At 36.4% G+C, this 141335-nt stretch overlaps 12 protein-coding genes and 1 long non-coding RNA gene across 46 annotated transcripts; 6 read left to right on the forward strand and 7 right to left on the reverse strand.

Moving 5' to 3' along the window:
• The first annotated feature begins 3900 nt into the window (after positions 1–3900).
• On the forward strand, positions 3901–8898 carry LOC103947689 (SNF1-related protein kinase regulatory subunit beta-3-like). Of its 10 annotated transcripts, none has more exons than XM_048588877.1 (5): positions 3901–4229; positions 4420–4544; positions 6410–6466; positions 8149–8235; positions 8310–8898. In XM_048588877.1, exons 4-5 carry the CDS (start codon positions 8209–8211, stop codon positions 8634–8636), a joined length of 354 nt encoding a protein of 117 aa, XP_048444834.1. In that variant the 5' UTR covers positions 3901–4229; positions 4420–4544; positions 6410–6466; positions 8149–8208; the 3' UTR covers positions 8637–8898. The 10 variants fall into 10 exon arrangements, with proteins under 10 accessions (XP_048444834.1, XP_018503092.2, XP_048444833.1 ...); XM_018647576.2 differs by having other exon boundaries at positions 3901–4177; XM_048588876.1 differs by lacking the exon at positions 6410–6466 and having other exon boundaries at positions 8131–8235.
• A 3402-nt stretch (positions 8899–12300) lies between these two features.
• Positions 12301–15875, forward strand: LOC103947691 (high affinity nitrate transporter 2.4-like). 5 transcript variants are annotated; one of them, XM_048588732.1, is made up of 5 exons: positions 12301–12361; positions 13041–13166; positions 13408–14448; positions 14572–14687; positions 15043–15875. In XM_048588732.1, the coding sequence occupies exons 3-5, from the start codon at positions 13639–13641 to the stop codon at positions 15707–15709; spliced, it is 1593 nt and encodes a 530-aa protein (XP_048444689.1). In that variant the 5' UTR covers positions 12301–12361; positions 13041–13166; positions 13408–13638; the 3' UTR covers positions 15710–15875. The 5 variants fall into 5 exon arrangements, with proteins under 5 accessions (XP_048444689.1, XP_048444691.1, XP_048444690.1 ...); XM_048588733.1 differs by having other exon boundaries at positions 12307–12357; XM_048588734.1 differs by lacking the exon at positions 13041–13166.
• A 2842-nt stretch (positions 15876–18717) lies between these two features.
• Positions 18718–21107, reverse strand: LOC103947692 (high affinity nitrate transporter 2.4-like). The gene is made up of 3 exons (XM_009358625.3): positions 20220–21107; positions 19981–20096; positions 18718–19625 (listed from the first exon to the last, which is right to left on the reverse strand). The coding sequence occupies exons 1-3, from the start codon at positions 21027–21029 to the stop codon at positions 18959–18961; spliced, it is 1593 nt and encodes a 530-aa protein (XP_009356900.2). The 5' UTR covers positions 21030–21107; the 3' UTR covers positions 18718–18958.
• A 5265-nt stretch (positions 21108–26372) lies between these two features.
• On the reverse strand, positions 26373–29620 carry LOC103947693. The gene is made up of 4 exons (XM_048588948.1): positions 29530–29620; positions 27097–27252; positions 26729–26877; positions 26373–26625 (listed from the first exon to the last, which is right to left on the reverse strand). Exons 1-4 carry the CDS (start codon positions 29575–29577, stop codon positions 26574–26576), a joined length of 405 nt encoding a protein of 134 aa, XP_048444905.1. The 5' UTR covers positions 29578–29620; the 3' UTR covers positions 26373–26573.
• A 7398-nt stretch (positions 29621–37018) lies between these two features.
• On the reverse strand, positions 37019–42821 carry LOC103947695 (cell division cycle protein 48 homolog). Its single transcript, XM_009358628.2, has 9 exons — positions 42662–42821; positions 42377–42536; positions 41674–41902; positions 40484–41250; positions 39919–40140; positions 39693–39764; positions 39309–39590; positions 38737–39096; positions 37019–37627 (listed from the first exon to the last, which is right to left on the reverse strand). The coding sequence occupies exons 1-9, from the start codon at positions 42688–42690 to the stop codon at positions 37334–37336; spliced, it is 2415 nt and encodes an 804-aa protein (XP_009356903.2). The 5' UTR covers positions 42691–42821; the 3' UTR covers positions 37019–37333.
• Positions 42822–44073: 1252 nt separating this feature from the next.
• On the reverse strand, positions 44074–50518 carry LOC103947696 (ABC transporter G family member 3). Of its 2 annotated transcripts, none has more exons than XM_018647580.2 (12): positions 50417–50518; positions 49129–49731; positions 48941–49020; positions 47798–48084; positions 47204–47375; positions 46785–46898; positions 46412–46540; positions 46067–46258; positions 45729–45815; positions 45108–45380; positions 44654–44761; positions 44074–44447 (listed from the first exon to the last, which is right to left on the reverse strand). In XM_018647580.2, the coding sequence occupies exons 2-12, from the start codon at positions 49598–49600 to the stop codon at positions 44190–44192; spliced, it is 2172 nt and encodes a 723-aa protein (XP_018503096.2). In that variant the 5' UTR covers positions 49601–49731; positions 50417–50518; the 3' UTR covers positions 44074–44189. The 2 variants fall into 2 exon arrangements, with proteins under 2 accessions (XP_018503096.2, XP_048444922.1); XM_048588965.1 differs by lacking the exon at positions 50417–50518 and adding an exon at positions 49847–49935.
• Positions 50519–56984: 6466 nt separating this feature from the next.
• LOC125479429 lies at positions 56985–57911 on the reverse strand. Its single transcript, XR_007260010.1, has 3 exons — positions 57599–57911; positions 57452–57516; positions 56985–57348 (listed from the first exon to the last, which is right to left on the reverse strand). It is a non-coding gene; the product is annotated as an uncharacterized LOC125479429 (long non-coding RNA).
• Positions 57912–58953: 1042 nt separating this feature from the next.
• On the forward strand, positions 58954–65238 carry LOC103947697 (dolichol kinase EVAN). 2 transcript variants are annotated; one of them, XM_009358630.3, is made up of 14 exons: positions 58954–59156; positions 59251–59363; positions 60436–60639; positions 60769–60873; positions 61336–61406; positions 61497–61571; positions 61646–61860; positions 62970–63159; positions 63261–63326; positions 63550–63638; positions 63741–63855; positions 63938–63989; positions 64071–64171; positions 64705–65238. In XM_009358630.3, the coding sequence occupies exons 1-14, from the start codon at positions 58957–58959 to the stop codon at positions 64816–64818; spliced, it is 1710 nt and encodes a 569-aa protein (XP_009356905.2). In that variant the 5' UTR covers positions 58954–58956; the 3' UTR covers positions 64819–65238. The 2 variants fall into 2 exon arrangements, with proteins under 2 accessions (XP_009356905.2, XP_009356906.2); XM_009358631.3 differs by having other exon boundaries at positions 60436–60621.
• Positions 65239–72735: 7497 nt separating this feature from the next.
• Positions 72736–73530, forward strand: LOC103947698 (auxin-responsive protein SAUR50). Its single transcript, XM_009358634.3, is given in 2 exon segments — positions 72736–73196; positions 73198–73530. Coding segments are annotated over 2 exon segments (393 nt in total). The 5' UTR covers positions 72736–72900; the 3' UTR covers positions 73295–73530.
• Positions 73531–83636: 10106 nt separating this feature from the next.
• On the forward strand, positions 83637–88446 carry LOC103947699 (ABC transporter F family member 1). The gene is made up of 6 exons (XM_009358635.3): positions 83637–83798; positions 83916–84148; positions 84835–84908; positions 85021–85231; positions 85689–85923; positions 86969–88446. Exons 2-6 carry the CDS (start codon positions 83933–83935, stop codon positions 88024–88026), a joined length of 1794 nt encoding a protein of 597 aa, XP_009356910.2. The 5' UTR covers positions 83637–83798; positions 83916–83932; the 3' UTR covers positions 88027–88446.
• A 7404-nt stretch (positions 88447–95850) lies between these two features.
• Positions 95851–99025, forward strand: LOC103947700 (50S ribosomal protein L18). 14 transcript variants are annotated; one of them, XR_007260004.1, is made up of 3 exons: positions 95851–96051; positions 96466–96534; positions 98788–99025. XR_007260004.1 is itself a non-coding variant. In XM_048588679.1 (3 exons), exon 3 carries the CDS (start codon positions 97792–97794, stop codon positions 98170–98172), a length of 381 nt encoding a protein of 126 aa, XP_048444636.1. In that variant the 5' UTR covers positions 95896–96051; positions 96456–96534; positions 97780–97791; the 3' UTR covers positions 98173–98447. The 14 variants fall into 14 exon arrangements, 7 of the variants coding, with proteins under 7 accessions (XP_048444636.1, XP_048444639.1, XP_048444635.1 ...); XR_007260005.1 differs by having other exon boundaries at positions 96482–96534; XR_007260003.1 differs by lacking the exon at positions 98788–99025 and adding an exon at positions 97129–97480 and having other exon boundaries at positions 96456–96534.
• An 8721-nt stretch (positions 99026–107746) lies between these two features.
• On the reverse strand, positions 107747–109752 carry LOC103947701 (heavy metal-associated isoprenylated plant protein 3). The gene is made up of 5 exons (XM_009358639.3): positions 109603–109752; positions 109312–109507; positions 108740–108957; positions 108535–108622; positions 107747–108437 (listed from the first exon to the last, which is right to left on the reverse strand). Exons 1-5 carry the CDS (start codon positions 109609–109611, stop codon positions 108040–108042), a joined length of 909 nt encoding a protein of 302 aa, XP_009356914.2. The 5' UTR covers positions 109612–109752; the 3' UTR covers positions 107747–108039.
• Positions 109753–114351: 4599 nt separating this feature from the next.
• LOC125479469 lies at positions 114352–117644 on the reverse strand. Of its 6 annotated transcripts, none has more exons than XR_007260030.1 (6): positions 117441–117644; positions 117233–117344; positions 116370–116645; positions 116171–116278; positions 115630–115872; positions 114352–114591 (listed from the first exon to the last, which is right to left on the reverse strand). XR_007260030.1 is itself a non-coding variant. In XM_048588761.1 (5 exons), the coding sequence occupies exons 1-5, from the start codon at positions 117447–117449 to the stop codon at positions 114524–114526; spliced, it is 540 nt and encodes a 179-aa protein (XP_048444718.1). In that variant the 5' UTR covers positions 117450–117641; the 3' UTR covers positions 114352–114523. The 6 variants fall into 6 exon arrangements, 3 of the variants coding, with proteins under 3 accessions (XP_048444718.1, XP_048444717.1, XP_048444719.1); XR_007260029.1 differs by having other exon boundaries at positions 115630–115881; XR_007260028.1 differs by having other exon boundaries at positions 115630–115869; positions 117441–117643.
• Between the last annotated feature and the right edge of the window lie 23691 nt (positions 117645–141335).

The following is a 141335-nucleotide window of genomic DNA, read 5'->3' on the forward strand; positions in this document are numbered from 1 at the left end:
TCATTATGGGACTTTCATATATATTTCAGTATCTAATTCTCCATATATATATATATGCGGTGATGACATCCATAAATTGCATATCAAGTTTTTCTGAAACCACTAAACTTATTAAGCAACAGAATGTAATTGTGTCCATTACAAGGGAGTATGTCTCCTCATAATCAATTACAGGTCTTTACGAAAAGCCTTGTACAACGAGTTGTGCTTTATATCTTGCAATCTTGTTTTTCTCATCGCGTTTCCTTGTGAATACCCATTTGTAACCCACGAGGTTTACAATAGGCGGGGTTTGGACTACTGGTCCAAAAATATTTTGCCTTTCCAAGGAATTTAATTCCGCCTGGATTGAATCTTTCCACTTAAACCAATCTTGTCTCTATTTGCAATCATCAAAAGAGCGGGGCTCAAGATCATCACTTAATATGATTTCAGTGGCTACCGCGAATGCGAACATGTCGTCGATGATTATTTCATTCCAATCCCACAATTCATTAGTACAAGCATAATTTATGGAGATTTCTTTACTTCCATGCACCTCTGTTTCTTCAAGTACATGTGTCTCATTAAAGACATTTTCTTTTTCTGAAAGTACATAATCATGAATTGTGGATGTGTCATTCATTTTTTTCTTCTTGAATGATTTCATTTGGATTCAGTTGTGCTCTCGACTTTTTCTTTCGAGATGCTGAATCTTTTGAACCTGGAGGTCTACCACGCTTCAGGCGTGCACCAGATGAATCATTTGCTGCCACTTTATTTTGTCCAATAGGGACATTAATTCTTCCAGGTGCATTTGCAACTGGTATATGTGATTTTGTTACTTTTATAGTATCATTACATGCATCTGGCATTTGATTAGCAATACTTTGAAGATTAATGATCATTTTCACTTCATTTTCACATTGAGTGCTACGTGGATCAAAATGAGATAAGGTGGGAACAACCTATGTCTGCTCTTTCCGTTCTTCTAGAACGGTCTTTTCTCCCTCTAACGACGGGAAGACAGTCTCATCAAAGTGACAATCAGCAAAATGAGCTGTAAACATATCACCTGTCAAGGGTTCTAAATATCTAATAATAGATGGTAAATCAAAACCCACGTAAATTCTGAGTCGGTGTTGAGGTCCCATTTTAATGCATTGTGGTAGTGAAATAGGTACATAAACAGCATAATCAAAAACTCGTAAATATGAAATGTTTGGCTAATGTCCAAACATGAGTTGTATTGGTGAGTATTGGTGGTTAGCTATAAGTCTCAATCGAACTAATGATGCAGCATGTAAGATGGCATGTCCCCATGCAGAAACTGACAATTTTGTTTTCATAAGCAGAGTGCGAGTTATTAACTGAAGCTACTTGATCAATATTCTGCTAAACCATTATAAGTATGACCGTGAGGAACAGAGTGTTCAACATCTATGCCCAGTGTCATGCAATCAAATGTTTGAGACGTAAATTCATCAGTGTTATCCAGTCGGATTGACTTAATGCAGTAATCTGGGAACTGTGCTCGCAACTTAATTATCTGAGTAAGAAGTCTAACAAAAGCTACAATCCAAGTAGACAAGAGACAAACATGTGACCATTGGGTAGATGCATTAACCAAAATTATAAAATATCGAAATGATCCACAAGATGGTTAAATAGGCCCATAAATATCCCCTTGAATTCTTTGCAGAAATGATGGGGATTCAGCATCAACCTTTAATTGTGATGGTTTAATTACCAACTTCCCTTAAGAACAAGCCTTGCAAGGGCTATCATTTGAAATAACAATGTGTCTGCTCAATAATGGATGTCCATTGGAGTTGGTAATGATTCTACGCATTATGGTAAATCCTAGGTGACCCAGACGGTTATGCCAAAGCATGTAAACTTTTGAATCAATGAACTTCTGGTTTATGACAGTATGTGATTCAACTCTCTTTATGTGTGTATAATACAATCCACTCGTCAAACCACGCAACGTCTCTAATATACGCTTCTGGGTATCATTGAAGGTAATGTATAGATACTCCACATTTTCTGCACTTTTTGTTTCAATGTGGTATCTATTTAAACGTATATCTTTAAAACTCAACAAATTTCGAGTAGATCGAGTAGCGTATAACACATTCTGTATAGACAATATTGTTCCATTTGGTAACATAATCTGGGCTTTCCTTGAGCCTTCAATCACATCTGATTGCCCTGATATTGTTGTTACCCTTACTTTTGTAAGCATCAATCTAGAGAAATACTTTCGATCTTGAAGTATTGTATGCATGGTTGCGCTGTTTGCAAGACAAATATCTTTGCTATTTCCTATGTTTTTATCCATGCTTTATGAGTAAGGGAATTACAGTTAAAAGCAATTTATAATAGGAAATTTAAATGTCACTTTTATTGAATTTGAAATGCTAGTTTTTAAACTACAAGTTCAGCATAATAAAAGTACATCAAACATCAATGATTCAATCGGACCGGTATACTTCATTTTCCCTTTCCACCGTGAAGTCTGGAGACCTCTAAGTGGGTTGCGTTCAACTGCCCTGATAAGTCACATACTGAATCAAGTATATCCATTGGTTTAGCATGGTCAAGAAAATTGGTCTCGACATCCTTCTCCTTAAGGGAGGCTTGATACAGATCCACCAGATGTTTTGGGGTACGAAAAGTACGCGCCCAATGTCCATTGCCACCACACCTATAGTAGGCTCCTTCAGAGTTTCTGAGAGCATTGTTCCTATGAACTCTGCCTTTGTGGCGATTTACATTTTTGAAGTTTGGGCTGGAATTATGCTTTGAAACCTAGTTGTGAAACTGGACACCATGATTCTTGCCTTTCCCATTCCACCGTCTTCGCCTGTGGCCACGTCCTCGTTTCTGATTATTGCCACCAGAAGATGTGACGTTCACTTCGAGAGAAGCAGCATTCATTTTTGGGAATAGTATAGATCCAGTAGTCGGGAATGATGATTTTTCAGCAGGAGCTCATTATTTTGTTCAACAATCAGGAGCACAGAGATCAGTTGGTTGTATTTAGTGAAGCCTCACGCTCTATACTACTACTGGAGAAGCACGTTAGAGGCATGAAATGTGTTGAAAGTCTTTTCCAGCATATCTTTCTCAGTAATGGTATCCCCACAGAGTTTCATCTAAGAGGTAATTCTGAACAACGCAGAATTGTACTCATTCATTGATTTGAAATCCTGGATCCTTAGCGACCCATCGGAAGAATCACCGTTGTCTGGTGATTGTATATATTTCTCAATGCCTTACAGTGAGCCCTTGGAAGATAGGCGATGATACAGCACCATCATGGATTGCAGTAAGATTAAATTTGCAGTTCAAGATGGGTGATTATACCGCACCATCTTGGATTGCAGTAAAATTAACATAAATAAACACTGGATTAGTAATCAAGATCTACACCAAACAAGAAATAAAAGATATATGTAATTGTTAGGTTGAGAACTAAAAGCAGACATGGTGCAAACAATTCTTCACGAGGGTATATTTAGCAGTTAAGGCAAAAGAAAAAGATGAATAGTAAAATCCTTAAAGGAAACATTTTTTTTTTCTTTCAGCGAAGAGAAATGAGGAATAGTTATATTTAGAGAGTCGTGCTGATAACGTGTTATAAATAGGTCAAAGTTAAAGATATAACATTTACTAGTGACAAGAGCGAAGCATGTGTAAAATATTACACTCTAACTATAGCACAAGAGGATGACAAATAAAGGAGGTATGAATAGATAATGATGTTATTGATATTTTCTTTCTTTCTTTTTTCTATATATGTTGATAGCAGTCGGAGTGCTCTATTTATAGGGCCACTTTGTATTATTACATACTGAAAATTTACAACACACTTTTGAAAAATGATCTCCTTCGTTTCCAAGTCCACATATCAACACTGCCAATGTTTTCATTCATGTGCCAATATTGCAAATCCAATCTATATGGGTATTGAAAATATCTACCAAGTTTTCAATATCAACATTCATTAACCCAATACCATTTTCAACAGTTTCAGTTTTGATTTTGAAAATTTTGTTTTTCCTCGGCGGAACCTCCTAGAAGAAAGTCCCTCGAGCTGGATTTCCTGCAGCCATTTCCTCCAACCAACAGCCCCCGCCCCCCTTTTCAAACTTTTCCAATATAAAGTTTCAATCTTTTCTCTGTTCGCCTGGTAAAGATTTTCTTGGATGCTTTCTAGTTTGCTTCTACCTCGAAATCCCATTGTGGGTCTTCTTTTATGCGACTGAATTGAACTTATTCCCAAACTGGGTTTGCTCTTCTTTAATGTTTTTTCATTTACTTTGAGGATTTAACCATGAAATTTGCAGTCTTTAGATTATTGGGTTGTTCGGTTTTGGTAAAATATCTGATGGGTTGCCTTTGATTCTATCTGGGTTTGCCTGATTTTTTCAGATTAAGTGTTGGGTCTGCAAAAATACTTATTGTGGATTGATTGTTCTGCATATTGGTTTCAAGAGGAAAGTGGTACTGAGAAGCTATAGATTGGTGATTAAGGGTTGGAGCTTTAGTCCAATCAGGTAAGTCTCTTATTGGAAATGTAATTTCTTGCATATTGATATTTGGTGTGGTTGATTAATCTTATGGATTTTCCCCCTTTGATAGTATTGAGATATAAACCCAGTAGGAGGGTTCTTCTTTCGTTTCTGCAATTCATATATAAGAAATAATGTATGACCTAGATGTTAAAATAGTTAAAACAAGAGGAAGAATAAGATTCATCTTTCAATTTGTAACAATAGATGCCGATGAATGCTAGTATGGCGGAACTAGAAAAGGAAATGCCATTATTCGATTTCGCACGCATACCCTTGAAAACACCAAGTCAAAATGGTTTCCATCCTTAGAGAAAAGCATCTATTCCTGAGGATATTTAGGTTAGCTTTAGTTCAAGGAATTCTATTTTTGGCGGTTGTGTGTGAGTTTGTGTGTTTGTTCTGCATTCATTTCGGCTCAAAGATGTCTTTTCAATTGTAAATTGTGTTAGATGTTAGGCCTTGAAGTTTTAGGACTTTCGAAATTTTTGTATTTAGTGTGCACCAAGAATTCTAGATTGTAGTGAATACCTTGTTGTTTATGAGCTTACTGTCTGTGTGTTTTGTCATATATTTACGCTATAAAGATGGTTTAATTGGAGGGGTTGGGGTAATAGTTTAGAATAATTGCTCCATAAGTTTTGTTTTGCTTTCTTAATGTTGAGGCTTTCATCATTGGTAACTTGGTAATGAAGAGTATAATAAAATATGAAAGGGAAAATGGCAGGATATACAATGTGATGCAGTCTGCTAGAAGATTGCATATGGAAATCTGTGTAGATTTTGTGTAGTGTATTACTTATCAATATCATTTGGTTTAGTGTACCTGTGTGTTTGTTTGATTATTGTGTGCGCTCTCTTTTTCAAGGTCCCTGTATAACTCTATGAACTCCCATCATTTTTTCTGCATCCTTCATTCCTTCTATTGCGATCTACTCGTGTTAGCTCAATGCAACCACTGAATGTCTAGTCTAGTTTCTTCTGTATCTATTTTATAAAGAACTGCTTTATTGTATCTCAAAAGAAGTAGAAAAAGTAAATGCTTTATCATTAAAGCCACTAATTTCCCTTTCTTAACTGCTTAAGAGATTTCTAATTGAACTAAAGCTTTCTCGATGCTGAAACTAGGCCTTATATACTTATTTTTAAATGAATATGTGTTGCTAAAGTGCACGTTTGAGGCAATGCCTACTGCGCATCAATGAATTTTGTCTAAAACAACACAGAAATGCTTTGTACCTGGGCGATATAAGAAGCTAGTGAGAGATTTGTTTAAGACTTTTTATCTGACTTAAGGGAAGAATGTTTTTATGATCAACTCTTACAGTTATTTGTTTATTGAAATTTTGTATGTAACATTTATAGTTGGGCTAAGCTCTTGAAGGTTGGCATCTATGCACCTTCTTTCTTTTATTGAGAATGAGACGTTTTATTGCAAACAAACGGAACAAAATTACAAAACAGAAGCAGTGTTTAAGGAGACCACTTCAAAAAAAAAAAAAAAAAAAAAAAAAAATTCAAAATGATGACTATGAGGCTCTCCCACAACAAAACTAAGAGATAGCAGCTTGCCGGTCAAGCCAAACAGCTGAAAGAGACATGCACCTTCAGTCTTTGCAGACAAAAATTATGAAGTTGAATCAGCTCAGAACCAGTGGGGCCACAGCAGACTCTTCATGACTGGAATCTGATTCCAGTTCATTTCATTTTTTATCTGTATGATCTTCTGAGTTTTCATTCACTGTCTTTTCAAAATTTGCGCATTCTAGAGAAGGCCTGTGCGCGGTGATTTCTTTTGTAGAATATTCTATGTAGCAAGATTAAAGTTTTTCCCTTCCTCACTATTTCAGAAGCAGTGCCAGTGATGAGCGAAGTCCATCACTGCATCCTTTGAAGACTTTTAGAGGGTGAGAAATGGATACATTCAAGTGTTGATTTGGGTTAAGTCTGATGATGAGAAACCTTACCGAAAAGGGGATTTTACTGTTCTTTTCTTTCTTTTAACACAAAGAAACTTTTAATATGCAGTTGTTTCATTTTTCTTTTTATCTTGTATTTGCTTGGATGGGATGTCCTAGTGACCTTGGGGTTCTTTCTTCAGTTCGGATTTGTTTCTGAATTTGGTCTTTCATAAATTAGGATTTATGGCTATAGAAATTTCCACAAGTTTGAAATTGTAGCTACCATTGCAAATGTGGGTGTGGTTGTGTACCAATGCCAGCGGTCTGTTTTGTTTCAAAGTTTCAGAGTTTGACATAGAAAACTCCTTCATAAGAGGTAAAGCTCCTCTGGGGGGCATAATTCCCCTCTTTCCCTGGTTTCTTGAGCCAAGTAAACCATGGGTGTGATCACCAAAGTTTTATTTATATGTTCTCTAATTTTGTTTTCATCCTTCTTTTACTAATCGGACGAGATCCCTTGAGCCATCTGGTTATTCCTTTAAATCCTTTATCCTGTTCCCCAAAACTTAATTTCTAAACCCTATCTATCCATAAATCCTGTATGTATTCATAATTCATGCTATTCAAATGATGGACACATGTGCCTTGTTTTATTTGTTTAATTTAGGCATTCTCCACTTCTGGATGGAAGAAATGATGCACATATTATTGTGGTTTATTATTATAGGAAAGTCTTTATTATTGTACCTTATAACTTACCTTATATTTATGTGAAGAAGTTGACAGCAGAGTTGTAGCTATGGTTCCTGATTTATACCTTCAGTTGCATTTTCGTCCTTGAACTCGAATAGTAGTTTACTCTGACCCTTCAACTTGATCCCAGTTGATGTTGGTCCGTTCCATTAGTTCTGTTAGTTTTTATGTCCTAAACTATATTTTTGAAGGGCACATTCTTTTTTATCTATGATTAAATAAAACTAAAACTTAATAAAAAAAAAAACACCAACCTACTGCTTCTCTTTTCCAGCAACATCCCCACCCCTCAACACTACATATCCTAGGACCGCCTCTGCCCCTCAACACTCCGTATCCTAGGACTGCCCCCACCCCCACCCCCAACCCACACCTTCCCTTGTCACTCTGTCTCTCACTTGTTTAATCCTCATTAAGTAACAGAGGCTTCCTGGTTACATCTCTATAATTTTAGTGATTGTTTGATTTGGTTTCCAGCATCCTATTCTTTTGCCTTGTGATAAGTTGGAATCGGAAAAGAAGTTGTATGGTAAATGGCGCAGAGCAAATCTTATTATCTTGTTATAATTTACAAAATTATCCATTAGTTTCATTTTGTTGTGGCTCCATTTAAAGTAAAAATAAATTATATGGTTCAGAAATTAACACCATGTTGTATTAAACCTGAAAGGATTTTTACTATGCAAATTGGGATTTCTAATTTTCTTTATAGCTATATCAGATTAAATTTCCTTGGTATCAGAAAGTGAAAATTGGGTAACATACTTGGGTTCCATAGCCATTGTGTTGTTTGTCCTGGATTTTAACATTTTGCAGTAAACGGTAGAATTTTCTGGCTTTCTTCTTGGTGTGCGGTGTGCAATTATACTCCTATTTGTTCATAACCTTCGTCTGTGCTTCTATGATTCTCATGGAAGTAAGCTGCTTTCTTTCAGGTTATTAGTCCATATACTTCCTCTGTTGATGATCTTGCGCCTGCTAGTTCCCGTTTCAACATGAACAACTCATTTGGTGATGATTATGTAAGCCTTCGGAACCTTAATGTTTTTATTTTCTACTCAAATAAAATAGGGCAACCTTAAAACTTTATGTGCAGGATGAAGCAACTGTTGCAGGATTTGAAGTTTTAAGATCACCCGATGCAAGTTACAACAACGTGTACCCTGGGAATGAAGACGAGGCACGGGATCCACCTCTTGTCCCTCCACATCTGCAACAGACATTACTTAGTTACCCAGCAAGCGCAGACACTGCCGGAACCCTTCCAGCACCGCAAAACGTGACACTCAACCATCTTTACATTGAGAACCGGGAGACCCCACGCTCTGTGGTCGCACTTGGGTTCACTCATCGCTTTCGTTCAAAATTTGTTTCAGTTGTGCTTTACAAACCAGTTCAAAGAAGTGGGACTACCAGCAGTTAGAAATTGAACACTAGAATACACCTACATTAGCGGTGAAAGATACTTATTTCCTCACAGAAGCTTATGAAATTAGGTTTGATTTCTTCCGATTTCTTTGTAGACTTGATGTATTCTTCAGCGTAGACTCGCTATACTGTGGAGTTTGCTGGTTAGGTTATGATCTCATGCGAGAATTGTTAATTTGAAGTGATTAGGATCATTTGATTGCATTTGTGAATATAAAATGCCTGCTTTATACATAAAAGGAAGCCTTCTCCTTGTATTTTCATATCATATGGTTGAATGATATATGCAACTCTTGCAGGAACATGCATGCAATTGTTGGTAATATTTTTGTATTTGACCTAAAACTAGAAGCCTTATCTCCCAAGCATATAATTCATTTGTTTTATTCTGTGCTCCAATTGTTTTGGTAACGTCAGTAGTCAACTCCTACTGTCTGTACTTATCCTTGCAAAATGGGGGAAGTAAGAGGATCATTGTAATACATTCATTATGGATGGGTTTCCATTATTAGATTGGTTTTAAATTTTATTAATGATATTATAAACTACTATAATCTACGGGAAGAGGATTCTAATGATATTATAAACTACTATAATCTACGGGAAGATGATTCAAATTTGGTTGCAATAGTATGCACGATGTCCTAGCCCTCGTAAGAGTGCTCTTCTTGTATCATATATATTTTATATTTTTATTAGGTATGAATGTTTGAGATGCATTTTGAAATGCACAAACTGGATGGTCATGTACTTAGCAAAAGGAAATAAGGATGTGCAAGAAAAATCTTCTGAATCATTCAAACTATCCAAATAAAACCAATTCGAGCGGTTTGTTTTGGTTTTGGTTTTATCCATTTAGTGTAAAACTCAACCAAAACCGAAACCAAACCACTCAAATGGTTTTATTCAAGCGGTTCGAAAATCTGATTATAAATGGATTAAGTTGATCCGGTTCGATTATGATCCAAGTTAATATAGCATATTATTTAAAAAAAAAATTATTACTTCACAAATATTATACTTGTGTGTAATTGACTTTTTTTTAAGGTAATAAGAATTTATTAAGAAATCATTTAGGACGTATATAGCACAAGCATGTCAATGTAACCAAGAGGTCACACATGTCAAGGGGCACACCACACAATACCAAGAGGTTAGAGAGATTTGTAGCAATACCGATTAGGAGTGATTCTGATTAAGGGAGCTTAGACATAATGATTTGAATTTCGATTAAGGGAGCTTAGATATAATGATTCGAATTTCGAAATAAATGAACATCGATAAAGATTCAAATTTGATGAATATCGTATGTGAATCAAGAAGTTAGATCTGATAATCTAAATACCGTTTGGATCCAGTAGTTAAATTGTAAGTGAATCCAAATATGAAAATGGCTAACCCGTTTAAGTCTATAATTCCTTGTTAATTAAATTATAAACCATCATCCACCACTATTCTCCTCTTTTTAATTATTCTACTCAATCACAAGCCCTTATTTATCTTGGATAACCTGCATCCGCTTTTCATTTCGTATGTTTGAAGACATATCTGTCTGTGTGTGTGTGTGTGTGTGTGTAATGATATAAAAAAGATATAAGTGGAATTATATGTTTCATCATATCAATTCAGATGAAGTGGAATTATTGGATTTATCGATGGAAGACCAACTAACAAAGATATCGGGCAACATTCTTTATCTTTCACTTGTAGGATCTGACAAATCCATGCATGGACTTATCATAGACAGTTCTTATCAAAATACAAAAAAGCTCTTATAATATTCCATGGCCACCAAAACACAATAGTTTTTTCGTATCTCTTAAACAAACAATAAAGGCCACAATTACAGATCCCTCCGACGCATGGCCAACGAATTCCAATAAAACAATACCAAATCGCGTTGTCCAAAGCCCCTTCAGGAAAATTAAAAAAATTAAAAAAACGACCTCAAAGAACCCTATGAGCAATTGAAAGGTTAAGTATTGCATAATAAATCATATTTTGTGTATCCATCAAACATTTCGGGCAACCGATCGGTAAATGTTTAAAAAAATCGTATAGTTTGCGATCAGAAGCGATGAAACCTTTGACCTGTATCTGGGAATTATAAGTAGGAGTTTTGTGGGCCATAATTGTCCAATAATTCACATTTTGATAATTGTTAGTATACATAATTAGTAAGGCAACTTAATATAAATATTACTTATGTGATGAATTGTAATGGATGTCAAGGGTCATCCATCTCATTAGCCCTTGATTGACTTGCAAATTGCAGAACATGTATATTTTTGCTTAAAATATTTGCATTTTGGTCACCTTAAACTTGCAAGTTGCAATAGATTATTGGTACATGTCAAAATATAAGGCTCACACATTCACACATATGTTAAACTATATACTAATCAATAAGTCATCATTGAAACAAAGAACAATTGATATTCATTTACATTAGTGACACAAAATGAGATGAAGCATTATCAGTGCCTAATAACTAGCATGCACGATGATATGTACCCTTCAGTGGATTAACAGTTTAGCAATATGTTATGTCAAAATTTTTTTATTATTGGACATGTTCTGACGTCAAATTGAGAAAATTAAAATGTTTGACATCAATATATTTCCCCTATATAAGTAATTTTTTCTATTATTTGACATGTTCTGATGTCAAATTGAGAAAATTAAAATGTTTGACATGAATATATAACCCCTATATAAGTAATTTTTTTCTATTATTTGACAAGTTCTGACGTCAAATTGAGAAAATTGATTGTCATATCATGTTAACAATTCACATGTTAATAACAAAACAGAGTACAAAGTTGATATTTCCTAGAGATTGAAAATATCTTATTAATAAATATATCACTTAAAAAAATCAACAATTATTGACAGTGAACAATGCGTCATTCAGAGTGCCATCAAACTGTATTTAGTTCCTCTCCTGAATTTAGGAGGTTGAGTTTTCTGAACAAAGCATACAGGCCGTTATATTTTGATTTAACAGTTACAAATAAAAATGCACTCTAAAAATTACAATAATTATAATCGTTAGATCAAAATCCAATGATCCGTGTGCTTTGTTCAGGAGGCTCAGTCTCCAAAACTGATGAGTGCATCCAAATCCCATCAAACTAGAAAAAATGAGATTAAGAAGTGATGTATCTGTCAACAATGGGCACAAAAATCAACCGGTTGGCAAAAACATTTCCAAGTGTCATCAAAGAAGAATAAACTTTGATGTATCTGTCAGAGATTAATTAGCCTAACACCATGGATGAGGAAATCACTACCTAACAAAACGGCTAAAAGAATTTAGTTGTCATATAGATCAAAAGTAAACACATTCAGAATTAACATGGATGATAATTACGAATATAAAAAAGGTAGCATTATTTACACATTTATTATTATTTTTCATATATCCATCTCAATTTTCTGTCATTAAATCAAATGAATTGAAGAAAAATAATGATAAAAGATTAATAACGGTGTGTGAAAAATAAAAAAGAATGTATGTATACATTAAATATTACTATCCTATAAAAAATAGGGGTTGGCGGTGATGGATGGAAACTTGCATGGCGAGGGCTTAGTTTAATCTTTAAGAATATTCAAGGCTCGAAATTGATGAGTTAAGAATACTGGATAGACAGTACTTCTTATAGGTTCTAAAGTGACAAAGAATGCCCTTGTTGAATTTGATTGCGTAATACGTAGGTATATGACTTTTTGTATTGATATGTATAAAGTATTACAATATATATATAGTGTTTTATCAAAATATTTATTTAGATAGGAATCTTACACTAATTACAATTAATATATATTGTTACAATTACGAAGATGATTCTGCAGTAATTAAAAAGGTTTTATTTACATGATCTTTCTATGTTCTTTTAGTAAATAGGGTTACAATTAAGTTCTTCATCCAAAATTAGTCTCGAGCAAACTCATAGTGTTTGCACTACAAGTTGCTGAACAGTTCTATTAACAATCTAAGTGATCTTTGAAGGAGCTTTCGGAAGTAATTTGGTGCTTTTCTAGAAGGCGATAGAAAATTTTATAATTAACGTGCACTATTAATTTTAAGAATTATTATTAGCACTCTAAAAATCTCACTTTGCACTTTAAATTTTTTATAATTAGAAAGCGATAGGAAGTTTTATAATTAAGGAGCATTATTAATTTTGGGAATTGTTATTAACACCCCAAAAATCTCACTTTGCACTCTAAATTTTCTATAATTAGAAAGAAAAATACACTTGTTAGGAGTGTAGAATGAAATTTTTGAAATGCTAATAATAGTTTCTTAATTTTATACAAAATAGTGTTGTGTTTTTGGTTATCTATGAAAACAGAGCCAAATGAGCCCTAATCAGATTATTAATGCATGCAGATGATTGCTTGTACAGTTATTGCCCATGCTACGCAGCATTTCTCAAAGAATCTTTCCTCTTCGTTAAACATAAATGTACAGTAGCACAGGGAACGTGTTATCTGTACACGTCCTCAGCAATATTGTGTACGAGTCCCCAACAGAGTTAATAAGGATTCATTGACTTAATTTTTTTTTTTTTTTTAAACGATATTATTTACGTTAAAGGATAGAGGAGCGAGTAAAGCTTCAGAATAGATTAACAAAAATGTGGTTAAAATTAGTATTGAATTTTTCTAGTTATGTGCCCCTACTTTATAATAACCAGCTAATTGCAAGGTTATGTTTCCCTTGGGATATACGATGAGCCTTTGCCTGTACATATCAGATGCGGCGAATGGATCAGAAAGTATTGAGAATCACACTCTTGCCTCTTCACAACCCTTCACACGGTCAACTCAAAACCCTCTATAAATCCACACTCCCCCTTTCCTACACAACACGACAACTCCTCCATTTACTACTCTAAGCAGTTTCTGAGTTCCAAAACTCGATCCAGTTTAAAACTCGAAACTATTCAAAATCCAAACCCCAAAGCCCGAATTCCGAAGCCCCAAAAATGGCAGATTCAGAAGGTGAACCCGGAAGCTCCATGCATGGAGTGACAGGCAGAGAACAAACCTTGTCATTCTCAGTAGCATCGCCAATTGTCCCAACAGACACGACAGCCAAATTCGACTTGCCAGTCGATTCAGAGCACAAGGCCAAAGTTTTCAAACTATTCTCTCTGGCCAACCCTCACATGAGGACGTTCCACTTGTCTTGGATCTCCTTCTTCACTTGCTTTATCTCAACATTTGCAGCTGCTCCTCTCGTCCCTATCATCCGAGACAACATAAACCTCACGAAGCAAGACATCGGAAATGCCGGAGTTGCCTCCGTCTCAGGCAGCATATTCTCAAGGCTTGTGATGGGTGCGGTGTGTGATTTGATAGGGCCACGCTACGGCTGTGCGTTCCTAATTATGCTCAGCGCACCCACTGTGTTTTGCATGTCGTTTGTGGCTGACGCTGGGGGTTACATAGCAGTTAGGTTTATGATTGGTTTTTCTCTTGCATCATTTGTGTCGTGCCAATATTGGATGAGCACAATGTTTAATAGTAAGATTATTGGACTGGTTAATGGGACTGCAGCCGGGTGGGGTAACATGGGCGGTGGGGCAACCCAACTCATGATGCCTTTGGTGTTTGACATCATCGGTAGATGTGGAGCAACTCCTTTTACTGCCTGGAGAATTGCATTCTTCATTCCAGGGTGGTTTCATATCATTACTGGAATCATGGTGTTGACCCTTGGCCAAGACTTGCCTGATGGGAATCTTGGTGCCTTGCAGAAGAAGGGTGAAGTTGCCAAAGATCAATTCTCCAAGGTCAGTTTCTTTTTATTTTTTATTTTTTATTTTTATTCACTCACTTTCAAAGACAGAATTTTATATAAGTTGATAACTAATTATATTGATGTCTAATTGATCAATTTCATTACTATTGTTCAGGTATTGTGGTATGCTGTCACAAACTATAGAACGTGGATCTTTGTCCTTCTCTATGGCTACTCCATGGGTGTTGAGTTGTCCATTGATAATGTCATTGCTGAATACTTCTATGACCGGTTAGTTTTTCTTCTTTACTTATTTGTTTTTCATTTTTGGGTAACTATTTTTACCGTATTTAACGTTCTCTTGTCATATATATAATATGTTATGTTACCGTACTTTATTAAATAAATTTAATCAAACTGAGAGTTTGTCAATATAAACGCGTCATATTGTCTGGATAAAAAATAAAGTATAATTTCTCGTTTAATATTTTATTTATCTTTTACTGAGGTAAACTACTTACTAACTCAGTGATATCATGATCATTTTAACAAATATAAGCAGTGTTGATTTCCCACCTGTCAGTTGCATTAATTTCTCTCTTTTACCGTACTAATTACGTTTAATTTGTGTTAATCGAATCAACAGATTTGATCTAAAACTTCACTTAGCCGGCATCATTGCTGCATCATTCGGCATGGCCAACTTTGCGGCTCGTCCCTTTGGTGGGTGGGCATCTGATGTAGCAGGCAGGTACTTTGGAATGAGAGGCAGGTTGTGGACTCTCTGGATTCTCCAAACCCTAGGAGGAGTCTTCTGTATATGGCTCGGCCGAGCCAATTCACTCCCCCTTGCAGTCCTTGCCATGATCCTCTTCTCTATAGGAGCCCAGGCTGCCTGTGGAGCTACCTTTGGCGTCATCCCCTTCATCTCCCGACGTTCCCTCGGCATCATATCGGGCCTCACCGGAGCAGGTGGGAACTTCGGGTCTGGGTTGACCCAACTAGTGTTCTTCTCGACCTCAGCGTTCTCAACTGCCTCAGGGTTGTCTTGGATGGGGGTAATGATTGTGTGCTGTACTCTTCCTGTGACTTTGGTGCACTTCCCACAATGGGGAGGCATGTTCCTTCCAGCGTCCAAAGATGTCGAGAAGTCGACGGAAGAGTTTTACTATGCAGCTGAGTGGAGTGAGGCGGAGAAGCAGAAGGGGTTGCACCAAGGGAGTTTAAAGTTCGCAGAGAATAGTAGGTCTGAGCGTGGTAGGCGAGTTGCGTCTGCTCCAACTCCACCCAACACCACACCTTCCCATGTTTAATCACATGCATGCATCAATGGGTGCAAGTGAAGAACTCGAATAATCAGAGAGAACTGCTTTTAAATATGTGAATGTCGTCTCTATAAAGAAGATCGCATACGAATTGGTACATGTTTCACTTGTAATGAAAACGGAGGCAGTGACGACTGTGTGCCTCTTTTGAGTTGATCTGTATACCACACACACACACATATATATAATTTCTTTTTACTTTAAAGTTTTAAGCTTTAATTTGATTTTGTTTAATTCTCTTTATTCCAATTTGGCCAATTTACACATGTGGTTTCTTTAGTTTTTTTTTAAATAACGTTCGATAGTAGATCCATTCATTTGAGCTGAAATCAATGAGATACAGGCAAAAGAGCTTGGGGGGTGGGGAAGAAATTGCCCAACTACACTGGCCAATAGACAAGTTATATCGCGCGAGGCGATGGGCAATGGTGTTAGCTTGGCGGCGGATATGGGTAACAAAATGTGGTTTCTTTAGTTTGGGTAATGCTAGAGAGACTATTTTTTTAAACTATCTACACTGGCCAATAGACAAGCTATATCGCGCGAGGCGATGGGCAATGGTGTTAGCTTGGCGCAGCGGATATGGGTAACAAAATGTGGTTTCTTTAGTTTGGGTAATGCTAGAGAAACCATTTTTTTAAACTATCTTTTGTGAAACACATGACATGGTCGTTGAAGGTTGGTCTTCTTCTTTTTTACAAAATGTAGTATAAAAAGATGGTGTCCCTAGCATTTTTTTTTTCCTTAAAACATAATAGTTTCATTAGAAGAAAATGATTTCAAAATGCATTTAATGAAGAAGTAGATCTGTTAACAGTAATGAGCTCAAGCTCAAGCATCTGAGATTGAAGGAGAGAAGTGGGGAAAATAGAGAGACAGATAGAATCAAACTTAAGAAGCTTTCATTACAAGATGACCAATGAATTGTACAATATAGTTTTTATAGAAACCTTTCACATTACAATACTACCCTTAACCAATTTAATCCTTTTATTAACTAACTCAACTAATACAATTTTTATAAGTGTCATATGGCTGTTAAGATTCACAATTTTTATCACAAAGTTAGTTTAAGAAAATTGGAGATTTAGAGAGCGTAAATTATAGATGTGTGAAATGTGAATATGTTCCTACAAAGTTAGCAAACCCGAAATACGTATGTCCGACTAGATGCAATAAACTTGAAATATCGAAAATGCCAAACGCAAGAGACGTGCGCATACTACCACCTCAAATTCCGTAGTCAATTTTAACAAATTAAACTCCAGGACTAGTAAGTTTGCCAAAATTGAAACTAAAAAAACGAAAGTGGTACGTAGATGGTTCAAGACAGAGGGATAAAAGGTATAATTTATCCCTTAATTTTCACATTAATGACGATGGATTTTCTTATGTTTTTTTTTATGTCGCCCTGAAAATCTGCATGTGCTGGAACTTTCCAGTTAGAACACTATGTATTATAAATCTGAATTATGAAAGCAAATTACTAAAAAAGAAACTCTGGATATATAGAGGTTTATCGATGCAGATGTCAATGGGCGTTTCTGGTATCCGCACGCGAACTTATCCATACACACATAGGGGAATTTCAGATAGGATATGGAATTTGGAAATTTCTATCCTTATTGTTAGGGATCCCGCAATATCTTGGAGATCCACAATAAGGATTGCGAAATCTTCGAATCGTTCTAAGACTCACTTTCACTACAGTACACATGAGACATGGTTAAGAGTTCTTATTGAGCATATTTGAAGTATATGCGGCTTTTTATCCACCGTTGAGTCCCAATGACAATCTATGAAAATGTAGAAACTAGACCAAGACATGATACATCAACGAAGTCAACGATAAACATATTGCGCTCGACATCAACTCAGCAGAGCATGAGAAGATTGAAGTCAAGCAATTTGATCCTAGACAATCTTGTTGACCCCTACACGGTGTTACCGTTGAAGTCTACCTTCTAGATGCTTGTCTGAGGAATTGGTATGCTTATCCATCTCATTAGCAATTAATAATGCTTGTAGTTCTCATTTGGAAGTTTTGTCAAACTCAGGGGGAGTATCTAAAAGTATACTCTCTTGATCCTAATATACTATTTTCCCCTACAATTACCAGCATTTTTCCCACTAGATTTTTGCTACTTGACTAGATTTTGACGAGGTACCCATCCTGGGCTAATTATAAGGTTGTGAGCTTTTCTACTTGCGTCCAAAAGACATTTAGTTTTGATTTAATGCGACTTCCCACTTTTCTCCTTACTATGGGTTTTTATCCCACCTTGGGTTTTTCCATAGCAAGGTTTTGTAAGCTTTACCACCTATGCATTTTTTTTGTTTGTTTTGAGACTCACATCTACTACTTGTGCCTACTAGACAAGACGGCTTCATCAATTGCTTCTAAATTTGCCTGAAGATATGATGCGCCAACTACTTGAGGATTTACACACTCAAGGCGGAGTATTAAGAATATAATTCTAGCAAATGTGTGATTGTGTAAATCATTAGTAGATTGTATTTAGGATACTAAAATATCATTTTTCTTTAAGATTGTATTACTTGCAAGGCAGGGAATCCTCCTTGGTTTACTATAAATAAAGACACAAGGACTAGGGAATAGCACGCAAATTTCCTCAAATCTATTCTTCATCCCTCTTTCGCTTTTGCCGTGTCCCCTCTCCCTTTATTCTCTACAATGGGTCATAACAGTTTGGTGATTGTTTATTTAAAAAAAAAAAAGATTGAAAATCGAAAATTGAAAGCTACTTTTTTAGAAATCACGATTTTGGTTTTCATTTTACATTTGCTGAAACTAAAAGACTAAAAACCAAAAATGTTATAAAACGGGACGTAAAAATTGAAAATTAAAATAATGAAGTAACGGACCTTAAAATCTTCTGATTTGTGTCCATCTAAAACATTAAAAAAGGATGTTTCGATGTGTTATAAGATCTTAACAAACTTATTATGAGAAGTAAAAGCATTTGTCTGCATCATATAGAATAAAAGCACACGCTATTAACCTATTACACCGCCTCCATTTTCAGTACAAAGAAACTATATATATGCCCTAATTTAACTCATTATGTATTGTACCACCTTATAATAGAGTTGAAATTCATATTTGTAAAACTCACTTGTACGAGTTACAAATATGATTAATTAAGATGGTCCAAATAAAAGTATTCATTGTTATTGTGTGTTTCACACTTGCATGTCGATCTTTCTCTTTGTTGACTAAACATAGGAAGGTGTGGTGTTGGGTGGAGTTGGAGCAGACGCAACTCGCCTACCACGCTCAGACCTGCTATTCTCTGCGAACTTTAAACTCCCTTGGTGCAACCCCTTCTGCTTCTCCGCCTCACTCCACTCAGCTGCATAGTAAAACTCTTCCGTCGACTTCTCGACATCTTTGGACGCTGGAAGGAACATGCCTCCCCATTGTGGGAAGTGCACCAAAGTCACAGGAAGAGTACAGCACACAATCATTACCCCCATCCAAGACAACCCTGAGGCAGTTGAGAACGCTGAGGTCGAGAAGAACACTAGTTGGGTCAACCCAGACCCGAAGTTCCCACCTGCTCCGGTGAGGCCCGATATGATGCCGAGGGAACGTCGGGAGATGAAGGGGATGACGCCAAAGGTAGCTCCACAGGCAGCCTGGGCTCCTATAGAGAAGAGGATCATGGCAAGGACTGCAAGGGGGAGTGAATTGGCTCGGCCGAGCCATATACAGAAGACTCCTCCTAGGGTTTGGAGAATCCAGAGAGTCCACAACCTGCCTCTCATTCCAAAGTACCTGCCTGCTACATCAGATGCCCACCCACCAAAGGGACGAGCCGCAAAGTTGGCCATGCCGAATGATGCAGCAATGATGCCGGCTAAGTGAAGTTTTAGATCAAATCTGTTGATTCGATTAACACAAATTAAACGTAATTAGTACGGTAAAAGAGAGAAATTAATGCAACTGACAGGTGGGAAATCAACACTGCTTATATTTGTTAAAATGATCATGATATCACTGAGTTAGTAAGTAGTTTACCTCAGTAAAAGATAAATAAAATATTAAACGAGAAATTATACTTTATTTTTTATCCAGACAATATGACGCGTTTATATTGACAAACTCTCAGTTTGATTAAATTTATTTAATAAAGTACGGTAACATAACATATTATATATATGACAAGAGAACGTTAAATACGGTAAAAATAGTTACCCAAAAATGAAAAACAAATAAGTAAAGAAGAAAAACTAACCGGTCATAGAAGTATTCAGCAATGACATTATCAATGGACAACTCAACACCCATGGAGTAGCCATAGAGAAGGACAAAGATCCACGTTCTATAGTTTGTGACAGCATACCACAATACCTGAACAATAGTAATGAAATTGATCAATTAGACATCAATATAATTAGTTATCAACTTATATAAAATTCTGTCTTTGAAAGTGAGTGAATAAAAATAAAAAATAAAAAATAAAAAGAAACTGACCTTGGAGAATTGATCTTTGGCAACTTCACCCTTCTTCTGCAAGGCACCAAGATTCCCATCAGGCAAGTCTTGGCCAAGGGTCAACACCATGATTCCAGTAATGATATGAAACCACCCTGGAATGAAGAATGCAATTCTCCAGGCAGTAAAAGGAGTTGCTCCACATCTACCGATGATGTCAAACACCAAAGGCATCATGAGTTGGGTTGCCCCACCGCCCATGTTACCCCACCCGGCTGCAGTCCCATTAACCAGTCCAATAATCTTACTATTAAACATTGTGCTCATCCAATATTGGCACGACACAAATGATGCAAGAGAAAAACCAATCATAAACCTAACTGCTATGTAACCCCCAGCGTCAGCCACAAACGACATGCAAAACACAGTGGGTGCGCTGAGCATAATTAGGAACGCACAGCCGTAGCGTGGCCCTATCAAATCACACACCGCACCCATCACAAGCCTTGAGAATATGCTGCCTGAGACGGAGGCAACTCCGGCATTTCCGATGTCTTGCTTCGTGAGGTTTATGTTGTCTCGGATGATAGGGACGAGAGGAGCAGCTGCAAATGTTGAGATAAAGCAAGTGAAGAAGGAGATCCAAGACAAGTGGAACGTCCTCATGTGAGGGTTGGCCAGAGAGAATAGTTTGAAAACTTTGGCCTTGTGCTCTGAATCGACTGGCAAGTCGAATTTGGCTGTCGTGTCTGTTGGGACAATTGGCGATGCTACTGAGAATGACAAGGTTTGTTCTCTGCCTGTCACTCCATGCATGGAGCTTCCGGGTTCACCTTCTGAATCTGCCATTTTTGGGGCTTCGGAATTCGGGCTTTGGGGTTTGGATTTTGACGCTGCTTAGAGTACTAAACGGAATTGTGGTGTTGTGTGAGGAAGGTACAAAGGGAATGTGGCATTTATATAAGGCTTGGAGTTGACGTTGTGAAGGGTTATGAAGGGGCAACGGGCAAGAGTAAGATTCTCCACATTTGTGTGATCCATGTCGCCGCATACGATGATATGAATAGTAAAAGTCTCATCGAATATCCGAAGGGATCACAGTAACCCTTCAAAATTGCAACCAGCTGGTTAACTAACAACTGTCTTGCATATGTATTAGGGACAACCAAGTATTAACAAAGTCAATGAACTCCTAATAATTAAGTCGGCTCGGAATTTGCACACATCAAAGGAAATTATATTTTAATATTGTTTGTTTGGAGTAATGCTTGGCTGCATAAATCTAAATTATATATATACAACTAGTAAATGATCCACTTTGATTGGTTAATAATGCAATCTGTAACATTGTACTTTGCCCACTTGTAATCGAAGAATTTGCATGAGTCTTGAAATTGCTCGTCGGAAGCGCATATTGAGGCTATGTTAGATGAGGGATATCCTAAGTAGCAAAGAATTGAGTTAAAGTTAGTAAGAAATGGATCATATAATACAAGATTAGAAGAGATTAGTAATGACCTCTATGAGCATTAGAAATGCATGTGAGATGTATTTGAAAATGACACTTTCCAAGCAGAGATTTGCAAATCTCTCCCACATATATCTTTGTAATGCTTATGAATGGCATAACTAATCACTTTAATCTACAATTTTATGATCCATTTCTTACCAACTTGGATTCATTCCTTCAGACTTAGAAGTCCCTCATCCATATATAGCCTGAGTGAATTCTACAGAGGAGCTCCAAAAAGTGACTGTAGTGAATTCTCTTTAATATCGATTGGATTTATTCGTATGGAATAATCCCTTATTTGCTTTTCCAAAAAAAATAATAATAATAATAATAATCTTTGAAAGTTTGGGATCTACAAAATAAATTAATTTTCTAACACCAGTCCTCTCAAATTTGTCCTGCTGTTAACGCATCATGTATTGATATATTTTGTTGGAGGGTATTAAAGCTACTCACATCCAATTAAAACGTTGGATGATTACAGATAACGTTAAAATTAGTTTTAATGGAAGTGTCACAAATAATGTCAAATGCATTACAAATTTACAATGCAAGTTTTTAATTAATAATTGAGATATTCAGGTTGGTTGACAATTTTTATATATCATAATTAAGACATTTTGCACGTTCTACGTCAAATTCCAAAGGGATGTGATATCCACACACCCCATTTTACTTCTCACACACCCCTTTTTACTTCTCACACAACCCTTATTAATTTTTGTCATTTGATTTTCTTCAATTCATTCAATCCGACGATCGGAAATTAAGAGAGTGTGTGAGAAGTAAAAAGGAGTGTGTGGATAGTACACACCATTCCAAATTATATGGTTAATCATGTTTTTTTTTTTTTTAGTACATCTATCTTTTTACACTAAAGGGAGGGGGATTTCTGTTGAGCCACACAATGGGCAGCCTAGCTAATTTGATATTGAATTCGCCATCCATGAGATTCGAACCTAAGACCTCTCACTTTCAAGTGAAGAGGAATACTTCTAGACAGTAGTACTAAGTGGCTATGGTTAATCATATTTTATCTAAGAAGCTAAGACAACTAATGGTAGGACAGTAACATAATCAGTTTTGTATTTTTTAAAAAAATAAATAATGATATTATCTACACTAAGGGTGTGTTTGTTTGACCGGATTAGGGGAGACTGGACTAGACTAGACTAATTGCTAGTGTAGTCCCATGTTTGTTCTGAACAAGGATTAAGTTTAATGAGTTTAGATAGGACTCGCTCGGATTATACACTTCGCTAGGAGTTCTTAACGAAGGACCCCAATTTTGGCCGAACTCATAAGCCCTTCTGATAGAGAGAAAACCGCGAGAGAGTCACTCGTCCAAGAACCCCAACGTTGCTCGTCCTACTCATCACACATCACTCCCTCATTGCCCTGCTCCCTCATCGCCGTCCTCCTCACCCTCATCTCTATGCCCTCCCTCATCTGCATCTGCTGGCCCTCATCTGCTCTAAGTTGTCTGGTAAACTTCAAATCTTTGATTTATTTCGTCGATTTGTTTTGCAGATTGTGATATTACTGAGCTTTATTTGATTTTGTTTTTTTGGATTTGAGAAAATTTCAATCATAGACCTCTGCACTTGAACAGATTAGGGTTTTGATTTTTAGGTCAAATTGAGATTAGAATTTGAGGTTCTCATATTTCTGTGTAGTTTTTTGTTTTTATGTTCTTGGTTCACGAATCGATGACTGGATTGAGAATGACAAGGATTATGAAAGTTAAGCACTTACCTTGATTTCCTTTTGGTAATTCTCTTTTGGATGTTTATTTGATTTCGTTTTTACACTTCTTATCACATACTGCATCACAAATCGAAGAAAAAGTACAGCGGTTCATCGTAATTCAGGGTCCAAGTTACTCTAGAACTAGAAGTATTTGTAGGGAGATTCCAAACCCAAAGACCTCTTGCAACCAATATCACGTTAGAAACCATCGGACACTAAGTTTAAGCTATTTAGAGAATGAACCATCAGTAACTGATATATGTATAGTAATCTAACTGGAATATTTATGTTTACCTAAGAATCTAAAATGCTTTCAAGTTATGGATTTATTTATTTAATTAGTTTTTTTCCCATTGTCTTGTAATTGCCAATTGGTGGCTTTGTTTCATCTGGTTTTGTTCTCTTGAAACTCTTTTGTGGTACAGATCCCATTATTGGTTGCGGAGAAGAGGAGCATAAACGGAAGTGGCCGATACTCAGAACCCAAGGGAAAACAAGTAACAAATGACTCAAAACCCTCGAGTCTAGAAGTAAAGGTATAAGTCCTTAACCCATAGATCAATTTTCGACATGGATCTATTGAATGTAGTCCTTGGATGTGTGAAAGTCTGCATTGCATCTTTGTGAATATGACTTCTGTGATATTATAGAAAAACCAAACTGTTTAGGCAATGTAAAAATTCAATTCTACGAAGTTCTATCTATTTGAGCTAAATAACCTTCTTGCTTGAAAATTCAACAGAAATTCTGACAAAATTTCATATATATATAGTGATTTTCTGGCTGGGGCCTTCCACATGTATGGGCACAATCTAACATAGATTTCTAGGGGTAAATGTTACATTTTCAAGTTTGGTACATAAAAGAAAAATTGTGATGCAGATAATGAAGATATTGTCATATGAAAAGTAAGCGTCATGAAAATCAAATATATGTTTCCAATTTGATTGGTTAACTTTTGTTTTTTATTTGCCTACACTTTTTCAACTTAACCTTGTGACTTGGCTGGTTTATTTTGGTACAATGGGTTGTTGATGCAGTTAGTTGTTTAAGAATTCTTTGTATATCGTTTCTTTTGATCTAGTTCATTTGATATCACACACAATTGCTTTGTATCATGAATTCTTTGATCTAGTTAATTTGATATAATACTCACTTCATTTTAATCATCCTTAATAACAGTAAATATTACATATATAATGTCCTCATTAATTTTCCTTTTTTTTTTTTTTTTTTTTTTTTTTTTAGTTTGGATCAAATTGATGTATTGACTCTTATTTTGGAAAAACCATAAAATGTGGGAGTGTTCAGGTCAATCGATTCAGAACTCAAGAAAGTGTTCGTCCAAAGGCTTTTAAGCGACAAAGCAAGCGGATGAGTATATTATTTGGTACCTTTTGACATGGATGTATTTTATTAATCGTACAATCTTAGGTTATGGCTTCTAACTTAGCCTTGTACTGTGAAATATTTTGGCTAATGTTAACTAGGATTTTGTAAATTATGGAGATGTACTTTGGAATGCTATACTATAGTTAACTAGCATTTTGTAAAATATTCTGGAGGAAAGTTTAGTGAATGATGTTTTAGAGAGCCAGTCAATGGCAAAGATTGACTTGTGCAATGAAATGATGAAGTAATTGCTCCTCTCTTTCTTTTGCATATTGTTAATAGAGGATGTTGTATAATTACTAGTATATATATGTATATATGTGCTTAATCAGACAAAACAAAAATTCCATAAGCATGATTATTGTTATTACTAGCTTAGGAATGCATAAATTGTTCATGACTCTTCCTTTTGCATATTGTTACCAGTTTTCTTCAAACTAGTTGGAGCAAGCCAATTTACTTGTTAGGAATCCAAATGTAGCAATGATCAATGTGCAGCTATCCATTTGTCATTGTGCCTCGCATCATTGTGGTCTTGGGATTGAATGCAATTGTCATGGTATGGATTGAAATTGGCTTATACATATAAGAGCAATTCCAAGTAATTATTTCACAATTGAGTTAAAAACTAAACTTGTCATACATCAATTTTCGTTCTACTCAAATACAAGTATAAACCAACACCTTTAATTTTAATCTACAACTTTAAACCAATGGTGAATTATTAAGAAAAACATCCTAAACCCTGTCGATTGTTGGGAGAATATTTTGTTATATTGATGTTTGGAACAATGCTACTCTTGAATCATGTATATTTCTTTTGTTCGCAAAAAAATTTGGTTTTTGTATTTTTATTGAGTCTCACTATCATCCAATATTGTTAATTTTAATAATATCTTTAATAAAAAAAATAAAAAAGCAATTAAAATAGAACAATAAAGTAGTCCTAGTCTAAGCAAACACCAAACTGGTGAACAGTACTTTTCCTGCTTCTTAGTCTGACATTGCACCAAACGTTTCACTAAACTAGTCCAGCGTAGTCCCTGCAACTAATCCAGTCCGAGACAGTCTGATGCAACAAACGCACTCTAAAGGCGTGGGGACTGGACTAAGCTCCTCACAATAGGCTAGCAGTAATGTGGTTCAAATTCGCCTTTAGCAAGAATCGAACCTAAAACCTCTCGCTTACAAAGTGAAGATAAATACCACTAAATAGTAGTACTAAGCAGCAATCAATTTTGTATTTAGTTTACTAATTTTCCTCATATGATAGTTCTTGGCTAGGTTGAACTTTAATACCTTAGGTAATAGGATCTGCGAGGATCCATGTTGTAATGTTTTTTTCTCCTGAAAAAACTCACTATAAATACAAAAACTAAATTTATGTACTTCGATCATATTTTTTTTTTTTGGTCGAAAGTATTTCAATCAAATTAGAAGGATACGAACGAATCACTAATCTGAGACCGAGCTCAGGCCCACCACCACTGAAATTCGAGGATTGGGGTGTTTGTATGATATTACAAATATAAGGGGTCATTACAAAAGTATATATACATCACCCATAACTTGATATACAAGGCATTCAGCAGTTGAAGAATACAAAACAAAGAAAACACTTAAATCTTCCGAAGTATAAGCCTACAAGCCGAATTTTCTTTTACATATCGCAGTCTCCTCTATTCAAAGCACAAATATGGTTAGAGCAAAACTATCTTTCCACGGCCATTGCAGGCAAGTCATGATCGTGCAGAAGAGCACTTTGTGCAGTAGCTCCATTTCTTTGGAAGCCTGATACCATTTAGGAGGAACTTACGCATGAATCAAATTAGGACGAGAGAGAAAAGAAGGGCAATGGAGAAGGAATGTGAGAGAAACACAAAAGAAAGTGTACCCTGCTGTGTATCGAGTGGCCATATTCTTAGAAGCCAATCTTGCCCTCTCAGCACTTTCGTCTGAGAGTTTCTTGAGTACAAAGCCTTCACCTTTGCATTCAGGACATATCCCAGAACCACGACAGGCTTCACATATTTTCATAGGAACCTGCACTTCTGAAAAGGAGTTCATATGGATAGATAGCTCAGGCACATGAAAATAGATGTGACACGGTCATAATTACCCTCTTAGAACTTTCGTCGGCACACAATTGAATTATTACATGTTCTATCAATGCCGTTCTTTAAAGGAAACAAATTTGTCTTTGTAAATTATTAGTTAGCTGGAAGTAATGCTCTGATTGTTGTTTTATAATTAAGTACATGCCTCTGCTTCCTCAGAAGCTTTGGTTCTCTTCGCAAGAATCGTAGCTGCTGTACCAACAACTGCAGCAGCAATTGCTATTGAAGCCACTGTTTCATGTAGAGCAGAAGATACCAAGGACGATGGTCTTCTTCTTTGCTCTTGCGGCTTTACGTTGACTGAAGAACAAAAGTCACGATCCAATCAATAAAGTACACTATATCAGAAGAAAGATCATTGCACTTAAATCTGTTAGTAAAGGAGAATCCTAACCAAACACTAAGTACCAAATTAAGTGGCATGCACTGCAACTTGAATTGTACAAAGAGAACGTTAAGGTGTTAGATTAAGGAATAAAACTTATACTTCGCCTGATAGAAACAAGGGGAAGAAGGAAATTGAAACATGAACCCAGATATTTTCACGCGTATTGCTGTTGTTTATTGGGAAGCAGAGCACAAAGTTTTAAGTTTGAAACAATGAAACGAAAGAGATGGAAGCACATCAAGCTCAATGAAAATATGGAAGAACATGAATTCTCAATACGACCAAGCAATGTTGAAGAAATCAAGATACTAACTTCGTCTCAAAATCAAGATACTAACTTGCTATAAGCTTTATCATCATACGATTCTCGCTTAGACCAAGTAAACAAACCTAATGCTGAAGAAATCTCATTATGGTTGAAACCGTACGATAAAGAACGGCATAAATTCAAGGATTCCCAACCATACAGGAGTATTTAAGGGATTTTTAGAGCAAAGTTCTAGTCCACGAAACCTTTGCAGGACTAGTGCCCTGTTCTTTTTTAGCCAAAAGAAAAATGGACTAGTGATCAGAAACTAGAATCTTGATCCTCAATATTATGACAAAGAACAAACAGATGGAAATGTTCTTTGTTACTATTTGCAAAGTTTCAGTTACACTTACAGAAGCTCCGATTGTGCAGATTTCGTGTTTTAAAATATAGCTTACCAGCATCAAATCCAGACAAAAAAAGACAATGCTGTAAAATTAATGATAATTCATTGTTTACCATCCCTAACTTTAAATTAACAGATTATATCAGTTGTTCCGAAACCCAATAGAACTGGAAAGGAAGATTACTCAAAACTGTAGAAACCGGCACACACTTAGGTAATAAAAATCTTCAACACGGCACATTGCTAGACAACAATGTACAGAATTCTCCGTTGGTTTCTGCATAAGATTTTTCAGTGTCAGTTGTGTCATGAGTGGACAGAAGGAGCTATTGCGGCTTATGGTCTGATGCGGTTTGGTCCTCACATTGTTAGATGCTCCCCCTCCCAGTGGTGAGCAACTGATTATTGAGGATTTATTAGGTGTTGCTAATCCTCGCTTAGTGTCAATTTAAGTTCTTCATTTTGGACCTTTGGTCACCATATGTAGCAAAAAAAGAAAATGAAAACTAGACACAATCAGATCCACCCAATACTAATACAGGGAAGCCACACGATACAAGTGAGTGCTTCAGTGCAAAGAGAAATCAACCAAACATTGAATGAAAAACCAAGTTCTTACACAAATGGTAGAACCTAATTATGGACTGCTTTCACATGTTTCAGGCTCCACCTTGCTTCCTACCAGCCACACTAAAGTTCACCTAAATTCTAATCTCACCATCTTGCTACCCCAACCCCATCTTACATTTTGCACTCCCCGTCTACTTAAAGACCGCGTTTCTCAATAGAATCCCTAAACTCATATCAGTACAGGAAGCAAATACTTCACCCATCAAAAGCAAGTTACTGAAAAGAAGCACTTATGCTCTCAGAGAAAAGCTGCTCAACTTAATTTCACCCCCCACCAAACCAACCAAGAAGCACAACCCAGAAAGATCAATTCACTCAGTTTCTTTAACCAACATTAGTTCTAAGTGTCCCCATTTATTGGCATCCCCTCAACAATAACTTGTATGAAAAAAATTCGGTAGAAAAAAAGGACCATCTTTTATGTTGGTTTTAATTAGGAAAACCCCTTACAACAGCAACCAGCTTCCTCCATAAAGATTATAAATGGTATGGGTATTGGTGGAATAACCAAATCATTGGAACTCACTTTCCTAATCACTCACAAATGCAGAATAAATCCCACAGTAATGTCAATCTTTTGTGGGCGCTCTCCATTCATGGCTTGCCTCATTTTTATTATTTCTTGACGTTTACTTATTAACCTTTTCTTTTACAACAGAGCGGTATCTAAACTACTTTAATCTACATGAGAGCAAACACACTACTCTAATCAACGGATCTAACCTATGTCTACCAGTTGCTTACCAACCGTGAGTGCCTAAGATTAAAATTGTAAAGCAAATCAATAATCAACAACTTCACTTTCTATATAATTAACACATAAATTGGGAAGATATGCAGGTGCACAATAAATACATACATAAAGCTTGGAAATGATGCTTGAAATTAATAAAATTTGGGATATCTTAGGAAGGGAAGAAAATGATATTTTGCCCACAGCTAGCTCCATCATTTACTGTGTGTTATCGAGTAAGGCAAAATATGATTGTCGTTCCGTTATCTTAACCACCTTATCTTAGCTGCTGGGTCTGGTCGTTAGTTGGCCTTGGTTGTGAACACAATTTCAGAAATGCCATTTTCATTTTGGGGCTCAAAATGTGCATTTATTTATGGTCGGAAATTGGTGAAAATGGGACATTTGTGACTTAGGCCTTAGTTTGGTATTGTTGTCATTTTAAAAAGAATTACTTATGTTGTGCTGTGACAATAAATAACTGTAAAATAAAGTTGTTGAATGTTTAGTAAACTTTTGTATAAAACTGTTGTGAATATATTAAATGACTATAAATGATATGGTATTGAATGTGATATAATAATTGTTAAAGAGAATAATGTACGGGCAAATATTGTAATTCTGTAAAATATGCAGGGTATACTTATCATTTAAAATTTCATTAAATGGGCACTGTTCACTGTGAAAAAAAAAAAAACACTCTTTTTTTTTACCATACTTCTGCTTTTCTGTACTTTTATGTTGTCATTAATAGCACTTTTTTTTTTTGTTTTACCAAACACATTTGATGTTTCAGATTTTTTAATAAGCTACCACAATCCCAAATTAGCTCTTAATCATAAGGAGTCGTTTGATAATCATTTCAATGTTTAAATTTTAATTTTAAGTTTCTACATTTGAGTTTTGATTTTAACAAAAATGGTAATTATTTCAGTTTTTGTTTATGTAGAACTTCGTATATGGTTTGAGGTCATAATAAAAGCGCACGTGACAAAGAGTATGTAGCATTTTTCAGAGTTAGGATGAGCGTGTGATAAAAATTGTCTGCTAATGTAGTCCCAAGGTCATGAATCATGATGAAGGTTATGGGGCCTAAAACGTGTTTGCAATCAATAAGAGTTATGGATGCCAAATTTTAGAACGGGAATGTCATGCATGTTTTTTGACCCAGAATCGATGAATGAGAAAGGAAAATAAAAAACAGATCCAAATTTTAAATTTAACTTTGGAATCAGTAGGTTTGTTTTTTTTTTTTTTCTTTGTTTTTTTGGAAAAATGACCATTTGAATTGGTTGCCGAACAAGTTTTCAAACAAGTGATAGAGTTGTAACATTTACAAACCTTCTATTTGGCTATTTACCGTGAGCAAGCGTATTAATGACGTATTCACGACGTCCTTTGTGTTTGTTGTGCTCTAAATATCTAATATTTGTAGTTGCGCAGATATTCCCATGGGACCTGTGACTCAATCAACTTGAATCTCATACATTAAGGATCAGTTTACTAATCCGTAATTAAAAGGAGAGGAATTGAGTTGATGAGGAATTAAATTAATGAGGGGTTGGAATGGGGAGGAGTTGGAATTGGATTCATGTAGTAACTCTTTACTAAAGTTTTCTGGAATCGGAATAAAAATAGTATTGATTTCGTTTAAGTTGTTTATTAATTTACCGAAATCGGAATATAATCCAATACTAAAATGCCCTTATCCAGAATATATATAATAAATTGAATTATTATTTATGTACTAATTAATAAAAAATTATTTATTAAAAGAGTGAAAATAAATAAAATAAAAAATAAAGAAACCCTAACCAATATTATCCTTTTTCTCTTTCGTCAAAAAAAAAAAACAAAATCTCATCCTTTTGTTCATAGAAACCCACTCCTCATCGCCACTATAACTCTCTCTCTCTCTCTCTCAATCCATTGCATTATGATTTCAAGATTATCTGTTTCAAGTTCTCGGCATCTCATGGCAAGTGGATTTGGGTTGGGTTGATGATATGTAGTGGTTGCGGTGATTAGGGAAGGAGTGGCACTGGACAAGGGCGTTGGATAGCAGAGGATGGATTTCCGTTGGTGATGCAAAGGGTAGTGTTGGAATTTTCAAAATAAAGTGAGGGTATAATTGGTTGAAGATTCACATTCCGGATTCCCCATAACACTTGGAATTGGATTACTACCTACATCTAAGGAATCCAATTCCTCCAATATAAGGAATTGAATTCCAAAATTTGTGTGGGCCCCGCTACTATTTTCAATATTTAGTAAACCCCGGAGTACTCCGCAATTGAAATTCAATTCTACATTTTCATTCCAATTACAAATATGTAAACACGCCCTAAATAGTTTCGACCACAAAACAAAAACAAAAAGAACGTCATACATTTTTAGATTTCAAAAAAATGTTTCTACTTCTGAAACATGGAATACTCCACATGCACACGGTGTGATTGCATGCATGCATACGTAACCTCATCTGTTTTATGGGTTGTAAAAGTTTAAACTCTAGATGTTCGAGTTTAAAGCTCATTTCATGCCCGGTATTTTATCATCAAAACTCTTGTTTTAGTTGCGGGTAAGAAAAGATGCCTGTAATACTATTAAAATAATGTTACTCTAGCTTTATTGAGTGTAATATGTCCTACTGTATTGATACCATTAATTAAGAGATTTAACTTTTATGTGAAATGTAGTTGCTGATATCTGCTATTCTCAAACCAACTAATTGTGTAATCGACAGCAAAACCAAACCCACCCAACTCTTCCGGGAATGGCATTTTGCCATGATAGTCGAATTAAAAGTTGTAACTCATGATTGCAGCATGTACATTCATTCTTTCTTTCATAACTTACATTAGTGTCTTAACTTATAAAATACATATTTTCTTCCCACTTGTTTCATAAATCTGATATGAATATTAGGCATTAGCATTTTGTTGTTTGGGAGGCAATTTTAATATGGTGGTGGATAAAAATCCTAATTATCTTCACCAAGAAAGTAGTTGGCCTATTTTCTGTTTTAATTATTGTTTTATTTAATAGTTGATTGCTTATGGGTAGATGATGTTAATGAGATCCTTTAGAAGAGTGAGTAATTTGCTCATTGCTGCCTTTCTACTTGCATACTCATGGAGAGATTTTTTAACATGTCCAGAATACAGGGTAGGATACTACATGTTATTATACAATTAGAGGAATACTTAAAAAAAAAAAAAAAAAAAAAATATTCCTCTCATTGTATAATAACATATGGTGTACTACCCTGTGTTTCGGGCACACTGAAAAATCTCTTCATCCCATGGGTGTACCACCGTATCCACAAAATTTGGAATTAACGAAGCCATTCGTTTCCTTAATCATCATGAGAAGTTAAACTCTTGATATACACAAAATTAACAGAGGGAGATTTGAATTCGAAACCTCAGATTCAAGAAATGATGTTCTTAACCAACTAAGCTATCAGTGCCTTGCAAACTCAACTCATTTTAATGTATTTGAATCAAGCCTCAAGCTCACTGGCATATGTTATGCCCGAAGTACTATATACAATGATAATTTGAATTAGTGACATAACTTTTAATTTGTTTGAGTATGCATTGAATTCAAATCTAACCTAAAATTAGGAAGAAATATCATATCCAAATTGTTATTAATCTCACATCTCTTATGTATTTTGTTAAATTCATATTCATCTTTCATTATGCTCGTGATTACCGAATAACAAAAGGTAAGTGCATAGCCAAATACTTATTAAATCCTGAAGTTATTGGGCTTCTATGAAGTTTCCCTTTCACCAGAAAGAAGTGGTCACTTAGCACCTCCAGCTCTCGATCAAAATTTTCAATTTTTAATTTTTTTGGTGGGAAACATTAGGTTAGTTTGGAGAAAAATAATGAAGGATATTAAGAAACCGAGTGCAAACCGTGCTATGACAGAAAACTCACGGACATCCTCCTTCCTGCACAGTCTAAAGAAGCATGTACCAACCACAACCCCAACACTAATATTACAAAGACAATGAGCTGTGCAACCTCTTGCATTGTTCAGCTACTCACGAGCTTATTTAAGACCCCTTTCCAATTCCCCCCTCCTTATATAAACCTCTCAAAACTTCCATATACTTCAAACCCTCACAAACCAGAAAAAATAAAAACTCAAAACATATTCCAGATATGTCTACCTATCTTCTCCCCGTTGTACTCTTATGTTCCTTACTCTTGTTGTCTGGTTTTGACATCTCTATGGCTGCAAGAAACATCCCATCTAGCGCTCCGAGCACGATGGTGAGGCCTCTGGTTACTGAAGGACGAGATCGCTACGTGAGCATGAAGCCTCGGGACTTGAATCCCAAACAAGAAGTTTTTCATGGGAGGGAAGTGAAGGGTTGCTTGCCGAAGGGGTTTACGCATGCATCGGCTCCTAGCCGGTTTGTGAACTATCACGCACTTGGCTCAGGGTGTTCTTCTGCCAAGGGTTCCAAGAAACCTTGATGCCGGAAAGGTATTCAATGGGTGCTTTGTATATGATTTTGGCATTTATGCATGGTGCATTTGAATGGGGAATAAGTGTTATTGTATATGCCGGTTATACATAACATTGTCGCTTACAGTATGCATGTGAGTCTCACTATTTCATAGTGGATCAAACATTGTATGTTGTGAGAATATAATCGGCACATACAATAATTCTTGAAAGGAGATGGACAGAGAAAGTTATGAATTTAAAACATAGTTTTGGGTCGTGATGACAAAATGAGAGAAGTGTTGATTTATTTTTTTTTCTCAAAAATTCATTTGTGTGAGTTTAATTTGTTACGTTTTTCTTCACCTAGGTGGGTGATGGTTGTATTTATCTTATATATATGTATGAAGTTTTTGAACCAATGCTTCTCCAATGTGTGATTCTTTCTTTTTCTTTTGCTTTTGAATACATCTCTCCTTAGTCTCCTATATGATTAATATAATCATGGAATGCCAAATGGAAATACTTCATATGAAATTTGAAGAAATAGTAATTAATTATTTTGGCTATTAAATTCCCGTAATTTATTTATGAAGTGTAAAGGAAGATAGAAGCCAAATTAAATTGGAAGTTGAGGGCAGTAAAAACCTGGCCTAGCTTAACATTTGCTGAGCAATTCACCAACCAAAATAACTACACTCCTGCGATCGTGACGTATGAGTTTCATCAAGTTTTCATTTGTCCATTTACTCATTTATCCATTTTGCAACTAATCCAGGCCTTTGAAAAAAGAGAAATGCTAAGGAGACTCTCAAAAGTGAAACTTTTCATGGATTCTATATCATATTATGTTTTTAGCACAATTTGTTATAATATCAGCACAAAAATTGACGTTAATTAAAGAGGTAGAATAGAATCCATATAGAGAGTCACACTTTAGAAGAATTCTTTTAGCATTTCTCTTGAAAAAATGAGATGAAAAAACGAAGCCCTCCATCCAGTTTGGGTGTTACTTTCTTTTCCCGTGAAAATCAGACAAATATGTCCCCACTAACAATTCAGTCTTCAGAATGTAATGAGAAATCAAGCCAAGAACTAGATCTAATTTAGAGATATAATTGAAAAGCTAAGGGTCTGTTCGGCAATCACTTTATAGATAACATCTAAATTATCTGTCTAGTAGAGATAGAATCCATAATATAAGTAGGGCAATTGAAGAAATGAATAACGAAAATATAAAACAAAAGACACAAATAAAAACAGAAAAACAAAAACCAAAACCCATTTTAAATTTCAATGTTTAGTTTTCATTTTTCCGTCCCCCTCACAATACTTCTTCATCTCTTTCCTCATTATGAAATTGTAGCAATAATCCTTCAATTTTAATTAAATTGGAGCAATGGTTCCTCAACTAAAAATCCATTATCATTGGTCCCTCCACTCATCAAAATATGCAGCTATTGTTTTTTTCGTCAACTTTGTCAAAACGAGTTACGTTGGAATGACCATTCCTACAATTGGGATCCCTCAACTTATCAAAACATGTAGTTATGGTCATTTTCGTCAACTTCCAGAATTTTGTCAAAATTAGTTTATGTTGGAAGGACCATTGCTACAATTGGATTAAAGTTGAAGGACTATTTCTCCAGTTGGATTAAAGTTGAGGGCCCAATGGTAATGAATTTTTAGTTGAGGGACCATAGCTACACGTTTTGATGAGTTGATGGACCAATAGTAATGGATTTTTAGTTTAGGGACCATTGCTCCAATTGAGTTAAAGTTGAGGAACAATTGTTACAATTTACTCTTTTTTCATATCTCAAGCATAAATAGTGAAGGTAAAAAATCAAAAGCAAAATGATTGTTTATATTGACCCATGCTGAAAAATAAAATCACAGTCGAAATATCTAACTATTTAGAGAAAGGCCCTTTGACCTAAAGCAATGTTTGGATGAAGAATTTAAGATTTCCAAGAAATTCTAAAATAATGGAATTTGAAATGTTAGAAATTTATTTTCTAAAATTCATGAAATTTTTTTTTTTTTTAGGTACCTAAAAGAATAAAAAAATACAAATACGGGGTTTAATGTCACATCCCGGGCTCAACTCTGTCATGGCACGATATTATCCACTTTGGACCTCAACCACGCCCTTACGGTTTTGTTTCTATTATCCACTTTGGACCTCAACCACGCCCTCACGGTTTTATTTCTGAAAACTCACACAAGAACTTCCCAGTGGGTCACCTATCCTAGGAATGCTCATGCCCTAACTCGCTGAACTTCAGAGTTCCGATGGAATCCGAAACCAGTGAGGCCCCAAAAAGCCTCGTGCTAGGTAGAAATGGGAATATACATATAAGGCTTACAGGATTGACTCCCCTGGGCGATGTGGGATGTTACAATCCACCCCCTTAGGGGCCCAACGTCCTCTAATGAGCTCCCAAAAAGTCTCGTGCTAGGTAGAGATGGGAATATACATATAAGGCTTAGAGGATCCACTCCCCTAGGCGATGTGGAATGTTACATTTAATATGTATCTAGAGTCATTAATATATATGTGAGAAATAATTGTTAGGAAATGTACTAGTGCAGGTGGAGCTGATGGTGACGACAAGGGAGATGATAGTATATGATGGTGGCGGCGGCAACAGTGATGATGGTAAGTGGTGGTGGATACAAAGGCAGTGATGGTGGGGACAGGCGGCAGCATTGGTGGTGTTAAGTAGTGGTGAAAGTGACGGTGATGATGGTGTCTCGTCGACAACAGCGACAATGATGGTGAGCGGTGGTGGCAGAGTCGATGGTGATGGTGGGTGGTTGTGGTAGGAGTGGTGACGATAGTAAATAATGGTGGTGGTGGTGGTGGTTATAGTGGGTAGTGCTGGGAGATAATGATGGCTACCCATAGTTGAGTTTTTTCATTTTTTTTTTAGACACCCATGAAAATTCAAAATAACAACTATTTATGTGCAATTTAAACTTACTAATTGAAGGTCCCACATTCTCTTTATTGCCCACCTAAAAATTTTAAATTTCTATACTTACAAAATCCAAAAAAGAGAATAAAGAAATTAGCGCATGTTAATTTGTAAATCCCAACTTTTATCCAAATTTCAAGTTTATATCCCTCATCCATACCGAGGGTAAATTTTGTTTCTAATTCCTTCACAAGCCAAAGATGGAAAAGCAATAAAATAACGTTTTCTAGTCTCTTTCCCAACATCATCCTAACTAGCGTTCATCCAATACAGACAACGTAGCTACTTAAAGATAACAAATCCCATGAACAAAGTAATTAGCCTTTTCCAATCCATCCATAAAATACGATTAACAGCGTAAATACTTAAAAACATCATGCTATCCTACAAAAGCCCACAAACTCTTTAGTACATAAGACTTGAGAGTCATAACTGTGGAAAGAAAAGCCTTCCCAAGGGTGATAACAGGAGCCGACAAAGGCATCTCGTTAGACAGAAATGCCTTGGGAACCATGCATATATAAATACTAACCATACAAATCGTCTTCATCAGCCGCACCAGCAGAAGTTGCGAATGCATCAGAACCAGTTGTCCCAGTTTGTGTATTTTCAGTAAACTTAAACTCAGTTCCGAAACCCCTGGACTGCTGCAAGGTCTGAGCAAAGGCCTGGTATTTGCGTATATCAGCATCGCTGACACTCCTACGAGCATATTTCATCGACTCCTCAAAATGAGCAGCTTTAATCTCCGCCACTTCATCGTCAATGTCCTCATCCATAGAATCTGGATTCTCTGCTCTCCTTCTCTCCCGCTCAATATCCTGCAAACACACCAAATCTTAATGATATATAGATCTAGTGCAGAATTTGACGGCCCGTTTGGTATTCTATTTAAGTTCCACTTTTTTTAACTCAAAAACAAGTTTTGAGTCACAAGTTCAAGATTCTTGTTTGATAGTCCACTTCTCAAAAACTGAACTCAAAAAATAACTGAAAAGCTTTGTTGTTGAACACACAAAAAGTTTGTTTTAAAACTTTTTGAAACTTTTTAGAGATCTCTCTCTCTCTCTCTCCCCTCACTTGAATCCCCCAAAGCCATCACCTCCACCCCTCCCTCCCATGGGCGAGATTAATTGACCGCGGCAAACAGCCACTGGCAATGGTGGCGCACTGGATTAGAGGTTGCTGGACTTCAGATCTGAAATCAGAGACCAAACAGGCATCCCTTGCGGAGTCGGGGGTGACTGGTCAGGGTTTATGGAGTCAAGGGAACGGCCACCGAACTGGGCGGCACGGAAGTGGAGGGAGGCAGTTGTCGGGGACTCAAAAGAGATGATATGATAGAATTTTTGAGAAGTTTGAGTAGTTAAAAAATTTAAATCAAACAGGTCCTAACTTTAGAATGTCTACATGCAGTAAATATCAAGCCAAGTCTACGAGGTCCAAACTTTCGGTATGCAAACAAGAAAGGTTCTTGCATGCTTCAGCAAATGAAACGACATACCAGTCATTCCCTGTCTACATAAAGAAAATATTGCCATATAAAGGTCCCACCAGCTACAACCCAAAGAGAGGAACAGAACAAAATCCGACATGCAAAGGTTTGAAAATCAAATTGGGATCCAAACCAAATTAACAGCTCTGAACAAGCAGAGCTTGCAATTTCCAGAACTCACTTGCATAAGCAGAGTTTGTAATTTCCAGGACTCACGACACTGAAGTTTGCACTTCATATTTGATCAATTTTACACCAACTAAATCTTAAAAGTCCAACCAAGACTACATGCGATCCTTTTATTTTTCTTCCTCTATTGTTGGTGAGATCATGCGAATTTAAGTTATCAAAAATCACTACTAGTCTATATGTGCATCAATGGGAAGCTAAAGTTACTAAACATTTGAAGAACTAGAATGACAAATGAGGACGTACCTTTTCTATATTCTCTCTTATGGCATACTTGCATGACCGCTGGCAGATCTCTGTGATATCGGCCCCACTAAAGCCCTGTGTATATCTAGCCAGTGCTCTCAGATCAACATCCTTTGAAACAGGTGATTTTCTCAAGCAGGATTTAAATATTTGGAAACGTGATTCTTCATCTGGAAGAGGAATGTAAATCAATTGGTCAAGCCGGCCAGGGCGTAGGAGTGCTGGGTCAATGATGTCAGGTCGGTTTGTGGCCCCAATAATGAAAACAGTCTTTTTTGCTGACATGCCATCCATTTCAGTCAGGAGTTGGTTAAGAACACGATCAGCAGCACCACCTGCATCCCCAGAACTGCTTCCCCTCTGCAACAATCAGTGGAAAGTAAAATGAAGACCAACAAACCAAAAGGAAAATAACGGTAAGAATTAAATCAATTCACTTAGCTAATTAACTTTCAGCAACTCAAATTAAAAGGCAATTAGAACCAAATTTCATACTTCAGGTAGCTTTAATTTATACAAAATTTTATGTGAAGATAATAGTAAATAAAAGTTAATCTGATCAGGAAACAGACCTGCGTAGCAATGGAATCAAGCTCATCAAAGAAAAGGACACACGGTGCAGATGATCGAGCCTTGTCAAAGATTTCTCGCACATTGGCTTCACTCTCACCAAACCACATGGTTAGCAGTTCGGGGCCCTTAATACTGATGAAGTTAGCTTGACATTCATTTGCAATCGCCTTGGCCAAAAGAGTTTTCCCACATCCTGGGGGCCCGTAGAAAAGTACTCCTTTAGAAGGTGACATGCCAAATTTCTCAAACTTCTCCGGGTGCTCAACAGGATATTGAACGGTCTTTTAAGCAAACAAGGCAGGAATTAGAAAGAGTTAGCTGTAAGCACTGCAGATAAAAAATTACAAGATATGAACATAATAGCAATAAATAAAGATTATTACCTCTTGTAACTCCCGCTTAACATTCTCAAGGCCTCCAATATCCTCCCAACTGACATTAGGAACTTCGACAACCTGCACCACATCAAAGTTGAAACAAAGATTTTTAAAAAAAATATTTTGAAAAATAAAATTTTCATATATATAAAGAGAGGACTCTGTCATATCTCGAAGATATAAATCAACAGTTCTATACATTAGACAGGATCCAAGCGAAAGAATCACTCACTGTTTCACGCAAAGCAGATGGATTGCTTGTTCCAAGAGCAGTCTGGAAGTGCTCGTTTGTAACAGCCATTGAATTAAGTATCTCCGCATCAATGGATTCGTCTTCCAAGTCTATCACATCCATCTTCTCCCTAATACATTGCAGAGCAGCTTCAGTGCAGAGAGCAGCAAGGTCAGCACCAACATACCCATGAGTATCCTTGGAAATCCTCTCTAGATCAACCTGTACAGTAGGAAGCATCATTTAGAACACCTGAATAGAGATAAATAATGAAAATGGAAACCAAATTGGCATTTAAGTGAGAAACTTTGACAAACTGTAGTGCCAGCTCTGAAAAAATATCCAGATACTTCGTACTTATAGGATGGGCCATCTAACCTAAGCTTCAGTAAGCTCAGATAATGTGTCTAACTTGAAGTTTTAATAATTTTAACTTAAGGTTTCACCACCTTGATTAACCAGATCTGTTTATACTTGGGAACCAAAGCAGTCACAATGTATTCCAGATACAGCAAATGTTTTACCCTAGTAAAAACTTAGTGAATAAAGGAGAGGTTCAACTTACATCATCAGAGAGTTTCATGTTCTTTGTGTGTATGCGGAGAACTTCAAGGCGCCCCACTTCATCAGGAACACCAATGTCTATCTCCCTGTCAAACCTACCAAACCTTCTCAAAGCCGCGTCAATACTGTTTGGACGATTTGTAGCACCAATAACGATAACATGGGCTCGAGATTTCAGTCCATCCATCAGAGTCAAAAGCTGGGAGACAATCCTCCTTTCAACTTCACCATGTGTCTTCTCCCGCTTAGGAGCAATTGAGTCTAGCTCATCGATAAAGATGATGGATGGAGCATTCTTCTCCGCTTCTTCAAATGCCTTTCTGAGATTGCTCTCACTCTCTCCAGCCAATTTTGACATAATCTCTGGTCCGTTAATGCAAAAGAAAAAAGCACCAGTTTCATTGGCAACAGCTCTGGCTATTAATGTCTTTCCTGATCCCGGGGGTCCATAAAGTAGAATTCCTTTCGGAGGTTTAACACCAATTGATTTGAAGAGTTGGGGATGCCTTAGTGGAAGCTCTACTAGTTCACGGATTTGAGCCATCTGCTTCCGAACACCACCCACGTCATCATAACCAACTTCATCCAACCTTTCCTCATCCTCCCTTTTCACGGGTTCCCCCTCACAGAAGATCTCCGTGTCAGGGGAAACCACACAATATTCTCCTGGGTCAGTTTCAATGACCTTGAACTCTACACTTCTCATTCCTCCTCTGACAAGGAACAGATCTCCTTTCCTCACAGGGCGATAAGCTTCCAAGAAGTAAGCTGCAAACCAATCAAGGGGATAGCGCAAGCCAAGTTTTAGTGTCCAAGTCTCAAGAAAAAATCTAAAAAACTTCAATCCAATACAAAATGGCAGACAGCATGCTGAGGTAGTCCAAATCATTTGGCATCAAACTTACAATTTTTCTACGAAATGGAGTGAACAGTTAAATGGAGTAGGAAGCAATCCTAATAAACACTAACCATTAATGTAGATGTAACATAAACGCTTATAAAAGGCTACCAAGAGGAACAAAAAAAAAACGAGAAAAGCACACTAATCTGTTCCTAGAGCAACAATCACCACAATGACCCTGGGAAAGTCAAATGTAGGTGGTCTTGGATGGGCCTGAATAAACAAGTACAACACAGAGATAAATATTTTAAAAGTAAAAAAAAAGACCACCAAAGAGGTCAACAACTCACGTTTCAAAAAGGCATCAAAGAGATTTCCTGTAACTCCTTCAATAGAGTCATCAATAGGCAAAATGTGAACACGCTTCCCATACTTAACATCAGGGCATTGATGTACAGACACAACATCTCCAAGTCGAACCCTTAAATTTGACCTGACAACCTTGTTCATCCTGATTCTTGGCTCTTCACAGGTGTCATCAGCAAGTGCAATGCAGATTGTGTCTTTTCGTTTCTTCCCCTGAAACCCCAATCGCAAATAATAAAAATACATATATGACATAAATCAGAACCTCCGAAAATTAAAAAAAAACAGCGTCATAAAAATAAAGTATGACAGAAAAACACTTGGGTCTTACTCCGTTGATAAAATCCACGTAACGAATATCTATTTGCATCAGGATGCTACCTAACAGGTCCCAAACAAGTAAAACTGATAACTTTCCACCTTTTATTAATTCTAACTTAAACTTCCAAACCAATGAATACAGAACAACCTAATTCTAGGTTTGAACTATATTTGCAATTTCTACCACAATTCACGATCTAAAGCAACTTGCTTCATAGAAATACAGATTATGAAACAAAAAAAAAATAAAAAAAAATGCCCTAAAACCTCATCCAACAAAACCCTGGCGTGAAATTTTAATTTTCAAATTTTTTTACAAGCTACCCTAAATCTTATTTTTCTGATTAGATTGAAATAAAGCAGTACCTTGATGAGGATAGTGTCACCGCGGAAAAACTGGAGCTTTTCCATGGTTTCGGGATGCATTGAAACGACGGAGTTATCGTCGTTTAGAGCTTCATCAACGACGAGACGGTTCGGCGACTTTTTCCGCTCCAAAATTGCCGTCGAGAAGTCCTTCTTCTTCCTGCAAAACGATGAAATCCCCAATCAGAATTTCAAAAATTTACGCAAATAAAACGGAAAAGAAAAACTTCGATATATGAAAATTGTGGAAAATGAAAACAAAATTAATGGCAGCGGTTGACTCACGAGTCGGACGATTCGGCCGGGTGAGCCATGGTTGGAGAATTTCAGAGATCAGGAACTATGGTAGACGGAGGGGGAGAGAGAGAGAGAGAGAGAGAGAGATGGAGTGTGTGGGAGGATTATCTTTCAGGGTCTGAGTTTTTATGGGGGATGACTTGTTTGGCAGGAAATATTTCTCACTAGTGGGACTGTTTGGTTATATGGAGAGGCAGTAACCGGAATTGGAATTGGAAATCGGGACAGAGTAATTAGAAACTTCCAAACTTAGCTCGTCTCCAATTATTTAAAAAAGAAAAGAAAAATAGAGTTATTTAAGGCTTAAAGTTCAAAATTTAGGAAGAGGAACCTTTCCTGATCCATTTTGTGGGAATCCTAGGAATCTACACATCCTAGCCGTTCATCGTACATCATGCGGTCTGTTTACGTCAGGTATTATTTGTGTTTAATTTTAAATTAAAAAAATTCAAATGATTTCTAATCGCACAATGCACGATAAATGACTAAGAAGTGAGGATCTCTATGATCCCACAATTTGGATCCAGATGGGTTCCAAATCCCAAAATTTAACCTCAAAGAGTTAGTTTATTGGAAAACGAGCAAAAGTTTAAAATTTCCAAATCGAGTCTGAATTTCACGAATGCATTTTAGAGTTACTAAATTTGACTCGGAAGCTAAAAGTGTGTTGTCTCCTCATGTGGTACCACAGAATAAACCAAATTCATCTTTATCCTTATTTGCGGCAATTTTAACTTAAAAAGAAAAGCAATTAAATTTTTAATTTTCTTTTGGTTTTAGTATTAAGAAAATTACAAAGTAATGATGAATCTCACATATAGATTATTCCGTTATAGAGTATTACTTTAGAAAAGTTTTATTGTACCCTAAGTATTGTCACCAATCACCATGGAGTGGAATGATGATTTAATTGGACAAAAATACCAAAAGTTTTGATTAGTAGTTATTAGGGTAACTTGCCTCTCATGCTTTGATTCAAGCAATATTCTACCCTAATTTAAACCACAAGAAGAGTTATTTGAATTTTAGCGCAGATAGGAGGGAGTACATTGCTCTAGACGACTTGACTACTACCAGTCCCAAGTCTACAAACAACGAGATTACTCCCCTCACTCATACGTACCGAACTTTTTCGACTGTAATAATCTAGTCCTCATTAATTGAAGAATAATACTATTCACAAACTCTTTTTTGCCTCCCACACTCTTGTTAAATTTTGACCACTGATCTTCAATTCACTCGATTTGACGGCTAGAAATCGAAAAGCGTGTAAAGGGTAAAAATAGGTGTGTATAGCATCACCCTATTTGAAATGAAAATCAGGCATGAAATGCAGATCTCAGGTCTGTAAGCATTCAAAATAACAAGGAGTTGGCAACAAAAGAATAATCAGCAAAAGCTCCCTAAAACGTGCACTTTCTCATTCATAGACGATAAAGGTACATGCCAAAGGCTGCATGAAGTTACAAAAATGTGATGGCTGAAATACAACACTAATGGCCAGTGGCAACTTCATTCATCTTGCACTGTTTGTATCCTGATTACACTTCAAAATCTTACGTATATACTTTTTGTCGCCTACACGAAAGTACAGTGAAACAAAGAAAAGAACACGATACCCGACAGCCATTAGAAACAAGATCAGTAAATTTTCCCACTTGGAATTGCTGTCTGGGGAGATGTCATATGCGTTACTAAGAGCTTGATACCCGGATATGGTCCTTACCTGCCCAACTGGAAAGGATGTCCCTACGTACTCATTCTCCAACAGCCCCTGTAACAGGAAGGTAATAGTTACGAATGTTCAGTTAAAAAAACATATTAAAATTAACCAACTAGTTCCAAAACATCACTCCGGAATGCTTTGTTCCCTTCCCAAATTCGAGAAATTTGAAACTAAGCCAGGTTGCTCAACAATTGTTTTTCAGCGTTGTTATGCAGCAAGGAAGAAAATACATGGGACTAAGTAAATCCTCTTGCCTGTATAGAGTATGTATGGAAAGCTAAATAGGATACTGGATATTTCCACACTGGTCCAGGCAAAGCATTTCGAATTCTGAAATAGCCCGCGGATAGCATCATTACCACCTGAAATTCCATATGTATTCAATGTAAGATTAGGGAAGGATAGAAAACTGATTATAACGTTATAACACCGCCAATCTTGGTCAGAAAAGCAAAATTACAATTTATATCACGGACATTCATTGATATGATACCCGAGACAGTTTTATTGCACACCATGCCATAAAACACAACTGCGACGTATTTTATGATTTGGTTTCACAGTTTAGTTTATCCAAGCCCATACCAAATTTAATGATCTTTGATCAGGAAAAAGCAGTATGATTTACCATGCGGAAAAATGTAAAAGTTCTTGTTCGTTTGCAGATGACTTCAAGTACATTATTTCATTGAGATAAGAGGAACTTACTTGTATGCATATCAGAGTGAGGGTGCTCCAGAAAACATCTTGCCATAAAGAAACAACCACCAGCATTATCCCATCATTAACTAAGAGGCACATGAAGAAATTCAGCATGAAGTACATCAACAAGCTAAACTCATCATGCAATCCTATAAGGAAATAGAAGACGACACTTGATGGGATGGAGATGAGAAACAGGAACGGGATGCTAGAGAGAAGCTGTCCACATAAAAAGACTAGTGCCCCCAAATGGTGGTTCGATTCTTCACTGGCATATATCTACAGTATCCATAATCAGTTTATTAGAAGAATCACGAAAACAATGAACTTAACTTATTACAGTTTTTATAAGAATGTCCTATAATTTCCTAGAGAAGACCAGCTACTCAACTGGCAATACTAATACCTTATCATCATCGCAAATAAATGAAATGTCTTTAACACTGCCGAAGTTTAAACTGAGAGATAATTTTGGATCTCTAAATCTTGGGTTCTTTCAAGAAAAAACTTAATACCAGCATAACTCATATAATTAATCTACCAATGTTGCCACTATATTAATCATAACCAGGCAAACTTTCACACTACTTTAAGTCAAAATCTAAGACATGAATCAATCAGGATTACCTTGATTTCTTTGATATATGCAGGTACTCCAGAAATGCTTAGCAGTGCAGTAAACGAAATAAATACAAATATCGCTGCAACTTTTGTCTGCATATAAAAGGTTTAACATTATTTAGAATATATCACATGCTCCAGCAGCGTTTGCTAGTGCAGTACAGAACAAAAATAAACATTACTTCAACTCAACTTGACCGCATGCGAGAGTAAAAATTTTGAAAGAAGTGTTAAATTAAGAAAGTGGCATTCATAAAGGAGAACTGAAAACAATTTCCGAAATATGCAATCGACTTTTATTTTATTTTCTCGGTGATTGAAAAAAGTGATGCTAAGTAACTCACCACAACTGAAGACAAAGAATGCCCTGAGCCAGAAAATACTGTTCCAACAGAGAGTGTAAAAATCATATAAAGAACAAGACGAAGCCAGTAGTATTTCCAATCCCTTGACATTATTAATAACGATCTCCAAGTTAAAACTGCTATCCGTGTAGCAGCTCCAGCCCTTCCCTTGCTTTTAAGTACCAGACCTTCCTATAGGAGCATATGCACATCAGAAGTTAACAAAGATTACAGAACCCAATATATATGCCAATATGTAAACATAACCAAATTATGGAACACCATATGGAAAACAGGAAACTTCCGATATAAAACAGAAATCACAGCTGCATATCAAATTTTTACCTTATCTGTGAGTCTCAGTATCATAGTTTCAACTGCAGCAGCATCTGCTGATGTTTTATAAGTTGCTTCAAGGGTGCGTATTGCCACAGCAGTATCCATGTTCACCGATGAAAAATCTCCGTTGTCATCCTGTCATCACGTTGTAGTTCATGCAAAGCATATGTTAAACAAAGTGAATATCCCACTAAAGTCTAAGACATATTGGACCACAGTTATTATGGTGAATTCATAACAAACCATTGTCAGCCATCCTTCCACTTTTAAGTCAAAATAAAAACATACAGTCCAACAAATTTGAAACTTCTCAAAAGGAAAATTATAATGTACGAATTTAAGGCATAGAATTAGGAAAACTGCAGCATCCTGTACTTACCTGCCAATTTTTGCATGTTGAAATGATCTTGTCGAAATCTGTATTTATTGCCCGTAAAAAGTGATCTGACGGACTTTGCATAATTGGACAAGGAAATCCAGCATTTGAGAAGTGCTGAATCAACATAAAGTGCATGTTAGCAGTTATCTACAATTCTCCAATTAGCTCCCAAAAACATAAAAGAACAAAAAATAAATAAACATAAAAACACGAAATTTTAGAATTTTAATTTTTATAACATAATCAGTTTCTTGAATTTCTTCTCTTACGCAATAATCTCAACCATATGAAACACACAACACTAATAAGAAAATAGTACCTTGTTTAAAATGTTAATGACAAACCAGACTAATTTTACGGTCAGTGAGCCCAGAATTAAAAAGTAAATGACAAAACAGACTTATTTAAATGTCATTTACCTGCAAACAAGCCAAGGTTTCTCCAAAAAACAGGGTATTTCCATTTGAAAGAAGACATATCCGATCAAAAAGGCCAAATACTTCTGTGCTGCTTTGGTAAATGGTAAATATAATGGTGCAACCCGTACTTGCAAGTTTCTTCAGTGTTACCATCATCAGAAGTGCGGAGACACTGAAAAAAATAAAAACCACTTCAGTTATGGTACTTTAAGGAATCAAATATATATCAAAAGAAAGGCAATTGGTCATGAGCATGGAGTCCATGCGATAAACTACATATGGATAAAGGAGACCTAATCAATACAATTCAATGATGCTGCAAGATCCCTCAGGAAATAATGCAGCAACAATCCTATATTGTATCAATTCTACGGTTAGCTAAATTATTCTTGGAAATCATCAAGTTGACAACTTAGCGCACTAATATTTATATATCTTACGATTTCTTCAAAAACATAAAATGCAACTGAGAGACTTCAAAGACAATTATAGAAACTCGTAATTTAGTTACACACAAAATAGTGCTACACTGACAATTTACCACACCATGGAATGGAATAATGTAGAGTGCACGGCAAACAGAATAAATTTTACCTATCAAGATGATAAAGGGGCTCATCTATGAATAAAATATGAGGCCTCATCACAAGCTCTCGAGCGATGCTAACACGCCTTCTATCACCATTTGGAAGGCCCTTCATAAGACAGTAACCACCTATCAATTTGTTTGCACAATCACCCAGTGACATGGCATGGATGGCATCCTCTACTATGCTCCTCTTCTGACAAACGAAACCAGGAAGCTGGAGCAGCGCAGAGTAATATAGAAACTCTCGAACAGTGAGGGATCCAATTAGAGTGATTTCCCTCTCAACAAAGCCCTGCGAGTTGGATTAACAAAAATGTAGCCAGAGTCCACAGACACAGAGTTAGCCATAGAAAAACAATGTGACCTTTTACACACCCCCTCCAAAACGAAAAAGTTATTAATCGTCAGTTTAGGTAAGATGACCACCATGTAATTTGCCCTGAGAAAAATCTATCAAGTGCTCCACCTAGGGGACGCGATCACGCCAATCAGGAAAAGGTTGTAAAACTTGAATGGGGCAAATTGAGAAGCCTGAAAGACTTGAGGCTAAATGGGCAATGAGAACAGCCTGGCTTTACCACACTAAAACAGGCTTGGAATGGAACTGAGACTGGTTAGACATTGCTCTAATTTTTTTTTTTTTTTTATATCCAAAACTTCAGATTATTAATCACTTTTTGCATGGTTCGGAATATCCTAATGATAGACGGATGACATCTCTAACAAAAAAAACATAGCTGTTTATGATAACCCATAAGAATAAACAGATTTTAATAACCATGAAAAAGTATATCAGAATTATTATGTTTCAAATTTGATTGAACTCGTACTAAAATGTTTTGAAGAAAAGCCAATGTACACTAAAACTAATTTGAGAGCATATGCTAACAGTCACTTGAGTAACTTTTTCTTAAAAAAAATCACCAAATGTGTGTCCGAACGTAACAGAAATAACAGAAAAATGACAAGAGGAATAGTCGCGACACAGACTCGTGACAAACAAAATGATGAGAGAGTGAAATTGTAAGTAGAGCCCGAGACTAATTGGGTAATAGTAGGAAAGCAAATAAAACAATGTATGAGTTGCAACTTGCAAACTACATAAAAAGTAAAAACTGAACAGAATAGTGATGTTACGTGGAACTTACATATGAACCATACGGCATGTGCGACTTTGCACCATTCACAAACACCTCACCGTACATTCTGGCTGAGTGAGGCAATCTTCCTAAAGCAAGGGAAACAAACAATGCTTAGAACTCAAGTATGCAAAAATAAGAGAAGGCACAATTCTATCGCAATTAGAAATTTAAAAGTGAGAGGGAATCTTAAGGACCTGCAAGTGCCCTTAGTAGCGTCGACTTCCCCGATTTATCAGGACCCATAATTACTGTTATAGTTCCCTGCAATGCATAACCATTCGAACTCTTCACAACCTTCTCAGAGTACTTTCTTTTCCCCTTGATTGTAACAGTCAAATCTTTCCACACAAGGGATGCCCCTGCAATCTTTCTTACAACAGTTGCACCCTCTGGTAACCCTGGGGATGGCAGGGACCCACTATTGAGCTTCGAAAGAGATGGGGAGACCGGTGTGACAGCAATGTTGATGGAGTCACCTCCTTCCTCCAACCTAACATCAACATCTGTATCCTCCCATTCAGGTGAATCTTCAAATGAGATGGGTTGTCTCAGTGAGCCAGGTTTACGCAAATAGAAAAAGTTACTTGAGGGCACCCGACTTGCTGGACTACTTGCCGACGATGAGGAAGACCTATAATTATCCGATTGTGATTGTATTTCTTCCATATCCTCTTCAAGATTACAAGCTTCAAGTCATTCTACAATAAACTTATGATCAGCAACAAACTTGAATTACTACATATGCATCGACGACACAATTCAATACTTGTCACAAAACACCCTCCTTATGCGGAATCCTGCATCAAGAACCAGCACCATAATCACTATCTGTTATATCCAAACCGTCAGAAAACAAAGTCACCCCCAATAAGTTGTTATTTATACTTAATGCTGAAATGGATTTTTTTTTACCGGTTTCATTGGCGGGAATGGAAACCCTGGACCTATCCTAATCCTAACGCATTACCACATCACCTCATCCGTCCCTCACCACTTGCAGAATAATGGAGCTGAAATATTGAAAAACTACATAGGTAACTGCTTTAGTGGAACATTTTAACTGCTGTTCACAAAAAATCTGCCCAAAATAGCCATTTTGTCATCAAAAGTTAATCTTGGTAAATTTTTTTTCTTGATTATATTCATTTATTCTACGAGTAATCGGAAATGGAAACACGAACATACAAGTCAAGTTCGAAACCAATCATAAAACTACAATCTGTTTCCTTCTTTCTTTAGTTTTCTCGCCAACCAAATTCTGCTCTCCAGCTTAAGCCTTAAACATAAAATCATTAGCTAAAAACTAAGAGAGCAACCATATGTAAAGCCATTAAACCCAGAAATATGTATATATTGTTTCATATTTTTAAGCTTTTCTCTTCATTTCTGAGAGACCAAACACAAGTAAAAGCTTCATATCTAAACCCTAAGCTACTTCAAACAGATGAAGTAGAAGCTTGAGAGATTGAAGCAGAGACATACCTGGATCTGAGTAGGAGCTCACAGAGAGAGAGAGAGAGAGAGACTGAGTGTGTGTCTGAAGGGTTTTGGAGTGTGTCAGTGACCAAGAGGAGCAAATTAATTTATTCAGCGGGTTATTTGACGCGCTTTTTCCTGTATATGTATGCTTTGCTTCGCTTTTTCCTTGTTTTGTCCTTATCTTTTTTTTCTCCTATTTTGCATAATCCAAAGTGTAATGTTGGCAAAGAGCGGAATTGTACGATAGTGGTAGAAAATTTTTAAATTCTTGCATAATGATATAGATTTAAATTTAATTAATGATTAATTTAACATTTAATTTAACAAAATTTATCATTTGATAAAAAAAAAACAAATATATATATATATATATAATGTAGGCAAAAGAAATTCTCCACTAATAATTTATGTTTTTTTTTCTCTTCAGGGGCAAACTTGGCATCCAATGCTCCATCCGCAGTTTCATTCCAATAATTGTGGTCCCACTCCTTCAATACTTATACATCAAATTAGAGGAGTGAGGATCATCATCAGATTCTTTTTGTGAGGATCTCGAAACTCTTCAAATAACATCAGTTCATTATGCATCGTGCTATCAGAAATTATTATAAATTTTTTTATTTAAAATTGAATATAAACAGTACTTGAAGAATATTGACCGCACAATACACGATGAACGGATATAATTGAAGAATCTCGATATTCTCACAAAGATAATCGGGCAAAAATCTTCGCTCACATTTGAGATACAAATTTTTATTTACATTTATTTTATATTTTCAAAAAATATATATAAAAAAATTACTTTAACGAGACAGATATAAATTAGAGTTTTTTTATTTATTATTATTGGCATGAATAACCACCACAAGATGTGAATTTAGGTTTTTATTTTCATTCTTCTGCGAAGATGTCTCTCCATTGGAGATTTTTCTGGCCAACAATAAATACACAAATGAAGGCATTTGGGAGATGCTCTTTTGTTTTTGGTGGGGAAAAGATTAGGGGAGGTTAGGCTATCCGATTCTGGAACCAGGATATACCACAAACTTTATTGAAAACTAACAGATGAGCTCTTAGTTTTTCCAAATTTTATGAATTGCCCACCAAAAAATATTATCTGGACTCAAACCTAAATCTTCATATAAAGAAAAAACAATCATTACCAACTCAACTCACTCTCGTTTTATTATAATAAGTATTTGGGCGCTGATTAGTTAGTATGCAAAATACTCACCAACAACATCGTTCAATGACAATAAAACGCCCGTCCATTTAATATTTTCTCAAACTTTTCTTCTTCCCTTTTGCCTTATGCCATGGCAGATCAGATCACCATCATTCTCTCTTCTACGTCGAGCCCACCCCCTTTCCACCTCAAACATCTCTACCTCGACTCCCATAATCCTCCTTAGTTATGATTTTTTAACAGTTTGGGCCGCAAGATTTTGTTTGTCTGCGATTGATTTATTTCAATACAAATAAAAAGTAAAAGAAGATTTATTTTCATGTGATTTTATTTTGCTTTTCTTAGCATAGTTGGATTTTTTTTTTTTTTAATGGCTACAGGGTGAGCATGATTCGATTTGACTCAAAAAATAATTCTATTGATTTTAGCAGTTCAGTTCAGTTTTGATCAATACCTCCACTGTAATCAAATCAAACCAAACCATTGGTAATTGATTTAGTTCGGTAATTTTATACCTATTCTAACAGATCAATTGAAAAAATTCGAACATCTCAAGAGTTATAATGACACACCCTGACCGGAATCGAGGCACGCTGGCCGTCATGTGAGGGTGACGTAGTCATGTGCACAGTACATAAGTGATAGTATTATGTAAATGTGGGTGAACAAAAACCAAACTAGCTAACTTACACTAGACAAATAAATAAGTGTGAGTGAAGGTATTTTAAGTGTAGATACATATATTCAGAGTATAGGTAACCTAAGTGCAGTCCAGCAGGCTAAGTATTAATTATACAGGACATGAAATAAAGTTCCTACATTAATTGAAGTTTGTCAGAACCGTCATAGAGTCCTCGTAAGCCACCAACTCGAACGTCTAACTAGAACTTGGAGGAGCGCAAAATAGAAAACGTGAGCGGGCAAAAACAAAGCTTTTTGAAACCATTTCTTTTTCCAAAAATAATAACCCCTCACCGTAAAACTTGTATAATTTCTCAGAAAATAATAATACATATGTAGGTAGAAATCATGCTCAAGAGTAGTGAAAACCAAGTATATGCCATGTCAAGTATCTCAGCCATGAAATAAATCAATGTAAACTGATATGTCAGCCGGAGTCACCTAACGTGACCTGTATGGCTAAACCTATAGCTCATTTACCAATTCTTGCACACGAGTCAAAACCACCTAATGTGGTCTGTACGACAGGCTGGGTGTAAATAGATACGCTCAAGTGCCACGATCACGTGAAGGCTGTGCAATGAATCGTAGGTCACCTACAAGTCGGAACCACCTAATGTGGTATGTACAACAGGCTGGCACCAAACTTGGATCCAAGGTGAGCATGCGGTGCGGGAGGTGAACGATCACGTGAAGGCTGTGCCCTGGCCTTGGGCAGGAGCACTGACACCGGGGTGCAGGATAATGAGCTCTAAATGCATTTACACATAACCATACACAATGCAACCACTATCATCATAATGCACTCACTTGAAGTTTACTTGGGCCTCCACAACATCATTCAATATCATGCAAAACTATACTAATGCAATTACTAAAATATAATGCATCCTTGACATGGCATTTAAATCGTAAATTCATTTAAAAACAATTTCTGGAAATCGTAAAGCATATATACGTATATATAGAAAACAAAAGGCCACTCACTGGTATGTAGCAGGGTCATAACTCTCGAGTCTCGTCTGGCTACGCTCGTTCTCCGAAAACATCTCACCTATATGTGAAACAACTAATTTAACATTAATTTGAAAGTACATAACAAAAACTGTGTAATAACTTCTCATACGTTGCTCAATTGGGGTGATTGAATATACCATCGTGGCTTACTCAACACCACGAGCATCCCCATATTTTTAGAAAAAATTTCTAGTGTCTCACGCGCCGGCCAAGGCACGGCTACACGCACAGGCCACACGCAGGCATGTGCCTGGCACGCTGACGGAATCCCTAACGGCGTTAGGGAATATTCCGTTAAATAGAAACATATTTCATTAGATTTACCTCACGTCGTTAGTATATTCTGTCAAAGTTGACGAAATATTCTCTGTCTTCTCCAGTGGTCTTCGCCGGAGCCGCCGTCGGCTGACATATGCAACGCCGGATTCTGGAAAATCTTAAAACCTTAATATCTCCCTCAATTCTCAACCAAAATTCATGAAATTTATATAGATTTGAAGCTCTTGAAGTCTAGAACACAACCATACCTATTTGAAGTCCTAAAACCGACTTAAAACGCCCAAAAAATTTCTTGGAAAAACCGACTAACTCTACAATTCCATGATCGTGCTTATTTCGACGTCCAAACTTCTCCAAAACTAGTCTTAAATGCTAGGGAAGTTGAGTGAGTACCTTACTAAGCCTCAAAACCAAGTGAATCACCCACGATCATTTCGAAGCTATTTTAGCTCTTCGCTGGAGTTTCTGAATTCCGGGGTTTTCGAGATCAACCCACATAACAAATGGTACCACAAGATTCTAGCGCTCGAGAGAAGTATGATTATAGAAACCTTGAGTTCAATCTATAAAATCTGATGGTGTTTGAAGGTTGAAGGGCTCGGGTCATATGGACGAAAGAGAGAGAGTTCAAGAAGAAATGAGAGGGTGAGGGTTGCACGTGTGTGTGTGTGGTCACATATTGGCCAATTTAAAAGAGAAAATTAATGATAAGGGCTTAAAAATTTTGAATGTTAACCAAAAACCATGTACTAACTTTATTTAATGGTTAGGACAAAGCCCAATGTTAGATCAGTCCAATTATAATGGCCCAAACAATGAGTTTCCAGTTTTGCCCCTCACTACAACTCACACACGCAAGCAGAGTTACAGAGAGCAAAGAGCCGTTAAACCCTAAGGTCACATCCATGTCTCTCATCGCAATTCGCATATAAGGAGTTCCAGCATATTCTGCGTGTGTTGAATACCAACGTGGATGGAAAGCAGAAGATCATGTTTCGCCCTTACCTCCATCAAGGGTATCGGTAGACGTTTTGCCAACATCGTCTACAAGAAGGTCGATGTCGACATGAACAAAAGGGCTGGTGAACTATTTGCCGTCGAGCTTGACAATCTGATGACTATTGTGGCAAACCGCCGCCAGTTCAAGATACAAGGATGGTAAATATTCCCAGGTGGTCTACAAGGATAAAGATTATGGAGTTTCGGTGTTCATCATTTGCAACTTACTCTCTTCATTCCCATTCTTGGTTGCAATCACTCTTATTATCTGGTGAAATTTCGACTAGAGTTTTCCCATTATGTGTATAGAGAGCCTCATGATGGTTGTAGCTTCTCTGGTTCCCAATTTCCTAATGGGTATTATAACAAGAGCTGGAATCATAGTATTATAACAGGATCTGGAATCATGGTAATGATTTCCTCTTCTCTTTCCCATCATGTATATCCTTCTTGGTGTATCCTCAATTAAATGGTTGTGTATGCAGAGCATCCTGATGATGACCTCGGGTTTCTTCCTCTTGCTACCAGATCTTCCCAAGCCGTTTGGGATACCAATAGACCACTCTGAGTGGTGGAACTTGGCTACTATTAGACCAAACTTGACATTACCGGGGCCTTCGTATGCACGGACAGAGATTTGTGGCCTTTGAAGAAGCGACATTGAGGAGGAGGAGAAAGAAGGGAATGACACACGTTACATCAAATTACCAATTTGATTTCAAGTTCTTGAACTATGTTCCTTTTGTCCCTTCCCCTTTGGAAATCTGGAATTCCACTCACACTCAGTCCAAAATTCAAGTTTTAATTGTTTTTAATTGGCATTTGACAACACTAATCTTGTTCCCTGTGTCGAATTTTTATAATAATTTGGCCCTTTGGTTAATGTGTAAGGTCTAGTCCCCAATTTTTATAACATTGTTGCAAGCTGGTTGTCTTAACTTTGCATAAATTAAAGAACTGAAAAAAAGATGGGTTTGGATGTTAAGTGGGATCTACTTATTAGTGAACATGCCAAACCAACAAACAAAAAGAAACAAAGAGTTCAAAGTCTTGCAAAAAATTGTATGACAATTTGCCATGATCATAATTAAAGGAAATTTTAGTTACATATATATAGGTGTTCTTGTTCTAGGTTTGAGTTGGAGCATGAGATTAGAGAAGCGAAAGAAAAGTAAATAGTCAGTGTTCAACTTTAAGAAATAGTTAGTGTTTAGTTTAATAAATAGTGATAGTACAAGTGTTTAGTTTAAGAAATAATTATAATACTCGCGTTCAGTTATAGAAATAGTTCATGTTCAATTTAAGAAATAGTGGTAGTATCAGTGTTCAATTTAAGAAATAGTCAATATTCAATTTAAGAAATAGTCAATATTCAGTTTACGAAATAGTTAATATTCAGTTTATGAAATAGTAATAGTACCAGTGTTCAATTTAAGAAATAATGAGAAACTCGTGTTCAGTTCTAGAAATAGTGGGTGTTCTGTTTAAAAAATAGTCAATGTCTAGTTTAAGAAATAGTCAGCTCAGTTTAAAAAAATAATCGGCTCTGTTTACGAAATAGTCAATGTTCAGTTTACGAAATAGTCAATATTCAATTTAAGAAATAGTGATAGTACCAATGTTCAGTTTAAGAAATAGTGATAATACCCGTGTTCATTTCTAGAAATAGTCAATGTTCAATTTAAGAAATAGTGATAGTACTAATGTTCAGTTTAAGAAATAGTGATAGTATCAATGTTCAATTTAAGAAATAGTGAGAGTTCAATTTAAGAAATAGTGATAGTATCAACATTCAGATTAAGAAACAGTGATAGTATTAGTATTCAGATTAAGAAATAGTTAGTGTTCAATTTAATAAATAGTCAGTGTTCAATTTAAGAAATAGTAATACTATCAGTGTTCAGTTTAAGAAATAGTCACCATTCAGTTTAAGAAATAGTGATAGCATCGGTGTTTAGTTTAAGAAATAGTGATAGTATTCGTGGTCAGTTTAATAATAGTCAGTGTTCAATTTAAGAAATAGTGATAGTATCAATGTTCAGTTTAAGAAACAGTGACAGTATCAGCGTTCAGTTTAAGAAATAGTCAGTGTTCAGTTTAATAAATAGTCAGTATTCAGTTTAATAAATAATAACAGTATCAGTGTTCAGTTTAAGAAATAATGATAATATCAATGTTCAGTTTAAAAAATAGTGATAACATTTGTGTCTAGTTTGAGAAATAGTGATAATATCAATGTTTAGTTTAAAAAATAGTAATAGTATTTGTATTCAGTTTGTCATGCTACTTTGAACTTTAGATTGAAACGTGACTTTTCAAAGATGTCATGTTTGTCCTGAATCCGGCAGAGAAAAATGAGAGTACGGAAATCATTTCCAAATTTATAATCATTTGTAATGGCTCGTTTGTACAAATAAAATAAATAAATAAATAAAAAAGATGGTTTGGATGTCTCTGATTAATTAAACACAGTACATTAGTCGGAAAAATGGATATAGGTACATGTAAGCAAGCAGCAGGCGCTCTGAAAGTAGCAAAACTAGAGGGAGAGAGAAACAAATTCAAAGCTGTCACCAAATCATTACGATTTTCAACCCAGCTGTTGCCAAATGTTGGCATAGCCGATGATGCTCCTCCTCCGGATGCACTCCCCGGACATTCCATATGCTTTTGCGAATGGTCCTTGAGGATGCAAACCGCAGGCCTTATCAAAAGTACCCTCAAATGAGGTTCTTTCTGCACTGAACACCAAATTCTTAACCACGGTTTCCTATGACACAATAAGCATCTTACATCACTACAACAACTAAAACGCATTAAAATTGATAATATCATGAATTCGAACAACGAAAAAGGAAATCGAATTCGGTTACCTTGTACTTGCCAACCTCTTCACTGACTTCAAATCACCCTTTGTGAAAATCAGACCGACGTTGCTCTAAATCCCAAAAACAACAACAAATCAGAAAACCAACGAGTACAAACAAATCAGCAACCACAAATAGAGCCAAAGAACGTACCACAGAGGGGGACGAGGTTGAGGTAGGCACTGTTGCCCGTCTTCTCCGAATGGATACTGACGAACCTTTTCATCATCGTGTTCTTCCCCTTCAGAACGACGGAGTCTCCGCGCAGCCTCTCGCGGATGTTCTGGAGCTGCTTGGAGCCGACGTTGTCGGCGGCGACAATAAGGACCTGGCCATACTCGTCAAGGAGGGAGCAGAGCTTGGAATCGCAGGCGATCTTCTAGTCAGCCTTGGAGGGTTGTTAGGGGTACTTTTGGAAACTTAATTTTATCCATGTTGAGCTCTGCTATCCATACCATGTAGAATTTGAAAGCCCTATCCTTATGGTTACTTTTGAAGTGCTTTAGGTTAAAGAAAACTATAAGATGGTTTTTGGTTAAAATATTTTGGACCCAAGCCTTTTTCATTAAAGCTCTCAATTTAAAATGGTCTCAAGCCCTAATTGGGCTATAGAATTTAGGGCTTACACAAAAAGTCCAAATAGGAATAAAACCAACCCAATCTCATTTATTCATCCGTAACATTTTTCGTTATAAACCCGATTCGGCACTAACTCGCGTCAACACGCTCGTGACGACGCGTACAATTTAATTACGTCAGCGAGAAAAATAATTTAAAACTATATGCATACATCCACGTCACTAAGCCTTGAGGGCATTATCGTCATTTTCACACATTATGGGAGAAAATATATATTTATTCGAGACGGGTCGTCACATATAATTTTCTAAACATCCACACGCCTCACACATTCCAAATTCCTTCAAAAGATTAAGTTTCTTTGAACACAAAAATTCCATCTAATCAACTAAAACTAAGTTTCAATTAATTGGAGGGGTCCACACTACACTGAATTTTGACGATGTGAATCATATATTTTTCAAATTGTACCTTATATATTCTTTTTACAAAATATTAGCCAAGTCGAAAAAGATCATTTACTACTTATTTAATTTATTAATTGAATTGCTAATTCCGTTAAAGATGCGTTTTTCCTACTTAGGATGTGGTATGGCTGTTTTTTTAGTGTAATTTAATTATCTTCCAAAATCGTAGTTGGTGACTTTGATGGTTTTAGTAAATGTCAAGATTCTCAACGCGTTGGTGCAGTTTGGTTTGGTCCCCGTCTGCCAAAGTCTCCAACCGCATCCAATCGCATTATTCCAAGTTGGGTCAAGCGTTCCACACACGTCATTGGAATTATCATCACAAAAAATGGAGATTCGCCTCCCAAATTCCCAATTCCCGCGAAAAAGCCCAACGACTCCTCCCTCTCAATCCCCTCTTTGATCCTTCGATCAATCCGATTCCGTCGTCTCGAAGCCGGAACAGGCTTAGGTTCGCCAATTCCAATGGCGGCCATGGCGATGGCGATGGCCGGAATGATGAACGGAGAGAGAGCCGTGGTGTTGCTGTTCATTACTCGCGTCCTCTTTTCCCTCCCCTTCTCTCTCCTCTCCCACGGCGTCGCTCTCTCTCTCCTCGCCCTCTCCGCCCTCTCCCTCGACATCCTCGCCGATTCTTCCACCTCCCTCTCCCAATTCAGCACCAGGTACGCGCACTCTTCGCTTTCGATTTTTGAAATTGATTTTGTTGGGGCTCTTGCGGTGGTGGATGTGGGCATTATTGTAATTTCAATTTTTCAGGCCGGGTGCTTCGTCGGGTATATTGTTAGGGGCTGTCACGTTGCCCGCTGTTTTCATATCCAAGATGATTCAGCTTTCGCGGGCGGTTTCATTGCACCAAGCTGCCATTGAAGGTACTTGGTCTAGCTTTCGACTTCAGCTCACCGTTATCCGCGGCGCCTAAACATAATTACCATAAAATAAACATAATTAACATCAAATTAGTAAAAGTATTGTCTTTTTTTTTTCGTCACTGTACTGATGAGCCGAAAAGGTTTAAACCTTTACGATTATGTAAAAGAAATTTGAGTTGCATGATCGACGTGAACTTATCGGTACTGGTGGGAGGTCCGCAATTGAATGTGACAGGATTCTGCTGATCATATGAACGTGCTCCGATTTTAAATTCTGCGGGCTACTCACTGTGCCATTTGGGGTTTTGGAAGCTCGTGATATTTATCGGAGTACTGGGTTTAATTAGCTAATGTTGTTACATTAGGTATGACATATTGCCATAGTAAATTCTTAGTCTACTTTAGATTGTTACGGCAATAGGTGATGTTTGAATAGATTTGAAATTTGGTTAGTGGGAAAAAGCATAAAGAATCGATGAGAAGGGAATATGGAGTGCATGGGTCTGAAGATCAAAAGAAAACTTCCATTTGCACATGAGGATAATTATGTGTGTTTTGAAGCAATTCCTTTTTCAACCAAATATTTAAGATGATTCTTAATTATGCAGAATTTGCTCTTAGTACTTAGTAAGAGAAAAGAATTTGGATGAAAGTGGTATTTTCCTGTGATCCTATTAAGATGAAGTGATAGAAATAAATCTTTAGCATTCCCTCTCTCGGTTTTACGTTTTCATGAAGAGACAGCATTTGTCCCAGCTGCCAAGTCACATGGGATACAGGAAAAGTTGTTCTGGTAGACATTTTGTTAACTTAGTGCATAGGTCCTTATAGATCGTAACCCTCCTTTTCTCTCGTTCTCTCTCTCTCTCTCTCTCTCTCTCTCTCTCTCTTTCTCTGGCTGTAAAATTTTGCAAAGGTTTATGTTAACTGGTAACTCTTTTCATCTATTACTTTTAGTTGGTTTTATAAGCTGATTTTGTAGGGCTTCATGCTTCCAACTGTTTAGATCGCACCTTTGTCTGATATCATTCCTCTCTAATATGTTGCTGATATGTTCAATATTACCATCCAGAACTTGAATCTTTGACAATGCAATACTGGGCTGCTTCTGCCAGCTGCTTGTGTGTGCTGATTTTCCTCTGCATAACTATAAGGCGTTCATCCGAGAATATGCCTCCACCTTCACGTAGTATTTGGCATGCAAAGTTTAGCTTAAGTTGCATGGTATTGCACACAGCGGTGTGCTGCGTGACTCTTGGTACATTTTCTCTTACTAGTATGTTTCCTGCACGTCTTCCAAGTTCTTTTCTTCTGAATTGATTAAGGAGCATGGAAAGTGTTCTCTACTTGTGGTTAAGTCAATAGTAATTGGAAAACTGAAACTTTATTTACTCATTCCATACAGGCTTTGACACTGCATTGAAGTTATTGTGGATGCTCTGTCACGGATTGGCAGCTGTAAAATTAATTCAGCATGTCCTTAGAACTTTCCCGTCTTGTGCTTCCATTGGTATATGCCTTGCTACTTTTTTCTATTTTACTTGCTCATTCTTGCAAAAATTCAATTGAAGGGGAAAAACATAACTTCCTAATTCAAATGGCTGCTTTAGCTTCTTAGGAATAAATTTACTATTCATGGATGGTCCCATGATGTTTAGTGGCTTTCAGTGGTTACACAACTAAAATAAAAACATGAATATGCATTTGCCCAGTCAATATGTTCTTCCAGAAATTAAGTTCTTTATACATAATAGTAATACATTAATTAATTCATATTGAGTACTTCAAGTTGAATTGCCATATCATTAGTCAGCTAGTGAGCAGATCTCTCTCTCTCTCTCTCTCTCTCTCTCTCTCTCTCTTTATTTTTCTTTCTATTCATACCTCTCTTTCTGATAATTATTGTTTTGAGGTATTACTCTGATTCTTTCTCAGTAGTTGTTGATGTCGCATGTTTTTGGTTTCACTCTAGGGGAAGCATGTCTAGTGACTTCAGGTCTTGTTCTCTATTTTGGTGACATGTTGGCATATACCATTGAAAAGGTTATTGCTTTTCTGCTCTATTTAGTTATTTCTTTCTCTGTTCAAACTGCTTATATACTCATTATATTGGTTATGACATTTCTCGCACAGGTGTCTGGGTTTTTTATGAAATCAGAGGTGGTACAGTATGGAAGCAAACGAAGTGAGATTAGTATTATTATACAGGTTTGTTTCTTTAGGAGATGAAATTTATTGTAAGTGGTCTGGCTGGAAAACCAACAGTGTTCTATTTTATGCAGGGGTTGCTGCTTGGCCTTCTTCTTTTCCCAATGGCCTTTAAATTTGTTCTCCGAATGTGGGAATTCTCATTAAGTACAGCCCGCTCTGAAGTGAGGACAAACTACGAGATTTGGAGATCTGTTATCTTCTTTTCTTCCCTTGGATTTATCATGATTGTGATCATTCCATCATGGATGCGGTTGGTTCAGGATTTTCATATGCATCCCTTGTTATGGTATAACCTTTTTCAACGATTTGTATGATACTTGTTACTTCAACTGGATTTTTTATTATCTTCTATACGACATGGTTATTAGGTTACCATTAGTTTCACTATAATTAAGTGGCTGATATTTCTTGTAACTGGTGCTGAAGTTATTAGATGTGTGGAATGCAAGCTTGGAATGGTATTTAATAAAAAGTCAATGCTGCAGTCTGAACAAAACATCAAGGGGTCTGCATGCTGGTTGATATCATGCATTGGCACCGATTTCATCTGAATGTAAAAAACTAGATAACAAACAAAACTCTGAATTAAGTCTCACTGCATATTGGTGTGCACAATTGCAAAGTATGACTTATTCAAGAATATGAAATTTGTGATAATAGCGAAGCAGCTTTCCATTGGTTGTGATGTAGGCCCAGAATTGCAGTTACCGGGACTTTCTTTGTGCTACTCTTTTTGTGTGTTTGCAACTTCCTTTTCAAATAGTTTGAATGGTAGGTTCTACCAAAACCATAGTTACTAGGATCTTTTTTATGTTTGGGTTTGCGGTACTGTATGAGATTTGGTGTGCTCTTAGCCCTGGTGCATGGCGCGCATGGTATACTAGGTTAGCTAATTTGGAGTTGTAAGTTTGCAATGTTACACATATCAATTTGGTTCCTTGCATACAACTTGAAGTACATCCATCCATGTGTTCAAAAATGCATAAATACTTAAATCAGAGTTTGTAAAATCAATAAATTGCATTTGTCATTCATGGTACACCAGCATTTTCTGTTTTTAAGTTTTCTGTAATTTTGACATGTTATCTACTTTTTATTTCCCATATATCATGGTACACTTGAATTCCAGTTTCAAGGAACTGGACTGCTAGAGTGCCATGAATTGTGGCAATTGATCTGGATTGTGGTTCTGAGGGGTTGTGCAATTTGGTAAATTTTCGGCAAAATTTGCATGGGCAATGACTTGTATAAGGTTCCTTAAGTTTTCCTTTTGTTTCATAACTTGGCTCTTCGCTGTGCATGATTATAATTTTGATTCTGTTTACAAAACATTTGTCTTTCTGTCTGATGGCTTTCTTATATCCGCATCAAAATCTCTTTTTTTTCTTTTGGCAGGGTACTTTCATTTATTTTTTCAGAACCATTTAAGAGATTATCTTTGTGTGCGTACTGGATCTGTGTGATATTTGTGTCTGTCTTGAGGTTCTACAATATTTCAAAAAATAGCAAGATTGAGAGGATTCTACTCCGAAAGTACTACCATCTGATGGCTGTGTCAATGTTTGTGCCTGCTCTTATCTTCCAGGTGATTTAGGACTAAGAATTGATTGTCATCTCAGAAAACTTTTGGATTCATCATTCTAGTTGAGTGTGTGTTTATATGCTCCCTGTATGTTTCTTTTCCAGCCGGAGTTTCTTGATCTTTCATTCGGTGCAGCATTGGCAGTTTTCTTGGCATTGGAAATTATTCGAGTAAGTTTTCAAACTAGCACCTGAGGTTGATTGGTCTATAAATTTAATTTCTTATGCAATAAATAAAATCCACTTGTTGAGGATACAATATTGCCAAGTCAAAATACTGTGTTTGAATATTTTGGAAGAGAGAGAGTTTCTGTGTGTGCGTGTGCTGGGCCTGTATGTTAGAGTGGTTTTGAAGTCAATCTTATTTCATTTGCTTGACTGTCTTTGTGACAAGGTATGGAGAATTTGGCCATTAGGACAATCTGTAGATAAATTTATGAATGCTTTCACTGATCATCGTGACTCAGATCTTCTTATTGTCAGGTATGGAATTCCTTCACCCCCTAGATCAAACCCTTAAAACTCATAAATTTGATGCAAAAAAGTCACACAAGTTTTGTCTTTTATATTATATGCTTTGTTCAGCCACTTTTCACTCTTGTTGGGATGCGCTCTTCCTATCTGGATATCTTCGGGGTATAATGATCGACCCCTTGCTCCTTTTTCTGGAATTTTGAGCCTCGGAATTGGAGATACAATGGTGAGTGTGATTGCACCGAATGAACTGGACACGAAACAACTGTTGCTTAATTCTAGTTTAATGGTTGTGTTTTTATGTTCAGGCATCAGTTGTTGGGTATAAGTATGGTGTCCTCAGGTGGAGTAAAACTGGCAGTAAGTATCTGTATTAATTAATTACACCAAAAAAGGGGTTTCCATTAATTTGCTTAATGCATGTGGAACTTTTCTTTGCAGAGAAAACCATTGAAGGGACTGCGGCTGGTATAACATCCGTCCTGGCTGCTTGCTCAGTTCTGCTTCCCCTTTTAGCATCCACTGGATATATTCTTACAGAGGTGTGTATATCTGTCTCTCTCTCCTTCTGCCAAATTAGTATATGACTGTTGTTGTTCACGGAACCTATTACGTGAATAACTGAACTGGTTATTTTTTTTTTTAAGTTATGTAGAAAAGGAATTCCTACATAAGAATAAGATATCTAATTGGTCTCACATACGCGGTGTCAAGCCACCTAGATGAGTTGAGGTGCACTCTGCGAATCAGATGAATCATGCATGTGCAAGCAATTCATGTTCATCAGTGTTTCCTAATTGGAAACAAAGTGCACACGCATATAGTTGTCGCCGAATTAGGATATTCTGTTTGTGCTGCCGGTTTTGGTCACCGTGGTTGATAATGCATGTGATTTAAGTATGAGTTTTGTCGATGTTTGCGTGTGCATAATTTGATGGAGCCCCCTCTCCTCTAACCCCACTCCATTAAAATAGATGCATATAGGAGGTCATCAAGTAACTGGAGTTGTCTCTCTATTCCTGTCAACGAGTTTGTTCATGCATGTGCTTATGCTTTCGATGCCGAACTTTTTCAGCATTGGTGCTCTCTTCTCCTAGCCGTGACTGTAAGTGGTATGTTGGAGGCTTACACAGCACAACTTGATAATGCATTCATACCGCTCGTATTCTACAGCCTTCTGTGTTTGTGAATGGCGCTCCAACCGCCGGGACGAAAAATATGTACAGCAGCGAAAAGAGCTGCCTAGAATCATCGTCTTTTACGTTCACGGGCTTCCCGTGAGCACTTTCTTTTGTATATATATACAACTAATCTGCTGACCGAGGATGCATACAGCTTGTTGTACTAAATTCCTCCATAGGTTGAAATGATTTTTGTTTTAGGATTTAGGAATACATATAAAGGGCAGTTCAGTTAATCGTCCCTACTGTGTCGAAATAGCATACAAGAAATCTAGTTTCGAAATTTTTATTCTTTATTTTTCCCTGAGAGGAAGGGGGTTCTGAGGTTGGTTAGGTAGATAAGCAGATGGCAGATACAAAGGATCCAGATTTTGTTGGGAGACTCATACAATTTGTTGTATTAATACAAATAAAAGCTTCTTTTATTATGATTGGCTAATGATTATTTATCGACTGTAAGAGGTTCTTTTTCATCCTTTTGGACTACATAGACCATCGGTTACCTTGTGAATTGTGATAGTGCCTACCATTGTGAGAGAACCATAGAAGTGTGCCTAAAACAACGCGACGTGATGTTCTTGCTACATAAAAATTTCTCCACTAGACCAAGAGTTGGTCCATTGTTCTTTTGGTTAAACGAGGTCGTGTTTTTATTTTCGTCCTTGAACTTTATTCTTTTGTTTTTAGTGGTTTTGAAACTCACTCTCGTGTGATGTGGTGTTCTTTCCGTTAATTTCTTCCTTCTTTTTTTCTGGAAAATTTAAGGGCAAATAAGACAAGTCCAAAGAATTTATCAAACAAAAATTTCAACTTCTTAATTACAATAGGGTGGATTAAGATATCTCCTCCCCTATATTTTTGTTCATTTTTTATTTGATTATTTCATTTATACATTTTGAGGTTGTGGGGTGAATTTCAAATGTGCCCCTAAAGTTACATTATAGTAGAGGGAGTTATAGAAAAGGGAATGGAGTTAAAGAAAATAACTAAAATGCCGTGTGAGAGTGAGTGTGAGGACTTCCGAACAAAAAGAGAGTAAATATAATGCAGCGAATGGAAAAGGTGGTCCTGATCACCAGGGCGAGCCATCACTATTGACATGTTTTGTTTCTAAACCCAAAATTTAATTCTGTTCATTAACCAATCATTATTTCAACTTTTTTTTGTCGGTTTCATGGTGGGAAATTCTGCAATATAAATATTAGCTCGTTGTGCAATGTCAATAATATATTTAGTCAAAAAGTTCATGCGGAGGTCCGATCTGCCTGTTGTGGCAACTACGTATGACCTTAACTAGCAATTTAACATTGTATTCTAATAGCATGACAGGATTAAATCATACGACTCTTCCGCCCTTATTGCCACCGACTCCCACTTTTGGGTGGGGGTCCGTGGCGGCTCCCCTTGCTTGCCAATCCAAGCTAATCCTTCCTCATCTTCTTTGGCTTTTGCATATCCATTTTTGGCCCTTCAATTTTTACTTTTCAATTCTAGAGCTTTTGTCTCGACCTCTCTGAGTTTGTCTAAGATTTGGACTTTTATGTTCCTTTTTTTGCTCCGATGTTTATCTCCGTTGTCAGTCCTTCACCGCCGACTTCTACTACTTGGCCCATCGCGTGTCTCTCCTTGGTAGCGCATTTTGGTATTTGATGGTTGTTAATGTGCTTTTATTAGTACTATTTGTTAGGATTACGGGAGCGCTTTTTGCACGGATGGCTCACTCACCTCCATTTTCCGTTCATCCAATTTTTTCGTGAGTTCTTCCTCTTGGTGGTGGTGGCAGATCTGCGATGGCGAGCTAGCTGGTGTGGTCGAGTCTGCAGTCTTCTAGATCTAGGGTTTTATTATTGTGAACTTGCTCTTTTTGGGCTTTTCTTTTGTATTTACGGTTAGACTATGCTTGTGTCTGGATTGCTTTTGGACTTTCTATTTAAGTATTAAAATTAAAGAAAAACTAATGAAAGAGACTTAAACAGTTTTAGTTTTAATAAAAAACATGTTGTAAGTTTTGTTTAATGATTAGTACAAGACTCATATTAAAGTAATCCAACTAAAAATGGCCCAACTATAATAAATTATGATTTGTCGATTTTACCCCTAACTTTTTTAGGTTGAGTTTCAGATTTTCGTTGTTAATGGAGTTCACCGTTGTTTTGCAAACCTTCTTCTTTTTCTTTGAAACAAAAATATAGATCCTCATGCTATATTTTGTATTATTTCTTTGAAATGTGATCGTCGTTATTATTCATAGTGTATTCGAGATATTGTTTTTCAATTTTTCTTCATTAGTGGAGTTCATCGTTTGTTTCTCCAGAAAATAAATTTGAGATCTACATGCTATTCAATAATAACGACATGTCACTATTTCTGGACTGTAAAAATAAACTATCTTTGGATTTTAAGTAACATTGTTTTTGGAGTTGAAGTCACTGTTTTTGGAACCTAAGTTACTTTACCTCTTGAATTTAAGTCACTGTTTTTGGATCCAAATGAAATAGACACACTGTTTCTTAAATGTAAACTAGAAAAGAAATAGTGAAATTCACTGTATTTGGATTCAAAGCAAATTAAGCACCTTGTTTCTTAAATATAATCAACTGATAAACGAAAGAAAAGAAACAGTCAAAGGTTAAAATATAGACTGTTTCTGGAATCTAAGTTACTGTTTTTGGAATTTAAGTTACTGTTTCTGGATTTTGGTTCTTTTCTTTCAGATACATTGTTTATTTGTGTCAGACAAAACAAACACTGTATCTGATTTTTTATTTTTTTTTCCAGAAACAGTGTTATGTTTTGGGTTCTCCAGAAATAGTTTTATGTTTTGGTTCTTTTTTTTTTTCCCAAACATTTTTCACTAGTTTCTGCCATTAAACTTCTTTGAACTTGTGTTCGGCGGCTTTATTTCGATGAATGCTTCCTTTTTCAACTTTGATTTGGTTGTTTTTGAAATGGAGGAATTCGATTTGGTTGTTTTTGCCACGCCGGCACGAGCCATGGTCACGTTAATTCTCGAGCCCATAAAATCAATCCACACTTGATATTCAATTCCATTGTTGAGCTTCAACTCGTTGAAATCTTGATCAAGTCCGCCACTCCAATACCCAATGGTGCTCGAAGCATTAGACGTAAGGGAGTTGATGTCCAAACCAACATGGTTGTCATCAGGATCCTGGAACTCTTGGTTTTCGAAGACATCAAACTCGACACCGAATATGTTGTTGTTGGGGTTGCCGTTGTTGGAGAAGTTGAAAAAACCCAAGTGTTGTGCGGAGCTTGCACCGCTTAAGCTAGAGAAGGGTGAGAAGAGGATGGTTTTTTATTAAACTTTAAGCCCTTTTGGTTAAATAATATTTTGGGATGGTTTTTGGTTAAATATTTGTTGGCCAAAACCCTTTTCATTAAAGCTCCCTAAAATTAATGAAATTTATCTCGTTTGACCAAAAAAAAAAAAAAAATTTCCACGGATATGTATGCAGGACCTCATTGTTTCTTTTAATTTAATGGAACCTTCTTGTTTAATCAGACAATCTAATTGCTCTACTTTGTATTTGAAAATTCTACAAGCATTCTAGATGTGTTTTAAATATTTCAATTGCCAACTTTATTTATAAGTTTACGTACTCTTAATATGAAAGTTTCTTATTTCCTAAGTAACCTTTTCCTACTCCTAAAATTGGACTGAAATAATTTACAAGGGAAAATACCGTTTGGCATCGAGTACCAATCGTACCAGCTAAATATACATGATCGCAAAAATATCGGCAATGTACAAAATATTATAAATTGGACGAAGATACCAGCCAATAACTTCACTTTAATAATATCAGAACTTATTGGAAATCAATTTGCAAGCACGCACGCAAGTTATGTTTGTGTTTTGTCTCTTGACTGATTGGCCTTTACTCCCTCAATTAGCAGTATCTCCCTTAAAACATAGCATTCAAACTGATCAAAACTATAGAGCCCTCTCATCCAACGGAAGACAATAATTCGAAGAAGAACCTCAAAGTGCTGCCTTTTGTTTGTCCGGTCCCTTGTGTGGCAACCCTAATTAGTTTAGTTTGGTTCCTAGAAAACACATGAAGCCTATGTTGACATCTTTTCCAATAATTAGTCAATCTTTAATTAAATGATGGGATGATGTGTCACTTATGAACCCACATCGTTGGTCTTTCTCTAGCAAAATATCTACCTGGACAGCTAGATTTGATCCCACAAAAGCAAAATATCAAGTCATGAATTCAAAAGTATTTATAATTTGTATATAAATTTCTTAAACAAATTTCCATGGATGAAGTTTGTATTTGTGAAAAATGAAGCTGATGATTGTAGAGTCAATTGAGAATTCATACCATGAATATATGTCATGGTCCTAAAATCTTAAAGATCTCTATGGAATTACTTTTCACAACTAAATAAGACTACAAATCTGAAAAATTGTATGCCAGGGTTTTTTCATTGATATATTTTACACTAAAGCGTGGGAGAAATAAATTGATTACAAATTTATTATTCATGACATTAAAATTTAGAATATTTTACTTATAAGTGAAGAAAAATACTCACCATACTAGATCAATAAATAAGAAGTGACATTATGCTAGGTTTATTGTGCTGAAAAAAGTTGAGACACATTTCAATTGTTGCCCTATTTTCTAATATGATCTCCATCAGTTGGTGGAATGCAAGAGCAAAGGCAACAATGTTGAGCAGTCCATAAAATCAAGGGCAAGTGGTGGGCCAACCACTGCCAACCCAGATGCCCAGCCTTCAAAAGCTCGACCTACTACCTTCGGCAAGCTGACGTCAGCATGATGTCAACACCATTTTTATCTATTGATAGAGCTTTGAGTTTTGATACGCGTGGAGAAAGCTTTGGTTCCTTTTTGTACGGCTCCCACCTTTTAGAATTATAAAATTTAGGATGTAGGAATCTCTCCCCTCCTATTTTCATCTCTTTTCCTCCTCTCCTCTCACACTTTGCTTTTTTTGTTTTGTTTTGTTTTGTTTTGTTTTTTTTTTTTTTTTTGTTTTTATAAAAAATTAATATAAAATATTAATGTGGCTTAATTGTAATTCAAGTAAGAGGAGAGAGATGAGGAAAGTGATTATGAGAAGAGAGAATCTTCCTCCGAAAGTTAGAACAGACACTTTTATATGTAGTTTGAGGACAGACCACACTTTTATATGTAGTGACCAGGGGTGGGGAAGGACAAAAAGGACGCTGGTTAGAGCAGAACTTCACGTCCGTAGGGACTATATCATGCACACCACATGGGACGAATATATATGTCCATGTGATAACTACAGCTGCATCACCACATATCTCCAGTCCAATTTTTCTCGGGCACAACTCAATTTTTACCTTATCAACAGTGGAAAATAAAATCCATTACATGATGAATTTTAAACAAATTTTATAGATCAAAAGAAAACAAAACTTTAATGGAGAAGCCAAGTTGAACATCTAATTCCGCGGCAAATTGATTAGTCAAGTTTGTCGTTTTGAACATAGTAACTCTAGATATTATCTGTGATGTTTTAATTAAAACTTTTAGAAGAAAAAAAAAAAAACAAAGTATAGGGGTGGAACCAAGTTGAGAAAAAATTAAAACTTTAAAAGCAATGGGACACTATAAAACAAAATGAAAAAAATAACGTGAGAACAATCATAGATGGACGCAAAAGCCAAATCCTGAACTGTTAACTACTTAACTCAACTGCGGATGCCCTTCATCGCCACGTGCGAGGACATGGAAAAACTTCTCCATGTTGAAAAAGAAAATATTTATTTAATGTAGAAGTTAACACGTACGATGAATTTGTGGACTGCATGCATGAAGACAAAGTCGTAAAAGTCGAAAAAGTCGAAAAACTCAACAAGAACCACAGAACCCAGGTTTACTGCAGTACTATATATTTAGACATGCATTTCACTCGTCAAAAAATTTGTGTGATGGAGGCTGAATCCGTGTCAAATTTTGGGTACTCCATGTGCTCAATTTGTTCTAAGCATGCGCATGCCCTCCAGGTCTATCAAGTGAAACATCATTTATGTCTAACTTCAACTTGGACAAAATTTAAAAGTTTGCGCAGTTATCTCATTAACATACTTGGAGTTTAGTGAGCTAATAAATCCAATCTAATCCATCCCAGTCCTAGGCAGAAAACGTGGTTGTAGAGTAATCAACTCTTTATAAGATCATGCAAAGTCCTTTTGCTTTATGATGTGAAACAACAGTCCAAATCAAGGTTCTAAAAGACGATAAGTGCTAGTCAGGCGGCTAGCTGGGGCCTAACGCCTAAGCAGCTGGGCAGGGCCTTGGCGGACTAGGCGGATTTAAGTAAATTTATTATATATTGGACAAATAAGTGCCTATTTATACTTTAAAAACACATAATTGTATTGAGATACATAAATTGTAAAATCAAATGACACATAAATTATAAAGTATTAGAACTTGTTGAAAACATGGGACACACAAGAATATAATGAGTGTTCATCCTAGTATTCAACAAGTTTCTTACATTTTATTAAAAAAAAAATAAAATGCAAAATGAAAGTTATCAATTTTCTCTCCAAGTGAGAGTCGCAACCTACGCGGGTGCCTAAGCAGGTTACGTAGGTGCACTTTCTTAATTTTTAAACGCCTAGGCACTAATCGGAGTGATGACCAACCGTCTAGCACCTAGGTGGCGCTAGGCGAGGATTTTTAGAAACAGTGCTCCAAATATTTACACACATTACCAAAAAACAGTATTTGTCCAACTAGATTTGACCCAACGAACCATATTTCATTAGGTCAATGGAGTTTGCCCAATGAAAATTTACAGTAGTTAGTTAACGCTAGCTAGTCAACATTCAGGGTAAGATTATATTCGTCCGATATACTTTGGCGCCAAGGAAGAAAAATGACACATAATATGTAGAGGTTTGCCTGACGACACATTTCATCGGGTCAAGGGTGAAAACATTGGGCAAAGATCCACAATAACCTATAAAAGAACCACCGATATTTTGCTCGATGGTTTTTTATATTTGTTAGACGAAATAGTTCGTCGGGCAAAACCCTATTCATTAAAAAGGTTTGTGCCTTCTTCTTTCTCCCTCGCCGCTGCTCTCTCCTCTTGCAGAAAAAAATTCATTATCTTTCTCTCTCTCACACACTCACACCCATATCTCCCCAACCGTTTATACGAAGTTAATTATGTTGATTAACTTCGTATAATAAATTTAGGAAAACCTTAGATTCGTTTGAGAGTTTGTTGGGTGTGCGTGTATATGTAGTATGTGTCTCTACAATCTAACCGATTCTTGAATTGTCCAATTCAAACAGTTTGAAAGTGCACTAGTATGTCATTAGGGTTTGCGGTGAACATGGTTAAGTTTCAATCGTGGAAAATTTGGTTGTATCCCCTAATATTCTTCGAGTGCATACTAGATATTTGTTTACAATATCTACGTTGTGCATTTGGAGAACCCTAACGAGATGCTGTCGAAATGATAAAACAATAGTCTTATGAATCGCAAGCCGCAAGACAGAAAGTGCATTTTCGAATGGGATAATGATCATTAGCGGAGGCATAAAAAGGGTAGGGGGGAGGAATATATGTTGGAGGGAGGGGGGACGGGTTGGCGGGGAGTACGGATGGGGGTGGGAAGGGGGCCAGGGGAGGACGGATGGGCTGAGGAGGGGACGGGTGTGGGGGACGGCATATATAACTAGAAAGCTAAGAAGGCATGGAAAAAGATCAGAGGTAGTAGAGTAGAAGTAGAAGTGCCGTTTAATGATTTTGGTAGAGGAAGAGGTTGACATGACAATTCAAAACGGACGTATCATGGTAAATTGGAAGACATAAGTCAGACCACAATCACATGGGATGGTCTCGTCGCACCCACCCAACCACCCCCCACCCCCCGATTGATATCCTCACAAATCAGCAACGACGTGTTATTTCTAGCTTCTTGCTATGTCAAATTGTACATATGGGAACAGTACAATTTTACCCCCCTTAACCCTCTATATAACAAAGTGAGCTAACGTACCAAATATACCATCAGTCCAACACATCAACAAGAAGAAACTATTATGGCCAAGTCTAGAACCACAAGTACTTGCAAGAAGAATAAGAGCACTGTGAAGCTCAAAATTGTAGTGGAAAAGCTACGAAGAAGTCTATCTTTGGGAAGATCAAAATCGTCAAATTATTCCGATGGCGACTCAACGACTGTGCCGGAAGATGTTAAGGAGGGCCACTTTGCTGTGATTGCGGTGGAAGGAGATGAACCAAAGAGATTTGTGGTGGCATTGAGTTACTTGACACACTCAACTTTCTTGAAGCTATTGGAGCAAGCAGCTGAGGAGTATGGTTTTGTTCACGAAGGTATTAGACGATCGGCAATGGCAGGAGGAAGAAAGAGGCTCATCTAGTGATGTTAACTGGGGTTATTATAAATCTATGGTACGGAACTGGTTTTTTTAATTTTGGTGAGGCTGTATAAGTTAGTCTCTCTGCCATATTTTACATTTTGTTTGAGTAAATTGTTTTTGTTTCTCAATATAGAGGGTAAATTTATCCATCGGCAGAGGCAGAGGAGTTTTGACATTGTTTACATTAATGTGGTGGACTTGTTAATATTCTCTAGCTTGCAAAAAGTGCTTATGTGACACCATTATGCCAATAATTGGTTTATTATTATGAAAGCTCTTAAGGAATAATTACGTTTGGGTCATAGTTATCATGATATTGATTTGGCGACATGTCATTCACCTATGGGTGGGTTAGTTTGATCATAAATTGTGTCGTTGTTTCCTATTCTCTCCTTCTTCGAAATTATGAAGGTTCAAGTCTATGCCTTAGCATCTCCAATGACAAGGAGAGATGCCAAATGCCTTGAAATAGATATTTTATATCTTTTTTTAATTTTGCAGGAATATTCTTTAACGACGAAATGTAAATTAATTATCTTCTCCAGAAGATGTAAATAAAAACCTAAATTTACATTCTTTTTTACATCCTTTGATGATAGATCATACTAATTAAAGAGAGAAAATTATATGAGATCTCAAATTTACATCTCTCCCATTGAAATAGAACATTTAAATCTACCTGAATACTAAAATGAGATGTAAATATAACTTTTATATCTCAAATTTGCAATTCCCCATTGAAGGAAGGGTAAAGGCCATAATGGTGGTAAATTTAAGTTCCCTAAATACAAACAAAGTGACTTTGAAAAACAGAAATATGTGCTCTAAAAATAATTCACGTGTTACAATATAAGTGAATAAAATCACATTTAATAAAACCTCACAGTGTGACATAATAATTAAAAAGAAAAAGGTGATCGAAAGTCGAAGCATCTGTCTAATTTAAAAATGAATATGTTAAATATTGATTACGAATTCAAAATCCGCAGCGGAGTGGGGGCATTGGGGGCATTTTTACTAGTATTCATTATTGTTTCACCTGAAGAAAGACTCAATGATAGGAGTATATTTAGGCGACTTAGCTAGCTTATTCTTGTACATTTGAGCTATTATTTCCTAGTTAATGTCGTATTACAACTCAATTTCGTGTGTTTGTAGGTCCTAAGGGGTAAAGTACCAAGAAAGTGCATTTTGGTGCATTTTGGAGTAGTTTTGGACACTATGTGGATAGCTTGCATATGGGCCAACATGGATGGACGAATTTGGACTTCAAGAGGCTAGAAATGTGATAAGAAGAGGAAGCAACTAAGCTAAAGACAAAGTGGATAAGGAAGTAGCTCAAAAGAGGAAACCCTATCCAAAACCTTATCTAAAACCTTATCCAACATTATCCAAAACATTATCCAAACCTTATCTCATCTTATCCTATCCAAACCTTATCATATCTTAATCTTAGTTGCAAGGGGACCTAAATAGATAATTCTAGAACCTATTTCTAGAAGCATCATTTTCTAGAAGGCCCAAATCAGCCACAAAACCCATTCTTTCAAGAAACCCTACAAAGGTGGCGCATCAAACCCTTCTAGAAGGCCTTGCCTTTCCTTGCAAGCCATTCCCCCCTTTCTCTCACTTGTGCCGCACCTTCCTAGGCCTAATTCCCTTTGGATTCTGATTTCTAGGGCCTAATCCCTTTTGGATTTGGGTTACACAAGCCTTATATGAAACTAAGTGGGCCAAACCCCCTCCTAGGTGGATTTGATCACCCATAGCTGAACCTTAGGGCCCTAGTCCACTAAATCTGTTAAGTGTAACCCTAATCTACTTAACCATAGGACTATATAAACATAAAATCAGCCAAAATTTCGTACCACCCCTTATGCTATTCAGAAACCTTGTGCCGCAACCTCTATTCTTCATTCTTCAACCTCCATACACCTCCATACACATCTGCCGCACCTCTACCACCATAATCAGCCATCCTCCATCCCTCTAAACGAGAGCACACCATTCAGAACCCCCAAATCCACCACACACACCTTGTGCCGCAGCAAGGAGGAGGAAGAGGAGCCTAGCCGTGCATGCCATTCATCCTGGAATTGCTAAAACATTTAGGTGTAATCTTTCTTATGATTTCAATGTTTAAATTCAATAATCTTTGTTTTGCAAGCATGAGGAACTAATCCCCTTTTGGCTATGGGGAATTTCGAAACCATGGCTATATTTGCATGATGATTTGACTGCTTTCAGTTGTGATTTCATGAATGGTGAATTCAATTTACTTATCTATTTGAATTAAGACTTATTTATGTATATGAATTGAGAGTGCACACTTAATTTGCATGCATAAATCTGATGCTAGGATATAAGGAAACTTCACCTAATCGTTGGGAACTTATATTCATGAGTAATTAAGGTTGTTAGTCACAATCATGTTAAGTAAATTCTTGGCATAAGTATCATGCGCTTTCATAGTTACGAATGCCTCGTCAACACTTATGATTTCCATAGAACCTAATGATCTTTGATTGTTTTTCTAGTATGCGCTTTCATATAGAGAACTTTTGAGGAATAATTTGATTGCAATGCGCTAATTCCATTCAATTCAATGACCTAAGGGAAATCTGAGAGTTAATTTAAGTGTACCTAATTAACTTGGGGTGTTGAGGTTCATGATTCATTGAATAAGCAACTGGAGATTGTTTTGTATGCAAGCATGCCATGTGTGGAGAAAAACCTCCCAGCTAGCCCATCATCCACTTAATTCAATCAATTTTGTCCAAATATGCCTAGTTCAATTTATTGATTTGTTTTCGTCCAAAACCAAATCCCCATTTGTTTTAGAGTGTCTAAATAGTTCAAATATGTTTTAGATTGTGTTTTTAAGAGTTTTGAGTCAAGTTAGAACCAATTTTCGTCCAAGTTTGTGTTTAGGCTCAAAACTGCCCAATTTGTGTTTTTAGGCAGTTTTGAGTGTTTTTAGCTTATTTTGAGTCTTGTGAACTTGTTTTGAGTCTTTTTAAATTGAGTTAAGTGTTTTAAAGGTTAGTTTTATTTATTTGAGTCAGTTTAAAGTGTTTAGCAATCCCTCCTAATCCCCGGTGTAAGAACGATCCCTACTTATTTATATGTTACAATTGTCAAAAGAGGGTTAATTTGTGTGTTATGTTAATTTTCGCATCACTCAACTAACAACACCAAACACTTTCTATACTAGCATCTCCGCATCCTTTTTTTCTCTCCTTTTAATTAATCATTTCTCCCTCTTTCCCTGTCTCTTTTGTTGCAACAGTAAAGTGACAAATGACATCATCTAAACACATATAAAGATGACTATGAGCATGTTTGAGACTACTTTTAAAACCAATTAAAGTGTCATTCGACAACAAAAAATGCTTATAACTATGTTTAACATAAAAACTTAATATTACTTATGAGCCATATAAATATATTTTTTTTAAAAACACATGCAATTCAAGAAGCATTGTCAAATGCTTTTCCATTAAAAAAAAGCCTTTGAACTCTAGTAACATTAAAATGTCAAGCACTTATAAGAGCAACTTCAATCCTATCTTGTAGGCCGGCCCAAAGCCTAAAAAAATAGGTTGGCACCCAAAAAAACCCCTCCACCCCTAAAAATAGGCCAACCCAAAGTCCAAGCCAGTTTGTAGGCTGGCCCAAAATGGGTTGACATAGGAACCAGACTATCTGGCGTCATGCTGACGCTAGCATGACTTCAGCAAAGGCCTAATAATTTTTTTGTGTCAGGCGCGTGGGAAAAACGTACGCGTGGGCGCGCGTTCCAAACATCTGACAGATGGCGGACCCCACATTGTAGGATCACTAAAAGGGCGTGGGACCTGGGCCACGTGACACGTCTTCAACTGTTGGATTTCCAACGGCTAGTTTTCTGAATTGTTGGATTTGCAACGGTAAAAAAATTTTGAATTTCAAACCCAAAGGCTAGTGACGTGGCAATATATGGGCCATCCGATTCCTAGATCAACTGTGACAACCCGTCCCTGCCTTTAAAATTTTCTTAATTTTAAAAGTGTGTATTTACGAAAATGCCCTAGAGGCGAAGTTTTGACTTTCATTGACCAACGCTTAGTGAGATGTACGAAATATTCTTTTAGTGTATTCCTGAAGTACTCGATGATATAGACGCGTAGGCGCAAGTAGAAGCGATTATGGAGCTACGGTTAAAGTTTTACGGAGCTACGAATTCGATGGCATGTTAAAGGAATCACTATTTTAATTGTATTATATTATTTTATATCACTAATTTATGATGCCACATGTGTGTGGTTGAGAGGAAAAAAAAGAAGAAGGGAATGAAGAAGAAAGGGAAGGGAGGAAAAAGAGGGCCATTACCAATTGGAGGAGAGTAGAGAGAAGAGACTGACCAATCAGAGAGGAGAGAAAGGAGGGAAAGAAGAGAAGAAGGAGAGAACCCGCCGGGTTCTTCTTGACCAGTGCCCAACCCGATTCCTCCACATTTTTCTGACGCCTTTGCAGGCGATTTTTCATATGAATTGTCGCCATTCATCACCTGGAAAACATTCCACTATCCTTCCTCTTACTTTTCCACCTAAGATTATAGTGAATTTGGTTGTAATTGGAGGAAACCATCCCGATGGAACTATAGGTGCCGTGAAGATCCTTGGCCGAGATCCACCAAACCTGAAACAATTTCATTTAATTATCACTACCAATACTCTCCTTGAACTCTTGAACAAAGCCCAATAGGTTTTAGGGGTGACGTAACATCGAGGGGGAAGAATCAAAGCACACTCTTTATAGGGTTTCCAGCGGATTTTTGTGGAATTAGGAATTTTCCCGGCCAAATTGGCCTTGGTCACAGGTATGAAAGTTGCTCCACTCACTGAGATATTTATTTCTGTGAAATTTGGCAATTTTTAGAAATAATAGAATTTTCCGGCGAACCATAGCGGCTGGCCATCACTCGCGGCGGCGCGTGGGCCGAGACTTCACCTGACCTTCCTAGGCTAATTTTGAAGCCCCGATTCAATATTTAACATCCGTTTAGTGAAATTATAATGTTTAATATAGTTTCATAGTTGACCACCTAGTTGGCCATTAAGGGGTCGTTGCATGAATTGACGATCCAACCGTTGGATCGTCACCAAATTTTAATATATTATGGTATTTAATATTTGAGGATAATAGAAACTTACGGATTGGAAATCTAACGTATGGATCTTCCCAAATTGGATTTGTAAGTTCGTAAAATAAAACGTTGACCGCCACTTGAATCGGCAATTGGCGGAGATCCTACCGTTAGATCGTAATGAAACTTTAGTATTATGTTCTAGAAGTATAATGTGAATCTTTAGAAGTTTCGGATCGGAAATCCGAGATGCGGATCTTCCGGATTGAGTTACGTAGTAGACCTTACCGTTAATCTTTGATCGAAGGTTGACTTTTGGTCAATGGATCTCATATCATTCTAGAACGTCCTTGGGATGTGTTTTATGTAAATTACGGGTTTTATGGATAAGACTTCTGAGATGTGACTGATAATTGTTCTAGGTAAGGATCGTTCGTGACCTCTCAATATTTGTATTGGGGAGTTGTAGCGCGGACCTAAGGTAAGTGAGTGTTTTCCCTTCTATCGTGTGTATATATATATATATAAGATTGACATCTCCACAAACGTTTATAAATTGAATATTTCATACACCTTCTGTGAATGTTTAGAAGTACATACGTGAACTACGAATGGTTTGATCCCTGTTTAGGATACGTAGACAGTCTAACGAGATGTTAGATGCAGCCATACAAGAAGTGAGATTAAATAATTGAGACAACAACTTTGTTTGGGGAATTGAACAATGTGAGAGACATTGGTGTAAAATGTGAGTTTTAACCTTATGTGTTGGTGGTTAAATGTTGGTTATAAATCAATGTATGAAAAATCAAGCAATTAAAATAAGGAAACATAAGTAATGATAGTTAATTAAACTAGTGTCTAGTTAGGCTTGTCACCGATGATTATCCCCGAAAATAAATAGTTCGGGAGTAGGGCGTTATAGCTTATGCATTTTATGCCATATTATATATATGTATATAATTGAAAATGCTATGACATGGTTGAGTATTAGATTGCATTATGGTATATCCATATGTATATTACCTGCACATAATTATTATGAATGCTTCGAAGTGCAAAGGTGAACGCAGGACACCCAGGTAAGTTCAGGTGAGTTTATGGTATTAGTTGAATTGATGGAGTTGTAGCATAACTACATTTATGTGTTAGGCAACACCAACAATGTCGTACTGGTTGCCCATGAGTTGTACATGTTATATTGAGATGCATTGAGAACTCATAAACCTGCACCCCAGTGTTAGTGCTTCTGCCCGTGGCCAGGGCACATTCATTCACGTGATGTTCACCTCTCGCACCTTACGCTCACCTTGGACTCAAGGTATGTGCACAGGCCTGTCGTGCAGACCACTATAGGTGGTTCTGACTTGTACGTGACCTGCGATTATTCGCACAGTCTTCACGTGATCATAACGCTTGAGCGTACTTATTTACACCTAATCCTGTCGTACAGACCACTAGAGGTGGTTCCGACTCGTGTGCAGGGATGTTTGATGAGCTATATATTAAGTCATATAGGTCACTATATTTGACTCCCGACTTATATGCTAGCATTGATTAATGAGATATGGATAAATCGTAAGGTCATTATAGGTGACTCCTGACTTATATGCTAGCATTGATTGATGAGTTATGGATAAGTTGTACAGGTCACTATAAGTGACTCCCGACTTATATGCGAGTATTGATTGATGAGATATGGATAAGTCGTACAGGTCACTATAAGTGACTCCCGACTTATATGCCAGCATGGATTGATAAGATATGAGTGCAGTTGTACAGGGCACCATAGATGTTTTAGACTTGCGTGCTAGTATGAGTTATTAAGCACCTAATTAACTATATTGCTAATGAGATGCTGAATAGTGGTATATTTCTGGATTTACTGGGTGTATACATTTGATTTCATACTTCTACGTAGTATGATTTTCTGGAAATTATACAGGTATTACGGCGAGGGGTTACTGCATTTGGTAATTGAAATTGGTTTGAAAAGTTTTGTGTCACTCACTCACATTTTCTATTTTTGCACCCCACCAGGTTCTAGCAGCAGAGTTACGTATCGACGAGGATTCGTGGCACTTTTTAGTATAGATGTCTTCTTATGATGGTATAAACATTATCTTACCTTACTGTACCATACATATGCTCTGTATCACGCGTGAAATGGGTCTAGACCCGCTCACCGTGCACTCGTGTTCTTAGGCACTTTAGATTTTAATTTATTCACATTTTCTACATTATCACACTTTATGACTTCGTCACCTTCCAGGTGTTGGCCAGCACGGCTCGATTCGGGGTCCTAGTGGACATTCTGGGTCGGGGTGTGCTATCAACGGTCCATGATTTTTGGCCAAAAACAGAAAAAAAAATGTCAAAATTCTTATCGTTGGCCATATGTCCAATTTTGGGCTGTTGGATTTCAATTTTTTTCAAATCCAACAGTCCATATTAATTAACTTAATATAAATTATTAAAAATTGATTAAAAATACTAAAAAAAAAAACGAAAATTTATTATTTTTTCCTATAAATACCTAACCATCATCTTCGTGTCCAGATCCTCTTTGTGAGGATCTCGGGGATCTGTGAATCATGTCTGTTCATCGTACATCGTGTGGTTAGAAATCATTTTAAATATTTTAATTTAAAAATTAACATAAACAGTATTTGACAAAAACTAACCACACGATTTACGATGAACAGACACGATTTATTGATCCCCAGAATCCTCACCAAAATGATCCGAAGAAGATCTTGTTGGATCATCTTCCCCCTTCCACCACAATTCAATATTTTCAACACTTCGAACCAAAGCTTTCATATACTTTTGTGTGCAAAAAATGGCAACTTGGAGGGTCATTGAAGATGTTACGTTGTATGAATGTTGGGTTCAAATTACTCATGACCCGATTACAGGTAATGAGATGCAGTTGTGAGAACTTTGGAGTAGAATTACTATAGTGTTTTGCAATAGGCTTGAAAAATACGCAAGAAATAGTCAAGGTTTTCAAGGTCGTTGGAAAAAACTCAACAAATCACTTACTTGTTGGAAAAACGCCTTTTCTCATGCTGGCATTAGTCTGAGTAGTGGTAAAAGTTTAGCAGATCATGTGACAATATTTTTATTTATTTATTTTTTTTACACCTGCATTTTATAATATTGTCTTATCCCACATTTTATAGACACTTCAAGCATAAGCTTGGTACAATGCGAACAACAAAAACAATTCATTCAACAGATGGAAATGTTGGAATGTTGTCAAGGATTGTTCCATATACAAACTTGTGCCACCAGTCTAGAAGTTGTCATGCACGACATCCCTCTAACCAATAGGAAGGCGACACATTTGAAAAGCGGGAAGAAACGCCTGAAACAGTGGTGTAGAAGGCTTCGATTATGGAACAAAACCTCATCAAGGACTCTAGAACAATTGATTTTCTCATCCTCACTATCTCATCCACTTGATTTGCAGATGCTTCATATGCAAGCATTCACAAGACAGTATTAGTTTTTTGCTTAAGAAGAAGATCTAGAACATGAAAAGCATCATTTTTTGCACAAAGTATGGATCATGGTTGCAAATGTTGCACTCTAAATTGACGTCTAAAAAAATGATCAAGGAATATACTGTTGGGGATAAAACAATCTTCCAAGAGATTATTACCTCGTCTTTCCCTCTTTCTATCCAAGTTTGTGGAACGTCTGAGTTTGGAGATCTGACTCACAACTTGCATGACACGACAGGAATGTGAAACTCTCTGCCTTCTATGTTCATCATCCTATTCTTCTTCCATTACGAATGCCTCATCTCCACCATCCTCGAGATTGAACAATTCTTCCTGTTCTACCAGCAATTTTTTCTGTTACTCATCGATTTCATTCAATCTCCTTGAAGAAGACATTGTAAAAACTTAAGATTTAAAAACGATGAAGAATGATTCTGAGCTAGTTTGAGTTTGGTGTATGAATTAGGATGGATGTAGGGGTTTATATGGACAAAAAAAGAAAGGATGAGGTTGTGGATAATGTCAATTGGCACTACGTGATTGGTTGAAAATCTTATCGAAATCTATTCTAAGGAATTCTAAATAGATTGTGACACGTGGCGCAACGGAATTGGTTCAAAATCTTATAAAAAATCTATCGACAAAAATATTACTTGCGGATAATGACACGTGGCGTGACAAGATTGGTTAAAAATTATATGATTGGATTAGTTCAAAATCTTATCAGAAATCTATCCACAAAAATAGTACTTTCGGATAATGACCTGTGGAGTGACAAGAGTGATTAAAATTCCGCGGCAGGATTGGTTCAAAATATGATCGAAAACCTATCCACAAAAAATATTAATTTCGAATAATGACACGTGGCATGATAAGATTGATTAAAATTCTGCGATGGGATTAGTTCAAAATATGATCGAAAATCTATCCACAAAAACAGTACTTTCGAATAATGACACATGGCGTGACAAAATTGATTCAAAATCCTATTCGAAATTAAAAATAAAATTTTTAATTATTTTATTAAAAAAAAAATATATTTTAATACGAATTGACTAGATTTTAGGCCAACTCATTTTCAGTGATGGAGATGCATTTGGCCATTTACTGTTCATTGAAGTTAATTACTATTCATTTGGGTGGATTAAATACTGGTTTGATACTGAGGTGTTTTTATAAAAAGTGAGTATAAAAAAAACTGAGCTAAAAAATGTGTTTGGTAAACACTTAAAAACAACTTATTTTCTGAGTTTTGGGTAAAAAAGGCTGAAAATATGAAGCAGCAAAAATGAATTTATTCTCACATCACAGCAGAAGTAGTTTTTTTTCAAATCACAGTAATACCAAACCAGCTCTAAATGAACTTTGGGCTAGCTCATTTTTTAGGGGTTGAGTTGCCCTAAAGTTATAACAAATAAATTTATGAGCAAAAAGCGCCACCGTTTTGTTTTGTTAAGATAAACGGCAGGCGTTTTGTTTTGTTGGGTTTAGTTATTGGACTAAAATTGAAATCACTGTAGTAAATACATCGAATAGGCCCATCGCCTCCAGCCCAAGCTCTCTCTACCCGAAACGGCACCGTCCATTCACCAGAAAAATCAGAACGCCGAAGAGGAGTCCCATCCGCGTACGCAACCCAACCACATAGTGTGGATGGAACCGCCTATAACCGACGAACACGTGGAAAGCCACCTCAACCCTAACCTCCCCCCTTCCCAGGGTCTGGAATCTCCTATAAATTCCCAAATCTTCCACCTCCCTTTCTGGAAAACCTCCACAACCCAGGCCAACTGGTTTTTGCTCCTCTTACCTGACGTACCACCAAATATCTGTACACCCCCACCACCTGAAACGCAATCCCAGATCTGACCTCCCCCACCGCCCTCCCTCTCTTCTCCGATCGTCTTCTCTTCTCCAAGGTACCTCCCCAATCTCAAATCCCTAATTCCCCATTACATAGATATACACACGCATGTACGTGTGTGAATTGGATTGTTGCAATTTTTTATTTTTGATGATGATTTTGCGACGTGCAGGTTGATCTTTGAAAACGATGGTGTCGGACGCGAGCAAGAAGAAGGCGGCGCAGAAGAAGGCGGCGGCGGCGGCCAAGAGAGGTGGGAAGGCGGCGGCGGCAGCTGCTTCGTCAAAGGCGGCTGCGGCCGACAACGGAGCCGATAAGCTGGCCAATGGAGTCGGGTCCATGCATATCTCGGATCGGAACTGCACCGGCGTGCTCTGCTCGCATCCACTTTCTAGAGATATCCGCGTATGTCTTCCAATACGATGTCGTCTCGATTTATTTTTGTTTTTGCATATATATATATGCTCTTTGTCTCTTTGACATAGAGTATTTAATAAGATATCTTAATTTTTTTTGCCTTTAGAGAAATTTAATTTATTTGTGAAATTTTTTTTTTTACTCAGGTGATAAGGTGGGCAATGTTCCATTTAAGTTTGTATTTATTTACTTAATTTTTAATCCGAAAAAGTAATGTACGATGCAAATATCGTTGAATGTGGTAGGAGACAGTGTAATTGGTCCATGGGAGAAATTAGTTAGTTTTCGTAACCTGCAAATATGGTTGAATGTTGTAGGAGAAGGGTGATAGAGCAAGAAGAATTAGATGTGGTGACAGTAAATTTTATTTATTAAAGCTTAAAGCTTTAAGGTTTTAGTATTTAGTTTTCTGCTCAAATCTATATTTGTTGCTCAACTAGGAGGTTTCGTTATTGATATTGTGTGTACAAGTGAATACTTGATTTCCTAGTTTTTTAAAGGTTGTAATCTAGTTTCGTTATTAGTTTGGTATCATGGTTTGAAACCTTTTTAGGTATTATGATTAATTAACGCGTTTCATTTGCTGTCTGTTTTCTAAACATTGGATTCAGTTGATTTTCCAATTGAAATGGTTGGTAATAGTGATGAAATGACATTTTTTGTGACCATTGCAGATTGAGTCTCTGTCAGTTACCTTCCATGGGCATGATCTGATAGTTGATTCTGAACTGGAGCTTAATTACGGAAGGTTAGTTGTACATGTTTTATTCAAGTATTAAAAAAAAAAAAAATTCACGATTTGAGTAATTTTGTTTTGCTTATAGATATGCTAAAGTTGTGTGTTTCATGTTCCTTTTCAGACGCTATGGTTTGCTTGGGTTGAATGGGTGTGGTAAATCCACCCTTCTAACTGCCATAGGGCTCCGAGAGCTTCCAATTCCGGATCACATGGATATCTATCATCTCAGCAGGGAAATTGAAGCTTCAGACATGTCTTCACTTGAGGCTGTCATTAGCTGCGATGAGGAGAGGATAAAGTTGGAGAAAGAAGTTGAAGAACTGGCAGCTCAGGTATGCTGTAGTAAATTAAATGTTAGATTTTGTATTACTTTGCTCTTTGATATTCAAAGAATCGGGAAGTACATAAACCAGAGTTTGGTTAGTCGTTATAAATTAATGTGAATAACTTTAAGGGTAAAAACTGACAAGCTTGCATAATTCGGTATGAAAATCCTCTTTAAACGAACTTATAGTTTCTTAGCGTAATGTTCCATGGGTTTTGTAAACTTTCCGGGTTAATACTGTCACTAGTACGCTCCAATAACCTATTCGCAGAAGTCTAGATGCTTTTATTCATTGTGTATCATAGATCATACAATCATTGCTTCAACTCGTTAGAGCGAATAGAGTCATTGCTTCAACTCATTAGAGAGGATGGGATCCAGTAATGGAATTGTAATAGTACTTTTGTTTTACGCAGCTTCATACCTTTGTATGCATTTCTTATGACTTGTTTTACCTATTTTAGGATGATGGTGGTGGAGAGCAGCTTGAACGCATTTATGAGCGCCTTGAAGCATTGGATGCAGCAACTGCTGAGAAGCGTGCTGCTGAAATTCTTTATGGTCTTGGGTTTGACAAGCAGATGCAAGCGAAGAAAACTCGGGATTTTTCTGGTGGGTGGAGAATGAGGATTGCACTTGCACGTGCTCTTTTTATAAACCCAACCATCTTGTTGCTTGATGAGCCCACCAATCATCTTGGTAAGTTTAACTGGTTCGAAATTTTAGTTATTGTGTTAGATTTTTATTCACTCTATACCGTACTATTGAATAGTCCGTAGTATGGAAGGAATTTTGTTGTTTATGGGTTATATATCCTTTCGTTTTAAATTGTTTGTACTTTGCATGCCATTGTGTAAAGAGTCTTTATACTGTTGTGAGAAAACGGGATGGAGAAGGAAAGGAAAGGAGAGACCTAAAGCAGAAAGTAGTTGGGCATGGAAGTTTTTGGCTTTTGTTTTTCAAATTTGAGTTTTGTGAGTTGTATTTTTTTATGTTATAGATCGTCTTTTGTATGGCCTGTGAAATCACATTACCTAGTTAATTTTCCACTTTATAGGCCTAACCTTTTAGGTTCTCTTTTTTTGCTCGTTATATGGGTAGGATAGTTCTCATTACAACTAGACTTTCGTTGTAGCATCAGGTTTGGTGGTGTAGTGGGTTTCACCATTTTCTTATCTAGTTATAAAATGTATAGCCAGTTTCCAAAATTGGTTGGATTGGTCCACTTATCAGTGGTTCAGAGTGTACATAGAGACCGAAAGTCATGTCAGGAATCTGATATAGAACATTTCCCCTCTTTTCTAACTGTTTTTTTTTTTTTTTTAAATTAAAGTTTAGGTTAATTGTGGGGATCAAATGGTACTTTTTACTGGTGTTGTGTCATTCCTGAACCAGCAATGGGAGTTATGTGCGGCCATCTCCTTCCCATTGTCTTGTTAATACAGATTTGTCATTTTGGTTTTCTGAGTTATCATGAAAAAGTGGAGAGATTGGATGCATTTTTTTTTCAAACAGTACAACTTCGCGTAAAGAAATTCTTACTCATCCCCATCCCCAACATTTATTTCTCTTGTTTAGGTTGACTTCTGAACAGTATTAGTTTGGCGAACTTATTTCACTGTGGTGATACTCAGTGTCTGTGCAGCTGTTTGACTCCATTAATATGATTTTGTGTCCGTCTTTTGGTACAACATATTTTTATAGCTTGAGTTGCTCATGGTTAGTTGTCTTACCTTGTTAACAGATCTAGAAGCTTGTGTGTGGTTGGAGGAGATGTTGAAGAATTTTGAGCGAATCCTGGTTGTTATTTCACACTCCCAGGACTTCTTGAATGGTGTCTGCACAAACATCATCCACATGCAGAACAAGAAATTGAAGATTTACACTGGAAACTATGATCAGTATGTTCAGACCCGTTCTGAACTGGAGGAGAACCAGATGAAGCAGTATAAGTGGGAGCAGGAACAGATTGCTAACATGAAGGAATATATTGCTCGGTTTGGGCATGGGTCAGCAAAACTTGCTCGCCAGGCGCAGAGCAAAGAGAAAACCCTAGCAAAAATGGAGCGCGGTGGGCTTGCAGAGAAGGTGGCAAGAGACAAGGTTCTGATCTTCCGTTTTGTCGACGTGGGAAAGCTGCCGCCACCAGTTCTTCAGTTTGTTGAAGTCTCATTTGGTTACACTCCTGATAATCTGATCTACAAGAACATCGACTTTGGTGTTGATCTGGACTCGCGTATAGCTCTGGTTGGGCCAAATGGAGCTGGAAAGAGTACTCTCTTGAAGCTGATGACGGGGGAGGTGTTTCCTTCTGATGGCATGGTCCGGCGGCACAATCACCTTAGAATTGCGCAGTTCCATCAGCACTTGGCTGAGAAGCTTGATATGGAACTATCTGCCCTAGCGTATATGATCAAAGAGTACCCAGGAAACGAGGAAGAGAAGATGAGGGCTGCAATCGGTAAGTTTGGACTCTCGGGCAAGGCACAAGTAATGCCAATGAAGAATTTATCTGACGGGCAGAGGAGCCGTGTGATCTTTGCTTGGTTGGCGTTTAGGCAGCCCCAGTTACTGTTACTGGATGAGCCAACAAATCATTTGGATATCGAGACAATCGACTCGCTGGCGGAGGCATTGAATGAGTGGGATGGGGGTCTGGTTCTTGTTAGCCACGATTTCAGGCTCATAAACCAGGTAGCTCAGGAGATATGGGTGTGCGAAAATCAAGCCGTGACCAAGTGGAATGGCGATATCATGGACTTCAAGCAGCACCTGAAGATAAAAGCTGGTTTAGCCGATTGAGACCGATATTGATATTGAAGTTCCGTCTCGAGTTTGTAGTGGTTAATTTGTTAGCCTTGCTTACACTTTGTATGAGACAATGTAGCGAGGAGGGTATTTAGTATTTCCGAGCCGTCTTCGGACTCTTGACTAGGACGGAAGACGAGATGGGAAACGGGCGAAGGCTTGGTTATTGTTTCAAGCCGGCGGCAGTTTCTATTGCCCTTTGCCCGGTTTGTAGGTGGTAATTTTGTTTACATACCCTTTCCGCATATTTTGCTTTGGTTAGCAGCCAAGTTCGATTAAGATTATTACTATGATTATGATATAGTTGTTATTTTAGGTAGACACTGGTATGTTTATGTTATACTATTCCCTCGAACTGAAGGGGTATGTTGTACTTATTTGCATTATTTATTTATAAATACTGGAATTTCTATCTTCTTCTGTGTCGTGGGATGGCATTTGTCGTAGAAATAATTTCAACACTTAAACGTGTCCTTTCCAATTTTACTTATGTCATTGTAACACCCTCTGCAATGTTACGTATCTGATGATGTCAACCCTTTGTAATAATATATTTTGTTTTATTCACCTTGTCTGTGTTTATAGTCTTCGTTTCATTTCTGGTCAAATTGTTTATGGTAATTTTCATGCTTCACTTTGCCCCCTATAATCTAATCCGTGTGTGTCAACGTCATGCTTGGGCTGAATCCTTAACATATTTACAAAAGTGCCCATCGCCAAAAGACACCATCTTGGATGTCAAACTGGCAGCATTGCGCTATTCGTCATGATCGAATTAAATTCTTAAATTTTGGCACAATTATCTTGAAAGAATCACAAACCTATTATAATTGGAATTACTCCAAAATTCATTCGTTTGTTTGCATTTTTCCCAAAGTAAATTTGCATGTGTAAAGTCTAGTTTTAAGTATTTGGTTTTCCTTGTCAAATATTGTAATTGAACCATCACACATGCTTAATCTAGCTTTAGAATATACTCAGATTATGGATGTTGCTGCTGGAGGAAATGTTCATGAAGTGGCTCATTTCACATCAAGATGTTTGTTCATGCATGTGCATTTCATATCTCATTTTGTGTTGCATTCTATCTAGTTTGATTGTCTAGTTAGTTTTGCACGCTGACTTCCAGCTGTCTAGGCACACAGATTAAGACAGCTCATATGGGTTAACTGACACCTTTATGATGGTAGTTAGTTTCTGGCCATTAATCTGCCTAGATCTCTTGTGCAGTCGACAAGTGTCCTTGGGACAACTTGGCTGATGAAAAGTCAGATTTCCTTGGGTATATCTGCTCTTAGGGTTTCATTTTTGTTCTTGGGGATTCAGAATTTATTTTAAAGAGAGTGATTTCAAAGCTTTGAGCTTGCATTTTCTTCATTTATGGAACCCTAGCTGCAAAACCAACTTCATGGATTAAACACCCAATCATTATATGTTAGGGTTGCATTGTTTTAAGATTTTGCATTAAGTTCTTGATCTGGTTTTAAGCTTTAAATTCATTTTTAGACCAAGCTTTTGGATTCAAATTAGAGTCTTCCTTCAACTGTTTGACTGGAGAATCTGACTAGTCGTTTGAAACCAGATTTTATATACATATCATAACATCATATCATTTCATGATTTGAGTTGATATTGGTGCCACATGGTGAAGAGCTCAGGAGGAGCTGCCACTTAGTAAAGACCAAAGGAGTTCATCTTGTGTAAGGTAATGTTGTACAAAGGTAAAGTTGCTTCGTAGATATGGATCTAGGAATTGAGTTTGTGTGATCTTTCTATAAAGGTTTATTTACACTAGTGGATTGGACTCAGTGGAGAGTCCTTGATTTTTTAACCCAGATGTGGGTTTTTCCGGCCAAAAATATCTTATGTTTAAGTTACGTGTATTGAGTTCAAGTTATGTTTATTGTGTCACACATCCCACACACACATACATGGTACATATATCTAGTTAACATCTAAATGGCATGTGTTCACTGTTATGCTCACTTGACACATTGATAACTTGCAATGAACTACAACTTTGTTGATAGGATAGTTTTTAGAAACTGAAATTGGTATTTGAATCTTAGATTTATTGACTAACAAATCTATCTTACTTGGCTAGCGGGCTTGACTAGTCAGTCCAGTGGATTATAATTTTTATATAGAGGTTATTCCACCTGGTACCAATTTCAATTGGTATCAGAGCCTTGCTCTAGATATACATAGAGTGATCTCTGGGATTTACTGGTATTGGGTGGAATCTTATCATGGGCCGTAAACGTGTCAGTAGCTCGTGTAATACACCTTCATTCTTTGATGGTACAAATTATGCTGCTTGGAACGAAAAGTTTCAAAATTTTCTTGAGGCACAATATCTTATTGCTGTTGATTATCTTACTCTTGAGTGGAAGGCTCCATCGCTGCATCGAGGGTAGTCACTCTTAAGATGCTTACCCAAGAGATTTCAAGCAAAGAAGGTTGCCATTCAAGAGTTTTAGGACCTAAATGAGATCAAGCTTGGAAAATTGGTTAAGAAACTCATTACCTATGAGATTGAGCTTGAGATGGATGAAAGTGACTTCTAGAAGAGACAAAAGTGACCTTTATGGTGTTCAGAACTGTGAGGTTGTTGGTGATGTGTGTAGACATGCCTCAGAAGATGATCTTGCTTTATTCGTTAAACAATTCAGAAGAATTCACGAAAACAAAGGGAAAGATTCTAAATGGTTTAGTGAGCCATCAAGCAGTTGGGAAAAACAACTCACTAGAGTGAAGACTAAAAGGGTTCACTAGAAAATGAGACAAAGGTTTATTGAAGGTACTTGGTCTCTACTTTGCATGTGGTGAAAGTGAGCACTGTGCAGCTGATTGTGCTAACACCAAACACCTTAGTCAAAAGCGAGAGAAGGCAATCATGATTGATTGAAGTGATGTCAATGAACAAGGTTCTGTGAAGTTTGATGAGTCGTCAGATGATGAAGAAAAGGTTGTTGCTTTTGTTACTCCATTTGAGGAAGTGTCTGTAAGTGATGATAATTCTGTTCTAAATACGAATAAAGAGATGACTTATGATGAATTGTGCATTAAGTATGATACATTCTTTGATGAGACATGCTCTACAAAAGTGGAGAAGATTGAACTAGCTAAGAAAGTTACTGAGTTACAAAAGGAAAACAAGTCTCTTCGTCCAGTCAGAATTATACTGGATGAAAAGATTGGTTATTTTGAGGCTCATGTTGAAGAGCTGAATGAGAAAGCTCATAACTGCAATGACAAAGTTGAAGATTAATATGTCATCTCTACTCTTGAAGCTCAGGTCCATAACTTGCTAAAATCTTAAGAAAACTTGACAAATCAAACTCATGTGTTGAAGGCAAACAATGTGATGTATCATGAGGCTAACAAAAAATAGCTACTTGAGCTGAATGAGGTAGATGATAAAGTTATTCACCTTACTATTGGAGTTGAAAAAAATTGACAAGATGCTTAGTTTTGGGAAACTACACGGTGACAAAAGTGGTATTGGTTTTGTAGAAAGTGGCTCAAATTCTATTCCCACCAAAACAAAATTTGTGAGAAAATCTAGGCCTATATCTTAGAATGTCAAACCATGTCCAAAGACAAGATCTATTCCTATGTGTCATCATTGTGGTGAAGTTGGGCACATTCATTCAAAATGTAGAAAATTGTACTCTGGAAAGCCCAACTTACTGAAAGATCAGGTGGACCATCTGGTCATTGAAGTCAACAGAATTGCCCAGCTTGTTCATTCTTCTTCATCTGGAAATATTAAGCAAAGTTTGAAGTGGGTTCAGAAAGACTCAAACAGGTGCCATATTGTTCTAAATGCTCTATCTGTTGCCAAGCTAAATGTATGGTATCTTAATAGTGGATGATCTCATCACATGACTGGAGACAAGGAGGCTTTCTCATCTCTTACTCCCTTTATTGGTGGTGGTGGAGACAAGTCTTAGATCATAGGGAAATATGTTGTCAAGATCCCTGGATTACCTAAGCTTGAAAATGTTAGCTATGTTGATGGGTTAAAGTTAAATCGTATTAGCATTAGCTAGTTGTGTGATGATGTGGCTGATGAAGTGTGTTTCTCAAAAAGAGGGTGTCAAATTATAGATGAACATGGAAAAAACTTGCTTGTACTTCTGAGATATGAGACAATTACTACATTCTTAATGTCTTTAAAGTTGCTAAATACCCCAAGTACCATAAAGCTACTGATGAAGCTAGTGTTATGTGGCATAAGAAACTTGGGTATGTGAACTTCAAAGACCTCAAGAAGTTATCCAAACATGAGGTTGTGAGAAGGCTGCCACCTTTTTCTATTTCTGACTCATATGTTTGCAAACCATGTCAAATGGGAAAGCAATTTAGAGTGGCACACAAGAAAGTGATTGACATCGGAACAACTAAGTCTCTTCAATTGATTCATATGGATCTTGTTGGACCAATTCAGACATTATCTCTTGGTGGCAAGAAGTACATTTTAGTACTTGTGGATGACTACTCTAGATTCACTTGGGTTTGCTTTTTAAGGGAAAAATCTGATACCTTTCAACAGTTCTTCACTGTGTACAAAGTAATGTTGAATGAATCTCTGTCTAGCCATTATGCTCTAGTCAGAATTAGAACGGATCATGGAACCAAATTTGAGAATGCTCACTTTGATGATTTCTGTTCAACCAATGACATTAAGCATGAATTTTCTGCTCAAATCATCGCTCAACAAAATGGTGTAGTGGAAAGGAAAAATCGTGTTTTGATTGAGTAAGGTGCTACTTAACAACAAAAACTTGGCAAAGCACTTTTGGGGCAAGGCAATGAACACTGCTTGCTATATCTCAAATCATATGTTCCTCAGAACTGGAACTAATGTGACTCCCTATGAACTCTGGATGGGTAAAAAGCCAATGGTAAAGTATTTGAAAGTCTTTGGGAGTCCATAAATGTCAAGATTGATGACATTGATGTCCCTCCCTTTTTGGCAACTGAAAATGACAATGTGTTATTTCCATTTTCTAAGGATAATGGTGATGCTTCTAGTGAGTCAAGTGTGGTGTCAGAAAGTGACAATGACAGTGAATCAAGCACTGATCAAGACTCTCGTGTTTTATTCAAGGACAAACCAAAGTGGGCTAAAGGTCATTGTGATGAGGAAATTGTGGGTCTGATTGACAAAAAACGTTAGAACACGAAGACAAATAGCTGATGAAGTTGCAAATGTTTGCTATGTTTCCCAGATTGAGCCTAAGCATATCAAGGATACTCTAACTGATGATGAATGGATCTTAGCCATGCAGGAAGAGCTGAATTATTTTGAGAGGAATGAAGCCTGGTCTATTGTTGATCGTCCATCGAACACTAATGTTATTGGGACAAAATGGATTTACAAGAACAAGTCTGATAAGTCAGGGAATGTAATAAAAAATAAGGCCAGGCTTGATTCTCGAGGATACTCTCAACTTGAAGGTGTTGATTTTGATGAAACCTTCACTTTTTTTACTCGTCTTAAATCAGTCAGACTTCTATGTGCAATTGCATACCATTTAAAGTTCAAACTTTTTCAAATGGATGTCAAAACCCCATTCCTTAATATTTTAATGAGGAGGTCTACGTGGAATAACCAAAGAGCTTTGAGGATCCTCACAAGCCAGATGGGGTGTACAAACTAAGAAAGGCTCTCTAGGTCTCAAACAAGCCCTACGTGATTGGTATGATAGGTTGTCGTCTTATCTTCTTACTCATGGCTACACTCATGGTTATGTTGATAAAACCTTGTTTGTTAAGAAGGTTAAATCTCATGTTGTGATTGCTTAAGTATATATGGATGGCATAGTTGCTGGATCTACTTCTGATTCTCTTGTGAAACAATTTATCGATATGATGACAGGTGAATTTGAGATGAGTTTGGTTGGTGAATTAAACTACTTCCTTGGACTTCAAGTGAAATAAGAAAATGATGGCATCTTCATCTCTCAAACAAAGAATGCCAAGAATTTGGTGAAGAAGTTCGTCTAGAGGGTCAAAAGCTGCTAGATCTCCCATAAGCACTTGTGCCCAAATTCATAAGGACTGAAGTGGCAAGGATGTTGATCAGACTTTGTATAGAAGGATCTCAAATTCATGTTTCAATAGTCATCTCTTCTTTCTGTTGAGTCATTGTCTCTCATCAGATAAATGAAGTTATAATTTTGAATTATGAGGAAGTGTTTACATGAAGCGAATTAATTCTGGGGGAGTTTCCATTATAGGGAAGTCAATTCAGAATGCATGCATGCATCTCTTTGTGCTTACTTGTTGCTAGTCTATTTGTTACTACACTTTACTTGGGCATATCCATATAATCTATTGCAATTTCTTTATCCGCTGTGCTCTTGTGGTTATTCTCATGAGTGCAGCAAATTTGACTCTTATGTGTGATTTCCACCACTTCTTTGTCTTACCATGACAAAATAGTGATATCCACCACTTCTTTGTTCTTCCTAGGCGATGGTGAATGTTTAGGTGCCGCTGCTGGTTGGGATTGTGCTAGTTGTTGGGCACGCGGCGTTGAGGTGGATCGATAAGTTGCTGTGGATGAAGAAAGCTCTGCGTTGTTGATTGGTTATGCAGCGAGATTCTACGGATTTGAATGAATCGGTGGTAGCGGTGGTTTGGGTAAACTATTTGGAGAAACAATTTATAGTCTCATTGAAAGTGTGTTGTCGAGAAGAGGGGAACGCTGTAACGTATAGGCAACGACAGCGCACCAACACAGGACATGTATCTATATGGGCAAATTCGTAATTTTATTGTGAAGATGAGAAATAAAGGAAGAGAAAAACACTTGAAGAGGGGTAGTTTCATCCTTTCACTGTGCTTAGGAACAGTGAAGATGCTGAACTGGGTTTTAGTATATATAGAATTTTAGATAGTCTTAGAAAAGTGTTTGAAGGTTATATATATATATATATATATATATATATTTTTTTTTTTTTAAAGTACGATATTCATTGATAAGATTTAGCGAATACATACAAAACATGTTGTCACATTGGGCTTCAATAAAAACCTTGTCAGGATTTCCACCTGATTGAAGTGAAAAAGAGTGTCCTGCATCAAACTACATAATAGTACTATCCTCGAATAAGAGATCAATAATATCAGGGGTTTTTCAAATCACACTACATGTTGTTCTGGAGATAGCCCCATCCTTGCCAATTTGTGATATGTGTGGATCAAGTTAGTTTATTAGGGTGATTGTGTGCCTACCATTTGTGCTTATATTTTGGAGGGTGTATTCAATTGGGAATTAGAGAGATTTTAATGGATTTATAAATACATGGATTTTTCTAGAGTTTAATTAATTTGTAGAGATTCCATGTAAAATTTTGATTCAATTCTCTCGAAATCTCGTAGGGAGAGATTTGTGGATGCTTAAAATACATTACAAAATCTCTCTAATTCCCTCTAATTCCTCAACCTTATAAAATTCTTTAAAATCAAATTCTAATCGAATACACTTGAAATGTTATAAACTTCTTTAAAATGCTAATTGAATACATCCAGATTTATAAGGATTTAATAAACTATCTTAAAATCTTGATTAAATACATATTGAATTTCAGATAATCACTTAAAATCCTGATTGAATATTCCTAAATTCATTAAAATAATTAAAATCCCTCAAAATCTCAATTGAATACATCCCTCTTAGTTTGCCATACGCAAAGATTATTTATTTATTTAATCATCTCTCCGCATTGATTAGAGAGTTTAAATTAAAATATCGTCTTGTGCAATTTTGAAATTTAGACGAAGGAGAACTTGGGGTCTAAAGACAATATTTGGGTGTCCATTAACTTGTCAAAATTGAACCCAGTAGCCCAATAGGCACCACAACCCTCCAATAGCCCGTTACCCACGCCAGCCCACCCGTTGGCTTTCCTTCTCCTTCTCCCCACTTTCCTCGTTCCGTCGTTCGGCACTCGGTCACACTCCCACGCTTCCACCCCACCAAGCCTTCAGCCTTGTTCCCGACAGGTACGTGAATTGCTCTCTCTCTCTCTCTCTCTCTCTCTCTCTCGTCCGTTCATGTTTTCTTCCTTCAGAATAAATAGACGTGTTTAATCATTTTTCAAAAATGTATTTTTATGATTAATTATTTTATGCTGTGAATTTTTGGTCGATTGCCCCCTCCACTTCATAAGCAAGTAATAATCCAGGATTAGGAAATTATGTTTTTTTTTTTTTTTCTAGCATACGAAAGGGTTTGTGTTATTTGAATTTTTGAGCTGTCCTGGTTTGCTTTTTTGCTTTGGATTTGGGCATCACAGTCCTTTACTTTTTATTTTCCTGGTTTCTTCTTTTTTTTCCTCAGTGTTTGTGTTTCCCTCTACTTTTGGATAAAGATTTCTGATGGTTTAGTTTTCTTCTTATTCTAACAGCTTAATGTAGTTTGATATCCTGCAAGAGAGCTAAAAAGGTTGAACTTGGTCGAGGAGTTTCGTATTTGTTTCGTTTGAGGTACAATCTTACTACTTTTCGTGTTCTTTCGTATCGAGTTCATCGAAGGTTGATTGACTATCATCGTTTTCATGTTATTTGTTCATGCTTGGAGGTTGTAGTTTGCTCTTTGATCTAGTAAATCAAAATACGATTATCTCAGTATATGAATTTAGTGAATTTACAAATGCACGTCTATATGCGTTGCACCGACTTCATAATGCTATAACTTGTACAGAAAACTTGAACCGTGCGCTAGACTGGTTTTGGTGTTTCTTACCATTAGTAGTAGAGTTGCAGAAGCTATATCTTATGTTATGTATTACTTGCTTCTGGTTCTACTTACGGCTAGGGTAATCAGAGATATTTCTGTCAGTTGCTTTTGAGTAGAATCAAATATGTTTTTGGTGTTATCTCTAAGACCAATTATGCTGGCATTGCTGTTAATAGCATGTACTTGAGTGAAAATTAAGGTTAAGCATTATAAGATACCTCTGGCACTTGGATAACCTTTCCACTTTGTGGAACTTCCAAATATGCAACTTCTTTGCTAGGAACACGGAAATTGGTTTTGACGAGCGTGTTTATTTTTTCTGCTTCCCTCTGTGGAGAAAGGGAACTCTAAGGTAAATTGATATTGTTGGATTTCCCTGTCTTCAATCATCAGCCCTACAACTAGTCTTACAACCACTAAGGACTAACAAATCAGTGTCTGTGTGAAACTTTTGAGGTGGCGGAGCAACAAAGAATGCACGTTCCTTTCACTTTCTGGATTTCAGTTTATCAGATGGTTTGGTGGGAGTGGGAGTCAGATTAAATTTGTGTACCAAAGTTGAACTCAAATTGTTTCGGAATGTCTATTAAGATGCATCTGAACTTACAATTTTGGGAACCTGGATTTATTCGGTCCTGTATATCTTGGCAATCAGGCCTACAATAATGCATTAGTTAGCATGTTGTATTTGAAGGAATTTTTTTTTTTTAAATTATATCTTTATTTAACACGTCGAAGCAATTAGTATTTGGTTCTACTTGTTTGATAAAAATTGGGTGGAAGGTGCAACCAGTTTGATTCAAGTGTGTTATCACCGTTCTGTCAGTGCTTAAATGAATTTGGTTAGAACTTACCCTGTGGCTGTGGGTTACGATAACTAAAAGTGTCTATGTACACCCCTTGAGGAGAATTAACCACCAGAGTTTAGTATCTTTGTTTGGTTGATAAATGTTTTTGTATCCAATATGCTTTTATTAAACGAAAAACAGCAGGACTGCCTCAGAATGACGGTTGTGAAGCGGTACGTGCTGCGAATGTTCATATCATTGAAGTACATTACAGCAAACGTAGTGGACAGAAATAATGGCAGGATTGTTGTATCAGCATCTACAGTTGAACATTCAATCAAGGGCTCACTCGAATGTGGAAGGTCTTGCAACGCAAAGGCGGCGGCAGTTGTTGGAGAGGTGTTGGCTAGGAGACTCAAGGTGGAAGGTCTTGATGAGGGACAGGGACGAGGGATTCACGTCAATGTAAATAACGAAGTCGAGAAGAAGGGTTTCAGGAACCGCACCAAGATTTGGGCTATTGTCAATGCTCTTAAGAACAATGGAGTCAAACTCGTTCTTGATGATAACGATGAAAATACTTCTCGGTGGAGTTAGTATTGAGAGCTCTCTTGTTTCATTCCTTCTATGTGTCCATGTGCTGAATATACGTGTGATTGTTAGTAGCGACATGGACGGATTTACGCTCATTGTACAGAATCCGCAATTACCGGAATGTGTATGTTTTGTTTTCTACAGTGCAGCGTAGCTATGATTAGGACAGGGGGAGTGACGGAGCTCCTTGAAAGACTAATGTCACAAATTGCTGTCACTTTTCATGTTTTCTAATTGATTTTTCATGCTTAAAATTATCGAATCTTTATTCGTTTGAACTTTTCTACCACTTGTGTCGATGTTGCTTTAGTACGTGACGAAAAACAATCATGACTATGCACTCTGGTGCGGGTTTGATTCCTATCAATTTCACTCCAACAACTAACAATTTAACTCATTAATACTATCGTTTGTGAAAATAAAAATAAAAACTTTTCTACCATTTATGTTTAGATACTCGACGGTACTTGAGTCTGCAGTCAATATTGCCGTCTATGTTGTTGATATTGCAAATTGCAAACTTACAGTTGTCAATATGTGGTGGTGTTTGATATTTGTCAATATTGGCTATGTTGGCGGTGGACCGTGCTAAACCTAAAAGTTTATTCTTGATAACAGGAGCAAAGTGACTTGGGGTGATATTTGAGGTTTTATTTGCAACTACCTTTACCAGCAAATCTTGCAGCATCTTCAAATGGGATAAATTGGCTCAGAATTGAATGTTATGCTTTGTCAGGGAGTTGGTGTCATGCATTCCTTCCCATGAAGTTGTATTGATAGTGAGTCGGTGGAGGTTCGTGGGAGGACTTTCACCAAACTGCCAAATTTAAAAAGTTTTGACTGTCGGCTCTCTCAATCCTGATGGATATCAAAACTTTTTTTTATTTTTTTATCAAGCGTTAAATTTTGTTAAATTAGTTATTGACGGAATTCAATACTGGATTATCTAGTCATTTATGAGTCAAATTTTCACATTTTAAAGAACATTGCTCATTTGTTCTGTTCGGTAATATTCCTCCGTTACATGTTAATCAAGATCATGTTTTATATACATACATATATATATATATATATATGTATAGGAAATAAATTTGGATGCAACACGAGGAATTTCTTTAAAAGATCGCTAATTCTAGTAATTACCTCCTATTTATGAAGATCATACATTACATAAAGTCCACATTTTTTTGGCTTAATTTGAGGCTCTATGAAATAAAGAACTTTTGACAATATATTTGTACCTCCAGTGTTTAATAGCATTTACACTTGCACCGTGATTAGCATAACCATTCCCGCTTCTCAGTATTAAAAATCGCATCTCTCAATATAACAAATATAGCAAAATAAAATATAAGAAAAACTTCAAATCAATCTAATTAATATCGGTCTAGTGATAGTTTTCTTCACTTGTAAGTGAGATGTTTTAAGTTTGATTCTCGTCAAATAAGAAGTTGAACCACATTATTACTAGTCTATTGTAAGGTTAAACTCAGCTCATTTCCTTTAGTGTAAATAATTTTGTTGATAAAAAAAAAAATATTGTTGATAAAAAAAAAAAATCAATCTGATTAATAATATCAATTAGGGCTCCACTTTTTCTGCCCAGGCAGCTGTGGAAAAGGAAAAATAAAGGTAAATGAGAACCTTGGAATTTGACATGCAAACTGCAAAGGTCTTAAAAGGTGGATAAAGAAAGAAAAAGTTTATCCCTTCGCCATATTTTTGTCTTAATAATTAAAATCTTTTAGGAACTAAAGAGTTATTCCTAATGAGAATATTCACCTCTCTTAACACGAATATACTAAGGTAGTGTTCAAAGAGAGCAAACATGCTTTAACTTTTGTTGGGAGAATATAATCAACCTTAACATTATGCCCCATCGACTTCTTTCTCATTCTATTTTGTACGTAACCCTTTGAAGATCATGTCATCTTGGTAAAGAATTAATTAATTCTGAAATCGTTTAGCCATTTAACAATTATCTAATAAATAGATAAATTGTGTTTCTCACTCCAACCTTGAAATTTTGACAACATTACTCGCACACTACAATTTCTAATTTACCTATTTTTTAGAATTGATTTTAAAAAAATAACATAAAAAGTAAAGAGTTCTTATCATCAAACAACATGGAGGAAAATCAGAAAAACGAGAAAGCTCGAGTAAGGGCTGGTTTGGTATTACTGTGCTTTGAAAAAAAACTGATTCTGCTGTGCTGTGAGAATAAGCGACTGTGAAATAAAGCAACAGAGTGTTTGGTAAACTTTTATGTAAAACAGATGTGAAAAAAAACCGATTTTTCAAAGCTAGGTTTTGCAGCTTCTTGTTTTTGGCTTTTTTTCACCCAAAATTGTGAAAAAAAGCTGAAGCTAAATGTTTACCAAACACAAAAACAGCTCCCAGCTTTTTTTTATACCAGTTTTTTTCAGAATCACTTCAGTACCAAACCAGGTCTAAGAAGGTTGCTTCGCATCCCTTTTTGTAAGCTAGATCATCACATCATTTTAATGACAGAATGTGGGCTTAAAGAAATCCGAGCTCTTTGTACGTAATCTACGGTATATGGATATACGCATAATATAACTTCTTGTGGGGGCTGTAAACGAAATGCTTTGAAATAGTAAAGACCATGAAAAAGAAAGCCTTTTGTGTCCGCATTTGAAATGGTTTTTCATCATAAAGAAGACTTTATCTTCTTGACTTAAATGATTCCATTCTTTCTTCATCTTTGTTTTTATTTTTCTTTTCTTGTTTTATTAAGCTCTTAGAATTTTTTAATCAAAAGTCAAGGCCATATTTTCAAGCAATTTAGTAGTATATTTCGTTACTCTTTAAGCGATAAGTTTTAGGTTCGATTCTTGATGGATGAGAGATATATTGTTTTGTTCTCACTCAAACCATTCAGCTTCGGTTGAAGATGTCACACCTCGCCGGTTCTCAGCAGATGGCACCTTTGGAGAAGAACTAATAAAGCCCCTTCAAGAGAGAAAAGTTAACTCTTTTATGGTGGATCGACCCTACTTACATAAAAAGATTCATGTAGATAACGAGTTTAATATTAAATTATTAGAAGTCTGTAACTAATTTATAGAGTGACTGAACTTATTCCACTTTTAATGTCGTTGTATTGAAAAAATCTTTTGGAAAAAAAAAAGGAGGTCAAGATTTGAGGACTAGTTATGTAACTATAAATGTGGTTAATTAATAAAGTTTTGATAGTGATGAAATGATGAAGGTCATTTTGCTTTGCTTTTTGCAAGCATGTGGCTAACTTTTAGAGAGTTTAAACTCTTAAAACACTCTCATCATATATCTCCATGCTCAATGGTTTTGACACACCAAGGAGTTTGTTCTTTGCCCTCAACCCTTCATCATGACCAAACGTGTGCATAATTTCAACTTCTTTTTAGGTGTTCTCGATCACAAATTGATTAAACCAATAAACTATGTGCTTCACAGATCAATCATATATCTTGCAATGTATCGAATTTACATTGATCAAATTTCTCCAAAAGCAAAAATTTTGACTTGACAAATTAACGTCTCAGGCAACGAAAGAGGCAACGTATCTGCTGAAAGACAGATTATTACAAGCCATACGACGACGAAAGTGAAAGAGACTTTCGATGTATCGCAATTGTTCATCTTTTATTTCGTCGACCTTTAACCTTTTGACACTGCCTGCAAAATACTCACTCTCACATGGGTTTGAGGTCATGCCATGCAATGATCACGTCTAAGAAAAGAAGATTCCAAGCAAACCCTTTGATCACATGCGTTTCTTTAACTTTATTTTTATTTTTCAAATACTATTGTGCGTACATAAAAGAAAATATTTTCTCAAGAAGTTGACTACTTAATTGTGAGGTTGATGCGTAGGTACAATATTCATATTCTTTTCTTGTATTTAATTCCTTCATTATATTTGGCTCCCTAGCCGATATTACTCTTTGATGTCAAATGATAAACTACATAAATTTACTCAAAATCTTGGGCGATTTTTGGCCTAAAACTTTTAAAACTCTTATAATAATTCGCATAAAATGTACAATACATAAACGACTTTGTTACTTTAGTCAGTCAACTCATACACGAGGCTTGTCTTTAAATTTTAGTTGTTTTTTTCTTTTTCTTTTTTTTTTCCGAAAACTAAAAAATAGTTAGGTAACTACTTTTAAATTTTACTGTTATACGTTTTAAATTCTTTATAAATTGAAAATTTTAAAATAGTTACCAATCAAAATTTTAATTTCAAAAATAAAAATTAGTAGGGAAGAAAATATGTGTAGGTTTTGAGTAATTAACCTACAAATGTATGAAAATAACCTAGGAGTTTGGATAATTTTATACAGTTAATACATGAAAGAAATTTTGGAATTTGGTTGCAATCACATTGTTGACAAAATTAATTTCGATGCCAATAAGCGTTTTGGGTTCTTTTTGTCCTACTTTCCCCTTTTACCCACCCACCCTTTCGGGAAAGTTCGTGTCTTTTTCTCATAGGCAGACTAAACCGAGGGCATCGTTGTCACTTGACATGGCATGGTATGTGGCATCACCATCCATGCATGATGTATATGTAGCATGACATGACATCGTCCTTATCAAAATGTTGACAGGGTCATGACTCATGATGGACCACACACGCACGTTACACGAACTTCTAATGCAAGCTCGTGTGTCTCCTCCTTAATTTACACTTGCAAAGAGTGGTATGCAATTAAAAGTGTTTTTTTTATGCCCTAAAAGTATTACTTTCTTTTGTTGGTTTCTATTTTATTTAATTACCGAAAGCGAATTTATTAGTGGCAAAGACCAGTTTCTTCACTTGCAGGTAATTTAATATTTTAGTAGATAAAGTATTGAATTTTTATTTATATTCTTTTGTTTGAATTTCTCATCAAATTATTGTAATAGTTTCGAATCATCATTTCCTTAGTAATAATAATTTTTTTTAAAAAGTTTCTTTACTTGATTTTTTTTAGAATGTGCCTTGAACTCAATTTATGATTTTATTTCTTCTAAGTATAATTTAATCAAGAAATCCTATTTAAAGTAGTATGTAATTTATATTTTGAATACGGCATTAATATATTTGACAAGGGGGTGAGAGATTTGATTTAGTTCATAAATAGGTTAGGCTCAGCCATAATTTTTCGTATTGAGTTTTTCATCTACGAGAGTCGAAAGCGTGTAGATGTAGGAAACTTAATCCAAAAAAAAAGATGTAGGAAACTAAAAGCGAAAATTGTTGCGTCCTAAAAAAAAAAAAAAAAGGGCATCGTACAAAGAGTTGAGAATTTTGACCAAAACTTGATACAACTCCATACTTAGTTGAGTGGTATAATCACCTTAATCATCAGTTATCAGCTGATCACACGCTTACGTAATCAATTTTGGCTAAAATTCAAACAATTTTCTTTAAAAAGAAGTATTATTTTTATTGGTGTAGGTACTTGAGAACTCAACCTTTTTTCCTTTGGATAAGTGCTTGGTGTAGCTTCAACCATAGTTGTAAGTTGGAACTTTATAACTTTGAAGGGAGAGGGAAAGGAGTGAAAAAAAAAAAAAGGAAAAAGAAAAAGGGTGGCTAGTGGCGACCTTTCTTTTGGGCAAAAAGAGGGGATGCTTTGTGGGTAACTTCGGTTTGTAATGGTAACTAAATCGGTCCAAAACAAAACCAATTTGATTTTGTTCTGTATGTGGGCATCTGATTGTGTTTGTAGTACCCCACTGGATTTAAAGGGTACCCTACGCGCTAAGGACGTAGGTACCTTCCAGGAAATGTCGATTGTCCCATGGCTCATGGCTCATGGCGTATGGCCTGGTCCCATACGGCGGTACTATATAGGACAGCATAGCAGGAGAGGAGGGAGGGTGAAGGGAATATCCTCAGACTTTGTATGTTATTTCAAAAGTCCAGCCAGCAGACAAAAAAAACAAAAAAAAAAAAGAATTTTAACGAAAAATTTTCGGTACTGTTCATTTTAACAAAAAATCATATTTTTACACTAAAAAGTCAATCCTGATACTATTCAATTTACCCTTTATTTTGTCGTTAAAACTTAAAGTTTTCAAACCATTTTCATTAGTTTTCTTAAATAAAAAAAGCCCAACCAGCTCAGCCGTAGGCAAAGGACACCTAATGGGACACGTAGACAACACCCATTGGCTACTGATAATTTGTTTGGCTTAAGAGCTTATATGTCATGTAAAAATTGACATTTCAGTTGAAAAATACGAAAATTATCTTTTTATTGTTACTATTGATATGGATTTTTTTTTTCTCCTCATTTGAATTTGCTCTAAGGTGTGTTTTAATTCGTTTCCCCGGCCAGATTCATTGTTGGAAAATCAGGCTCATGAATCGACTCTCATGGTCATTTACGACGACGATCATGAAATGATTTTGTAGATCTCATTTTAATGCTCATAGATGTTTACGTTGAAAGCTCTTTTGTTATTCGATAAACACGTTTAACTGTTTATTAAAAACTTACCTCAAATGCTTTATGAATATGTTTTTTAAAAAGCGATTATATGATACTTCTAATAAAACGCAATCAGACGCGATTTAGATTTTTGTAAAATGCTTCTGGCCTTTTACACAAAAAAAAAGAAAAGAAAAGGAAAATCAAAGAAACCGTTATTAGTCACAAAAACTGGTAAAACCTAGCATTAATTGAGCTGATGTGAATGAGTTGATTTGGTTGTCACGGTATAACAATATAGTATTCAAATGAATTTAGCATAATCATAATTAGTTTGGTTTGGCTTAAATTATTTAAAAGTGGGCTAAACAACTAAATCGCATATATTTTGTAGTACTTGATATCTTCTTATTGGTCATCACTTTTGTACTAGTATGTTCCATCTTATACATAGATATTCACTACTTGTTACCAAGTACAAAATCATATAACCATTCCAATTTGACATCAAAATCCTCTTCATCAATTTACAATATAAAATTTGATTTGATTTGTTATAGAGAAATCACTGAACTAAATCCGCTACTAATTAATTGAGTTGATTGGCTTAAAATCAAACCAAATCGAATTGTAACATTAACATTAGTTTGGTTGCAATTTGAGACCAAACCGAACAAAACCAAACTCTATCCTGATCAATATAAACTATTTCTTCTTGAGTAAAAAAACAAAGACTTCCATAGAGGAAAGGAATAATTGAATCGTTACCCTCTCAAATTTCGAATAGGAAATCGACGAACAATTATTGTGTTGTGCGGCCTCCCTCCCACAGTAGTGCTCACAGTCAATTGTGCCCGTGGTATCGACAGAGTGAGTCCCACTCACACAGTCGCACCGCTGCTTTTAAAATAGGCAAAATTGGTCGACATGAATTGGACGCAGGGATGTTGAGACGGTCGCGTCGTACGCTCACTGAAACGTGCACGACAACACCTCAGCCCATTGCCTATCCATTCACAGGTGTCCTCAAGGAAAATGTGCTGCTTTTGCTCCACGGTTGCAATCTCAGGGATTAAATTTGTTTATAATATCTACGTACAATTAAAGTGGCAATTTAAAGAGATTTTAGCTGGTCCGTCTATTTTTAATTGATGTGTCACTATGTTTGATTGATGTTTCGTTAACGTTTGATTGATTTTGCACCTGGTTTCATAGATATTTTGTTAACGTTTGATTTATATGTCACTATCAAGGTTCTAAAAATGCTAAACGTTATTTGGAGCGTTGGAGCTTAGCGGCTAGGCGGGGACCTAGGTAGATTTAAGTAAATTTATTATATATTGTATAAATAAGTGTTTGTTTATACTTAAACGCACACATAATTATATTGGAATACATAAATTGCAAAATAAAATGAAATATGAGTTATAAAGTATTAGAACATATTTAAAATGGAAATAAGCATATAATGACTGTTCATCCAAGTATTCAACAAGTTTCTAATATTTTATTAAAAAATTAAAATGCAAAATGAAAGTTATCAATTTTCTATCCAAGTGAGAGTCGAGATCTAGGTGGGTGTCTAGGCAGGTTTAGACGGGGGCTTAGGTTGACTCCTAAGTGGGTCTAAGCGTACTTTCTTAATTTTTGTATTCCTAAGGACTAATTGGGGCGGTGATTAGCTGCCAAGCACCTAAGCTGGACCTAAGCGGAAATTTTTAGAATAATAGTCACTATTTTTTTATAGATATTTTGTTGATATGTCATCAATATTTAAGTTAATCAATTCATCAATTGAAATTTATAAAATTCATCATTTTAGCCAATTTATGTAGTAACATCAATCATTTAAATTTTATAATAAGATGAAAACTTCATTAAGGGGTTATTCTCATCTATTGACTATGTAGTTTTGGATAAATTTTCTAAATTCTCGGAAAATTAGCTCAGGATTGACCATTGATAGTTGCATTTGTTTAGTTTCGATTCCAAGCACGTAAACATGCCACTTAAAAATAATTAGAACGAGTGAGATAGGTACATGTGGATATATATATACACACACACACACACAAAAGAAAGTTTTAAACTTGTACTCCTCAAGCTTTGCCCTCTCCTAAAATTTTGCTGGGGATGTCACATAGGACCAAATTGATTGTTAATTATAATCAAAAGAATCCTAACCATAGAATAACTTATCAAATTGATAAATAATGCTAGGCCAATGTGTTCCCATCTTTGACCTCCAACTATAGACTAGAATATTCAACAACCCAAAAATACTAAATATTATAATTAAGATTAAACTAATTTTATCGAACAAATAATATTATCTCTATCAAGAGGTAGAAGAGTGGGTGAAGCCGTATAAAGGGCTATTAATAATGTGGTTCAAATTTGGTTTTGGCGAGAATCAAACTAAAACTACTCACTTATAAGTGAAGAAGAATATCACTAGACCGTAGTACTAAATGATAAAATTGAACTAATTTTATATTAAGATTTCGAAATTAAGAATCCTCTTGATCATTATAATTTGTTTATTTTGTTTATATATTTGTAGCCAAAATTCAAATGTAGGGTAAGTGCTGAGAATGACATTAATGACATGTCATTGTCCAAGTGGTTGTATTTGTATGCCACTAAAACCAAACCGCACACTTAAGAACAAGTTTCTTCCGTTTTTAGTGCTTCCTTCGCTCTCACCAGCTGCAAAGTGGCTAACTGCTAATACCACCTTAATTATAACTGAACTGCACCTGATCGCATTTGCACCTAGCCACGCGCACGTTGGCCACATAAAAAAAAAAAAAAAAAAAAAGCAGCCAAAATATAGCTATATTTATAATCTGAAAGATTGCATCCCATGTTAATATTATTCAAGTTTTCGCTATCTACGATTTATTTACGATTATCTGAAAGTGTTGTTGGAATAAAAATACCCCCAAAATATGCAATTTTTTTAGAAGTACCCACTTGGTAAACAAGACTTTTAGTCCCGTTACGCCGTTGGCGGTACTAGGATGGCTGGATTGAGTAGATATTTCGTAACTTTGTCAAATGTCTTTTGGAAATTCCCGTTCATTGTGTCTTATCTTTTTTGAAAGGCCGAGTATTTTTTCTGAGCAGTTTAAAGATTTTTAGAATTATATCTAAATAGTCTTCCATTGATATTTCAAAGGAGCAAAAGTAACATTTCCGAAGAGTAGAAACTTGAAATTGTAACCAACAATAGCATCACTAAACCAGATCACAACCGTAGGAATAACAACAAAAACAAATCGCAGTGTTCCAAACCGGTTCAGAGACGAACCCGATCCACCAAAATTTATCTCATATCTACCCCCGTCTATTCTCTTATTTACAAGTTTTGTTTTTTCTGCTCTTTTTCATATCAACTTCTTATTAACTCTAATCCCTTCTTAATTCAGCAATTTCTTCACATAATTGAGCAGGCATTAGGGTTCTCGTCGCTGAACATCTCCGGCGGGTTGCCCAAGTACATTGGTGGAGGCGGAATCGGGTATCCGGGTGCTCCGTATCCAGGGCCGTATGGGATCACGTATGGAATCTGCTGCCCGTACCCGGTCGGACCCGGAGGAAAATCCATCCTGTTCCCCTCAAGTTTCCCACCCTCCTTTCCCTCCTCCCCTTCCTTTTTCTTCTTATCCCCGCCTCCGCCGTTATTGTCGCCCTTCTCCTTCTCTTTCTTCGGCGGGACAATGTCGACGGACCTCCTCAGCTTCTCCTTCAAGTTCTCTGCCAGAACGTTCATGTCCATCGAGCCCTTCACCATCAGCAGATCCTTCTCCTTGTCGATGCTCATCTCGGTGAACCCTGCCACGTCACCCACGTTAAAAACCAAACCAAAATCACAAAAACGGCGGCGTTTTACTGCGAAAAGTTGCCAATTAGTGGGAGATGATAAGCTCACCTTTCGTCTTGGTGACGATCCTGTGGATCTTCTGGATGCATCCCTGGCAGTGGAGGTTCAGCTTCAGAACCGCCGTCGTCACCGGAGGCTGCACACACAAATATACAAACCATTTAATTAAAAATTAAATAATTGAAAATATTGAGGCTGGCGCACGTTAGCGAAGGGGGAACCAGTGCACCAGTGCGCTGTTGTAAGTACGCACCTCTTTGGTTTTTTTGTCGTCGTTGGATTTCTCCGGCGGCTTTTTCTTGGCGTCGCCGCTGTCGCCATCGTCTTTGTTGTCCTTTTTGGGCTGGGGGGAGACGAGGTCGACCTTCTTATTGGTCTTGGCGGCGAGTTTGTCCCGGAGAGTGATGGGGTCCACTTTCCCGACCACCGTCAGCTTGTTCGCCTGGCTTTCTGACTTCACTGTCTCCACCTCTGTAACCAAACGACGCCGCCGCAAAAAATCAAAAAATTGTTCGAATCTAAATTTTGACGAACCTTAAAGTAGGAAACATAGCATATTCGGAATCAAATTTCTTTGAATTTGTTTTGAAAAAAATAAAAAAAAATTCTGGGGTTTGACGAGTGAGTCTGACGTCTGTGGGAAATAAAAAGTAAAAACCCAGATGCAAAAAGAAGTAAATGAATATTTTTGGGTAAAAACCCAGATGCAGAAAGCATTAAATGAACATTGCTGTGAAAATTTTGAGGAAAATCGTGTGGAAAATGAAGGGAAATTTAGAATTCGTGAAGGAGATGTGATGAGTTTTGAAGGATTTATTATCGTACCTGCAAAACTTTTGACGCATTTGACAATCTTGGTAGCGCAGCCCTCACAGTGCATGTCAATCTTCAGGATGACAGTGATGGGGGTTTCCTCCTTCTTCTCACCTCCGTCGCCCTTCTTCTTCTCACCCCCGTCGCCCTTCTTCTTCTCACCCCCGTCGTTGCTGGCGGTGTTACCGCCGCCGCCGCCGTTCTTCTTCTGCATTAAACCAAAAACAAACACCAACCCATTAGTCGAAACACAAAACCCAAAAGCATAGAGAAGGAGAGGGAGAGTGAGGAATGCAGTGTGACCTTGGCCATGGAGGATTGGTTTTTCTCTGAAAAATTAGTCGGGTTTCTTTTCCTTCTGGTTTTTCAGGAATTGGAGAGTGGGAGAGAGCAAGGAGACGTTGTGTGAGATGGTGGGAGGGTAGTGGGTATTTAAAGGCCGAGAGAGTTGCGGGTCAGTTACTGTTGTAGTGTACAGCTGGATGTAAATTTTTAAAAGAAAACTAATGAATAAGTGTTTGAAAATTTTGCGTTTCAATGATAAGAATAAAATAAATAGTATTAGAATTTATTTTTTAGTATAAAAATATAATTTTTCGTTAAAATAAACAATACTAAAATTTTTTCATTAAAGCTCTCAAATTTTTATGATGGGGACGATGGGGGTTGCCTATGATATGATTGTGTATGTATGTATGTATGTATGGTCAATGTCATTGAGGCATTTTCACATACATGTCATGTGCGTCGGATGTGTGTGGGCGTGTGAAATGGGGCTTCGTATTTACGCGTGGCGAACGAGGAACGAAACTTCCTTGTATTTTTGGAGGAAGGTGAGGTGGGGTTTGGTGGTCGTACGCGAAGGATTGCGTGGAAAAAGCCCATAGGCTCATAGATTTTGGTCTTGGTCTTGTGGGGTTTTAAACTTTGGCAGCTTTTTCTCTCTGGGTCTATAAAGTGGACCCTGATGACTTCTCTAAGGATACCACGTCGGTTAGTAATCCGGCAATCGTGTGATGCGATGCGACCGTCACACTCAAGTTTTTCGCAATTTAACAGTTCTCCTTGACTAGTGTGACATTATAAAGTATGCATCTGTTGCGAGCCATATGCCGACTTGGCCGAATTAGAAATATTGGACATATCACATGGTTTGAGTAAATTAGATAAAACATTCCGACAACTATCAATTATTTTATAAAATCACTTTAAGAGGCTAATTGAAAAATAAAAATCTTCATGCATCCAGTCAAAAGATCAATTGGTGTTCTTCTTCCATTATAAAATAAGAAATTAACGTTTTTTTGCTTGGAGTTCGAGTAAAGTGAATGTTAGCAAAAATTTCTATGCGAAAAAGAATGTATAAATATGTAAAGAAAATTCTCCATAGTAATGTCTTTGCATGTGGTGAAATGCAGAGACATTTTTCTTTGAAGAAGTGAAATGTACAACACTACCCTTGGCCCAATTACGTTAGACTTATGTATATCAGCCCAATAAGTATAGTTTCAAAGACCATAGGAAAAGGCCCATTCCATTTCATGATATTAGTACACTACAAAATTTCTAGGGGCATTTTAACCGTAAAATTTAAAATTTATGTTTTTTTTTTTTTTTTTTTTTGGTTTTTACCAAAGATCTTTTTTTGTCAATCAAAGTAAATTTCATTAAAAGAGAAAGCTAGTACAAAATGAAGACAACTCAAAACGAGAGTCCAGAATAGTCAAGCAAAACTCCAACTCTATAAAAGAAAATTACAATGAAATGGGCCCAAAGTGAGCAGCCCAACGCAACTAACAACTAGAAAAGCCTAGACATGAAAATGTAAAGCAACCACATCCACCAAAACAGCAATACCGCCACTGCAGATCCGTCGCCATCACCCGAAAGAAAGGTCGAAGAACCAAATAGATGCATGAAAAATGAGGGTAGGCAAGCTACCCGTGCTAAGAGCACTCCCATAATCCTACCAATTAGTGCAAAATGCACTTTAAATGCTATAAGCCACCAAAGTGCACCTCTGGAGGAGATCCTAGGAAGAGACACCCAATGAAACGACCAACAAGGGTAGATGGTTGTAAATTCACATTGAGGAGCGATATTTGGAGAGGAGCAAGGTATAGAAGCCAGATCTGAGATCTCAGGGACATCTTAGACGAAGCTCAGAGCAACCTGAGACACAAAATGCTCAAAAAGGAAAAAGTTGAAAATTAAATGCATAAAAAGAAAATCCAAATCACCAGCTATGGTGGTTTGGAGAAGTGAAAACCGGGGTGGAGTTGAGAGAAAAAAGGGAGCTGGGAAGGTAGGGGAAAACGGAGGGAGAGAATGGGAGATATAAAGGTAACAGAGGGTGGAAAAAAGGGGGAGATAAAGGAAGGCGAACAACAGGGAGAGAAGGGGAGAAAGAAAGGAATCAGAGGGTGGAAGAAAGGAGAAGAGGGAGGAGTATGGGCACTAAGCTGCCGCCGACCCAAAGCCGGAGTAAAGAGTCGACATGAAGAAGGGTTTCAAAGCTTTAGAGGTTTATGGGGGAGAGAAGAGGGCACATGGCGAATGGTGAGTGTTTTTTTTTTTTTTTTTTTTTTTTTTTTTTTTTTAACAAAGATCTAAGTGTTAGAAGACCCGGAGTACGGAGCACCACGGAAAATCCATAATACTTAGGGAGCTTTACATCCAAAATCTTCATCTATCAACAATTTATCAATGAACTCTTCATAATCCATAGTTTAGGGTTTATAAACCCAAGCAGCCAAAAAAAAAAAAAATCTAAAACCCCAAATCTCAAACATCGACCCATAAAGACTATGGGGTTTCTCATAAAAAGGGAATTGTTATTGGCACTCCAAAAATCTCATTTTACACTTCAATTTTTTTTATAATTAGTAAGCACTATACAGTTAAGTGGATTGTAGAATGCGATTTTTGAAGTGCTAATAACAGTTCCTGTTAAGTACTAGATTTAATGTTTGGCTTCCCTTGTCAAAATTTGTAAATACTACCACACATGCTCATAATTTAGAGTTAGGGTACAATGCTGATCTGGGATTACTACTGGGATTGAACTTGTCAAGCACCGGCCATCATCACTACAAAAGGTTTGATTCATACATTTGCATATGCATATCAAGCTTATTTTTTTAGATTTCTTTTGTTTAGTGTAGTTGTCTAGTCAGAAATTCATTCTACTATCCAACTGTTTAGGCACGCAAATTAAGATAGTCCACATAAGCCATCTGACACATTTTTCTGTGCGTGGATTTCTCACCCTTGATCTGAAAAAGGTTTCTTTGGCTTGTGACATGTGTCTCCTTATTCCTTTTGTTTGAAACATTCAGCTATTCCATTAAAAGAGGTTCTAAGGGTTCATTTGTTTCTTGGCTAGGTTATTCACATTTCAAGAGAAATAGTTCTTTTAGCCTAGTGCTACCTCTTAAGCTTCCAAACCGAAACCTTGGCCACAAAACCATCTCATGCACAAACACACCCAGTCACTGCATATTAGCGTTGCATTGTTTTCATGGTTTTACATTAAGTTGTTGGTCTATACCTTAAGTTTTATATCCTTCATAGACCAATTTTTTAAATTCATGTTAGGTTCTTCTTCAATTGTTTGACTAGAGAACCTGACTGGTCGTTTGGGTCCTCATTTAATAAGCATATCATAACATCATATTATTGATTGTGTTGATCTCGGTGCCACAAAATGAAGAGCTCAGGAGGAGCTGTCATCTCATGAAGACCAAAGGAGTTCATCTTTAGTAAGACAATGTTATACAAAGGTAAAGCTGCTCCATAGACTGGGATCTAGGAATTGAGCTTATGTGGTCTTTGTAAAAACTTTGTTTATATTAGTGGATTGGACTCAGTGGAGACTTCCCGGTTTTTTAACCCAAATGTGGGTTTTTCCAGCCAAAAACTTTCTCGTGTTCAATACTTTACAAAGCATCCTTTATGACCAAATAACCACTGTTAGAGGTAAACATTGTAGGGTTTGCTAGTATTGACACTTTGTTAAACAAGTAAACATAACTCAATAATTAAGGTTAAAACATAACTAACGATCACACTACGTTATTTTAGCATTATAAGTTTGCTTGGTTTATATGCTTGTCAGCACCTAATAATCTGTACTCAATTGATTAGTACGTTTGATTAGTCAATGCAGTTGGTTTCAAAGTTTTTATTATAGGGTAATCCGCTTGGTATCAATTTCAGTTCCCCATTAAAAAACCTATATATATTTCACTCTAAAAATTAGGTTTTTTTTTTTTTTTTTTTTTTTTTTTTTTGTTGTTGTTGAAAGGAATCAATAGTATTTTCATTGATAAAGAAGACAAAACAAGGTCAAACAGAAGCCATATTACAGATAGCAACGATCTTCCAAGAGGGCATCCAAAATCAGATTGGGAAGGGACCCCAACCATTTACAAAAAGTACTAGAACCAAGGCCACATCTAGCGAGACGATGCGCAACACCGTTGGCTTGATGACGAATATGGGTACAGTAACTTTAGTGATCATGGAGAACAGTGCTTCGTATCCTTAATAACTTGCCAATCAGAGATAAATTAACCATAGATCCTTCTGTACTCCTAGAACCTGAAGCGAATCAAGCCCAACAACCAAATTTTGGAATCCCCTAGTCTTTTTGCGCAAGCCCCCCCCTCCCTTCTTTTATCGCCAGGGCCTCTGCTGAGTTCTAAGAGTTTAATTACTAGTAAGAACAACTTGAAACATCCCCACATTTTGCCCATGCAGCTTGAGCAAAAATGAAGTGTTAGTGTATTTTGAGTTCCTAAATTAAATAGTCAAAATATCTTTTTAGATATTTAAAATAACAACACGCGAATAATGTTATTGTGTGATAATATAAAAATATTGGCTCCATACTTGTGAGAACATAAATATTATCTTGTAAAATGTTCAAACTTGAAACAAATCAAATACAAAGTTTTGATAGATGAGATTATACCAACTCACAAGCACTAGATCCTATTAGATTTTGAAAATAAACGAGTTTAGACTAAAGTAGTAGTAAGATGAATGAACTCTTGGAAAATCCTCGTGTTGCATCCCCCTCTTTATTTTATGTTTTCTCACCAAAAATAAATTATACAGTCTTGCCTCCAAATAAGCTATAAATTGATTTTGTGAATCCACGGTATCTTTCTTTGTTTAACTTCCGTGGCACGACCGCAGGCAATGTTTGCCTTCTTTAATTTCACCAATTTTTTTTTTTTCCGATGAAGACTTCAGGATCAATACGTGGGGCATCTTTCTTCGGGACATCTACAACAAGAAGTAAACATATTCATCCAATAAATAAACAATTTAAAATACTAAAAACTGCGTCGTATAGATAACATATTATCTTCCATACCTAAAATTGACATAACAAAAAAAATAAAAAGTGATATAACAAAAAAATAAAAAGTGAACTAAAATGAGTAATTATATTTCTAGATATACTGCGTTTGTATTGAACCCTACCTATACTATGGTAAGAATTTCCAACTTACTAAGTTATAAGTATCTGGTGTCAAGATTTTACAAACAAACGATATTACTACTTTAAATTTTATTAAGGAGAGGGGGAAAATTTCAATCCCAAAAACAGTGTATTGAAGAAGAATGCCTATCAATTAGAGCATGGTCCAAATCGTTATAAAAATCTAATAACAGTTAATTTATAAAGATTAACATATGTACAAATTTACTCTAATACAAATTCCATACCATTACTTAACAGAAGAGGTGTTCTAGACTTTTTCTAGATATATTTGAAGTCCTTATTTTTTTTACCTGTAGTAACTGTTGTATTTTCACAGACAAAAAAAAAAAAAAAATTGTATGTATAGGGTTAGGATCGGGAGACACATAAATTTTGATATACTTTCATAAAGCTCACTCCATAATGTATTTCAACGATCCAACCGTTTATCTTTTAGATATTTCCTCGAATATATCTTTAAAAAAAATTACTCAAATATGAAATTATATGATTGCTGGATTAATCATCTATCTTTACAGAATCGTATTCATTCATTTTCTTTCCTACAAATGAATGTTTTAATGGTTATGGATTTGTCTATTTTTTTTTCAAAATTTCAAAAAAAAAAAAAAAAAAAGAAAAAAAAGGATCTATGAATAATAAATTGAAATATAAATTGTTTCGATCATTAAAAAGATTTACGATACAGAAATCACAAGAAGGTGTCAAAATGTATGTAAAAAAATTGTGTGTCCCCCAATTCTAACCTATATATGTAGACTACATAATGTAGTTATCCAAAATATGGGGCACTAAAGAGTGTAGTGCTCACTTACTTTGTCTAGCGAAGTACAATGCCTGATATTCAGGTTTCTCCCATGGTTTTGGAAAGAACTTCCTTCGAAGTTTTTCCTTTAGTTCAGAAGCTTTTTTTGGAGCATTTTGCGCCATCTCAACAGCTTTCTTTGGAGCATTTTGTGCCATCTCAACAGCTCCCTTCTGAACATTTTGCGCCATATTAATTGCTCCCTTTTGAATCTGGTTAACCATCCCGTCAGTGTTTTCTTTGCTCGTTGCTGCTGTTGCCACTAATTATATAAGTCACAATTAATTCATAAAAAGGAAGAATTGTCACTTACCACTACGTTGACGTTCTAATGATATTCTCTTTCACTTGTAAGCGGTGTTTTTTAAATTCGACTCCCGTGAAAAGCGAATTGGATATCAAATTAATTATTATAGCTGATTCATGCGATTTAGCCCAAATCACGTAACCCTTGTGTAAGTGTATCGGTGTGTGCGTATATATACTTACATGATACAACAGACTATTTCGAAGCCTAGAAAGTATTACATAGGAAGAAGTAGTAGAATAACCTGAAGTGGCTTTTATTTTGGTCGAACCACCTGAGGTGCTCGGTATAGAATTCCACAATCCTTTGCTGGCGGAGGAACGTGTTTTTCCTACCTCCTTTGGGTTGGTCTCTTCAAAACATGAGAGGACAAACAAAGTTAGTCAAATTCAACAGCTATGAAATCATTTGGTAACGGTTTCGTTTACATTTTTGGGTTTTACCTTTTTGTTAGGAAGAGACAAAAAGTACAAAAGTCTCTTCAAGAAATTAAATTTAAACACGACGATATTCCTAATTTCTTCAAGCTACTTGGTGTAGCATTTCTGATGAGGGCCTCCCTTCCCGCTATTGTCATCCCCAACATTGGATTTGGGCATCCCGATACGAGTTTAGTGCTCTCAGTTCTTGTCATTGATAATATGTCGATATGAAGCAAGTGACTTGAAGAAATTAGGAATCCTCCTTTCCATAGTTGAAATGAATTAGTGCAAATTATCCTAACACAATAAAATAATATGTCGATATAAAATGATCAAAGATCGAGCATTTAAACGCAGAAACCATTGACCTTTTGAGTTACAAAATTATAATATTCGAACATTTTCATAGCATAGCATTATTTATATCAAACATTCAACCTATAAAATGCAGACAAACAGATCATGTATGGACAATTCCTTGTAGTTTCGTTTTATTTGGTTTGATTTCTAATCCGGGGTCATTGTTTATTCTTAAGAGGAGAATATTCAAATATTAAATATACCTCTGTCCAATTTGAGGTAGGAGGATCCTTTCCGGATCCACTTTATTAATACATATGATTGATCTCCTATAATCCCAATATAGTCTAGTTATCAAATTTTAAGTGGTAAAAACTAATTTATACACTACGTTGAATTTCGTATAAATTCGGACAAGTAATCGTCTTCTCTAAACCAATTTAAATTCAAACATTCGGCCAAAATACTTCTAGCTAGACTTATACTCTAACAAATAGAAAAGAGGTAATTTAGGTTGTTAAGTTAAAACTGCATGTCTGGTAAGAAAACATGCATGTTTTTACTTCTAAGTTCAATGAAAATACCTGCAACACGATTAATGAGTCTGCCAAGCATGGTAGGGGTGCCTGAGGCAATTGCGCCGTTTGGGAACTCCACACGCAACCTGTTCGGGTCCTCCTTCTGGTTCTGATTACCCTGCATTATTAATCATATCACAAACAACTCACACAAGCGCAAAGAAATTAAAGACAGATCTCAAGGTTATAGATGTGGCTGAGTCGATTGACGTACGTTTCCCATCGCGATTTTAATTTCTTTTTTCTTCTTCTTTTCTCGTCACTGGGAGATGATCAGTGGAAAATGAGGAGAGACATGGCCTGTATTTAAAGAAATCTGAGACCGATTCAGTTTTGATTTATTAATTAACTTCTACACCTGGATCGCATTAGCAGAGAGTGGGTCTTTATTTATTTTGTTCAAGACTAAGTCTAAAGACTCGTGAAATATATATAGAAGCATTATTTGTTCGTTACTAAACATATTCTGTAGTTACTAAACAAGAGAAAAAGAAAAAAAAAAATATATATATATATATATATATATATATATATATCAGATTTTGAGTTACAAATGAAAAAAATATAACAAATCTGAAAATGTAATGGTTTGTTCGTTAATATTTTGCAAAACAGTTTATTACATATACAACGAGTGAAAAATGTGTTTGACATATTATTTTGTGACAATTAAGGAGCTAACTTGAATAAGCTAATGTAGAACTCAAAGGCATGCTATAATCTGTAGAAACTCGACAAGAATAAAAAAGAGAAAAAGAAAAAAAGGTAATCATAGTTTGAGATGTAAATGAAAATGTATAGAGAAGATAACGAGAGTTTTTGTTTATGGAAAAGCTAACCACCACGGTGATTTTTTATGGATGAGGAGCATTGTCTTTTTAGAAATAATGTTAATATAATATTAGCATACAACTTCATTTCAATACGACGTCTATATTATTATTCGTGAGTGTTACTATGTTTATCCCATAGTTGTATATCTCCATCCGCATAATGCGTGACTTTTATCTATTTATCTTTACTATTAGAAAGACAAAACCATACTTTGGGGTCACAAGACTTCATAAAAATTTATTGGACGCAAATGTCCCTGAAACCAAAAAACTTGTAATGGAAGTGAAAATCCCCGTTTGTTTGTTCCAAGGATATTTTTGTAATAATGCTAAAGACGTGTGAAATAATATAAGCATTATTTGTAGGAATGAGGATCATCTTCGAATTCTTTAATTGTATCCGTTTATCGTAAATCTAGTTTTCGTCAGGTACTATTTGTATTTAATTTTAAATAAAAATTTTAAAATAATTTCTGACTGTACAATGCACAATGAATAGATACAATTGAAGGATTTCCGGGATCTTCAAAAAAAGAATCCGAAAAGGATCCTCAATCATTTGTTAGCACTAATGAGTGTCTCTGTTTATCAAAAAGACTCCAGGGTCATTGTTTAATGGGTAAATATCAGTTTACTACCCTCAAGTTTCGTGGTTTTCAACATTTAGTACATGAAGTTTTTTTTGTCCCAGAGTCATACCTAAAGTGTTAATTTTGGGATAGTCTCATACATTCGTTAGTTTGGCTGTTAAGTTTTCTGTTCACGGATGACGTGGCACCCATGTGAACAATGACTGGGCGCTACGTATCATTAAGAGTCCACGTGGAAATCAAAATTTTGAAAAGAAAAAAAATCCCGCCCAAATTTTAACCCATAACATTCATTTTTTCTCGCCAAAAATCACAACCTTCTCTTCAAATGGGTCTACTCGGATTCGAGTATTCTCAGCATAGGACCTATACTCCTTTCTTCAAACACTGCCTTGCGCGACGACGACTCGTCCGCGATGGTCAAGTGACAGACGGCGAAGATAGCCTGCTCGCAGACGGAAGACTGGTGGTGGAAATCGAGCGTTGGTACATTGGTCGGCGAGGGTAGTGAGGCGATGAACAGTGGAGAGGAGTTGAGGTAGGAGGGTGAGGAGGAGGGGGTTCTGGGGCCAGTGGGCGGAGTCGAAGATGTCAGCGACGGAGGAATGAAGGGCGGTCCAGCTGCCGACGAAGGAGTGGACGGTGAGGGAGGAGCGGAGGAGGAGGGAAAGGGTGAAGTTGATGAGGTCCTGGAGGGTTTGGAGTGGGTTTGCGGCGACGACGGCGGCGAGATGCATTTGGGAAGTGGAGGGCCGGATTAGAATCGGGTCGGGTTTTGGTTTGTCTCGGGCATCGCTGAACACTGCATGAGAGAAAGAGAGAGAGATGCTTGGAAGTAAAGAAAAATGAGAGCAACAATGGAATGAAGGAATGCAGTGAGTTATGGGTTAAAAATGGAGAGAGCGATCGAGAGGAGTGTGGGGAAGAGATCAACAATGGCAGGCAAATTTGATTTTTTTTTTTGAATTTTTAATTTCCACGTGGATCCCTTAATGACATGTAGTGCCCAGTCATTGTTCATATAGGTGTCATGTCATCAGTTAATGGAAGATTTAACAGCTAGACTAACGGATGTATGACACTGTTCCAAAATTAACACTTTAGATATGATTCTGGGATGAAAAAAACTTCATGTACCAAATGTTAAAAATCACGAAACTTGAAAGTAGTAAACTGATATTTACCCTTGTTTAATTGATGAGAACCGTTGACTCATTAGCCATAATTGATAAGTTTTTTAATGTATGTGTCACAGCATGTAGCGATTACCTTAATTTGGTTTATAGGGCCAAATTCAAACTCTGCGTCCTCTATCGTGTTGGTGAAATTATAATTTTGGACTTGGATGTCAACATGTTTAGAAATTGTAGTTTGCAACTTATATTTTTTTTTTGTAAAGCTAACTTTCTAAGCGGATGGCGAACTTGGGTCACAGAAGCCAGCAGACACCAACACATTCACCCAAAGTGACAACCTCGTGGAGGGGCTGTGCCAGGGCCGAAATCTCGCCTGAACAAGTTCCTTGTAGTTTCGTTTTATTTATTTTATTTCTAATCGGGGGTCATTGTTTATTCTTAAGAGGAAATGTCATTGTTTAGTGGTAAGCTTGGATATTATCTCGGTTTCACATTCAATTGCCCCTTAGAATAAAAATGCAAATACTACATATACCTCTTTCAAAAAATTAAAAAAAAAAAAAATTAAGAAAAAACTCATCGGATTTTGAGTTGCGAAATATGTAAGAATAATTTTACATGTATCAGGTGATGAAGAAACCATGAAGCCATAATCTTCACAGTTGACGTTATCTTCTCGATCTGTGAGAGCGGAGGACATTTTTATATGTAATCAATTAATCCGTATGATTAATCTCTTATTATAATCTCAATATAGTCTGGTTATCAAAATATAAGTGGTAAAAACTAGTTTATACTATAAGTTGAATTCCATATTAATTAGGACAAGTAATAATATTTTCTAAAGAATCTAAACCAATTTGAACTCGAACGCTCGACCAAAATACTCACAGGTAGTCCTCCAAAATCAGGTCGGCCAATCAGAAATGCTCAGATAAATTGACTTGCACAGATGCAGCAGCTCTTGCCTGAAGACTTGGGGGCTGGTAGATGCTACATATATGCGCATAAATTAACGAAGAATAGTCAACTTTGTCCACGTCACTAACGAACGAAGACTTGTTGACCCTGTACATGATCACCGTTAGATGGAGGATCCTAACGAGTCGATTTTATACTATAAATTATTCCCTATTCTTGGTATATTTTGGTTATTATTTTGGTGAGATTTTGATTTCTTGCTACGTGTTTTTAATGTAACACATGCGAACTTGTTTGGAGCATAAAGTAATCAAACAGTGGAATTTTTTAGTGATTCCAATTGGAGCGGGTTTGTAAATCTGTCAAGAAGGTTATGTCAAAATTTCATAATTTTATCCCAAAGCATCTGATCGTGATGAATTAATTTATGCCCAGCTTGCAGTGCTGGCAGATTGTGCTGCAGAGCTTATTTTTTATTTTTGGGCTGAAATATGATGGATTTTGGATTTGGGCTCTTCCTGGAACTTGAAGAGTAGGTCCTAATCTTTAGTTTGAGTCGTTTTGGGCCTGTTTTAGAGCCCTGAAGGTCTAGAAACGTGGTTATTTTTGTGTTTAGCAGATTTCCTAATCATAATGGGAATGTAATTCCTAGTTATCCTTTTATTATTTTATTTCCTAGTTTTTTAAAATCCTTTTCCTATGAGGGTTTTAATTTGGGGTAGTATAAATAAGGTTTTTAGCCATTAGGGTTCACGACACGACATTGAGATAATTTAACATTGAGATAATTTAGCAAAGCTTTGGAGAATTTTAGACTTTTTACTTACAAGGTGTTTTCATTCTTTTTCTAGTTAATGATATTTTCTTTGATTTTTATTATGAGTATGCGTAACTAATTCCTTTTGTTAGGGCGAAGCTTTGAGCCTTAGCATGAATATGTAATTTTTATTTAATTGCTTATGATTGATTACATGCATACTTTGAATTATTAATCACTGTGATTAAAACTATCTAATTGTCTTAATGCCTGATCACCATTAGGATCTTTAGAAAAGTAATTTGATGCAATTTTGGTCGGAAGGTTCCTTGAAATTGGCGCTGGCTTCTTGTGATTAATAATTGTAATCTTAAGGGTTGCAAAATTTTTCAAAGGGTTTTTATAAAACTTAATGAGTCTCTCATGTTCATATTTGATCCGAACGTCAGGATGGGTTGCATGTTAGATATACGTTCTATGTTGGATGTTCCAAGTAGGATATACATTAGGAAAACCTAACCTTCAAAGTAACATGTGTAGATCATAAATAATTGGTAAAAATGCATATGATTGCTAGGTAGTGATGGAACCCTAGTGCTTTTATAAATTGGTATTTAAAAAACTGTTTCTTTTTCCTTCAGCTTTAATATTGCAGATTGTCTTATTTTTATTAGTTAAATTCGTTTTATTAAATTAGGTCATGAAAATCAATCATCTCAAATTTCCATTTTACAATAATTAATTGGAATTTGATTTGCTTCGAATTATTTAATAATCTCTGTGGAGAACGATCTTGCTAGACCCGTTTATACTACAATAACCTTGTAATTCTTGCAAATTTTATAGGAGTTTTTAACCTTTTCGCGTGTGTGGTAAAAGCCCTATCAGACCCATTGACTTGTAGCTCCATCAACGCTGGATGGAGAGATGGTGACTTAGAGAGGGCCACCAATTTCTACAATTAAAGGACTCGACCGTGCTTTAGGCCCCAAAAGGAGGATTGCCACATGGTGAACTTGCTAAGAAGGTTTGAGGGTTTATAAAAGGAAGCCTTTCACATTGAAGGGGTCAGTGAAGTCACTCCCATAAGCTCTCTCCCCCTTTCTCTCTATGTAATGGCTGCTAAGCCTATGTAAATATAATAGCTCCTCTAATACTCAATACAAATACAACCACAGTGGATGTAGACTAATTATAGGTGAACCACTATATATGCGTAATTATGACCTAATCAGTATTAGTTGTCCTCCAATTTTTTACGTCAACAGTATTCTTGAATGAAGCTACTGAAAAGATCAACTATAAGGGTTTGTAGCTCAAGTGATGATAATCATTTAACCTTGAACACATGGTCCTAGATCTGGAAATTTGGCAAAAGAGGTGTGATATCCACACACCTTATTTTACTTCTTGCACACCCTTTTTAATTTTCAACAGTCGGATCGGATGAATTGAAGAAGATCAACGGATAGAAATTATCAAGGGGTGTGTGAGAATTAAAATGGGGTGTGTGGATAGCACGCCCCTTGGCAAAAGTACTCACTATTTACCTTTTTAAATAAAATAAAAAAAACTCACTTTTAGAAATTCAATTAAACGTACTCATTTTTCCTTCTACTTTTACTGTATTACCATTTGAATATCTAGTACAAGGACACCAGTATAATTTATGATGCCACAACGACACTATAATGATACTCCAGAAATTCAACAATACTGTAACGACACCACCATGAGTTGTGCATGACCTGATTTTATTGTTGTTGCCGTGTCATTATGACATCAGATTGTTGTTGCAGTGTCGTTATGGTGTCATTAAATTCACCCAAGCGTCCCCCTAAGAATGTCAAATTCGTAACACCACATGCTAAAATGAGTATATTGATTGACTTTCAAAAAGTGATTGTTTTTTTATTTAAGAAGGCAAATAGTGAGTATTTTTGTCAATTTCTCTCCTAATTTTTTTAAACAAACGATATTATCTACATTAAGAGGGAGAGGGTAGGCTTAGCCTCACAATGAGCTAGCAATAATGTGGTTCAAATTTGCCTTTAGCAAGAATCGAACCTGAGACTTCTCACTTACAAGTGAATAGGAATACCACTAGATCGTAGTACTAAGAGACAATTTCTCTCCTAAATTTGATTTCCTTAATTTCTCCACTATTGCTTCAATTAATAAAAATGTTCAATTCGAATTAGAAATTAAGAAGCCTTTTGGAGGCAACGAGCCAAGGAAAATTGGATGTGGCTAGGGGACTTTAATATAGAATTCTTCCACCAAAAAGTTACGAGATAACAAAGGCAGAATGGGTTGCGTGGGCTCTTTGACGAGAATGGAGTATGGCAAGAGAGTAAACAAGGAATGGAGAATTTCATTGTTAGCTATTTTTCAAAATTATTTGACTCTAAGGGACCGGTGGTGGTGCATGATGTTCTTTAGTGGTCCAACCCAAAGTCTCAGCTTCAACGAATCAGGAGCTCCTATTGCCATTTGCAAATGAGGAAATCAAATTTGCCCTTTTTCAAATGCATCCTACAAAGGCCCTCGGCCCTGATGGCATGTCATCGAGTTTCTACCAAAAGGATTGGGAGGTTGTGGGACATGACGTGTGTAATGGCGTTCGGCATATTCTAACGTTTGATCAGAGGTTACGAAAGATTAATTTTACACATCTTACTTTTGTTCCTAAGACTAAAGATCATTCGATGATGTCTCAGCTTAAGCCTATCAGCCTATGCAAGGTTATTAATAAAATTTGTTCAAAGGTCTTAACCAATCGTTTAAAATAAATCTTGCCGCAAATTATATCTCCGTCACAAAGTGTATTTGTTCCTAGCTAGTTGAATTCGGACAATTGCTTGGTGGCTGTGGATGGAATGAAGTGATGGCTCTGAAACTGGACATTAGTAAAGTGTATGATCAGATTGAGTGGGGTTTCCTAGAGCAAATAGTGCAGAAATTGGGGTTCGTGGAACAATGGATTCAACTTATTATGATGTGTCTCCACGGTTTTTTGTCAAAGGGATCCTTTGTCACCATTTTTGTTTGTTATTTGTGCGGAGGGACATTCCGCTCTATTTGATGCATGGGAGCAACAAAGGAAAATTTACCAAGTGTTCATCATTTATTGTTTGCCGATGGCATCTTCATCTTCACACATAGCACTTTACAGAAGTGTGTGCAAGTGAAGCTTTTGTTGAAGAGCTATGAGGAAGCATCAAGGCAAGTTGTTAATTTTTCCAAGAGTTGTGTCGCTTTCAGTGGGAATGTAAATGAGTTCGATGGCCACCTACTAGCAAATTTCTTGGGAGTAGCAACGATCGAGTTTCATGAAAGCTACATTCGCTTACTTAAAAGATAAGTTATGGAAGAAGCTCCATGGGTGGCGAGGAAATTTACTAAGTAGTCCGGGTAAGGAGATTTTGATAAAAACAGTGGCCCAAGCAGTGCCACTCTATACAATGCACACATTTCTTTTGCCCAAAACCCTCTGCGATGAGTTGAATCATTTTGTTGCCCAGTTTTGATGGGGGCGGGAATCGGGCAAACGGAAAATACATTGGGTGAGTTGGAAGAAAATGTGTAAACCCAAAAGTGAAGGGGGCTTGGGATTTAAAGATTTATATGCTTTCAATTTGGCACTACTTGCTAAGCAAGGTTGGAGGTTCATTCATAATCCCTCCTCACTTGCAGCCAGGTTATTCAAAGCACGGTATTTCCCAACCACTGATTTCTTACAAGCACCGATTAAGAATAATGCATCTCACATTTGGAGAAGCACGCTGAATCCTGTCTAATTATTTGGAAAGGTTCTAGATAAAGAGTGGGAGATGGGCTCAAGGTCAGAATATGGGGTGATAGCTGGATAACAAGGGAAAGTTTTTTCAAGGTTTTAAGCCCTATTCCGCAAGGGTGGAGCCATGCTTTAACAGTATGGAGTTTGATCGTAGACTTGGAGAGGCTGGTTTGGGATGAAGGATTAATTCGTAACGTTTTTCGGGAGGAGCAAATAGAACTAATTATGAGCATTCCACTAAGCCTTTTCCAACCACTTGATTCACTGATATGGACTACTGAAAATAATGGAGAGTTCACGACTAGAAGTGGTTATCATGTGGCGAGATCCATGTAGTGAAGTGTTTGGAGATGTGCCTGGCGGTTCTCATTTGAATGCTGATATTAAGTTTTTATGGAAAGCTCTATGGAGAGCTAAGGTGCCTGGTAAAGTTAAAATTGGTGTTTGGAGGTGTTGCTGGAACGCTACACCGACTCGAGTGAATTTGGTGCAGCCTAGGGTGTTAATAGGGTCTTAAGACCTGCTCCAATTATTGGAGTAGTAAAACTCAAATTTTAAGTCTTAAACTTATCCCAACTTACTCCAACCTTTGGGGAAAATATGAGTTTTAACCTAGAACTCATTTTTGGGGCTAATTTAGCCTAGGATTCCCCTTGGGATAGTTGAGCTGACCCATCATATATGTGTAATTTTTTTTAGTTAGATATTTATAAATTCATTGAATCCAACGGCTAAAATCTAATATGATCAAATTCAACGGTAAAAAAAAAAAAAAAAAAGATCTAACGGTCCAAATTTTAATCCAACGGCTAAAGTAATTAAAAAAAATATTTTATGTATTTAATATTCTTTCATAGGGTTCCATGAGTTTGATGGTGTCGGTTTAGAGATTTTTCAATATTTATAGGAATCTAAATATTTTTAGGTTAAAATGTTCATAAAATTAAATTAGGATAGTATACATAATGTGCTTTTTTTTTTTTTTTTTTAAAAAAAATTACTTTAAGGAAAAAAAAAAATCTTAAATTCATCTTTAATACTCTCGGGCTAAAAACTTAACCCAAAAGGGTTAAAGGGGAAAAATTATTTCTGGGTTAAGCCTAAATTTTTGGGGTTAAAAATTTTAGATTTTAACCCAAGGGTTGGAAATGGTCTAACGGAGGCAAAATGTTTATTCTGTTGCAAAGAACTGGAGACGGTTGAACATGCTTTGCTGGATTGCCCTCGCTCGAGCTCCATTTGGTTATCATGGGTGCTGGGCCTTAGAACAGGCTGTGACAAACAAGGAGGATTGAGAGAATGGCTATCGAGGTTGGCGTCTTCTTTTGCAAAAAAGAGTTTTGACTTGGTGTTGGTTTTTCTTTGGAAAATATGGATAGATAGAAATGCATTCCTATGGAGAGGTGTGGCAATGAGTCCACTGGATATTCAGTGTAAATCCTAAGCCTGACTTGAGGAGTTTAACAGTGGCATGGGAAGCATAACTGTAAAAAGTTTAGTAAACTACAAAAAATGGAGGAAATCTGCAACAGGGTGGCTGAAGGTCAACTTTGATGGGGCTTGGGATAAGCGACATGATCAGGGTGGGATGAGAATGGTGATCCGAGATGCCAATGGCACTTTTGTGGTTGCAATGGCGCTAAATACTGGAGGAATCAAATCTCCGATGTTTGCAAAGTGTATGGCTGCTAGAGAGGCTACAACTTTTGCGCAGTGGTGGGTCGAGGCAGAAGTGGAACTAGAAGGGGACACTTTACCGGGGGTTTGCAGCTTTCCAACGAGATTTTGCAACAAACATGGGTCAGTTTGGACATATTCTATATGGCACTTAGGGAGATTTTGGGGGCCTTGTCCGAAATTAATAAAAGGGCCCCTATTAAGATAGGTTTTTTATTTTTATTTTTATTTATTTATTTATTTTTATTTTTTATTAAAGGTAGGACAATGTATTGACACAAAGAAAGTAATCACTTAAACCAAAACAAAGTTTAGCACTCATTGATTGCAAGTTTTAAAATGTCGCTAATAATAAATAAAAAGAACTACAAACATAATGTTCACTAAATAATCAAAAGCAGTTCAATCTTAGACAACCAAACAAGAAAAAAAAACTTCAAAAGCTCTAACTTTAAAGTTTCACTTGAATATATAACATTGAAAAAAATACCATTTTTTAAGGTGTTATTATTGTCATTAAAAGTATCTCATTGTACTCCAAATTTTTATATTTAGAAAGGAAAAAAAATTAAAGCTTATAAGGAGTGCACTATGAAATTTAAAGTGCTAATAAAAACAATTTTTAAATATAGAACATTATTTCATATAAATTTATTTATTTATTTATTTATTTTTTACTACAACGATATATTTTACGCTAAAGGAATAGAAAGTTTGATTAAGCTACACAATGACCAACCTTAACGTATTCCTACATTATTAATGAATATCATACTTCTTCTAAAAAATTAGAAAATAAGAGAAAAAGAAACACAAGCCGGAGATACTGCCGTGGCAGCCCCTTATTGGCTAGAGCTATGTTAACCAGGGAAGCCCATGCATCAGGTACCATGGACCAAAGTGTTTCTTCAAAGTAATGCAGTAAACTCAATGCATATATAACATTTTATGTTGCTGAGTTCTAAAGAGTTTGGTTACTAGTATGAGCAACTTGATACATTCTCTTATTTCTTTACTAGCACGATAATAATAAGAGAAAATATGCACGTTTTATTGTATTAGAAATACCTACTATCGAAGGACACCCAAGCACACCTATATTTTTCCCATTCAGCCATAGCACCACATGAGGTGGTAATGTATTATTGGCCTACAATCAAACGATATGCCAAAGCAAGGTCAGTAGCTCTAACGAATGTGTTAATGGAAGTTTGAATTTGAATTGTGAGTTCTTACATTAAATAGTCAAATATCTTGTTAGATATTTAAAATAACGACATGCGAATAATGTTATTGGTGATAAAAATATTAGCTCCATACTTGTCAGGACATAGATATCCTTTAAAATGTTCAAACTTGAAACGAATCAAATACAAAGTTTTGATGAATGAGATCATATCAAATCACATGCATTGGATCCTATCAGAATTCCGAAAATAAATGATCCTGTCAAAACTCCAAAAATAAACGAGTTTAGACTAGAGTAGTACTAAGATGAATGATCTCTTGAAAAATCTTTCTATTGCATTCCTCTCCATTTTATTCTATTTCCTCACGAAAAAAAGTTTACAAAGTCTTGCCTCCAAACAAGCTATAAATTGATATTGTGAATCCATAGTCTCTTTCTTCGTTTGACTCCATGGCACGAGGAAGCAAGGTTTGTCTTTTTTATTTTGGAAGATTGTTACAGATTTTTGTTCAATCAGGTCATTAAATGGGCCGCGTTTCCCCGGGCCATCTACAGAAACCAGTAAACATATTCATCCCGTAGGTAAACAATTTAAAATACTACATAGTACATCTTGGGTCATTTTGGAATATGATTCGCTTGAATTTATTTCGTGCTTGCGAGAGTCTTTGGAAAATGGTAGCTGGGAAGCTTACTCTACTTTGGAGAAAGTCTTATATCTTGGGGATGCTTTCCAGGATTATCGTTGGTCTTGGGTTCCAAGATCGGCCAATATGGCGGCGGATTGGGTTGCGTCGGCGAGATTCCCAGAGATGTGCGATGTTTCATGGGTCGATAGACCTCCATTTTCGCTGGTTCACATCCTGAACAAAGACGGATTACCATGTCCACCTTAATTCTATCTTAATATCGCAGGAGGTGACGTTCTGCATTAGATGCATCGTCTGTCTTCCTTGTACCCTCTTGCTTTGCTAGCCATGTATTTCAATGTTTGTTGCTTGTCTCATTGTAGGCTTCGTTTGTAATCTTGGCATTTTTGCCCTGGTAATGTTATTCCCAATTTACCAAAAAAGAAAAAGTACATCATACAGCTGTATAGCAGATTAACTTCCATAAATAAAATCGATATAATATCAAAATCAAAAGTCAAGTAAAATGAGTAATTATATTTTCTAGATGTATGGACCGCGTTTCTATTCAAGCCTACCTATATTGTGGTAAGAATGCCCAACTTACTGAGGTACGAGTATCTAGTGTTAGGGTTTTATGAACAAGCAATATTATTATTTTAAATTTAACAAAAATTTGAATTCGAAATATGGTAAGTTGAAAAAGAATGTCTACTATTTGTGCATGTTTCAAGTTGTTACAAAAGTTTAACAGTTGATTAAAGATTTACTTACAAATTTATTCTAATACAAATTCTATACTATTACTTAACAGGAGGTGTTGTAGACTTTTTGTAGATGTATTTGAAGTCCTTAATTTATTTATTTTTCATCGGTTTTAGCTGTCACATTTTTTCGCAAAAAAATTATGTACATTTTTATATAAGGTCAGGATCGGGGGAAACACAAATTTTGACACATTTTCTTAAGGACCTGACCGCTACTTCTTGGTCATTCTTCTTCAAGTCTGTCATCATTGGTGGCGGGCTGAGACAATATAAGGTTTATCTCATTCTTTCTTAGTAAGAAACAATCTTTGTTCCAAGAACTTCTAGGCAATCACCTTGGTCGTGCGGCCGTTCTGATTAGCTCCTGATCGTTGTAGAATCCCAATATTGGGATTGTAAAAGTTCACCTCAACAATCTCCCAAAATATGGGGAGAAATGGCTGTTATTCGGCCTCCACTATCTCCCAAAATCCTTGCTCTATAGTAGTTGGTTCATGATAGATAGCAATTTGTTGGTGCAAAGTAGATGGTATGGACAAACTCTGGTGTATCGAATCCCTCCCCAACAAAGCACCATAAGTGGAGCTGCTATCTACTACAAAGAATGCCATCATGACATTCTTGGATCCCATATCTAATTCTAAGTGCAATCTACCATGTGTTTTAGTAATGGCCCTAGAAAAACTAGACACTGTGTGGTCTGTTGGAATAAGGTCTTATTCACCACTGCAAAGTCTCTTCATTTGCTTAAGTGGTAGTACATTGACTGCCACCCCTCCATCTATCAACACTGTTTTAAAAGGAACCCCTTCCAAGTGAGTTCTCACACAGATGGATTTTAAATGGTTTGCCAAAGCCAAGCTTGGTTTTTTGAACACCATTTTGCTAGTATAAACCCTCAGGCACTTTTTTGCAAGGGGTCGGGCAAGATTATCATTCTTGACTCTTCTTAGATGGTTTCTTCAATGTTCAAGGGGCCATCATTGGTTCTTGTGAAAAATCTTTTTTCATCACGATTGGTTGATTTGGCTCAGCACAAAACATGGAGGACAACACATAGGTCATGTTAACATGAAAGTTGCTAAGTCGAGGTGCACATTCCTTATTCTCTCGAATCTGGCACATAAACTGATTCATCCAAGCTTATGCATCTAGGGTGGGGGGGGGTTCCTTTTTTTTAGGAGATATGGTTCCAAATGAATAGGCATGGGGTTCCAACCTGGTGTAGCCTGGTGTAGGCACCATAATCATGCTTTCTTACACCATAATCATACTTTCTTACATTCTTCTTAACACCCTGTACTTCCCAGGGTGAGGAGTTTGAGTAACATGTTCTCCTCCACCTTCTATTGTACTGTTAGTGCTCTATATCTCCTTCTTGCTTCTCCAGCTTGGCTGCCTCTCACTTCCTTGAACAAACTTTTCAAACTTGATATTCTCAGAGGCTTCTAATATAGCAGGGGTTTTCAGTGAATTCATATGAGTTTTACGTTACCTCTTAACCCTCCTTATCATGGATGCCCCTCATCTCTCTTACAAGTCTTCCATCCCTTCCTACCATATACCATTTTTAGCCCAGTCAGGCTAAATTTACCTTTGTAACTGGTGGTATTAGGCTCATGGTCCTCTTTGTCCTCCTTGGTCTTGTGCTACCATGGTTGGTTGAGCAAGGCACTTTAACATCCCTTAATCGTGGTAAACTCTCATCCTTATCTTTTACTTCTTCAGAAAACTCAAAGTTCCTAAGTACTTCAGACAAATTTTTAGGTTATGAATCTTTTTTTAGCCTGTGAACAAGATTCTAAAAAACGCTAGGCGCTAGTCGGGCCATAGGCTAGCGCCTAGCGCTTAGGCGGATTTAGGTAAATTTCTTGCATATCTTGTAAATAAGTGCATATTAACACTTACAAAAAATTATACGTGTACATATGTCATCCTATAATACTAACTCTTGGTCAATAATGAAACCTGGTGCTAGTGCCTCTAACTCACATTCACATTGGCATTTGCTGCACAAAACAACTCCCTTGATCATAACTGCTTGAGGTCTTTTGGGCAACCTTGTAGACCTTTCTGCACCTCTGATCTCCTTCTATATTCAAGGTGGCCTTCCCTTCACTCTTTGAACCCAATTGACGTTTATCATATTAATTGGGCTTCGAGGACATGGTCTGTGTCAATCATCATGTTGGCCTGGGGTTTTTCTAGCAACAACATCCCTTTGACTATCAAGTCTTGAATCCAATCTCTAAACTGCACACAATTAGTGATGGAATGATTGAAAGTGTAGTGGATCTTGCAATACTTCTTCCCCCTCAGTTTTTCGGGCTTGGGCATCTTCTTGGTGTTGTCGGGCAAAATTACTTGAGCCCTCACCAGTTCCTCATAGACGTTAGCTACCTTAGTTAAGTCGAATTAGTAGGATTGATACTTTGGAGGCTTGATAGGAATAAATTCTCCATCATTCATCACAATCTTCTGGTCCTTGATTGGTTGTACTAGACCCTTCATTATATAAGGTTTAAAATGAGTGGTCATTGATGCAGTGCACAACTCTATTCCCCCTCCCATACTGTCATCATTTTCTCATGTCTCTAAGCCTTCAAACTTCAATTGATGTACTGGTGCTTTATTTTTATAGAAAAAAGGTGTTTTAGATGAGTGATTTACTTGTTGTTCTTCTGTTAACAACTTCTCGTACTTAGTAGCTGCAATTACTAAATCTTGGAGTTCATTAAACCGCACATCATAAAACTTCTTTCTTAGGGGCAATCTTAAAGCCTTCTATGCAATAGCCATAAGTTGAGCATGGTTCATAGGAATTGGCACCTCATTCTGGTTTTTCTGAATCTCATTATGAAATCCTCTATAGACTCATGTTCATATTGCTTTACCTCCACCAAGTCATTAATGGTCATCTCTGGTTCCACTTTATAGAACTGTTCATGAAAAGCCATCTGTTGACTGGCCATATTGTTTTGCGGGAAAGAAGAGTTATCCCATTTCAGGCCATGGTCTATGCCCGAAAAAGCCTCCCTTGCTTTATCGGGCTGCCTTCAACTAGCATCCCTTCCCTCCTTATTAACCAAGTATGGTGGTCGATAAGGTGAAGGTTTTCCTCTATCGACTGGCAAACCTTTGGTGTTTATGCCCTCACCTGAGTTGGGCACTCCAAGCTTTATTATCCCTAGCTCGCCTAGCTTCCTAACTTCTGGTAATGGTGGAAAGAGATCTGATAAATCTAACTCTTGTGGCTTTTCTCCAATGCCTTCTTGATGACTGGTCCCCTCTTTCTTCTTCCTCTTTCTTTTATCTTTTTTTTTTCTTTTCTTTTTTGTGTGTGTAGGAGGTTGTTCTTTCTCCAGATCTAGAACTGGACCTCCTTCATTAACAACTCATTCCTTTGGTGGAGAGTATTCTAACTTTAATTTTCTCTGCAGTGTCCTCGTCAAAGAGCATAGCCTGCTAACCTCACCCTAGTTTCTAGGGAGATCTTTTCCATACTTCTTATCACTTGCATCATGGTGGCTTGGAAGTCTTCATTAGTCACTTTTCCTCCTGACTTTTCAAAAGAAGTTGGGCTCTTTATGATCTTGGGACTGAGTAGGGAGGGAAAATCTCTGGCCGATCTGTCATATCTGCTTCTGTCGGGCAAAAAGGTTGCATGAATTCTACCTTCCACCTGAATGTTCGATCATTCCTACATCTTGGCATACAATATTATAAGATAATTTGTCCCACTGGGCGTACCAAAATTATGTTCGGGCTAGATTGTTCCTTCACATAACTCCCTTTGTCTTGCCTGTTGGACAAAGTTTGGTGCTTGGTTTTCTGCAATATATGTTTGTCATTAGTTTGAATGGTGTATTTGAAAGACCCTTGTTAGGCCTTGAGGCTCACAATCAAAATTAATATAAGTCCAAACATGCCACTGTTCTCTTTGTTTAACATATTGTCTTCTTAGTTATTGGATTAATTGTTTACTTGCGCCACAAGTCACTTAAACTCCTTGGTTCATAAGGATTGTTTACAAATGGGTTAAGTCTGTACTAAGTTTTTTTCTTGCCCTTCGATCAAGGACTTTATTTATAATACCATATGTTCGTTTATAAAGGGATTCAAGGTCATTCAAGTTAGTTCCTTAGTTATCAATTTAGGTTAACAATAAGGAAACAAGAGTGGTTAGTTTGGCAAGATTAATCATGGATAAAACTTGAACGAAAGTAGTTGGAAAATACATAGGATCTAATTAAAGATGCATAAACGATAGATCTACTTTATATAAAGACAAATAAAGGAAACTCGGGCAAGATTACAACCTTGGCTAGCAAGGTTCGTCTTTTTGCAGCCACTTCTTCTTATATTTTATAGAGATAGAAGTCTTGGAAAATGAAATATAAACATGGTTTACTAGAGGGATTTGATACTACATTAAAGGAAAAGGTAGCATAGCTTCTAAAAACTGACAAAATAGAGCTTTCTATGGTGGACCTGCAACTGAAAATGGTAAGGGGTGAACAAACTAAAGCTATCTGGTTTCGCTGTTGAGTTCAGAGTTAAGTGTTGAGAGAGTCTTTTGGTCACATCCCTTGTTGCATTTTATATACTCATTAGCCCAAGTGTCCAAACTTTCCCTTTTGGTGATGGCTTCTAGTGCACAGTAAGTTACTATTTGCTTTTGTTATTTACTTATCCATGCCATGGAAAAGTATTTTTTCCCTAAGGGTGAACCGCCCTTTGTCCCTTGTTACTTCCATCATAGGCTTGCTGTCTATTAATTGCCAAAAAATCATTTTTAAAACATCCTGGGTAAGATTTTTGCATGCCTGGGTTGCCGCCTCTTCTAGCCCAATCACAAGAGGATTTTTGCATGCCTGGGCTTTAAATGTACTAAGTCCAACATTAAATATCCATCCAAACAAGAACAAAGTAAAAATCAAAATTATATTTCAAGAAGTGTAGCTAGAAATAAGCCTAAAAAAACAGAGACTGCCATTGCAGTCCTTTAGCTTGAGCGTTGTTGACCAGGCCAGGCCTGGCATCTCCCAGGGTTGTTCTACAAGGTAATAGAAACGTGTATGAACTGTTTGGCACGCCCTTGTACACGCGGGACTCTTAGTCCGACCTCGATCGCTCTGCATATCTCTCTGTTTGGGTCCACAGAGACAGCCTAGCTTGCTTGGCGTTGTTTAGTCGGCCTCGTGATACATCAAAAGCCATAAAAAGCACATAAGAGTCGTTTAATCCAATGCCAAACTTTAGCCAGTGACAGTGCTGTAGTTGGGAGAACCCCCACCACCTCACTCAGCAGTCCACCTCTTTGCCCAGCCTAAAAGTAAGGGGCCACGCGACTACCCAGTCCATCTGTCCATGTCCACTTAGGAGTCCACCTCTTTGCCCAGGAGGCCACGCGACTAGCCAGTCCATCTGTCCATGTCCACTTGTTTTTTCAGGTATATGACAACACGTGGCAGCCTCTGATTACTCAAGACATCAAATCCCACGTGCTTGGGGGGCTTTGCATCACGTGGCCCTGACTCTGTCTCTCTCACTATCCATTGTTTTGGTCCTTTTGGATGATACCAAAATAATGGAGGCCGTCAAATCGTTATCCATCCATAATACCATAGAGAAAAGTTGCCTTGCTTTTATATCTTCTCTATCATCATCGCGCAACATTTTGCTTTCGCACTATTCTTGACATATTTGCAGCATACTTCAAATTTCCATCAGCTTACTGTTTCTGTACTAAAAGAAAAGAAAAAGAAACTTTTTCTTGCTATTTCATGACGTTGATGTGTTTAGGATTTGAATAGATCATTTAAATCACCAATGCAAGCAGACTTTGTATCGGACTTAGCTAAGTTGATAATAGCATTGTGCTTTAGATATGCATTTAAATTCGAATAGCTTTCCTTGTAATTTAAATTAGTTTAATATAGATTGTCGCTTTACACAGACCTTACATGTGAGTGATTTTATTTAACTCAAACACAGAAACCACATATATTATGTACGGTGTAACCATGTGGGGACATTGAGATCAAATTTTTTAAAACCACTTGTGCAAGTGCAAGGCTTTCCATATCTGATGTGATACTCTCAACAAGCAATGAATCAATTGATCAACATAATTGACTAGAACATGAATCCATATCACACAATGTAATCTAAAAATGTGATTAGATTACTCAGCTCATAGTTATTCGATATGTGTCAATATCTACTTTAATAATTATTTAGATTAGATATAATATCCCGCACGCACACATTCTCTCTCCTTACCGTATGTGCTTATAAATCCTCCTATCGCTTGGGGAAGTTTCATTATACCAGATAGAATATATCGCAGCCTTTGAAAAGTTTGGGAGGGGAGCACAGCGCAGATGCCAAAATGAAGCTTTTATCTGCATTTGCACCTGCACTTGTACTAGTTCTTGTTTCTTACTTCCTTGAAAAACCCTGAAACCAAGCTTCAAAGCATGGCAAAGGTTTTAGATGTATGAGAGGAAAAAAAAAGAAGAAAAGAGGAACGGAATAAAGGAATAGGAGGAAAATGGAAGTCAGAAGGAAGAGGAGGAACAAGCAACAGGTGCAGGTGCAAGTGCAGGTGAATGCCATTTTGGTTCATTAACACCAAACCCACTAATTTGTCTCTTGATAGTATGCATATATATATGTGTGTGCCAGTGCAGGTGAATACCATCTTAGTTCTTTATAAAACACAAGCCCACTAATTTGTCTCTTGATTATAATTGATTATAGCATTTCATAAAACTATGTATGAATAGATAATATGCATATGTGCTTTAATTTCTACAAGATATCATATATATAAATATAAAAATGGGTTTTCCGTTTCAGCTTCTGTTAGTTACAGAATTAGGTTTAACAAAACCAAAGAATCATGCCTCAAAATTGAAAAACGGTAGAAAATTTATATTATTATTAGTTTATCTGAATTGGATGAGATTAATTCAGTTAATGTTTATAAATACAGTTAAATTGCTACTTGATTGGACCAAATATATATACTGTTTGTTCCTAAATTTGATACATAAGTATATATTTAGATTTTACAATAAAAAAGAAGAAGAAAACACATGAATTTTCGAACAGTTCCCTGTGTATGGTTAATTTCCTATCCATTTCAGTTATGATTTGCACATAATTTGTTTCAGATCCACTTCAATTTTCTATCTAGCATATTTTCGTAATTTCTTTTCAACTAATTTAGCCCTATTGTTGTAATTCTATTCCTTTCTTTTAGTTTTTTCTTTTTCTTCATCTAAATGGACTTTTGGGGTCCATTCTATGTACAAGTGATTTCAACATTAGCGATTTAGTTAAACTCATATAGTTTTTTTTTTCCCTGAATTCAAAGCAAGCATTACATGGTAATTAAGCCAACGATAGTCTTCATAGGTCATAGTGGTACAGTATCTGCAACCAAAATTATTTCCTTCCTTGGAAGGATGCCATTTCTAGATATATAGTGAAATTATCAAATGATCAAATGAGATGAGTCATGTTATACAACTGATCTGTTAAACGAGTCAAATTACTTGATCATGTTATACCTATATGATTATAATTAATAAAACACATGAATAGAACATAACTGGGGGCAGCCATTCTCAAAAGCTTTTATTACTTGACAGCCAATTACTTGATCATCACACCAACAGGAGTTCTAGACTCTTTGAACCCCTCTTAACCTCTGAATATACAATCCAACACTACTTATGAGAATACCAGTGTTATACTAATCCAATCCGTAAATATTAACCGTCTTGTAATCTCACAATGACTATGAGACCAAACCCTAGATAGAAACATGTACATAGAGATATAAACTCTAACAGATCGGACTATCACACTCCATTTATACTTGTTCATATACTTGAATTTGAATATACACAAAGTACATTAAAAAGAAGGATAAATAGGTTTATGTACATTAAAAAGAAGGATAAATAGGGTTCAATGTTTTAAAAAACTTGCCTCGGGGCGCGCCTAGGCGCCCTTGGAGGCGGGGCTTCACCATTTTCGCCTCTGTTTTGTGAGAGTGGGCGAAATACTTGCCTAGGCTTGTCGAGGCGCGTCTAAGCTCTTGAGGCGTCAACTAGGCGTCAACTGGGCGCCCCTTTTCTTTTTTAGGTTGCAGAAATCTGGATTTCTTTTAGTTGTAGGGCTGTTTTTGAGTTGCAGACCAAGAAACTAGCGAAGGAGATGGAGATGGAGATGAAGACAGCGGCTAGGGTTTTTTAGGCTAAGTTTGTTTTTTAATTTCTGTCTTTAAATACCCTATAAATACTCTACTCAACTCTTTATTTTTGTCATTTATTTCATTTTAAATACCTTATAAATACTCCAGCCCATTTATTTCATTTTAAATACCCTATAACTACTTCACTCAGCCTTTATTTTCTTTTAAATTACTTATAATTGCAACATTAAGCCTTTATTTTGCTTGAAATTTTCCTATAATTGTGACCATTTATCCTTATTTTCCTTGAAGTTCTCTGTAATTGCTTACAATAAAATAAATAATTATAACATTTTGAGACTATATGACATAGTTTCCAAGTACAACTAGACTTAGTAATAAAGAAGATGATATTATCTTTGATTTAGTTATAGTTATATTTGTTTTTACAAAGTATTATATTGTTATAAATATACTTACATATAATATATATTTAAATTTTAGGTTCCATGAGGCTTCGCCTCATGCCTAGGCCGGGCTTCCCCTCGGACGCCTCGCCCACGCCTCACGCTTTTAATACATTGATAGGGTTATGACAGGAATGTCTCTATGAAGATCTTCTAGGGTTTGGAGAGAGAGAGGTGAAAAAGACGAGGACAAAGAGAGAATATTAAGACTGGGATAATGCAATGAGATAGGGTTAGTCTTTGAACTCTATTGTAGATCCGATTAGATATGATATGTTATTGTTTTGGAATAAGGGAAGTCATGAATCGAGAAAGGAGCAGAAGGCATGGATAAAACATTATAATCATGTTTTAGGTCAAGAATTCGATAATATTTCATTCCATACAAGTATATATACAATGAAATTTCTCTATGGTTTATATCAGTAAGACATGTTCTGTGTATTGCTCATAATATCAACATATGGTTGTATTTTTTCCTTCATCTCCAAGGGGACACAACTCTGAGATCATGCGAAAAATATATTGATTTCTAGTTTACAGTTACCAACTTTACATTTATTCTTTTAGTACTTTGGTGGATTTCTTTTTTTAGTATATATGCAGATTATAAAGTTTAAGAAAATTTTTAGCTGCAGCCTGCAGCAAAGAGGGCGCTCTGAAAAAATTATCCCTAGTTTGAGAGAGATGACATCGTCCTTACCCTCAATCAAATTGCCAGTATACCCTCTCCCCATATTGATGAAAAGAAAATTGTACTGCCTTTATTTTGTTTATACTACCTTTATCTTGAAATGAATGTTCTTCATAAATGGATTCTACAAAACAAATTGTCATTAGCGAGGGTTTTATGTTGTCGGAACATGCATTTTGTAGTTGCAAAAACTTAGTTCCGATGGGGAAAATCCCTCGCTGGTCCTCGAAAATTCTTCCATTGAAAATATTTTTTCCGACCACTCTTTGAAAATACTTCTAATCCGACGCTCGTGACCCATCGTTATTCGTTATCTTTCGTTGGGATTGGATTTTCAAAACGACAAATTTATTTTATTTTTGATATGCCAAGATGGTTGCAAATACATTTATTTATTTATTTATTTTTTTGCGATGATATATTTTCAACCAAAAATAGTGTCAGAAATGTTTTTTTCCAACAATGAAAATGTTATTTACAAGGGCGTGAAGTCATCGCAAGTACTATTATTGAAATAAGAAATTGTCGAAAGTATATAATATTTTGTCATAAATACACATAAAAGATATTTATGATGGTCAAGCATCGTCGGAAATATATATTTACAATGGTGAAGATTTGTTGGTAATATTGTATATTTGACCATGCTCAGTCATCAAAAATATGTTTCTATGACTAGATTGTCATTGGAAATCTTGTAGAAAATAGTAAATTGTTGTCAGAATCATTCGACGAAGAAATCTTCGCTATAAATATGCATTATTGAAGGGAAATGCAATAAATTTTTTTTTTGTTCTATAAAAAAATAACATAAACATGATCAAATGACTTTATTGACTTTATTCATAGATATATAGAACATATACAATACTTAGATCCTCAAAACGAAAAACATGAACAAAATTAATGTGTAAACAAGTTACGTTCAAAATAGCAAAATAAAAATGATTTTCCAGTACTCGTTTTCAAGGTGATCATCTGCCCAACTGTCTACATTTCGTGTCAAAGTAAATTAATTACCTTTTTTTTGAAGTAAATTAATTACCTTCCTTTCTCACTTCAACTATTTGTCAACCATTAGATTAGACACCATCTTTAGATATGTTGTATGGGCAATTAGTATACTTGCGAAAAAGCAGAATTCCTCAATGTGCTCATCCAACATGGGTATCGAATTTTAACATGATTTTTGAATGCTTTCCTCATCTCCGTTTTAGAGCATGTGTATGTGTATGTGTATCCAATTCCCTTAAAACGCACAAATTAATCAATTTGCTCCTTCGGATATTCCCTAAATGTTGTCCATGGCCCATTGAGAGCTTGACCTAAATAGAAGCCCTATGGTTCGTATAGCTTTAGCGGTCACAATCCTGAAAAATTGTGATCACATTAGAACAAAACAAAGCATATCCAAGCTATAGGTAGGTAACTTTGATACCTCCATGTCTTATGCACTTACCTGCCATAATGTATTACAATTAGCGTGTCATTCCAATTATCCTACAAATAATCCTCTCGCCCAGTACTATATATAAAACCATACAACAAACACAAACCCACAAAGCCAATTATCATACAAAACATGGAAACAAATCAAATTTAATACCAAAATCATGTCCAAACACAAAATTTCACATACATCCACTCAAACTTTTGTAAACGAGAGAGGGAATTCATAGATTTTCTTACCTTAATCCTTGCCCTATTTATGTTGCACTGCATTATGAGAATAAATTAAAACCCTATTCTGCACTCTCACTCTGCAAATAAGAAATCCTAATGAAGAAGACGAATACATTATAGGAGCTTTAATGAAGATGGCTTTTTCAAATTTTTTTCTTAACAAAAAATAATCTAATAACTTTATTTAATAGATGAGCTTGAACTTTAATGAAAATAACAAAAATTTAATATAATAAGCACAAAAAAACTGCAAAAGTTGATTCATGGGACCCACGGGCCCACTCCTCCCTCCTTCACCGTATCTTTTTTCCCTTTACCCATCACTAGCATTTCTTTCTCTATCCTCTTTCACTCATCACCATCATCTCTCTTCTCTATCTCTCATGTCACTCCTTCCTCCCCTCCTTTTCTTTCTTATTTTTTTTTGTTATGTATAAAATTTGAAATTTAATCCTATTTTTCAAGACATAATAATACGAATTATTTATCACATACCAAAATTCAACAAAATAATTATCAAACAACTTTTAATAAAGGACACTTATAAATAAAAAATTCAATAAAAGACACTTAATAAATTTTTATAAATAAGAAATATTGTTTCTTAAAAACAATAAATTTCTAGAATGGTAGTAACTTTTTCTTCAAACTGAGTCACTATTTCTATAAACAGGGACACTATTTTTAGAAACGGTGTCCCTATTTTTAGAAACAGTGGTCACCGTTTCTAAACACTGACGCTTTTTTTTTCAAAAAAA

Source organism: the organism of the source record quoted next, unplaced genomic scaffold (genome assembly GCF_019419815.1).
Source record: "Pyrus x bretschneideri cultivar Hongxiangsu unplaced genomic scaffold, Pyrus_bretschneideri_v1 Contig29, whole genome shotgun sequence".
Taxonomy (NCBI): domain Eukaryota; kingdom Viridiplantae; phylum Streptophyta; class Magnoliopsida; order Rosales; family Rosaceae; genus Pyrus; species Pyrus x bretschneideri.

What these genes read in the sequence shown, in the direction of transcription:
- LOC103947689 (XM_048588877.1), top strand. Translation starts at nt 8,209, where the DNA reads ATGAACAACTCATTTGGTGATGATTAT. An exon ending in ACTCATTTGGTGATGATTAT is followed by an intron (nt 8,236 to 8,309) that starts GTAAGCCTTCGG and finishes CTTTATGTGCAG; the next exon opens with GATGAAGCAACTGTTGCAGG.
- LOC103947691 (XM_048588732.1), top strand. Translation starts at nt 13,639, where the DNA reads ATGGCAGATTCAGAAGGTGAACCCGGAAGCTCCATGCATGGAGTGACA. An exon ending in CCAAAGATCAATTCTCCAAG is followed by an intron (nt 14,449 to 14,571) that starts GTCAGTTTCTTT and finishes ACTATTGTTCAG; the next exon opens with GTATTGTGGTATGCTGTCAC. An exon ending in GCTGAATACTTCTATGACCG is followed by an intron (nt 14,688 to 15,042) that starts GTTAGTTTTTCT and finishes TCGAATCAACAG; the next exon opens with ATTTGATCTAAAACTTCACT.
- LOC103947692 (XM_009358625.3), bottom strand. Translation starts at nt 21,029, where the DNA reads ATGGCAGATTCAGAAGGTGAACCCGGAAGCTCCATGCATGGAGTGACA. An exon ending in CCAAAGATCAATTCTCCAAG is followed by an intron (nt 20,097 to 20,219) that starts GTCAGTTTCTTT and finishes ACTATTGTTCAG; the next exon opens with GTATTGTGGTATGCTGTCAC. An exon ending in GCTGAATACTTCTATGACCG is followed by an intron (nt 19,626 to 19,980) that starts GTTAGTTTTTCT and finishes TCGAATCAACAG; the next exon opens with ATTTGATCTAAAACTTCACT.
- LOC103947693 (XM_048588948.1), bottom strand. Translation starts at nt 29,577, where the DNA reads ATGATGGAGCTAGCTGTGGGCAAAATATCATTTTCTTCCCTTCCTAAG. An exon ending in CATTTTCTTCCCTTCCTAAG is followed by an intron (nt 27,253 to 29,529) that starts ATATCCCAAATT and finishes TTTTGTTCTTCA; the next exon opens with GTCAACGTAAAGCCGCAAGA. An exon ending in AAGCTTCTGAGGAAGCAGAG is followed by an intron (nt 26,878 to 27,096) that starts GCATGTACTTAA and finishes TCAGAAGTGCAG; the next exon opens with GTTCCTATGAAAATATGTGA.
- LOC103947695 (XM_009358628.2), bottom strand. Translation starts at nt 42,690, where the DNA reads ATGGCTCACCCGGCCGAATCGTCCGACTC. An exon ending in ACATGAAACTCTCTGATGAT is followed by an intron (nt 40,141 to 40,483) that starts GTAAGTTGAACC and finishes CCTACTGTACAG; the next exon opens with GTTGATCTAGAGAGGATTTC. An exon ending in TAAGAGAGAATATAGAAAAG is followed by an intron (nt 37,628 to 38,736) that starts GTACGTCCTCAT and finishes GTGTGTTTGCAG; the next exon opens with GATATTGAGCGGGAGAGAAG.
- LOC103947696 (XM_018647580.2), bottom strand. Translation starts at nt 49,600, where the DNA reads ATGGAAGAAATACAATCACAATCGGATAATTATAGGTCTTCCTCATCG. An exon ending in GCTACTAAGGGCACTTGCAG is followed by an intron (nt 49,021 to 49,128) that starts GTCCTTAAGATT and finishes CCCTTGCTTTAG; the next exon opens with GAAGATTGCCTCACTCAGCC. An exon ending in TACTGAGACTCACAGATAAG is followed by an intron (nt 46,259 to 46,411) that starts GTAAAAATTTGA and finishes ATGCTCCTATAG; the next exon opens with GAAGGTCTGGTACTTAAAAG.
- LOC103947697 (XM_009358630.3), top strand. Translation starts at nt 58,957, where the DNA reads ATGGCGGCCATGGCGATGGCGATGGCCGGAATGATGAACGGAGAGAGA. An exon ending in CTCTCCCAATTCAGCACCAG is followed by an intron (nt 59,157 to 59,250) that starts GTACGCGCACTC and finishes TCAATTTTTCAG; the next exon opens with GCCGGGTGCTTCGTCGGGTA. An exon ending in TGCCTGCTCTTATCTTCCAG is followed by an intron (nt 63,160 to 63,260) that starts GTGATTTAGGAC and finishes TTTCTTTTCCAG; the next exon opens with CCGGAGTTTCTTGATCTTTC.
- LOC103947699 (XM_009358635.3), top strand. Translation starts at nt 83,933, where the DNA reads ATGGTGTCGGACGCGAGCAAGAAGAAGGCGGCGCAGAAGAAGGCGGCG. An exon ending in CACTTTCTAGAGATATCCGC is followed by an intron (nt 84,149 to 84,834) that starts GTATGTCTTCCA and finishes TGACCATTGCAG; the next exon opens with ATTGAGTCTCTGTCAGTTAC. An exon ending in TTGAAGAACTGGCAGCTCAG is followed by an intron (nt 85,232 to 85,688) that starts GTATGCTGTAGT and finishes TACCTATTTTAG; the next exon opens with GATGATGGTGGTGGAGAGCA.
- LOC103947700 (XM_048588679.1), top strand. Translation starts at nt 97,792, where the DNA reads ATGACGGTTGTGAAGCGGTACGTGCTGCGAATGTTCATATCATTGAAG.
- LOC103947701 (XM_009358639.3), bottom strand. An exon ending in ACGACAAAAAAACCAAAGAG is followed by an intron (nt 108,623 to 108,739) that starts GTGCGTACTTAC and finishes TTGTGTGTGCAG; the next exon opens with CCTCCGGTGACGACGGCGGT. An exon ending in GATCGTCACCAAGACGAAAG is followed by an intron (nt 108,438 to 108,534) that starts GTGAGCTTATCA and finishes GTGACGTGGCAG; the next exon opens with GGTTCACCGAGATGAGCATC.
- LOC125479469 (XM_048588760.1), bottom strand. An exon ending in CAAAATAAAAGCCACTTCAG is followed by an intron (nt 115,882 to 116,170) that starts GTTATTCTACTA and finishes TTATATAATTAG; the next exon opens with TGGCAACAGCAGCAACGAGC. An exon ending in ATTGTACTTCGCTAGACAAA is followed by an intron (nt 114,592 to 115,629) that starts GTAAGTGAGCAC and finishes TTCTTGTTGTAG; the next exon opens with ATGTCCCGAAGAAAGATGCC.